We start from the raw sequence: 121,523 nt of genomic DNA on the forward strand, positions 1-121,523 counted from the left end.
GCACTGAGCAGATCTGCGTGGTCTGTCACTACAACATCATCATCACCAACAGGGGTGGCAGAGCATTTACTGCATGCTGGTGTTGCCCTGAGGGCTATATTTCACTCACTCTTCATCATAGTCTTGAGGTTGATATCATTGTCCCCAATTTACAGATTTAAAACTAAGGCTCAGAGAGATAAACTCATATGCCCAAGACCACAACAGCTGTTATGCGACAAGGTCAGAATTGGTCCAAATCTCTCTGGCTCCATGGTCTTACACTAAACCAACTGAAGTAGAATTGTCATCTGGACATTGGTGAGAAGGGGAATTACTGGCTGGTGCTCTATTCTTGTATTGCTTTTCTTGTTTTTTTCTTTGCTGAAATGATAGAAACAAAAATGATGTTAAAGCTTTGTTGCCTGATACAGCGATTACTTGGCATATATGGCTATTTAAATTTAAAGTTAAATAAAATGTAAAATTCAGTTTCTTAGTTGCACTGCCCACATATCAATTGCTAATTGGTGAAACATGGTCCTGGGTTACTGACATCCGACAACTCAGATCGCCAAAAGTTTTGTTGGACAGCACTATTCCAAAAATCTACATTTTTCTGCACTACCCAAGGTCACTCTTCATTCAAAGTTAACTTTTAAAAAAAATAATACTTCAAATCCACAAACTGTAGTTTTACAGTGCTCTCAGTTGACACAGAAAATTTTCAGCCATGGGAGCATCAAGTGTTAAGAGAGAGGCACCTATTGTCAGCACATGGAATTACAACCTAGCACAATCAGACACTGGAAACTGGCCCAACACTGGGGGTCCAAAGGCCATCAGTGGAATGTCAGAGGATCCACAAGTGCGGGAGAAATCTCACACCAGGAGAGGATCAGGAATGAAGCACCAGGAGGAGAAACTGAGTGAGAAAATTCTTTTACTACCAGACTGAAACCTCCAGTATCATATGCCTCATATAATGCCTGTCACCCAAGAGATACATAATAAATGTTAGTTACTTAAATGACTGACTGATTGATTGATTGATTCTGAAGATTCCAGAACTGAATCACTGAACATTTTATTCTCTTAATTTTTTTTAGCAATTGGACACATTCTTATATTATGTCAATGCAGAAACAGTAATTACTATTTCAAACAATTTGATGACCACAAAACTGTTCTACAATCAAGGAATGTTTGGACATTATGAGGTCATAAAGAACAAGAAGACATGAACATTTCTGAGTCTCTGAAACACATGAAAAGATGTCTTTACTTTTTTCCTTTGGCCCAAGGTGGCAGGAATGAAAGATGGCTTGCCTAATTGGGAGATGAGTCAGATCCTAAACCATCCATTTCTCTGCTCAGTTTGCAAAATATTGATTGGGCTGCTTGGGAGCCAGGTGGCAAAGGAAATGAACCAGGGGCTGCTTTTCAGAGTCCTGCATACAAAAGAACACAATGCGTCCCACATTAATCCCCAATCTGGAAATCATCACAGGCAGAGCAAATGGTCAGCAAAGACCTGGACATTGAGAGCAGATGGTGGTCTCTGAGAAACTATTCTGGGGATTGAGATCCAGGTGCTGGGAGACCTGTGCTATTGGACGCAAATCTTAACTTTAAAGAAATTGAATCAGGACTTCCGCCAAGATGGAGGCATAGGTGGACACACTGTGCCTTCTCCCACAACCAAGTTTGAATGCAACAAAGGTTTGGAGAACTAAGACACACCCAGAGACCAGAAAACCGAATTATACGGAAGTCCAACAGCTACGAACCATTCAACGAGGATGGTAAGAGAGGTGGAGCCAGCAGCAGAGCTGGGTCGGGCAGGACAGACCTAGGAGCGCAGGCAGCCCAGAACTAGTCGGGGTGTGGGGCAGACTGACCTCGGTCGCACATTCCCGTGCAGTGAGACAGACCACGCAGGCCCCAGGGGGCGAACCCAGTGGTGGAGGGCTGACAGCGGTGGCACACTCGCCTGCCGTGGAGCGAGGCGCGTGGGCCTGGTGACGGTGGTGGCTGCGGTGCTGGTGGGGGTCGCGGCAGCAGGCGGCGGAGGGAAGCCATTGTCCCTCTTTGACCCCGCCCCCACATACAATGTCACAACCCACCAACTGAGTTGCCCTGCTCTGGTGAAAACCTAGGGCTCCGATCCCACTACTTAACAGGCACGAACAGCCCAAAAGATAGTGCAAGAAGAACTCAAAGTCCCAGAGCCAATAACTCTAAGCGACCAACAGATTGCCAGCCTTTCAGAAGCCCAATTTAAGACACTATTTATCAGGATGCTCACAGAATTGGTAGAGTACAGTCACAAATTAGAGGAACATATGAAGGCTAAACTAATTGAAATGAAGGGAGATGCACAGGAAACCAATAGTGATGGAAAGGAAGCTGGGACTCAATGGAATGGACCAGAAGGAAGAACGAAACATCTGACCAGAAAGGAATGAAGAAATGAGAATTCAAAACAATGAGGAGAGACTTAGGAACCTCCAGGACATCTTTAAACGTTCCAACATCCAGATTATAGGGGTACCAGAAGGAGGAAAGAAACAGCCACGAGTGGAACACGTATTTGAACAAATAATAAAGGAGAACTTCCCCAGTCNAAAGGGACTTATCTAAGAAAAAGAAGATGAAAAATATGAACAGTGAAAGGACAGCAAACACACAGTTATTAACAACCACACCTAAAACAAAAGCAAACCAAGAGGACAGCTAGATCAGGAGTGGGACCATAGAAATGAAGAACACATGGAGGGTTAGAAACAGGGGAGTGGGAGAGGAGAAGGGGGGAGAAGGCACAGAAAATAGCATAGACAGTAGGTAGAAAATAGATAGGGGGGAGGGCAAGAATAGTGGGAGAAATATAGAATCCAAAGAACTTGAGACACGTGGTTATAAACTAAGGGGGGGAGAATAGTGGGGGAGGGAGGGTGCGGGTGGAGGGGAGTGAAGGGGGGAATAGAACAACTGTAATGGTATAATCAGTAAAATATATTTTTTAAAAAATTTACAAATAAAATCATTTAAATGAAAAAAAAAAGAAATGGAATCATAGTGATACAATCCCAAAGGACTGTGGAGGACCCCAGTTTCTGGAAGGGTGTTCGTGGGATCAAAGCCGGCATATCAACAAGTCTGAGTCAGGGCTGTATTAACTATCTGGTGGACTCAGGCTGCTGATGAGCCTCTTGTCCACAACTGGAAGGGACCCAATGTCTATCGCAGCTTCAGAGGGATGGAAGAGTAGAGGGTGATGAATATCACTGATTGCAAGGTCCACAACAGCCCACCTTCCCAAAACAAAGGACAATCCTCATATCTGATGAACTTTACTGGGTTCCAGTCTTGTGTCTGGCCCTCCTGTAGGTGCTGGGGAGACAGAAATCACAGAGCTTCAGGGAGCTGGGGAGCAGACTCAGTAAAAAGAGCCCTTCTTTCCCTCATCCTCCTTTTCACAAACTCGCCTGAGGCCCTCTCAATTCCTAGCATAAGTAAGGTGCTATTTCACAACACTTTCAGTTAAAAGTTCTTTTAACTTTCAGTTAAAAGTTCTCAGATACCCAATAGAGAAACATAGGCAAATAACTTGGATGGGCACTGTACACAAAGGGATTTGCAAATAGCCAGGGATCGTGAAAAGATGCTGATCATCAATTGCTACAGGGAAATGAAAATTAAAACTACAACGTGCTGTGACTATATACTCTCTAGAATAGCTAAAATCAAACCTCTGTGAATAGCAAGGATGGGTGAGGCTGTGGAGCAACCAGAACTCTCACGGACTATTGGTGGGAGTTGAAATTTGTACAAGTACTTTAGAGAACTCTTTGGCAATTTCTTCTAAAATTAAACTGATACATATGACTGAGCATCTCCATTCCCAGTATATGCATAAATGAGTGTTTATGCACAGCCTAGGACATACGTGTATACAAAAATGTATACTACATTTGTATATCAGTAATAGCCAAAACCTAAATACAACCCAAATGCCCATCAATAGAAGAATGGGTAAATGTATTGTGTACAGAAACGAATATAGTGAACTGCTCTTATACACAATAATATGGATAAATCTTAAAAACAATGTTAAGAAAAAGAAACCAGACACAAAAAAAGAACACATACCATGTGACTATATTTGTATGAAGTTTAAGAATAGGTCAAACATATCTATGTCAATGCAGAACTACAGCTGGGGCACTGGGAGATGAGAACTGACTAAAACAGGACTTAAGGAAACTTTCTGGGCTGATCTGTCATGGAGGTATATACATAGGTAAAAATTCACTGAACTATTCACTTAAGATTTGTGCATTTTACTGTATGTAGATTATGCCTCAGTAAAAGAGGAAAAACAATAAAAAGCCTTGGCCAAGGAGGACATACAGAGGATCCAGAGACATATGAAAAGATGCTCAATATTTCTAGCTATCAGAGAGATGCAAATTAAAACTACAATGAGATACCACTTTACACTGGTCAGAATGGCTATCATAAACAAAGCAATAAACAACAAATGTTGGAGAGGATGTGGAGAAAAGGGGACCCTAGTTCACTGTTGGTGGGATTGCAGACTGGTACAACCACTATGGAAAACTATGGAATTTTCTCAGAAAACTAAAAATGGATCTGCCCTTTGACCCAGCAATTCCACTGCTAGGATTATATACTAAGAACCCTGAAACACCAATCCCAAAGAACCTATGCACACCAATGTTCATAGCAGCACAATTTACAATAATCGAGTGCTGGAAGCAACCTAGGTGCCCATCAGTAAATGAATGGATCCAAAAACTATGGTGAATTTACACAATGGAATTCTATGTAGCAGTAAGAAAGAATGAGCTCCTACCCTTTGCAACAGCATGGATGAAACTGGAAAGCATTAGGCTTAGTGAAATAAGCCAGGCGGTTAAAGACAAATACCATATGACCTCACTTTAACTGGAACCTAAACAACAAAATAAACAACCAAAATATAACCAAAGACACTGAAATTGAGAACAGGCTGACAGTGACCAGAGGGGAGTGGGGAGGGAATTTCAGGGGGAAAGGGATAGGGTTTACAGGAACAAATATAAAGGACACATGGACAAAAACTGGGTGGGGGATGGAAATGGGAGGGAGGTGGAGAGCACTGCAGGGGTGGGCTGGGATGGGAGGAAAAAGGAAAGTGTACTTGAACAATAATTAAATAAAATTTTTAAAAAAGAAAAAGAAAAGCCTTGGCCATACTTGACAGAACCATGGGTGAACATCAAAGGCTTGCATGTAATACAATGAACAGTCATCTGGAAGTTTAATAGAACAGCCTCATACACAGGGCCAGTCCTGAGGTCTTTGGCAACAGTTTTGATACCGCTCACCAGTGTAAGTATCAAAAAGGACATATCCCTTTTCAGCCAAGTGAGCTCTGGCCCTGCCCAGAGCTCTCAAAGGACTAGCTCCCTTGAGTGGCCCTCTTATAGCTCTGACAGCACCTGGGGCCAAGCACTAACAGCCAGGCCCCATACCAGCACTGCTCAGAGATGCCTCCAAGGTTTTGCAGGTCCTTAGAGGAAATGTATGGGGCCCTGATCACAAGATGTGCAGGGTTGAACTATAAGAAAAAACTAGGCAAGGGAAAAATCTTTTAAGAAGGTTCCATATTTAAAACATCTTTTATTCCAAAGAAATTGTGCAGCTCCAGCTGTGCTGCAACCAAGCCCATGGACCAGGAGTTCTCAACTTTGGCTACACATTAGAACTATGTGTTGCTTTTGAAACATTGACTGTGCAGACCTGCCTAACCCCAGACCAACAGAATCAGAACTGCTAGTACAGTGGTGCTCAAAGTGCGTTGCTGTAGTAGGAACTAGAAACCCAAGTTCTCAGGACCATTCCAGACCTACTGGGTTTTGGAGCTAGCTCCAGAATCTCCATTCTAGTTGTCCTAACAAACCCTCCCTGCGATTCTGATGTGCACTCAAGTGTGAGCCCCACTGCTGTAGTTAGAAATTTGCATTTCTAACAGCAGCCCAAGTGATGCGGATGCTGTTGTTCTGGGGACACACTTTGAGAACCACCACTATTCACCTAATGGGTAAAGCCAAACTCTGGTGCAGAAGGAGAAGGTATAATAAAAGCTTCCCAGGTGAGTGACTCTGATGCAGGTGAGGAAGCTTAATAATTGTTTCCATACATTTTCACTATCAAATCTGACAGGAGGCCCTATTTCTGGGCAGGAAGCATACACAGATGAGAATGTTCCAGGTGAAGAAATACAATTTGTTCCTCAACATGACCTGTATGGAGCCTCTTTTCATCCAAAAAATATTTTTGCAATTTTAGGTTCCTGGTGTAACAGGATTTACTTTCTAGGTGCCCATCCTAGAAAGTAAAACCTAAGAGGTTTTTTCTGGTACTATGGGACCCAGAGAAGTTTCTAATAGAACACTGCATAAAAGCCTCAGTTGGAAAAAGACCTGATTTTACTCTCTTTGGTCCAATATAAATGCGAAGTGGGTAGGGCAAATTAAGGAGAAGTAAAGGAACAAAAAAGGAAGAAATTATGTGCAGGGAATGGGGGAGGAAGAGAGAGGCCTGTGAGAGAGCAGGTAGAAAGGTATTCTTTTCAAGGAGGGCTGCCTCTCTCTCTCTCTCTCTCTCTCTCTTCCTTTCTCTTCCCTCCCCACCTCCCTCAGCTGAGCACTGAGAAGTGTTTTGTAAAAGATTGGAAAGAGGATCTGGGCAGCTTGTCTGCAAAACAGGGAAAAAAAATTGAAGTGAGTCATGGGGCACCTGAGAGGAGTGAGGCCCAGGGAGGCCAGCACACCACGGGGAAAAGTCAGGCTTCATCAGATTAAAACCCCCTGCCCTGAAAAGTCACACTGCAGCTTGAGAGAAAATATTCACAACAGCAGGTGTCTGAAAGAAGACATGCATTTAGAATATATAAGGAAATTTGGCAACTTGTTAATAGGAAGGCAAGCAACTCAAAAAATGGGCAAAAGACACATATAAACCCTTTACAACACTGTAGAAATGGCTGACAAATACATGAAAAGATACTCTACATTATTAGTCATCATGGAAATGCAAAATAAAATCACAGCAAGATACCATGTAACACCTGTAGAACGGCTAAAATTAAGATTTCTAATGCCAAGTATCAGCTAGAGTGGACATAAAATGGAATACTTATATCTTGTTGACAGGAATTAAAAATAGTACATCCAGCCCTGGCTGGCGTGGCTCGGTGGTTGAGTGCCAGCCTGCAAATCAAAGGGTCACCGGGTCAGTTCCCAGTCTAAGGGCTCAGACCTGGAGTGTGGGGCCAGATCCCGGGCAGGGGGCATGTGAGAGGCAACCACACACTGATGTTTCTCTCCCTCTCTCTCTCTCTTCCCCTCTCTGTAAAAATAAATAAATAAAATCTTAAAAAAGAAAATAGTACAACATCTTGGGGACCTAAAGGATACACCTACCATGTGACCTAATAATTCTACTCTTAGGTATTTATCACAGAGCAAATTTTTATTTTTTGTTTTATTTTTTTCCAGGGGAGAGCATGAATGCAGTCCCCCATTACCACAAATCACACACTCAAGCTTCCCACAGTTGGGGAACTCACAGGTGTCAGCACATCTGAAGTGAATCGATAAGCCTTGTGATCATGGTATCTCCGCTGCCAGGTAAGTAGAAAGAGTGATTTTTTAAAATGTCCACAAACACTTGCACGCAAATATAAATAGCCACATATAAAAGTAGCTATTGACCACCATGTTGCACATGTCCAATCTATATTATCTGGTTGCTGAAATGCTTGTGAAGGCCTACATTAAAATGAGTAAGTTATCAAAAAATTCATGTTACCTTGAGAAAAAAAAAGACTTGTATACAGTGTGCACAGCAGCTTTATTCACAATTTCTAAAAAACTGAAAACAATCCAAATCTCCATCAACTAGGTCATGGGTGAACAAAATTTGGTATAGCTATAGAAAGGAATTATAATAAAAAGGATGAAATTACAGCCCTGGCTGGTGTGGCTTGGTGGGTTGAGCATGGCCTGTGAACCAAAAAGTCACTGGTTCAATACTGGTCAGGGCATGCCCCTGGGTTGTGGGCCAGGTTTCCAATTGGAGGCGTGTGGGTAGCAACAAATGGATATTTCTCTCTCTCTCTTTTTCCCTCCTTTCTCCTCTTTCTAAAATATAACTAAAATCTTAAAAAAATGAAATTACTGGAAGATGATAGCATGATTAACTCTCAAAATCACCGCAGGGAATAAAATAAGCTGGATATAAAAGAGTGCCTATCACATGATTCAATTTGCATAAAATTTTTAAACAAGAAAAACTCATTTGCAGTTATAGAAAAGACTACTGTGGGTGCCTGGAATTAAGGGGACTGCAAAGGAAGGCTAAGGAACTTCCCAGGGTAATAGATGGATTCTAGATCTTGTTTAGGTATATACATTGGTCAAAAGTCATCAAACTGAATGCTTAAAATGTGTAAATGAATGTTACTGTATGTGAATTATACCTCAATAACGCTGATTTTTTTAAATAGAAAAAAAAGTTATTCTGGCCAGTGTGGCTCAGTTGGTTGGAGCATCATCCCTTAAACTGAAAGGTTGCAGGTTTGATCCTCAGTTGCAGCTCATTCAGGAGGCAACAAATCAATGTTTTTCACATTGATGTTTGTCTGTCTGTCTGTCTCTCTCTCCACACCCCTCCTCTTTCTTTAAAAGCAATGAGAAAACGTCCTCAGATGAGGATAAAAAATTAACATAAAGAAATAAACTAGTAAAAATTTTTAAGTATTAAAAATCAAAAATAACAACAAATAGCAAAAAAGAACAGGAATTTTTTTAAAAAAGAAAAGCTAGGCCTGGCTAGTGAGGCTCAGTGGACTGAGTGCCTGCAAATCAAAATGTTACCAGTTCAATTCCCAGTCAGGGCACATGCCTGGGTTGTGGGCTGGGTCCCCAGTTGGGAGTGTGTGAGAGGCAACCAATTCATGATGTATCTCTTGCACATCAATATTTCTCTCCTTCTCTTTCTCCCTCCCTTTCTCTTTCCCTTCAGCTCTCTCTAAAAATAAATAAATATTTTTTAAATAAAAATAAAGATAGATGATGTACTCCTAAAATTAATTGTATCTAATTTTTTTAAAAAGAAACTTAGTAGTGAAATAAGTAACAAAATAATGAAACAGGGAAAGCCCATGGAATAGGAAGAGAAATAGACCAAGGTGAAGACTGAAGAACTGCCCAACTTGAAGAGCAAAGAAAGCAGTTAGGAGAGAAGTACAGAGGTGGTCAGAATGAGGTTTCCTGGGAACCGAGAAGTAAGATGCTGGAAGAAGGAAAAAAGGCAGCAAAGGCTATAGAGAGCAGAGGGACCTGGAAGACTGGGGCCTGGGGACGGCCACAAGTTAAGGCCATTGAAAAGTAATTCTTGAGAGGCCAGTCCCAATGGCCTCTCAAGGCCTCTCAAGCCCTGGAAGTCATGGCAGGGGCCAAGGGAGTGCAGGGAGTACCTGAGGTAACACCTTTGCCAGGAAGCTTAGGGAAGGAGTGGGCTCCTAACAGGAGGAATCCCCAGGAAAACCATCTGGTGGCCTAAGTTTTCTGACATCATCATGTATCCATTCTTCATTTCTAAATAGGATAGATATTGTGATTTTAAATGCTGCTCCTGAACAAGGTGTACCAAAGGCCTTTCTGTGCCCTTCTTCTTCTGTATTTGTGCTGAAGAAAGCTAAGCAAAATAGGTGTAGTGTCCCACCTCAAGTTCCCAGGGAGGCAGCTGACTTGCCCCATCCTGTCCACCTTTCCCACTCACCTGCATGGCTGGTGGGAATATACAATGGTAAAACCTTCACGGAAGGCAGTTTGACAAAGTCTATCAAAATTACACATACACATACCATACACTTCCACCTCAAGGTGTTTATTTTACAGATAAACTTGCACATATGTGAAACCTCATATGCACCTGGTTGTTCATTGTTTCATTGTAGCATTGATCAGAAAAAACCAAGTGATCCTCAATAATGACATTAAATAAACATTAATATTTATTAAATTATTTATAATGGATATTTATTTATATTTATTATTTAATATTTGTTTTTAAAAGTATGATACATACAAACAATGAATACCAAAAAAAGAAAATAAATAAGGAGGATGCTCTCTATGTACAGACATTGAAAGGTTTATGAGATATATTTTTAAGTGAAAAAAACAAGGTGCATAGCAATTCTATAGAGTAAAATCACTTGTGTTAAAATGAATAAACCAATAGTGTATGTATGAATAGGGTGCGGGAGAATACATTTGTTTACATATATACCCCCAAAAAAGTCTTTGTAAGTGTCAGGAAAGAAAACCTTTCTTCTACCCTCTTAGGTTCTGAAGGTGGGGGCTGGCAGATTAAACTGATAGTGAGAGAAAAGTCAGAATTTACTTATACATACACATGGGAGTGCTCAGTGATGAGCAACAGAATGGTTGTGGGAATTTGGGCCTTTTATATTTATAGGTTTAGTAGGGGAAAGGGAAAGAGAGAAAAAAGGCTTCTGTGAGAAAAACAAAAAGGTTTCTCTAGGAAAGACAAATGGGTTTTTAGGAGAACAAACCAGAGATAAGAAAGTTTGTGATAATGTGTGTTCATGAAGGTACCAGTAGTCTTTCAACTTCTCAATGAGATTTATGGTATGTTTACTCTTGGTCTCTCTCTCTCTCTCTGCGTAGTAGAAGTTACCCCAAAGAGGGAATGTATAACAGTCCTCATTTCTCAGAAATGTCTGCTCTTTAGTTGGGTAAGAGAAACGCCAAGAAGGCTTCTTTCTGTATCTGTTAAAATCTCGAACGCCTTCAGCTTTAAGAAAGCTTTATGCTAACCCTGGGGTTCCAAGTAGGTCCTCACACAGGATACACAAGAAACTGACAATAGTTGTTATCTATTTGTAGGGCATGGGATGGAGGAGGATAAGAAATACGATGTTAGGGACAAAGGTGAGTGGGAAACACTTTTTGGTATATTTTTTTAATTTTAGAAAGATATGAATGCATTACCCATTAAAAAATTAAGTTCTAAGTATGTTTCTAATTTATTTAAAGCTGGATCCTCACCTTCACCCCTCACCCCCATTTAGAAAAAGATGGATTTTCATCTCATTAGCAAAAGCCTAATTGGATCCAGCCCTGAGGGAGGTGGGATTTTATCGTCATCGGCTTCAACTTTTACCCAGGAAAGGTTATAAAACAGTCAGGTCACCTTTCCCACTTTGCTGAGAGGAACACTTACAGCAAGGTGTCAGCTGTTAATTCTGGGACCTTCTCTCATAGCTCCCCTCCAGTCTCCAGGAACACCATGGCAGCTGCAGAGGGTAGGGGTGGACTGGGAGGGAGCTGAGCCCCAGTGGAGGATGGAAACCTTCCCCCTTCAAGCAGATTTCAGGATTGCTATTTGGGCTTTGCACGTAATAGAGGGTAAAAAGACTGATGGAACTCTGACAAATGCCTGTCTCTTGTCCTAACATCCCAACCCACTGCCATTACAAGAATCAAAGAGCTTTCCACAAACTGAACTAACAAGCAAAATAGAGACAGACTCATAGAGAGCAGGATGACAGCTAAGCGGGCAGGGAGGTTAGAGGATGGAGGGATTGAGCAAAAAGGAAAAAGTGTAGTGATTGCAGGGGACTAAATGGTAAAATACAATTTTACAAAAAATGCTTTCCATCCCAAAGAGGGAGAAGTTCCTAATTGGAAGAAAATTCCAAAGTAGGAATTTAAGATCAAGTGAAAGTTTTTCTGATAGAGTTGATCAGCAGGTCTTAAATGCCCTGGAATTCAAAAGTATAAACTCGAGAGAGAAGGGATCAAGGTTCTGAGTTCTGGGGATACACATCAGGTCCAGAACTTGCCAAGCACATTCCCATCTGTGGGTATCTAACCTAGCTGCTCCCTCTACCTCAACTCCTCATCTCTACATCTCCTCATGCTGGCCCACACTTCTCATCCTGAGCTTCATTTAAATGTACACCCTCACAGAGGCCTTCTTTGGTCACCCAAAGTGTAAGTATAATCCACCCAAGCAGTCTCTAACACATCCCCTCTTTTTCTAATATTCAAGATAATCTTATTCATAATTGATATCCGTTAACTGATGAAGAGATTAATGCATGCGATACATCATTACTCAGGAATAAACATGGACAAATTATTGTGATATACATCACCATTAATAAACCACCTAAACATGGAAAGTGAAAGAAGTCAAACACAAAAGAGTCTCATTCTGAAGAAGACAACTAAAATGGCAAAAAGCAGATCAGTGGTTGTCAGTGCTCTGAGTTTATAGAGGGGACTGACTTAGCTGAAAGGGAATTTCATCCAACTCAATTTTGAGAGGTGAAATTATTCTGTATTATGGCCATGTGGTCGTTATTCAACTTAAATATTTGTCAAAATGTACCAGATTTTGCATTTAACATTTACTCTATAAATGTCTATTTATATTTGATTTAGCAAACCAATCACATCCCCTTTTTTATTTATTCTATTCATAGCCCTTACCATAATCAAATTCTATCTTTGGCAACTGAAATGGCACAGCCATAATTGGCTTGTTCTACGTGTCCTCAATGTTTAGGACCTAGTATGTAGTGGACATTGGATATTTGCTCAATTAATGAACAAATGACTAGAAGTTAAACTTGAGATGTCTGTGAAATATCTAAGGAGAGATATCAAGCCATCAAATGTGGGAAACATCCAGGTTGCAGGTATACATTTGGACATTATTAGAACACAATCAGTTTTTAAATCCATAGGAATAAATTCACCAGAGGAGAAATTTAAAGAAGAATGTCTGAGCGCCTAGGAACCCAACATTTAGAGGTTGGGAAGAGAAAAGGGAGTAAGCATAAAAGGTTAAAAAAAAAAGAAGAGACCATCGAGGTGGAAGGAAAGCCAGACAAAAGTGTCTCTGAGGCTGAGACAGAAGTACCTCAAGAACAAGACAGTGACCACCTTGTGTGGAAAGCTGTCCTTAGACTTACCAGTATGGAGGCCATCAGGACCTTGAAGAGCAGTCGCAGTGCATGGGTGGGGCAGAAGCCCTCCAGGAATGGATCAAGTTATGAATGGGAAGTGAGGGAGTGGAAGTATCTACACGTCAATGACTCTAATCCAGAAGTTCAGTTGAGAATAGCAGATAAACTGGATGTACCTACAGGTAGATATGGATCAAGGGAAGATTCTTTTTCTTTTCTAATCAACTTCTTTCAAAAATTTTCAAACCTGCAGAAAGTTGAAAGAGGATGACAATGTACAACTCTTCACCCTTTACCTTAATTCATCATTTGTTAACACTGTCAATTCCCACATACACACCTATATATATTCATTTGGGGGATGAATCATTGAAAAATAAGTTGCAGATATTCCTAAATACTCATCATGATTTCCCTAAGAACAAGGCCATTCCCCTACATAACTTTAATGCCATATCCCACCTGGAAAAATTTGAAGCAATAACATTACCTCATAAACAGATTGTATTCATATTTCCCCAACAGTTTGGAAACATCCTCTCTAGGTGCTCTTTTTTCCTGGTGCTGGATCCAGTTGAGGTCCACGTATTTCATTTGGTTGTCACATCTCTGTATTCTCCTTTCATCTGAAATAGTCCTCTGTATTTTTATTTTTATTTATTTTTTGTCTTTCATAAAACTGATAGGCTGGAAGAGTTTGGGCCAGCTGTCACATAGCATGTCCCACATCCTGGATTTGTCTGATTGTTTCCTCATGATTGGATTCAGCTTAAACATTTTTGGCAAGAATACAACATAGATGACGTGAACTTTTCGAGGGAGAGTTTTTTAAAGGCAGAAAATAGTCAGCCAGGTATGGGTGATGGGGAAGGAATTAGAAAAATAAATGAGGTGATGAATCCTTGAGCTGAGGGTGGGCAGTGGAATCAGATGAAGGGAGTAACCATGCCTGGCAGTGGATATGTCTCCTTGGTTGTAACAAACAGGAAGAAGGATAGGAAGATGGTGAAAATGAAGGAACATTGTCTGATGTGAGGCTGAGTATGTTTGGATCTGGTGGCTTCTACTTTCTCAGTGAAATGAGGCAAAGTCAGCAGTTGAGCCTAAAAGTAAAAGTAAAGGAGGGGAGGACTGAGTTTTAAAGAAGAAAGATACAGTATGACATAGTTATTGGCGGAAGGGCAAAGTAGACTTATCAGAGAAATGCGTGTATACAAAGTTCAGCTGCCCTGTTGGTAAGAGCAAAAAAATTGTGAAAATCACTCAAAATATCCCTGGCTGGGTTGTTCAATTGGTTGGAGTGATGTTCCACACACCAAAATGTTGCTGGTTCAATCCCCAGTCAGAGCACACACCTGTGTGGGGAGTCGATCCCTGGTCGAGGTGCATGTGGGAGGCAACTGATGGATGTTTCTCTTTCACATCATTGTTTCTCTCTCTGTCTTTTCCACTTCCCTTCATGTCTTTCTAAAATCAGTAACTATATCCTCTGGTGAGGATTAATTTTAAAAAATTAAAACAGGCACTTACTATATGATACAGAAATTCTGCTCTTGGGTACATATCAAGAAGAAATGAAAACATGATCTCAAAGTTATGTATATATCCATATTCATAACAGCATTATTCATAATAGCCCAAAGGTATGAACAACCCAAATGTCCATCAGTTGATGAATGGATAAACAAAATGTGGTATCTACATGGAATGAAATATTATTCAGTCTTAAAAAAGATGGGAATTCTAACACATGTTCCACCATGGATGAAATTTGAGGATATTATGCTAAGTGAAATAAGCCAGTCACAAAAAAAGCAAATACTATATAATTTTACCTATATAAGTAATCAGATTTATATAGACAGAAAGTAGAACTCTGGCTGGTGTGGCTCAATGGATTGAGCACCAGCCTGCAAACCAAAGGGTCGCCAGTTTGATTCCCAGTCGCACATGCCTGGGTTGTGGGCCAGGTCCCCACATGTGGCACAGATCACCGTCTCATGTGGGTGCATGAAAGGCAACCACACATTAATATTCCTCCCCCTCTCTTTCTCCCTCCCTTCCTCTCTCTAAAAATAGATAAATAAACTCTTAATAAAAAAAGAAAGTAGAATGGTAGTTTCCAGGTGCTAGGGGAGGTGGAGAATGAGTAGTTATTTTTTAATAGATACAGAGTCTTAATTTTGCAAGATGGAAAAGTTCTGGAGCCCTGTTACACAACAATGGGAATAAAGAATACTGAACTGTACACTTATAAATGGTTAAGATGATAAGTTTTACATTATGCATTTTTACCACAGTTAAATTTTAAATAAATAAATAGAAAAAAGTTAGGTACAGTATGTTTAGTGTCCACTGAGGCTTAAGAAAATTCATTTATAGAGAAATCAATTAGCTCAGTGGCATAGTTTTCCACCAACCAATGTTCTACTGCTCAGGTATGTACAGAAAGAAAACAACTATTTGTGTTCATCAGGATTGATTCTACAAAAAGAGAGGGTCAGATTATTGATAGAAGGAACAGTGGTTGGTAGATTGAATTATTGTCAAACAAATATTTTCATCTCAGGGGATGGGAAAGAGTTCCCTGACCCACTGACTTCAGGCTTCACCATGTGACTTGCTCTGACGGATAGGCAGGCAGAAGTGACAGTGTGCCCATTCCAATCCTAAGCCTTAAGAGATAAAGCATGTTTCTACTCCCTCTCTCTTTTTTAAAGATTTTATTTATTTACTTTTGGAGAGAGGGGGAGGGAGGGAGAAAGACAGGGAGAGAAACATCAATGTATGAGAGATACATCAATTTGTTCCTTCTCTCCGCCCCAACTGGGGACCTGACCTGCCACCCAGACATGTCAAACCTGCAAACTTTCATTTCACTGGCTGCTGCTCAATCCACTGAGCCACATCAGACAGGGAGTCCATTCCCTCTCTTATGTTCCCACTATCTGCCATGGAAAGAGCATTCTCTGGACAGCCATAGCTCCTTCACCCAGTCTTAGAGCAAGAGACGCTGGAGCCTAAAGACAAGGTGTGATGACGCAAGCAAAGCAGCAGAGCTTTTTCACAAGTTTTCACGAAAACCACCACTAAATCTAGGCCAAAATGGTAAAGGAAAAGACTCATGTCAACACTGTCACTGTTGGGACATAGTCTCCTGGAAGTCTGATGTACATATGATCTACAATAGTGGTGGGATCAACAAAAGGACCATTGAAAAATCTGAGGAGGCTGCTGAGATGAGGAAGGGCCTTTTCAAGTATGCCCAGGTCTTGGATAAACTGAAAGTTGAACCTGAGTGTAGTATCACAATTGATATCTCCCTGTAGAAATTCAAGACCTGCAAGTATTATGTGACCATCATTTATGCCCCAGGACACAGAGGCTTTATCAAACCCATGATTACAGGCACTTCCCAGGCTGACTGTGCTGTCCTGATTGTTGCTGCTGGTGTTGGTGAATTTAAGTGTGTATCTCCAAGAATGGGCAGACCCATGAGCATGCCCTTCTGGCCGACACACTGGGTGTAAAACAGGTGATTGTTGGTGTTAACAAAATGGATTCCACTGAGCCACCCTACAGCCAGAAGAGATATGAGGAAATTGTTAAAGAAGTCAGCACCTACATTAAGAAAATTGGCTACAACCCTGACATAGTAGCATTTGTGCCAATTTCTGGTTGGAGTGGTGACAATTTGCTGGTTCCAAATGCTAACATGCTTTGGTTCAAAGGATAAAAGCCACCCAGACAGATGGCAGTGCCAGTGGAACCACACTGCTTGCAGCCCTGTATTGCATCCTGCCACCAACTCTTCCAACTGACAGGCCCCTGAATCTGCCCCTCCAGGATGTCTACAAAATATATTTTGTAGACAATATTGATATTATCTCTGTGGGCCAAGTGGAAACTGGTGTTCTCAAATGCAGGATAGTGGTCACCTTTGCTCCAGTCAGCATTACAACTGAGGTAAAATCCATTGAAGTACACCATAAAACTTGCCATTAAGCTCTTGTTGGGGACAAATGGGCTTCAATGTCAAGAACATGTGTGCCAAAGGTATTTGTTGTGGCAATGTGGCTTGTGACAGCAAAAATGATGGACTAATGCAGCTAGTTTCACAGCTCAGGTGATTATCCTGAACCATCCAAGCCAGATCAGTGCTGGATATGCAGCTGTGCTGAATTGTCACAGCTCACACTGCTTGCAAATTCGCTGCACTGAAGGGGAAGACTGATCATTGCTCTGGGGAAAAAGCTGAAAGATGGCCCAAAGTTTTTGAAATCTGGTGATGCTGCCATTGTAGATATGGTTCCTGGCAAGCCCATGTGCATTGAGAGCTTTTCCAACTATTCTTTGGGATGCTTTGCTATTTGTGGCATGAGATAGACACTTGCTGCGAGTATTATTTTAAAATTTGCATCAACAAACAAAGGAGCTGGAATATCTAAAATAATTTTGAGAAAGAGGGAGAAATCAGCTCATCAAATTTCAAGACTTACTGTAACACTACAGTAATCAAGGTTGGATGGTATCATTGGAGGGATAGATTTATTGGTCAGTGGAACAGAACTCAAAGATAGATGCACAAAACTAGCCAGACAAATTTCTCACAAAGCTGCCAAAGTAACTTGATGGAGGAAAGAGAGAAAGAGAGCCTTTTCAACAAATGGTCCTGGAGTAACTGGACATCCATAGGCCAAAAAAAAAAAAAAATCAACCTAAACTTCACACTAAATATAAAAATTCTAAATGCTTCATGAACTTAAACATACAATGTAAAATTATACAATTATTTTAATTCTCTCTGAAGATATGTTTTTTGCTTTTAGAGAAAGGCGAAGAGAGAGAGAAATACCAATGTGAGAAACANAAATTCGCTGCACTGAAGGGGAAGACTGATCATTGCTCTGGGGAAAAAGCTGAAAGATGGCCCAAAGTTTTTGAAATCTGGTGATGCTGCCATTGTAGATATGGTTCCTGGCAAGCCCATGTGCATTGAGAACTTTTCCAACTATTCTTTGGGATGCTTTGCTATTTGTGGCATGAGATAGACACTTGCTGCGAGTATTATTTTAAAATTTGCATCAACAAACAAAGGAGCTGGAATATCTAAAATAATTTTGAGAAAGAGGGAGAAATCAGCTCATCAAATTTCAAGACTTACTGTAACACTACAGTAATCAAGGTTGGATGGTATCATTGGAGGAATAGATTTATTGGTCAGTGGAACAGAATTCAAAGATAGGTGCACAAAACTAGCCAGACAAATTTCTCACAAAGCTGCCAAAGTAACTTGATGGAGGAAAGAGAGAAAGAGAGCCTTTTCAACAACTGGTCCTGGAGTAACTGGACATCCATAGGCCAAAAAAAAAAAAATCAACCTAAACTTCACACTAAATATAAAAATTCTAAATGCTTCATGAACTTAAACATACAATGTAAAACTATACAATTATTTTAATTCTCTCTGAAGATATGTTTTTTGCTTTTAGAGAATGTCGAAGAGAGAGAGAAATACCAATGTGAGAAACATCAATTGGTTACCTCCTGTATGCACCCTAGTGGAGGTTCCAGCACTCAACCCTTTAGTGTACAGGACAATGCTCCAACCAACTGAACCACCTGGCCAAGGCTGAAACTATAAAATTTTTTAAATTTTATTTATTCATTTTTAAAAGGAGAAGAAGGGAAGGAGAAAGAAAGGGAGAGAAACATTAATGTGTAAGAGAAACATCTATCTACTGACTGGGGACCTGGCCCACAATCCAGAACCAGTGACCTTTCGGTGTGTGGGACAATGATGCCCAATTCACTGAGCCACACCAGTCAGGGTTAAAGTTTTGAAAATAAGTTAAGGTTACTAAAATTTTGCCACCCTGAAACTACCTTTTTGGGATATTGATTTTAAGCTATTTATTAAGAAACAAGACTCAGAAAAATCTTTGACCCTCCCCGCTTTCCTGCCCAAGAGATTCGGACAGAAAAACCTGCTTGAGGAAGAAAATCTTGGGATGTTCTCTTTAGCCTAATGTAAATTAAATATGGTAAATAGGAGGGCTTCAGGCAGGTCTGTTAGGTAGATGCCCACTGTGTCCCATGTTTTTTCTGACTCACCTAGCAAGAATTTTCCTGCCAAGTTTGTTCCTGTTCCTCAACTGCCTATAAATTGCCCATTCTCACTTCTGAAATCTAATATTCCATTCATTTCCTTCTCCTTTGCCCAGAAATGTCTTATATACCCAACGTTGTTTCACTATCTTTGGTATTTCATGCATATGTGAATTCCTCATCACATGAACTAAAACTTTCATTTTCTCCTGTTCATCTGTCTCTGTTCATTTGATTAGCCAGCTACAAAAACTTAGAAGGTAGGAGGAAAAGTATTAATTTTTTTAGCCCCCCATAAGCATAGGAGAAAATCTCTAGGGCCTAGGGTTTATACTTGATAAGGGGACTCAAGAGTTGGAAAATTTTAGTTTTAAGGTAAATAGTTAATTAGCCTGGTAGGTAATGCATATGTTAAAGCTATTGTTTTAGGACTGCAGATAAGGCCCAGCCTGACTCCAGGGAAAGACAGCTGCTAAAGATTAATGCCTGGGGAACAAGGGGAGATATCCAGCCATTGTGTTCCAGGGAGAAACATATGCCCCCCTACCCACCCACCCAGGGACAGCTAACTGCCCAGGGCAAGAATACTGCAGTTTTTTTATTTGATTTTTCCTGAATTTCAGAAGCCCTCACAGCACTTTGTTCTCTGTTATAAAAAGGCTGGCTTGGAAGGAAATGCAAGATTGTCTGTTAGGATACGAACCCACCATCTTCTCAGATCTCTGGCCATCTGAATGAAGCTCAAGTTGAGGTTCAATCCCTGTCTCTGCCTATTGGGTTCGGTATGTGACAGGCAGCACGAATGCCGGTCTTTTCTGGTTTCAAAAGCACTATTCATAAAAGCAATATCAATAAGTGCTTTATCAAAATTAAAACTTTTGCCCTCTGGAATAGCTTGTTAAGAGGATGAAAAGACAAACTATAGTCCAGGAGAAAATATTTGCAAACCACTTATCCAACAAAGAGCCAGTATCTAGATGGTACAATGAACTCTCAAAACTCAATAATATGAAAACAATTCAATTACAAAATGTGCAAAAGACATAAAGAGACATTTCTGAAGAAGATATATTGGTAGCGCATAAACATATGAAAAGATTCTCAACAGAATGTCTAAAATACAAAACAGTGACATCAAACGCTAGTAAGGGCACAGAGACAATGAATCCTTCAAACACTGCTGATGGGAACATAAAACGCAGCCGCCTCCCTAGAGAAGTTTGGTAGGGTCTTAAAAAATCTAAACATACGACTCTGACATGACCCAGCAATTGTCCCAGAAAATGAAAATTTACAATCAAGCTTGTACATGAATGTTTATAGCAGCTTAATTTGTAATAGCCAAAAACTGGAAACAAACTAAATTTCTCTAAGTGGCAAATAGTTAAAGAAATAATAGTATATCAATAACATGGAATACTACTCAGCAATAAACAGTAATGAACTATTAATACAAGCAATAACATGAATGAATCTCATGAGAGAATGAATAACATGAAAGAACTATGCTGAGCAAAAAAAAAAAAAGCCAATCACCAAGGACATATACTGTGTGATTCCATTTATAGTTCCATTGTGGGAATGACAAAATTATAGAAATGGGTTAAAGAGGTAACAATTGTGGGAAGCAAGTGGGTGTGGCTATGATAGAGCAATGTGGAAGGTCCTTGTGGTGACTGAAGTGTTCTGTGCCCCAGCTGGTGTGGCTCAGTGGATTAAGCACTGGCCTGCAAACCGAAAGGTCACCAGTTCAATTCCCAGTCAGGGCACATGCCTGGGTTGTAGGCCAGGTACCCAGTAGGGGATACACAGGAAGCAACTACACAGTGATGCTTCCCTCCTTCTCTTTCTCCCTCCCTTCTGTTCTCTCTAAAAATAAATAAAATCTTTTTTTAAAAAGTGTTCTGTATCTTAACTGCATCAATGTCAATATCCTGATTGTGCAAGATGCTACAGCTGGGAGAAGGGTAAAGGTACACAGTAGCTCTTTGTATTATTTCTTGGAACTGCATGTGTATTAACTATTATCTCAAAATGAAAAATTTAATTTTAAAAATCTAACAGAAGCATTCAGAAGATAAAGCCAACGATGTTTTTCAAAAGTAGATCAGCNTTTTTTTAAAAAGTGTTCTGTATCTTAACTGCATCAATGTCAATATCCTGATTGTGCAAGATGCTACAGCTGGGAGAAGGGTAAAGGTACACAGTATCTCTTTGTATTATTTCTTGGAACTGCATGTGTATTAACTATTATCTCAAAATAAAAAATTTAATTTTAAAAATCTAACAGAAGCATTCAGAAGATAAAGCCAACGATGTTTTTCAAAAGTAGATCAGCAACAACAAAAAATGATTACATGAAAATTAGGAAAGAAAACATAAGAAAAATAACAGTAGGAATCCAGGTTGTCTGACAGCCAGCTAGGAAGAGTTCCAGAAGAAAAACAGAGAAACAGCGGGGGAGAAGATTATCAAGGCAATTATACAATAAAACTATCAGAATGAAAGGGCATAATTTTTCATATAAAAAATTTATACAAAGGTAATGAATGAGCATGAATGTCAAAAGTCTAGGGTTAAAGAACCCGTAGAAGAGAAAATAAAAGGGTCTTTTGGGGTTCTATGGTATAAGTCATGCATTTTTCCACTTCCCCACTGCCCACTGAGGATTCCATTGTTTCCCTCTTGCTCACTTCATGAACACTCCACCTGCCTTCCAGCACCCTTCTCTTCACCTCTGAAGGGTTCTGTGACGGGTGTAGGCTGAGGCTCCAGGGCCCCCCAAAGGGGGGATTTGTAATGGGATGCAGAAATCAGGGTGTTTGGGAATATAGGATATCCCCACCCCCACAAGCCTGACTGGGGGATGGGACACATGGAGCAGGACCATTGAGAGTTATTTTACTTACCAAGAACAGCAGACTAGTATTCATATCTATGTGCAGAAATGGTTATTTTGCCTATCAACAGCAGGCTTGCTAGGGAGAAGGACATGGCTTTGACCCAAGATGTAACTGGGAGGCAGCTCCCCTTACAGCACCTGGGTGAGAGCTTGGAAATGGTTCGCTCCATGCCACAGGGCAACAGCCTGCCTGGACTAACTATGACAGCCCAGAAAGGCTGAAAATATGGGAGTGCTGACAGGTGTAGCCAGTTGTGGGAGGAGTCAGAAATGGGGTTACGGAAGAGGCACCAGGATGAAATTGAAACTAAAGGCGTGCTGCCCTGTGGGTGGGACAGAGATTATGAGGAGAGACAACAGGAGACAATGCAGGACTATGCTGCAGGTGGCAGGCATTGGGGGGCGGGGCGGGGGACGGGGGCAGACAGGATGCAAGACCATGCGGAAAGAAAAGTGGCAAAAGGACTCTTGCCAGTGGGCCGCAAGTAGGTGCAACATGGTTTTGGATTAAGAGCTGGAGATCATGGCAGCAGAGCTGAGGATGCTGGGGCTGCAGGAGACCTGCCAAGATGAGCACAGAGTACTGGGAAGAAGCCGGAGGCTAGCCCAGCTATAGACTTCCAACAGTACCCCTTACTGGCCTGGTCGGGCAAATGGGGGAAAGCAGGACTATGTGTGTGTTTGCGGGTGTTTTAAAGGGACTTTGGGATTTTAACAGCAACATTCTGCCACTATTCTAAACCTGCATAACTTATGAATAAATAGCTCCTTTCCTTGTTAACAAACTCTGGCATTGAGAGCCACAGTTCCTACCTGGTGGTTGGCAATACTAACCTGGGATAGTGGGTTTGTTTTGTTAACAGTGTTTGGGCTCCCCATGGATCCAATTTGGTTTCATCTCCCCTTACTATATTCTGAGCTAAGATTCAGGATAGAGCCAAGATTAAATACCTGTGCTCAGAACTCAGGTACTAGAATTTTACTCAATGGTTGAATCTAAAATCAAATTCTTTCTTCTGCCTCTAGCCACCTCACAAAGGGACTCATATGCTACCAACCCACAAATCACCCAGTCCCCTCCCAGCCTCTCAAGCTGGAAATGGGGCCAGGGCATTTTTCAAGTGAGTTCGCCCTTGATACTGATTATTTATTTAATTCATATTTCAGCTGCATAGTAGTATATGATGTGTCCCTCTGTTGGGAGATAGAAAAAGTCTGGAAAATTTGGTTTCTAATGTAACTTGAGAAGTAGGATAAGGCTTTGCCTGCCTTAGATCAACCTTGCTTAGATGTTAGATTTTTTATTAATTTTACAAGTAATATCTAAATACCTTATTTTTATAAAAAAGAAACCATTACAAAAGAGTCCCCTTTCGCTGGCCATTCTCAATAGTATTTTCAGTACCTTTTCTATATATGTTTATCCATATTTATACACACATAAGAAATATTGTTTTATTGTGGACTTTTTTCACCTTTAACACATGAGAAAACTGTACCCTTTAGCAGTTGTTTTTTTTCCAACTCAATATGTCTCTCAGCCACCCTTCCATGTCAGCACTTATAAATCTTCCATTTGATTCTTGACTAGTACATGGATTTTATAGTATGGACATAATATGTTTATGTAGACATTCTTCTACTGATAAATATTTAGGTTCTTTCCAGTTTTGTTTGTTTTGTTTGCAAGCAACCGAGCAGGGTCATGCTACTCAAAGTCTGTGGTCACACGCTGCTGGTGAGATACGGGCAAGCCCGCACTGTGTGTTAGCACTGCATGATGAAATGAGATTAGAGAGTGGGGGTGAGCACCAAGGAACTTTTATGGCTGTTGGGCAGAGTCATGTTTTGTCAAATTTCACAATAAATATTGGGAAATTGCATGTTGAATGTCTTTGGTTGTTAAATTTTCATTTCTCTAGTAATTCATTTTAGTAGAGATGTATGAGTTTGCAACAGATTAGAAATAAAGACTGAGCTTGCCCCACGGACTGCTGAGAAGCGCTGCTTTTGTGAAGAGCCTCGTGCGTCCTGCCCATCCTTATGCATCTGCATGAGGGACTCTCTGCTACAGATTTAAAGAAGTAATTCTCTGAGGTTTAGGATATGGGCTTTTTTAATTTTTGTGATAAAATAGTGTCAACTTACCCCTGTAGGGACTAGACACCCCCTCACACCACCACCGTTAGTATCTTATTCTAATTCACATGTTCCTGAATGCCTGTGAGGTGGAACTTCTTTTTATATGCTTACAAGCTGTTTTGATGTGTTTTGGAGCCCAGGAAGGCAGCCAGGCCGGGGGTGTGACAATCCTTTTGCAACTAACTGCATCCACTCTGAAGTTCTGGGTGGTCTGGGGAGGTGGACCAGGCAAGGGTAATTTCCTCTTCAAATGTTCCATTCCTCCTGTGGGAAATTGGGGTACCTGGGTCCTGTATGCCCACTTGTTTGTTGGCAGAGCCCAGGTCCTCTGGCTCAGAACTCCCTCTCCAGGCTCATAAGGATAGCCCAGGTCCAAAAGTTCACCAGGGGAATAGGCTGGGAATATATGAGGGGCTATGGGAAAATGGCAGTCAGACAAAGAACCAAGAACTTGATTTGGAAGGTGGGGAGGGGACAGGGGAACAGTGAGAAATTGGAACATAGCCCAGTGCAGCACAGTGCAGGGAAGCTCTATCTTCTGGAGGTCTCAGATGAACTGGTGTCAGAGATAAACAAATTCTCTGTCAGCCCAACAGTCTAAGCAAACAAGAAGCCAGCAGTTTCTTCCATCTATTTGCCTAATATTTTAACACTGCTTGTTAATGGGGTTGACATAATTCAGGCCTCCTGAAATAATACAATGGCTTGTCCCCATCCAACTCAAACAATGAAGTTGCATCTACCAAGACATTAGGCCAAACCATCACTCATTTTGCTTGGGTGTGTCCTTGTGCATATATGCTCCCTGCCAAGCCTAAGAGGTCATTTCCAGGCCAGTGAGCAGGAAACAGAGGAAGAACCTGCCATAAGAAACAGAGCCAAAGGGAATAGATTTCAGAGAACCATCTAACATAGTCCTTACTCAAACTCATAGCCTCAAGTAACAGGCCTCATTACTATTTTGAAACCCAAAGTGAGTCACTTCACTTCTCTGTACCTGTTTTTTCACCTGTAAGATGGAGATATGCCTGTATTGGGTGCTATTGGTGCCTTACCTATACCCTGTAGACCCTCCCTGCTTTTGATCCAAGTGACTTCTCTAACAGCAAGAGCCCACTCTGCCTGTGCACTTAGAAGTAGGGAATTGGCAAGCCCAGGAGCAGCCTTCAACCACGAACTAAAGGGAGTCAGTATCTAAACACCCCAGCTCCTGAAGGACAGAATTCTTGGGTGCATTTTCTACACTGTCCCCAGGGTTCTCCAGCAGGACTGAGCTTCAGTCATACATAGTAATGATGTGCTTGATAATACGATAATGGCTGCCTTCCATATCCTGTCTCTTTTCTCCAATCCCCACTGAGATCACCTCCCATAGAAGGTACTTGCACTTGAAGCCTTACAATAAGGTCAGCCTCTGGGAGAACCCAGATTAAGACACTTTCCAGCTTTCTCAGTTGGTAAAATCAGGTAAAGCTCAGACAAAAGTACCCTGGCTAGTATGGCTCAGTGGATTGAGCAATGGCCTGCAAACCAAAAGATCACCGGTTTGATTCCTGGTTAGGGCACATGCCTGGGTTGTGAGCCAAGTCCTCGGTTTGGGGGTAGGGGGGTGGGGGGTGGTGTGCAAATGACTGATGTTTCTATCACACATCAATGTTTCCCTCTCTCCCTCTCTTCCCTCTAAAAGTAAATAAAATCTTTTTTTTAAAAAAGCTTAGATAAACATCAAGATTATCATCATGAATTTATGGCATCATTCCATATGCCAGGCAAAGGGAGCTACAAGTTGGTACTATTCTGGAGCTTTTGAACTCCATGGAGACATTCAGGTAGAAGGAACATAAGCTGTAAAAGACAGTACAGTTGGAGCCTACTTGGGTTCCGCCTGGTTTTATCAGTGATCACAACTTCCAACTCCAATTGGTGGGAAGTTTTTCTAAAGAACAAGCTCTGCCAACATACCAATTAACTAAGGAATATGTTTTGGGTATAATCTGGCCCCTAACTAATATCAGACAGAAGATGTGATCTGTGGCAATCTATGTAGAACTCAAAGAGAATATCTAACAATTGGCTGGATGAGACCAGCAGCAAATCCTGGAATTTTGTGTGAAACCAGAAAAAGACTTGTTGAAAGAACACAGGAGCCCTGAAGGACCTCTGAATGGCCAGGGTTAAAATAATTTAAACAATAAAATAGATAATAATAGTATTGGATTATATAACCCATAAAACAAAAAATACTGAATCTGTATTGACATAAATGACTACTTGATTAAATAAATTGATGGAGCAGCCCTTGCCAGTGTGCCTCAGTTGGTTGGAGCATCATCCCATAAACCAGAGAGTCATGGGTTTGATTCTCTGTCAGGGCCCATGCATAGGTTTCAACTTCAGTCCCCAGTCAGGGTGCACACGGGAGGTAACTGAACGATGTTTCTCTCACATTGATATTACTTGCTCCTTCTCTCTCCCCACCTTCCTCTCTCTTTGAAATAAAAAAATAATTATATTTTATTGATTATGTTGTTATAGTTGTCCTGATTTTTCCCCTTTGCCCCCCTCTACCCAGCACCCTCCACTCCCTCAGGCAATACCCCTACCATTGTTCATGTCCATGGGTCATGCATATAAGTTCTTTGGCTACTCCATTTTCTATACTGTACTTTACATCACCATAGCTATTCTGTAACTACCTATTTGTATTTCTTAAACCCCTGACCTCTTCACTCATTCTCCATCTCCTTCCCATCTGGCAACCATCAATATTTTCTCCGTATCCATGATTGTCTTTGTTCTTCCTACTTGCTTAGTTTGTTTTTTAGATTCAATTGTTGGTAGACATGTCTTTTTGCCATTTTATTGTTCTCAGTTTTGATCTTCTTTTTCTTAAATAAATTCCTTTAACATTTCATATAATACTGGTTTAGTGATGATGAGCTCCTTTAGTTTTTTTTTTTTTTTTTGTCTGGGAAGCTCTTTATCTGCCCTTCAATTCTAAATATATCTTTGCTGGGTAGAGTAATCCTGGCTATAGGTCCCTGCTTTTTATGACTTTGAGTATTTCTTTTCAATCCCTTCTTAGCCTACAAAGATTCTTTTGAGAAATCAGCTGACAGTCTTATGGGAACTCCCTGTAGATAACTAACTGCTTTTCTCTTGCTGTTTTTAAGATTCTCTCTTTATCTTTAAACTTTGGGCTTTAAATAATGATGTATCTTGGAGTGGGCCTCTTGCATCCATCTTGTTTGGGACTCTCTATGCTTCCTAGACTTGCACATTTATTTTCTTTCACTATTTTTTCAAATAGACTTCCAATTTCTTGCTCTTTTTCTTCTACTTGTGGCACCCCATGATATGAATGGGTTGAGCCTCTTGAAGTTGTCCCAGAGGCTGTTAACACTATCCTCATTTTTATGGACTCTTTTTTTCTTCTTCTTGTTCTAATTGGTTGGTTTTTACTTTCTTATGTTCCAAATCATTAATTTTATTCTGAGTTTCACCTACTCTAGTGTTGTTTCTCTGTAAATTGTTCTTTACTTCAATTAGTGTATTTTTCATTTCTGACTGGATCATTTTTATGCTGTTGAGTTCCTCACTAGGTTCTTTGTGCATTTTTATAAACACTGTTTTGAACTCTGCATCTGATAGATTGCTTATCTCCATTTTGTTTAGTTCTTTTTCTAGAGTTTTGATCTGTTCTTTCATTTGGGCCATGTTTCCTTTTCTCCTCATTTCAGCAGCCTTCCTGTGTTTATTTCTATTTATTAGGTAACGCTGCTTTGACTCCATGCCTTGGGAGTGTGGAATAATGTAGTAGGTGTCCTATACGGTCCAGTGGCACAGCCTCCCCATCACCCAAGCTGGGTACTCCAGGTGTGCCCTTAATGTGGGCTGAGTACACCCTTCTCTTGTAGTTGATCCTCCGTTGCTGTTGGCAGGTCAATGGGAGGGATTTACCCAGGCCAGTCAGCTGCAACAATTAGCTGCAATCACTTACCACCAATCTCCGCTTCTGTGAAGGATCATCTGTGCAGGGGCAGGGTGGTGGTGCTCCAGTGTGATCTGCAGGTGTCCACTGGATGCATTGGCACTGGGGTTTCCCAGGTGGTGCAGGGCAAGGTCAGCTCCCATCTGTGTTTTGCTCAGGGCCCCACTCCCTGAGCTATAAAGCAATTTAAGATGGCTGCTACTTATGCTGGGCTTGGTTTCCCTGGCAAAGCCAAATTGTGAATCTAGGCTGGCTGCTGCTATTGGTGGGACTGGGGCTCACTGAGGCCAGCTCTTGCTTGTTTAAGAGGCTCTAGGAAGTTGTGGAGCATGAGCCAAGACCAGCCATTTATATGGAAAAGCAGCTTGGGTGGGCCCATAAGTTGAGGGGGAGGAGGAAGCAAAGTCTCTGGGGATCTCCAAGGCAGGTCAAGCAGTGTTACCCACATTTATGGAGTCTCAGATATGGCACCAGCTTGCCAGCTCTGTAGCTCTGTGGGGGGAGAATTCAGAAAAGGGACAAAAGGGGCAGTGGCTTCTGCTCACCTTGACGCCAGACACTTCAGTTTCTTCCTGTATACCACTTTTGTCTTTCAAGCTGCTACCCCAGTGCTGGAGCACAGAGGGAGTGAGTCTGAGTAGGTGAGTCTGTGGGGTATGTCTTTAAGAGTTGCTTGGGCCTCCAGTAGTTTCTTCCACTTACTCAATCCCTGCCGGGTTTTACAGCCAGAAGTTATGGGGGCTTATCTTCCAGACACTTGAACCCTGGGCTAGGGGGACCTGGTATGGTTGGGGCTGGGACTCCTAACTCCTGAGACATCCCTCCCAAATTTTTATCCACCATACCTGGGTGAGGAACCAGCCCTTTCTACATCTGCATTCCTCCTACCAGTCTGGATGGATGTGGTTTCTTTAATTCCATTGTCAGACTTCCATTTAACTCAATTTCTAATGGCTCTGAGTGATGATTATTCTATATTTTAGTTATAATTTTTATGTGGTTGTGCCTACACTGCCATCTTGACCAGAAGTCAATATTTAAATTTTTTTAAAAAAATAATAAATTGATGGAGAAGTGACAGCTCTTTCTTGCAGCGGGAAATCCAGTCAATAAATGTGGAAGGATTGAGGGAAGAGGGAAGTCAGCAGTAGGCAAACAGCACAGAGGTGACTATTGCAGACAAGATTAGATGACAGATGCTAGAATCTATGGAATGTCTGAAGATAAAAGGGATTTGCATAGCCTCAAGTTATCTTTCCCAAGATGTTTGTGTGGAGGGTTAAATATCCACATTTGTGATGTCCTTGCCTGGGACGCAGGACCTCCACCAAATTATGAGACACAAAAGGCCTGAACTGAGGGATGTTCTGCAAAGTAACTGGTCAACACTCTTCATTGTTATCCAGGTCCTCAAAGGCAAGGAATAACCCAGGAACTATTGCAGATGACAGGACACCAGAGAGAAAAAAAAAGTAAATGCAAATGTGAGATCCTGAATGTTTTCTTGGAGCAAAAGAAGGCCGTTCCTGGAAAAGTAGGTGAGGTTCTCACAGGGTCTTTAGATGGACTAGGGGTGTTATATCAAGGTTAATGCCCTGGTTTTGATCATGGTGCTATGGTTTTGTGAGGTTAGAGGAGGTAGGAGGAGAGATATAGGAATATTTAGAATGTTCTGAGTACCTGAGTTCTAGGCCTGTAGGCCACATATGGTGCCTGTGGAGCCAGAAGACAGGTTCAAGCTGCCTCCGAGAGGAAATGGAGTCAAGTGAGAAAACTTCCTGGCCTTGGGCCTTGTGCTGGGGCACAGTGGCAGAGGCAGGGGTGTCTGGTGAGCCCACTTGCCAAAAACAAGGCAGGCTGCATAGAAATGCCAGGAAGTAGAGTACAAAACAAGGAGGCAAGATCTCCCACATCTGTCCCTGCCCTTTTAAGCAAATACCAGGCAATTTGAGGCAAGGGAAGAAATAAATATTGACAAAGGTGAGGAGCAGCACAAAGCCAGGTGGCCAGAACTGCAGAGGGAGCATAGCCTAGAAAGGGTTCCAGGCCCCTGAGTTCCCCTCCCCAGGGGCCTCAGAGTGGCCTCTCTTATGGAGAGATGTCCTTGAAGCTCCAAAACCCTGGGGTACTCTGAGTCAAGCAAGAGGGATGGTGAGCCACACCAGAAGCTCAGCAGCTTGTGTTCGGCAAAGGTGCGGCACAAACAGGGCACCCTTAGTCTAAGACCAGTGCCAGGTTGGGAGGTTCTGGGTTTCCTCCTGCTTCAGCAGGTACTCATGGATCTTCTGGTCTACACAATGGCATTGTCTCCCTGCTCAAAGTGTGGGTACAGGGCCCTCATCAGAGGTCTTTAGGGTGCTGGGTAAAAATACACATTCCTGGGTACCACCCACTCCACATCCCACTTGTGACAATCAGGAATGAAGGCCCAAAATGTGCATTTTTAGCACCTTCCTGGGTGATTCTGATGAGTATCCCAGTGAGCTCTGAGGAGAGCTCTGGCTTCCACTCTTCCTTTCCATGGTCTACCTCTCAGACCAGAGCAGCCAGACCTACTTCTGTTGCTTTGGTTGGGAATACTCATCCCTCCCTACTACCCACTTTGTCCAGATAACCCCTCTAGGCCATGCATAGGGTCTAAATCCCTCTTCAAGAAGGCTTCCCTGATCCCCACCTCCAGTCCAGCCCTGGGCCTCTCTCTGTCCTGGCACAAGCCACACTGGATGGTGACTAACTACTGACCCTTGGGTGCCCTGCAGCAGCACAGTGCATGGCACATGGACCCAGGTGTTGGAGCAATGCCATCAGGGACCTCTGCAATGCCACATTTACCCACCTGGCATCTCTAAGGAACTGGGAGCATGTCCCTCAACCAACAGCCCAGGAAAAGTCCCAGGGCTCCCCCTCACTGGCCTAATGGGGCCACGTTCCCAGCTGCAAGCCAGTCTCTAAAGTCTGAGTGGGAGAAGGCCTTCCTGGGCCAGACCTCAGAGTTTTAGCCACACACACCTGAAAGCAGAGGGTGGGGCCAGCAACCTCAGAAGAGCAGGGCTGGATGGAGAAGAGGCACCCACAGAAATATCAGGGGCTTGACCAAAAAGGAGCGTAGCTGAGTCAGCAAAAGCTAGCACCTGCCCCACCAGCTCACCTCTACCTCATAAGGGAGCTCACCCACTCTGAGGGCTGCCCTGATGACCAAAGCTCTTCAAATCAAATCTAATACTATTTCCCTGACTCTCCAACCCACCATACCTGGCACCACCCACAACAATCTCTCCCTTTGTTTGCCTGATAGCACTTAAATGGTTTGCTGACAGCATTCATGTCCCTAGTAACCACCCAAGCTTCACTCTCCTCATATTGGTGTATCCGTGGCCCTGCACTCCTACTTCCTTTGCCAAGAATTCCAGACACCTGTTACCCAAAAAGATTTCTAGGTCTTGACAAGATCAACGCCATCTTAAGCAAGTTGTTCTCGAAGATATCCTGTTCACCCTGGGGGAGTTGGGCCCATATCACCTAAAAGGAATGGTCTTACATTCAGAAGTGGGCCCATTAAGTTGTTTATTGCCTAGAACATACAGTTCTTAACAAGCATGAGTCACAGGCTACAAGACACCCATGTTCCTGGATGTTATATATATCAAGCCTCATCCACTTTCTAATTCAGAGATTCACTGTCTTTCTGCCACCCAAGACTCTGCTTCTGTCCAAAAGTTAGGGAGCAAGGAGCACCAAGAATGATGCTTCCTGCGGTCCATCATTCTGGGAGAAAGCCCCCAGTGTCACTTCTGTTCTACACTAAAATCAGCCCAGAGTCAAGAGGAAGAGAACAGAATGCACGAGATTAGAAACCCCATTGTGGACACTTTGGGAAACTGTAACCTCAGAGGAGAAGAGCAATTCAGGCAGTAGTGTAGTAGTTGGAAGAACTTGGGCTTTTATGTTGAATCAAATGGGGAGTTGTGGTTCTTTTGCAAGAATCATGATCAAACTTAGGTTTTTTAAATGAAGCGTAAGGGGATAATGTAGGGAGTGGGTGCTTATCTACATGTGGCTAGGCTGGAATCAGATCCTGCCAAAACTGGTGATGCAGGAGTGCCATGACACTGCCAGCCTTCTGCCACATCCCTTCTTGGCTTGCCCAACCAGGACCCTGCAATAGGCTCTCCTCTCTGAGTAAGTCACCACATCCAGTCAGTTTCACATTCCCTGCCTACCCCTCCGTAGTGTGACAAGTGCTTTAACAGACAGTGCATCAAGGGTCAAAAGCGCTGTAGACACAAACAAACCAGACTTTAGGAAAAACCCTTCCTGCAAGTCCTGTAGAACTTGCAGCAGACATTTCCAATGTTTCCCTCTTGCCCAGTTGGGATTTCTTCTGGAGCAGGGTGTTTGCTGAGCAGGCCCTGGTCGGCTTCACGGAAGGTAGTGAGGCTTCATGCATCACCTGTTTGCTGACTGGCTCCTTCTCTCATCCCGAGGAACCTTTTCCTGTACTCTTCCTCTTCCCACGTTTTCTGCCCCCAAATACATGCTGGGTTGGGATGCCAGCCTCGCAACACAACTGTGGGCTCAAAATACAATCACTATCTCCAAGGAGCAGAGGCCCCAGGAGCCACAGCTGAAGCCAACTGGAGTCTCAACGGCTGATTCTAGCTTGAAGTTTCAACTGCTCAACTGCTCTGCAGAAACCTTTTTGCCCTGGCAGTACAGGAAAACATGGAGTTGGAACTTCCATCAACTATGCAAAAAATCACCATGAGTTATCAGGCCTAAATCAAGAGTAATTAGAGTGTAGTATGCTTCCGGCCAAGATGGAGGCATAGACACACTGCCTCCTTGCACAACCAAAATAAGGACAACAAAAATTTAGATACAAAATAACCACCAGAACTGAAAGAAAATTGAATTGTATGGAAGTCGGTCAGCCAAGGAGCTGAAACAGACACATTCAGCCAGACCAGTAGGTGGGGTGGAGTCGGGCAGCTGAGCAGAGAGGGGTCACAGCACAGGAAGCAGTGACACTGGGTATTCAAGACACCCTGGGGGTACAGGACGGCAGCAGGCAGACCCCAGGCATGGGGTGGCAATGGGCAGACCCAGCAAGGCGGCAATTGAGAGGTGGGGCACCATGCACAAGGTGGCTGACTGACCCAGCAGCAGTCCCACATTCTCATGCAGATAACTGGGGAGCAGGACACATAGCGCAACCCAGGTCCTAGCACCAGGAAATGAAGCCTCAAAACACTGACTGAAAATACCTGTGGGGGTTGAGGCGCAGGGAGACTCCCAGACTCACAGGAGAGTTTGTTGGAGAGACCCACAGGGTCCTAGAACACACACAAGCCCACCCACATGGGAATCAGCACCAGAAGGCCCAGTTTGCTTGGGGTAAGCGGCAGAAGGGACTGAGGTCCGACAGAGAGGGGAGGAAGCGCCACTGTTCCCTCTCAGACGGCACCCCCACATACAACATCACAACCCAGCCACTGGGTTACCCTGCCCTGGTGAATACCTAAGGCTTCGCCCCTCACTACATAACACACACGTCAAGATTAAAAAAAAAAATGGCCAAAAAAGGAAGAACAAATCAAAGCTCCAGAAATAATACAACTAAGTATTGAAGAGATAGCCAACCTATCAGATGCACAGTTCAAAACACTGGTGATCAGGATGCTCACAGAACTGGTTGATTTTGGTCACAAATTAGATGAAAAAATGAAGGCTACACTAAGTAAAATCAAGAGAAAAGCACAGGGAACCAATAGTGACGGGACGGAAACTGGGACTCAAGTCAATGGAGTGGGCCAGAAGGAACAAAGAAACATCCAATCAGAAAAAAAATGAAGAAACAAGAATTCAAAAAAATGAGAGGCTTAGGAACCGCCAGGATATCTTTAAACATTCCAACATCTGAATTATAGGGGTACCAGAAGGGGAAGAGGAAGAGCAACAAGTGGAAAACTTATTTGAACAAATAATAAAGGAGAACTTCCCCAACCTGGCAAAGCAAATAGACTTCCAGGAAGTCCAGGAAGCTCAGAGAGTCCCAAAGAAGTTGGACCCAAGAAGGAACACACCAAGGCACACCATCATTACATCACCCAAGATTAAAATGAAGGAGAGAATTCTAGAAGGAGCAAGAGATAAGGGGACAGTCACCTGCAAAGGAGTTTCCATCAGACTGTCAGCGGATTTCTCAAAAGAGACCTTACAGGCAAGAAGGGGCTGGAAAGAAGTATTCCAAGTCATGAAAGGCAAGGACCTACATCCAAGATTGCTCTATTGAGCAAAGTTTTCATTTAGAATGGGAGGGCAGAAAAAGCGCTTCTCAGATAAGGTCAAGTTAAAAAAGTTCATCATCACCAAGCCCTTATTTTATGAAATGCTAAAGGAACTTACCTAACAAAAAGAAGATAAAAAACATGTATAGTAAAATGACAGCAAACTCCCAATTATTAACAACCACACCTAAAACAGAAACAAACTAAGCAAACAACTAGAACAGGAATAGAACCACAGAAATGGAGATCACATGGAGGGTTAGCAACAGGGGAGTAGGGGGAGGCGAGAGGGGGAAAAGGTACAGAGAATAAGTAGCATAGATGATAGGTAGAAAATAGACAGGGGAAGACAAGAATAGCATGGGAAACGTAAAAGCTAAAGAACTTGCGACACATGGACATGAACTAAAGGGGGGGAATGTGGGTGAGAGAGGTGTGCAGGGTGGAGGGGAATGAAGGGGGGGGAAATGGGACAGCTGTAATAGCATAATCAATAAAACATATTTTTAAAAAAGAAAAAAAAGAGTAATTAGTACTAGCCTAACACCGCAGCAGGACTGTTTGTTGTTCCCATACCTTGCCTCATCTTAGGTTGATCTTTGGGGCATAAATAGTCCCCTCTTGTGTTACAGGGTGGAGGCAACACGGCAAAAGCAGGTAATCTCCACTGCATCTCCAAACTGCACTGAAAGGATAGGAAAGGATCTATGACGTGGCAATGAAATAAGGCCAGTAATAAACAGTTCCTAAAACATAAGCAGCTGGCTATGTAACTTCTGCTACATAACCTCTGCAGCAAGTTTCAGCAGAAATCCTACACCTTACCCCAAACTCTGTTAGCCAAGGGTGTACAAGATGAATTAGTGCTTGTGGGCAAGAGCTAGAAGGCAACCACCAAAAATAAAAATGGCAGTGGGCAGGGATTACCAGTTCTCCTTTGGCTGAGTGGCCCTATAGTTTGAGCTTTAAAGTTTTGTAAAGCATGTGAGTTGAAAATAAAACCCAACTAAAATTCTCCTAAAATGGCTATGTGAGTCACTCAGTCTACCAATGAAGCCTTAGCAGGAGGAAAGGTTTGCTGACAGGAAGGCTGAGGCTGGGAGTGCCAAGATATTCTCAGGCCTTGTCCACTCTTCTCCTGCCTTCTTCCCAGTGAAGAAAGTGTTCGGGCCTCTGGAACATGGACACCATTCCAAAGGTATACATACTCCAAAGCTAGGAACCTCTGGAAATTGGTATGTCCCCCAACTCTGGCATCCAGAATCCTTTTCTATAAAATACACTACATACATAGATAAGGAAAAAAAAACCCTTAATAACTTGATTTTTGTGTAATCTGGTAAAACAGAGTTTACCAAACCCGAACTATGCAATCTTTGTTCTGCCCACCCAGGCAAGGGGAGGGTCCTCCTGACCTTCCTCCCAGGTGTGTCACATGGACCAAAGCTGAGCACCTATTACCTTGCAGCTGTTTAACATTAGTTCCAGGTTAAGTTCTCAGTAAAGGAGTAGCCTCAGTGATACAGGTTATCTCAGATGACCAGGCATCTGAGGCCCACATGAATCCTGGACTGATATGGGAAGTATAACTTGAAATCTCTGATTTCACGGCATTTCTCTCCATTACAGGATGATCATTTGAGCAGCTCTGTAGGAATGCCTGGCTTACCCTCTCAGTCTCTCCTGAAGAGTCCCCACAGCTGAGGGCATGTGGCTGCCCTGGGTGCTTCTGCCGCCTTCAGGAGGAAGGCTGATAGTGCAGTGCAAGGCACGTCTCTGCTCAAAATAGCTCCCAAAGGGAAATCACAAATTAGAGCTGGGTCTAGGTATTACCTCAAACGAACCCAACCTAAAAAGGAAGGCAAGGCAAATGAAATGCTGAATTTGCCCAAAAAACGGGGGGGGTGGGGGGTGGGACAAGTGAACATGTAGTAAGGTTGCTGGCCCACTGCTTGGGCCACCACTGATCTTTATTTCCTACCAAAGCTTTAGAGACCAGACCTGGGGTGGTCTTCCCTTGCTGATAGGCATTCCCTTATCTTCCTTTAGGTAAAATGCATTACCTAAGAAGTGTAGTTGTGTGCTAACAACACAACTTTCCTAAGATCACTAGCAGAAACTTTCCAAGATCACTAGCCGTCAGGTCTCATAAAGCAATCAACTTAACACCCTCTCAAACTTAAAAACAAAGACAACCTGACTAAACCTCCTAACATTATAGTTCTGACGTGGCTCATATTCATCTATTGGCTTTAAGAAAGCATTGCAAAATGTTCCAAGTCCACCTGAACTCTTGGAAAGTTCCTCAGCAGCTTGGCTTTCCTCCTGAAGTCCACAGGGAATATAGATGCCTTCCCATTGATTAGCCATTCCCATCCCCACAGGCGCTGTAGCATGACAGCACAGCTTCTAGTTGACACTGCCTTGCCTTCATGTTTCGGGATGTTAGCTACCTCTGGTTCCTCATGGATACTTGGTACAGAGCTATACATATTGCCATTACAGATGGATAGGAAAAGGACTAGAGACATCCCTCGTCCACTCAGAAGCACATGAAGTGTCTGAATGACCTCCAGACCTAGTTACTTTAAAAAAATTACCCAAGGCCAAAAAATAGCAGAGGTAAACATATCTACAACCACACCAAACATTAAATCTGTATGAGATCACTGGTATAAAATTGAGGGACATCTGAAGTACTATTGCAGCTTACAGAAGATGGGTCTGTTTAGACCACCAGCTTAGAACTGGGACTTAGAGCATCCCTATTTGATACCAGCAACAGATCTAGAACAAAATGCAGCAATCAGGTCTTAGGACAAGGTGGTCCAGTAGTCAGGATCCTTGGACCAGCTGCAACCCAGGAGTGTTACCCTAACCAGACATACCACTTGTCCTACTATAGACAGGATGGGGGTGACAGGTAAGCCAGACAGAATGTTAGGAACCCAGATCAGTTTTAATCCACTCATTTCCAGCACCCCACTTTCCAATTATGTACAAGAAACAGAAGCTACTATCTCCAGCCCATTTAGTAAATTTCAGCTACCTATATGGCTGGAGAGGTTAAAACTTCAACACCCATTTAATATAAGAAAAAAAATGCTCCCTATGGTATTCAGAGATCAATGTTTTACAATCCCACTACTTACACCTGATTAAAATCAAGAACAGAAGCTGGGCTTCCAGTCAAGATGGCAACATAGGAAGACATGGCTCACCTCACCACACAACCACATCAAAATTTCAACTAAAATGTAGAACCACCGTAACTCAAAACAAGTTGAAGTCTGACAACTATGGAATTGAAGAAATCACATCCATCCACACTGGTAGGAGGGGAGATGTGGAAAGGCCTGGTCCCACATCCCTAAGGATAAAAATATGGGAGGGGTATCTTGGGAGCAAGGAGTCCCAGACCCACACAATGCCCCCAGCACAGAATTCCAGGGCCGGGAAGTCCCCCCTTTAACTTACGGCTGTGAAAACCAGTGGGGATTGAATTGGTGGAAGCTGCTGGAGCCCTAAGCAGTTCCTCCTGGGGAACCCAGTCTTGCCTTATCAGACTCATTCCCTCTGGCTCCAGCGCCAGGGTGACAACTTGAAAGACACCTGTGATATACAGGAAGAGTGGTGTCCGGCATCAGGGGTAGCACAGGCCACTGTCCCTTTGCTGATGCCCCACCCCACACAGCCAAGTAGGTTGGTGTCATATCTGTGACTTCATCTACCAGACCAACACTTTGTGACCCACCTTGGAAATGCAGAGGCTCTACCCACCCAATTTATGGGCTCACCCAAGCTGCTTTTCCATATGAATGGTTGGTCTCCTAAATCCTATCAAACAAGCCAACAGCTGGCTTCAGTGAGTCTTACTGGCAGCCAGTCACAGCTTGGCTTCACCTTGGTCTCTCCAACCCCAGCAGAAGCAGCACATGCCCCAAGCAAAATATAGGTGGGGGCTGATCTTGGCCTGTACTACCTGGGAACCCCAGGGCCAAAGCACCCAGTGCACAGCTACTGATCACACTGGAGCACCACCACCCTGCCTCTGCATAGTTGATCTTCCACGGAGGACAAAGGTTGGTGGTCAGGTCAGTGATCACAACCAACCCTTGCAGCTCACTGCCCTGAGTAAATCCCTCCCACTGACCTACCAACAGCAACCAAGGATCAACTACAACAGAGTGTACTCAGCCCACAAGAAGGGTGCACCTCAAGTACCCAGGTTATGGGGTTGGGGAGGCTGTGCCACAGGGCCCTACATGACAACTATTACATTGGGCCACACTACCAAGACAGAGTCAAAGCACCTCTACCTAATACATAGAAACAAATACAGGGAGGCTGCAGAAACAAAATGAAGAAACATGCCCCAAATGAAAAAACATCAAAACTCCAGAAAAAGCTAAATAAAATGGAGATAAGCAATCTTCAGATGCAGAGCTCAAAACACTGTTTATAAAAGGAACTTCGTGAGGATCTCAACAGCATAAAAAAGATTCAGTTAGAAATGAAGGAAACAGGCTGACAGTGACCAGAGGGGAGAGGGGAGGGAATTTCAGGGGAAATAAGGGATTTAGAGGAACCTATATAAAGGATACATGGACAACAACTGAGAAGGGTGGAAATGGGAGGGAGGGGGAAGGATGGGGGGGTGGGATGGGATGGGAGTAATAGACAGAAAACTGTACTTGAAAAATAATTAAATAAAAAAATTTGAAAAAAAAAAAAGAAATGAAGGATATACTAACTGAAACGAACAATTTACAGGGGAATCAAATTGATTTAGAACATAAGGAAACAAAAAGCTACCACGCAGAACAAAAGAACCCCCTGCAAAATGACAGTATCAAGAGTCTCTGGGACAACATAAAGAGTCCCAACATTCACCTCATGGGGTGCCAGGAGAGCAAATTAGAAATCTAGCTCAAAAAAGTGAAAACTTCTCTAAGTTGGTGAAGGAAATAGACATGCAAGTACAGGAAGCACAGTCCCAATTATGATGGATGCAAAGAGGCCATTCTGAGACCCATTATTAAAATCCAAGGTTTCACCTAATCCTTGTAAGTTAGTTACCAGTTGGTTGCCACATTGAGGTAGGGGGAGTGGCAAATGGGTGAAGAAATGAGGGGATTAAGGACAAATAGGTAGTTACAGAATAGTCCCAGGGATGTAAAAGTACAGTAAAGAAATGGAGTAGCCAAAGAAAGTATCTGCATGGCCCATGGATATGAACAGTGGTGCAGGGACTGCCTGAGTGGGGGAAGGGGGAACAGTCAGGACAACTGTAATAGTATAATTAAGAAAATTTTAAAAATTTTAAAAATTTTAAAGAGACTAAAATTGGGGAGTAAACATTTTCTACAGTGTTTCAAATTATCTTTCCAATATTTATTTACAAAAGATATAAAACTGCATAGGAAAAAACCTGGGAGGTACCACCTTAAGTGCTCAATCACCAATGAGACACACATTCTAAGGACACAACATCATGTATTAAAGCCTATCAAAAATGCAAACCTGAATCAAATTGAAGACAGAAAAACCCAGATCTGTGGACCCTCTAAAAAACTAACCTGTAAGTCTTCAAAAACCTTAACATTATAAGAGGCCAGAAGCACTGGGCAGACACTGAACCCCCTCACCATGGCCAAGCCTTAGCTAACTGCTGTCTTGGGCTTGTCTTACACAAAAACACTCCATATGATATCAGTTTTATTATTTTATTATATATACTTTATAAAAATTCCAAACACAAGCATCTCCCCCAACCCACCAATAAGGGTGTTCATATCTTTCTTAAGACAGATCTGGTCATTTTCTAGAGTAAGCCTAATTAGTTTTTATACCCTTAAGATACTTCACTCCTCAAATATTTACATCCCAACTACAAAAATGGGATACAGAAAGATAAATGGTATGTTCTTGCTCTTGTTTTAATAGACATTTAAGATAACTAAAGAACTATGAGGATAGTAAGACAGGGAAGTTACCTAATTAAGGAATGGAATGTCTGTTACCTGTACCAAGTAGTTATTTGCTGTAATTGACACCTACTCTAAAACAACTGGTTTGTAGGGACACAGGCACATGAAACTGTGAGACTACATGTGCCAGGCAATTCTTTATACTTGTTTGCAGAAGGCACATATTTCCTGCACTTTTTTTTAAGCGTCAGTTAGTCTTTCTTAATAATTAAAAACAAATTATAGCAGAACCCAGTTTTAGATTCTGCCCACTTTGAACTATTAAATGCGTAAGGAAAAGATTAGTTATGTCTAAGTAGCATGTAATAGAAATATTTTTAAACCAACATGGTTAAGTGTTAAGATTTTTAGAAATCAAAATATTTATTAACATAATTTTAAACTAAAGTCAAAGGTAATAAATCTTCTGTGGTGATGATTTAAGTGCAAGTGATGCTGGCTTTCACATTCATATCCTTCATCCAGAGAAAAGGCAGATCAGTTGTTCTTGAACAAGTCAATGCAGCTCTGCAAGAGGGTGACATTGTTCTGGAAGAAAACAAGTCAAAGTAGACCAATGAATCACTCTAAGAGCCCAAGACTTCCTACAGATCTGTAAAAACTAAACGCAAACCCACCAACCTGGTTTTTCACAAGACAGATGAAGGCAGCCAAACTGGGTCAGTGCTTTTCTTCATTAAATCGTAACTGAACCACAACCTACACTCCTCCTCACCCCAATTTCATGTTGGAAAGTTCCTCTCCCTCAGAGGGTCTGGGCCTGCTCACACCTCAAGAGCTACTGCTTGCTTCTCCAGCACCTCCATCCTCCCCAGCCCCAGGTTTGCCCCCAGTGCAGTCATATCAACTCTGCTTACTGTGAATTAACCTAACCACTACATAAAAAAGTTTTTTGAAGGTGAAGGCCTTGGGAAGACTGGATAAAAAGTCACTAAAAATTAGTTCTGGGTGAGATTTTTAGATGAGATAAATGCTAAGTATTTACGTAGGACTTTTGCACAAATTGCCTTACGAAGTTCTCACTTTAGAAGAATTCAGAAAACTCAGAACATGAAGAAAATTATGTATATATAATACTTTAAAACTCCAACTTAAAAGAACTTGGACTTAAGAGACAAGTGAATAAACACATCCACACAAATGTTCTAAGTCTTCTTGCTTGAACCAATGCTGATAGCCAGTGACAGTTCCCTCCTTCTCCAAGAGCTGACCCACTTGCCCTGGACCAGAGAGCACTCTCAGGGGGGACCAATCTCAGGTGCACCCAGGAACCACTCAAAAAGCCATCCCAACAAGTTCTGAGTGCATCAGTCTGGTCATCAAGAAGTCTTCAAAACTCCCTAGTAGATTCTAATGTGCACCCAGCATTGAGAACCAAGGTTTTCCAACTTTCTGGGTAAAATTAAGTTAGGCATCAAATAATACAAGGAAGTGTTCTTCCTTTCTAAACCAAAACGAGTATCAGAGGACATTTAGCAAAACTAGAAGACAATTTACTTTAAAAAATGTTTTCCATGAAAACTACAGATAATTAAGAGCTATAATGATATGATAGATGTGTTAAATTAAAACAGGTTCTTCAAAATGTGCTCTACAGGACTTTTGAGGTAGGGTAGCCACCATCAAGAATGCCTTCCCAAAAGCAGTATTTCACCAAGACATAAATTCTGTTCTGCAGAATACTGTTTTAACAAGCGGCTCCCACTTACACTACAAGGGATTAAAACCACACAGCAACTCCAACCTGCCTAATGGACATTGGGATAATGAATTGGGGAAAAAAAACTTTTTAAAGTATCTTATTTCTTTATTTCTAGAGCAAGGGAAAGGGAGGGAGAGCAACGTCAATGCATGGTTGCTTCTTGCACACCCTCAAACTTGGGGCGGCGGGTGGGGGGGGCTGGTCCACAACCCAGGCATGGGCCCTGACTGGGAATCAAACCAGCAAACCTTTGATTCACAAGCCAGCACTCAGCCCACTGAGCCACACCAGCCAGAGTTTTAAAAAATATTTTATTTAGGGGAAAAAAACTTTTTAAAAAGCTAAAATAGTGCTGGCTTAACTTGAATACTTACCCTAGCATGCTTTATTTCCAGTTCAGACATTTCAATTAGATTCTTTCTAAATGCTGCCACTCTCTTTCGCTTGAAATTGTTTAGTTCTACAAGAGAAAGTTTACCAAAAAAAAAGTTGAACAATTTTCATCTTTAACTTCCAAATATCATTATAAATATATTTCCCAAGCTTTGAAGCACCATCATATTTTCTCAGATTTTTATAGACATTTTCCATGTATTATGCTTTATTATTTTAAGAAATGCAAAAAAGAAAGAAAGAAAAGAAAAAGACTTGTGCAGTGTATAGAAAAGGTGCTGTGACTGAGCAAACATGTCAAAAGTGATCTGTGAAGTTTCTTGATATTATTGCCCTTTTGGCCATATAATTTTTTGCTGTGGAGCTGTCTTATGCACTGAAAGATGTTTAGCAGCACCCCTGGCTCCTACCACTAGAAGCCAATAGTGGGAGATAGCCAACATACTAAAAATTTCCAAATCAATAAAGGCATTGGTGAAAATGAAAAATGTGCGTTTTATATTACAGAAAAAAAAATGTAACAGACTTTTTTGGCCAACCCAATAATAGATAATGGGTTGGGGAGGTGATAAGCCATACACACATCAACCAACAGATTTTTTTCAAGGATTTTTTTTAAAACTTTGAAAGCCTTCCCTAGCTCCAGCTGGCACTTCAGGCACTTAAGAGAAAAGTTATCCTTCTGCCTATACAGCACTGTCCAACAGAAATATAATGCAAGCAGCCACATTAAAAAGTAAAAACTCAAAAAAATTTTAGTGGTGTGTTAATGGCCATACCTTGGATATACTAGACTGAATGGGTCTCCCCGGATGTCAAGATAAGCTCTCCTTCTTCCTCTAAGGTCTGCACACAGGACCAGTACTCTACACTAACCCGTCTGTCTCCCCACACCACTCACTGTTTTACTGTGCTCCTTCAACTGACTCATATCAATTCAGCCACAAATCTTANAAAAAAAAAAAAGAAAAGAAAAAGACTTGTGCAGTCTATAGAAAAGGTGCTGTGACTGAGCAAACATGTCAAAAGTGGTCTGTGAAGTTTCTTGATACTATTGACCTTTTGGCCACATAATTTTTTGCTGTGGAGCTGTCTTATGCACTGAAAGATGTTTAGCAGCACCCCTGGCTCCTACCACTAGAAGCCAATAGTGGGAGATAGCCAACATACTCAAAATTTCCGAATCAATAAAGGCATTGGTGAAAATGAAAAATGTGCGTTTTATATTACAGAAAAAAAATGTAACAGACTTTTTTGGCCAACCCAATAATAGATAATGGGTTGGGGAGGTGATAAGCCACACACACATCAACCAACAGATTTTTTTCAAGGATTTTTTTTAAAACTTTGAAAGCCTTCCCTAGCTCCAGCTGGCACTTCAGGCACTTAAGAGAAAAGTTATCCTCCTGCCTATACAGCACTGTCCAACAAAAATATAATGCAAGCAGCCACATTAAAAGGTAAAAACTCAAAAAAATTTTAGTGGTGTGTTAATGGCCATACCTTGGATATACTAGACTGAATGGGTCTCCCCGGATGTCAAGATAAGCTCTCCTTCTTCCTCTAAGGTCTGCACACAGGACCAGTACTCTACACTAACCCGTCTGTCTCCCCACACCACTCACTGTTTTACTGTGCTCCTTCAACTGACTCATATCAATTCAGCCACAAATCTTACAAAGAACTGGGACCAAAAACAAGACAAACAGGTTGACTCATTATTCTTTGAATCATCTAGAATACTGTACTCTGAAATATCATACAACCAGGCTTACAATTTGAATAAAGAGAATAAAAATAACAACACAGGAACTAACCTCAGGCAATACGGACAGGCCTAAAGTGGCACTATTTTAAAACATTCATTTTTTTCTTAATATTCTCCAAAACTCCCAAAGTCACTAAACTCTGGCTTATATAATAATGTATGGTTTTCAGCATACTTTTGAAAAAATTTTTATTTATTGATTTTAGAGAAAGGGAAGAGAGGAGGAGAGAGAAAGAAACATCAGTTTATTGTTCCACGTGTTTATGCATTCACTGGTTGATTCTTGTTATGTGTCCTGACCAACGACTGAACCCACAACCTTGGGGTATTGGGATGATGCTCTAACCAACTCATCTACCCAGACAGGGTTCACCTCAGTAGTTTTGAAGTGTGTTCTTTTCCTTATAAATTTAAATTAGCTGCTTAAAGGGGGACAGGCAAAAATTTAAGAACAGGGCAACAGGCAGAGGTTCTTTTGAAAAAATCCAGAAAATAGCCATGTAAGCATGCCTCCCTGCCATCTACAAAGCTTTTATACAGAGAAGCTCTGGTCCTTACCATTAAGGCATCACAATCCTGAAAAGAGTTAAGACAAAGGAATAAAATTCCACTGTTCACAGCTATTATCAGAACATTTCCAAATATGCCTAGATTTTGAAACTACAGGGGAAAACGTTTTGGAAAAAGTCTTAATATGAGACTGGGATTCCTCATGGGAAAACCTGAGCTTTGAGGGAGTAGGAAATTGTTTTGAGAGTAATCACTATAATTATATTTGTTCTAAAAGACACATTCTTTACTTTTTGTTCTGGCATGGTCCATAGCCTCTAAGAACTACAGGGCAGTGAGATCCCTTAAGGAAATGACTATATATTACACTCTTGGTTCAATGAAAATGGTGCACCATCTCCTCCTAAAACTAAGCTATATTAAAAAGGAATTCCCATTCCGGGAATGGGAAAAAGCAAGAAAAAAACTCTGCAGATATGTACTGGAATTCAGTCATCATCACCGACTCATGATTCCTGAAGGAGTAGAGAGAAGCAAAGTTCATGTGCACACACCCCTATACTTCCTTGCTGTCAGCAGAAGGCTTAGATGCAGGAACTCCCCAGGAGCAATGAGCATATTTAGCACCCCATCTTGTTATTAATTCCTTAAGTAAAAAGAACCTGGGCTCCTTCAAGAAACAGCAGTTTCTAGGGCTGGAATAGAAAAGGTGTAAAATTAGCATAAACCACGAAACTGCTCAAAATAGAGGGCATGTCACAAGAACATGTCAGCTTAAAGGCACTCCTCACTGGCTGGGTTTGAACAATTTGAGCTCCAAAATGTATCAGTATAATAATAAATGTTAAAACTATTTTCTAAAATGGGAACCCATGATTCTAATAAAGGTAAGAAAAAAATAAGAGAAAAATGGGAGGCTTGTGTTTAAAGGATGTCAAGTGCTAATCTGGGAAGGGAATGCCAGAACTGGGGGATGGGGAAAGTTGCCTTCCTGCAATCACCAGAGTCAAGGTTGGCTCAGGCAAGAACCATCAAATAGGTGACATTTTGGGGAAAAGTCTGATATGCATAGTCTTAAACAGTCTCCCCATAAAGTGCTAATTAGTGGCATGAGAAAAAAATTAACTACACAATGGAGAAATCCAAAATTACTTAACTAGCTAATCAAAATTAACACCACAAAACTTTGAAATTGCTTACAGGAAGATGGACAGAACATACCCTCAGATACCACATCCTAAAAAGGACACTTTATTTATATAGAATTCTGTTGGAAATGCATCAGTGGGATCTAGTCATGAGGAAACAGACCAACCAAAAATAAGCAACGAATCTACTTGTACAAGAGATTAGTCTCCAAGAGGACAAAAATGTTATTTTTTTTTTAAAAAGAGGTTGAGAAGGGTTCCTTTCAAATTAAAGGAGACAGGAGGGTGTGATAACTAAATGCAGTCCTAACTGGAGGACATTACTAAGACAAAGTAAGAATGTAAGTTGTGTTATACTGTATTGAAGTTTACCAAAGTTAGTGAATGTACTTGGCAGTAAGAGAAATACAGTTTTTCAGGGGAGCGGAGACAAGCCACAATATATAAAATTTTATCTTAAATGCTTATAAAAAACCCAATGCATTTATAAAAACTCACAATGGAGCACGTTTTGCAAGTGACAAAGCAAAAATAACAATAATAAAATAAAATAAAAACAAACTGTGGATATAGACCCCAAGTAAAGAATGTAAGTATGGTATTCTTTGCACTATTTGTGCAACTTTTCTCTGTAAGGTTAAAATCATTTACAAATAAAAAGTAAAGAGGGGCCCTGCTCAACCTTCTTTTGCAGATTCAGAAAGCTGTTCAAATTTCTGGCAGCATTCCTGCTGGTGTGCTTCAGCCAACTTGACATCTTTGCTTTTTAACCGGGCCTTATCCAATGCTTTGTTTGAGTTCTCATAGTCAATGAGGGCTTTGGTACGTCTGTATAAGAGATCCTGAGAAGAAAAATAAGAGATACAACTTGGTAGTTAAAATATCCCAAATACTATGGTGCTAATGCACTAACTGAAATGTTAGCAAGAATCTAATCTACTTCTACAACTCCCTCTCCGTCACTAGTTTTTTAAATCTCGACATTAGACTGGGAACAACTCTCACAGCACTACTGAGTACTTTTTTTCATATGATAAAATAAAAAAACCAACAGTGAAAACAGAAAGATTTCTTTTTCCAGAAAGTAATTTCAGAAAATTAACCACTGTGTGTTACATACAACATGTGCAGTTACTGCAGGGTGAGTCAAACGATGGGAACAGAATGCAAGTAGGAATGAGGTAGTAAGAATATCCTTATAACCCTAACCGGAAAATCCTGCCTTTAGGGGCAGGGTCTACCCTGAGGCTCTTACAGCAAAGCAGATGTTACCTTATTACCTAAAACAGAAAGTTAGAGTGCATGTATGACAAATACATGAACTTCAATTATGTCCACTTTTGTGTATACGCAAAAAACTTGTTTATCATCTGCACTTAAATCCATTATAAAGATGTACTCAGCAAGTGTGTAAAAACAAAAATCCGAAGACAAAGGAAACAACATGCCAAAAGACTAAAGTAAAACCAAAATATGGAGAAAATAATTAATTTCTACACCCTGATGGCACCTTCCTGTTATATTATTTTCCCTAGTTTTATGTTGCCTGATTCAGCATGTTTTGCAATACATAATTCAAACGTGTTTGTTCAGGACTGTGTAGACAGTGTAGAATCACACGCATGTGCCTGCAGAAGAACAGAACTTAAGAACTAAGAGGCTAATTTCCTGTAAACGCTGGATTTACAGAAGACCCAGAAAAACTTCCTGACCAAGGAACAAGTCACCCATGAACCTACTGCTTGGTACAAGCCACTCTCAAACAACAAACTCGCTACTTAACTCTGGCTGAACTTCTCACTCCTTGCCCATAAATACAATTTGCCCCAAACCCTCACCACTCAAATGTAGTGACTGCTACAGCGTGTGTTTTCCAAACTGCAATTCCTTTGCTATTCCTCAATAAACTGAATTTCTAGTAACTCAAGCTTGGTCAGTTTACACTTCTATTTAGGTCCACATCACTCATGCAAACGACGCTGATAAATTCCTATCTTCCTTCACTTGTAACAAAAAGAATACATCTCTAACGCCAGATCTCCTATGGGATCATGACAAGGCAGACAGAAAGAACTTACTTTAGCAGCCTCAATGTTGAGCATGTAATATCGAAGGAGCTCTGTCATCTTTAAATCTTCATCTGAGGAGACTCGACTCTCTATTTTCTATTAAAATAAAGGTCACCATCATCTAAGCAGAAATCCACAGGTTATAAAATATAAAATGAAGACCAACATAAAAATTCTTACCCTAAGCTTTTCAAATAGCTCAGCAACCTTCAATAGGTACCTGAAATATATACATGATTTTAGTTTAAGGTCTTGAATCATGTACGACATATGATCTTATCAATACTCCAAGACATGAATGGATAAATTCTGGAGTCCTAGCCATTGGTGCTTCAGAATTAATTTATCAGACTACTGCTTTTATCATAGTTTACCCAATCTAGTAGATAAGATGATCATAAAATTGAGCACATTTAAAGTGCCACAGTCATGGGTCTCAACCTCTCCTGGTGCCCCTTCAGCCATTTTGCCATGCAGAACTTGTATCCTTAGTTCTTACCCAATGCCAAACTTGTGCTAACCAGTGTCAGGCTCTAATGAACCACAACCATGTGTACCCCAAAGCCATAAATATGTACTATTTCACCTTGGTTCTGCCATCAGTTGACTTCCACCTACAAATCAGAAATACTACCTTCTGTTGTAACAAGCCTAGGTGTTACATAGGACACTGTCTCACACCAAAAATAGGCAGGACAGAGAAACCGAAAAATCCAAATTAAAAAGAGGCTCAAGATCAGATGGGTCATTACACTATCCTTATGACCACTTTAATTAAATTTTTTCAAGTCAGTCCACGCTGTTGTCAGGTAAAGTGGCAAGCACCATGATGCCAGAGACCACACAGGCAAATTTCAAAGACAGCTCCAAGATTAAAATAATCAAAAAGAAATGGAGACATCTAATAAATCCTTGACAGAAATAAAGGCTTTAAGAAACAGCCACATGTTTGCCCTGAGTCCTCTACAAAGTAGTCTGTGTTCAGAAAGGGAGATTTGAGTTGCTAGAGACTATCTACCCTTGATGAACTTGTGCTCAAGAACAGAACTGAAACTATACAGTCATTACTCATTATACTTTTAATTATACAACCTAGTCATTTTCGATTACAGAATTATGGGAAAAGTTTTTCCAACAGAAACTTACTTTTTGATGACTGTGGGCTCTTCTAAAGCCAGGCTATGCAGGCAGGCTGCAGTTTGGATATAGTCATCTGCAACATCTGCAGAAACAAGCGCAGCTCTTTTTATATAAACAAAGTTGGCACTATTAACAAAGCTATGTGGCTAGTAGGTGAATGGTATTTACTTTTATGAGATCTGGTCATTTTGTCAGCTTTTGCACATGAATCCTTGATCCTATTATAATAGTTAATGAGGAAATTCTTCTCTTGCTCAAAGAAGTCATCTACCTCCTAAAAGAGAAAAAATAAAACTTAAGAGGCAAAACTTTAAAAAATATGAATGTATATTCTGTATTAGAAGAAACATTAAAAAAATAAGTTTATGTGTAAGGTTCATCTCTATAGACCAAATGCAAATTGACAAGATACCATTTCATTCATACCCAAGACTAGCAAAAATCCAGTGTTGGCAGGAAATGTCAACAGAGAACCATTCTGAAGAGCCATTTAGCAATGTCCTGTATTATTCCAGATAGCCTAGTATCTAGAGATTCTGCAAGAGCAACAGTACTGCCTAGTGCATTGCTTGGTAACTAATTAGGGGTGCCACATTCGTGTCTGAGTTTGTGTGTATGTAGAAAAGGAATGAATCTGGTCGCTTTCACACTGAGAGGCAATACTGGAATCTGGTGGGCACCAGCCAGGGACACTACAGGACAGTCCCACACACCTTAAACTGCGCCAATGAGATCATCAAAGAGCTCCCGAATTTCTGACAATGCCCCCTGTAGTTAGCACCTATATTCTGGGATCCTTACACTCAAACCCCAAGTAACAAAGTTAGGCAGCAAATAGTAGCTATTATGGTAACACAGTTAAAAAGGAGGTGAGGGGACTGAGGAATTAAGAAATAAATCAGTGCATCTAAAACAAAAGTATCTGTGAAATTCTTTAAGTCCAGCATGCAAATAAAAATCTGGTGCCTTAACTGCACCAGATAATTACATGCCAAGTGCTCAACTGTCATGTTTGGTGCTACCAAAATGGACAGTACAATTCTGGAAAATGAAATGAAATACTACTCTTGTAGCTAATTTTTTAAAAAAAATTTTTCTACAGAAAAGGAGAAGACAAATAAGACTTAAGTGTAGAAGGGTTCTTATTCCCTCTCCAGGGACAAAAAGGGTATTTTGGGAAGAAAAGTGATTATTCAACAAGTAGATGAAAACAATCAAAATCTGAAAACAATGACTACATTTCTGAGAAGTTAATTTGTTTCACAAATCTTTTTTGAAGAAATAAAAGGTCACCTACCCACACGAAGTCAAAAATTTTCTTCAGCAGCTAAGACCACTTACCTTAACTCCAGAAAAAAGGACTTCATCAGCACTTTTCACCACATTTTTGAAAAAACCACCAAACATCTCTTTGGTATTTTTCCGCCTAACACTCAGCTGAAAAAAGATAATTCCAAAAGAATAGTTTATGGTACATGTATTTTTCTAGATTTAGTGCTAAATACATTCCAAGTAACACTGTTTACTAATATAAACACACACAAAGATTTAAGACAAATTCCATCTTAACCACCAGATCTAAAATAAGGAATGAATCTAATAAATACAGGTAAGAATTGTCAAAGTGTGACTTAGGAGATATTTTGAAAACTGGAAACCAAGTCTTAATGGCTTTTTAATCCTTGTAAAATTACTGTTTCTATGTTCTTTATCAAACTTCACTGGTTAGAAAACAGAAAATTTCTAAACCAGGGCTTGTCTCATACATATTAACAGAAACATTAAAACACACACACACACACACACGTGTCTTTGTCAATAAAAAAGTAGCCAAGCCCTGACAGTGTGGCTCAGTGGGCTGGGGGTTTTCCTATGGACTGAAAAGTCACTGGTTCTATTCCCAGCTGAGGCACATACCTGGGCTGCAGGCCCAGCTAGGGGCCTGAGAGAGGCAAATGACCAAACTTTGTCTCATCCTCCCCCCACTTCTCCCTCTCCTAAGTAAATAAATAAACAAATAAATAAATAAATAAAATCTTAAAAAAAAAAAAAAAAGGTGACCAAGAAGAAAAATGTGCATCAATTTCAGTTTCTTCTAACAATCCTAAACCTAACAGAGAGAAAACTAGTCTTCAGAAGGGGAAAAAAGGTCAAAATCTTTTAAGGAGCCTTAAAAAAAAAAGTCTTACATACTTATCTACTGGAGAGAAGAAATGGCATCTACAGAAAGTTTCCACTGAGTTGGAAAGCAATTCAGAACTTTAAAAGTTAATTTTGCAGAAAATACATCAAGTATATTTTTAAAGTAAAGTCTTATACATTTTACTAGGTCATGAAAATGAATTAAAAAATGCCTTACATCCTGATCATATTCCAGGAATACATGAAAGTTTCGATCTTTTCTGAGAACAGGGTGAGAAGAGAGCCGCTGAAGAAAGACTTCATGGGAGGATACAGTCTTCTTAAAGACAGCGAGGTATTCACTAAAAGAGAAGCATTTAGTTGGCACCACTCAACTAGCAACCACTACTGCACCCAGTTATCATGGTTCCACTCATGCCACTAAGCAAAATACCTGAAAATGACCTAAACCTTTTGATATTACTTTATAACCATTTAAGTAATAAGGTAGCTGTCATTCTGGAATCTGCGGAATGAGTAAAGAAAGAGGGAAAGTGGTATTATAATTGGGGTTGATGATAAGTCTGCAAAGCCTGAAACTTACATGCAAATACTGCTGGTATTTAGCAGCTAACAGAACAATGGTTTCTTTAAAACAACGAAAACTCTTTAATTCTGCAGCTATATACACATAGTACTAAGTCTAATAAAGCCTAGAATTATCAAAAATTATAGCACAATCAAGAACAGATAAAGAGAATAAATTTCCTTTTGGCACATCAGCATAAAGCTGATGAATGTTGTATTGAGAACTAACCCAAAGAACTCCTCTGAACTCACAGCCTCTAAAAGCCCTCAAGACCAAGGACCCAGCACTCTCCCTTCCCAAGAGTCTATCTCCTAAATTCTAAGGGTCCCCACAAGACTTGCAACCAGGAGCAGCTCATCCCAGGCTAACTCCCTGAACTGTCTGTCTCTAAGGCTTCCTCTTCTGACTTTTCAGTGAGCCAACAGCAGCCAGTCTTGGCTCATTTCTCTCCCACAACATTTCTAAAAAGCCAAAGCAGCCCCACCTAGACTCTCTCTAGCTTCTCCTAAGACCCTCCTTGTTTCACTAACTGTACTCACACATGCACACAAATAAAAAAAAACAAAATTATACAATGGATTATCTCAATATAGACATTAAAGATCACCCTAAACTTCCTGATAGAAACTTGAGTCTCATGTTCAGAGCTTTTACCCTCAGCGATGATCGTAACAGTCACTCAAGTGACTAATTCAGGACATAGAGTTATATGAGCACTGGCCCTAGATAGTAACATGGGCTTGGGGCAGAGCATTAAAGACAACTGCTGAAATGAGTACGTGATGGTAGAAGAGGGGAGGAAGCCAAGATAAAGTTCAAGAATGATTTCAAAACTTTAATGCAACCATAATACAGAATAAAAAACCCGTATTTATGTGAATTAAATGACAGCCAAAGTAAAATAAACTTTCCTGCAGACCCAGACTTCTTCCAAACCCTCAATATGGTTATTGTTCAGAATGCTTCTTTGTAACAGCATCCACTGTAACCTACTTCAACTATGTCTCCAGTAAACTTCAGGAAAGAAAGCCGTGTATACATACTACTAGCAGCTTGAAGAATTATTTATATATAGACGCAAAGGTTTTACTTCATTATGCCAGACCAGGATTCCATTAACAAGTATGGTTCCTATAGAGGAAACTACTTGTCTATTACTGTTAGTGGCCCCCAGGAAGTCAAGGTTAAAAATTCAAGACTATTCCCCACTCTGCAAAATGTGGTTTAAGAAAGAACCAGCAACTGTTAACTACTACACTTAAAAAAAAAATGATCTACTTACGCTTCCAGCTCTTGCTTCATCTTGGCAAATTCTTCTTTGGTCATAGACCCCTCACCTTCCCCCAGCTTCTGCATCTTCTCTCGAGGGCCATCGAAGTCAGGCTTTGTAGGAGCAGGAGGAATCTGCAGCAGAAGCAGGTAACTAACTCATGAGCTCATTTGTCCCAGTAGTGATATTCTAGTTGGGGCCTATGCACAGGCGGCAGCCAGCCTTGTGGGTCACCTCTGTGTTTCTCTTAACCTTATTCCTTTTGGCCATTTAAAACTGTTCTCCCGATAGTTTGGCAAGCCCTGGCTGGTATAGCTCAGTGGATTGAGCGCGGGCCTGCGAACCACACGATCGCGGTTCGATTCCCAGTCAAGGGTACATGCCTGGGTTGCAGGCCAGTTCCCGGTTCCCGGCAGGGGACGCACGAGAGGCAACCATACATTGATATTTCTCTCCCTCTCTCTTTCCCTTCCCCTCTAAAGATAAATAAAATCTTTAAAAAAAATAAAATAAAATAAAATAAAAAAATAAAACTGTTCTCCTGATAGTTTGGCACTCACTTGTTCCGTTTATCTATTTCGGACAATTGGTAGGATACAATAGTGTTTATCCTGCATCAATGTCAGTTTAAAATTTATTTATTACAATCAGTACTAAAATAAAGCTGATGAAGAATCATCAAAATTATCATCTCTAAACTTCAAAAGGACTTAATTCCAAAGGATAATCAAAAGACTCTTATTATTTAATGAAGAAAATATTCTTAAACATAAGCTTCAAGTACTAATTTTAATTATTTGGCCAGATTCTTCAGTCTGCCTCACAAGACAAACTACACTTAATTCTCCTTTAAAATCAGTAAGTCTCTTCTTTCAGCCCTGCATTAACTCTCAAGAGCCGAACACAAAGATAATGGCCTCCTTTACTCCCTGAGCAGACTACAACACTTGAGAAATGTAAGACTATGTTTCGATTAATTTATAGCTATAACACCATCCTCATATATTTTTCACTTTAACAGTAACATACTGCAGCTGGCAGATGAAATCACTTTTCAAAATCCATTATGAAAAATAAGTAAGTCTCTTTTTACAAATGAACAAAGCTGAAGAAACTGGCGTCAATAATTACTTCATTTCCCAAATGTACTTACAATAAGCCCAGCATAGTCTGCAGTTTCAGAAAGAGTGTCATGTAGCCATACAAAGTCTTCATGTTGCCTTATAACAGAAAATGCTGGGCTCTGAAACGTGGGCAGTGTGGTCTGTAAAGGAGAAATTCACTGGTAACTACCACTTTTAGATAAAGGAGTGTGCGTTTCTGGGCTTCACTATGAGAAAATTTATAATAAAACTTTACAATTAGATCTAGTAAAGAACAAAAAGCAGCAACACAACATTTCCCACTGCTATAAAAAGTCATAGCCAAAATTCAACACATTCTTTAAGGAATTCTTTCCATAAAATTCCACTTCCTGCCCTGGCTGGTGTGGTTCAGTGGCTTGAGAGCCAGTCTGCGAATCAAAGGGTCGAAGGTTTGATTCCCAGTCAGGGCACATGCCTGGGTTGCAGGCCAGGGCCCCAGTAGAGGGTGCTCAAGAGGCACTCACACACTGATGTTTCTCTCCCTCTTTCTCCCTCCTTTCCCTTCTTTAAAAATAAATCTTTTTTAAAAATTCCACTTTCAGGCCAACTCAGGTAGACGTAATTATCTTCACAATGCCTTTTTCAGTAACTGATGTATGCAAATCAAGCCACTAAGGTATTAGAAAAAAATCATGTGGGAGAGAACCTATCGATATTTGCTTTATTTAAATTGGTGCCTGTTTCTTCACCTGTAAAGTGGGGATGATGATAATAAAAACATATGGTTGTAATAAAAAGACAATTAAATCCATGTAAACCCCTTAAGACCTTGCCTGGCATAAGGCAAGCATTTAATACATTTTAACTAATTTCAAAGAGGGAGGAGGCAGAATGTGTTCCTAAAAGAACTGAATCTGAGAAATTAAACTTTTTCTACATTTTCCAGATTGGCCTATTGCTTCTGTCAAATTAAAAATGTAGAGACAGTCTTCTGAATCACAAGAAATAAGCTAGGTAAAGGCCAAGAACCTAGTAAATGTGAGAAATACAAGCACTTCCCACACATGCAAATTAAAAAAAAAAAAACAAAAAACAAAGGTGGAAGATTTCAGACTTGCAGATAGATGCCTCTGCCTCCATCACTTTCACCTGATTTGCTCCCTCACAGAGCAGAGTACAAGTCACATTTAACATTGGCAATGCCTTAGGGTTCTAACATCGTGGCAAGCGCTGCAGCAAGAGCACTGATTTAGAGGCTCACTACAAGATGAGAGAGGTGCACTTAGCAGTAGTACTACACTATGAACAAATGGCAACCCATTCCGTTCAGAAGTCTCTTCTCGCTGTCCCTATAAATAATAAGGCTGCAACCCAGCATTGTTTTTATTGTGGAAGTCAATCTGTTGCACTTACCTTGGTGTGTACTGTAAACTTGACCTTATCTCTCTCACTGAGTGCATCAGGTATGTCAATCTGAAGTGAGGGGTCAACATTCAGGTCCACAGACACAGATCTCAGCTGAAATACAATTTTTTTGGTCACTAATCTAAAATTCATTTTAGTCCTAAAAAACATCCTTCCAAAAATGGGAGCTAGTACTTAAAAAGTCTATACAAGATCATTTCTAATAAAGTCAGCTGAGATAAATCAAAGTTAATTTGAAAAAGTAGGGAAATCCACTCTTAATGCACGGATGGGCCCAAGGTACTCCTATGATCTCAAGAAAGCAACTCTGATTCTAATAGTATGTGCCTTAGTACATTAAACTAAATACTTGGAAGAACTGTTACTAAGAAGGCTTGCCCAGATAGGATGAAGTCTTTAACTTCTTACATAAAAGCCCAAACTAGAAAGAACATTCAAGAGGCATTAACCAGACCCTACATATATCTGAAAGAGACTAGGAAAACAGAGAAAGGTCATGTGATATGGGATCCTAGGTCAAAAGATAAAATTCTGGCTCAAGAGTGGACCCATTTATATGCTGAGACTGTCTGAAAATAGAAATCTAGACAGAAAAAAATAAACTGTAAAAAAACTAACAATCCCCATAATTAGCAGAATCCCACTGTGGTTACATATAAGGGACAAATATGAGCACTGCCCTGGAAGCAAAAGCAAGAAATTTTTTAAGTCAGAAATTCAGAGGAAAATAACATCCAACTTCATGTTGCCAGTTTGAAAAGAATTTTTGGAAGAACTAGGCTGTTAGGACCAAATTTCAACATTGATAAATTCTCTAATTCTTAAGGCAGACAAGCCGATGGTCAATATTAAGGCCTGACACAAATGAGGCATGAAACTGCATGAAATAAGCATCTCATCCATCTCATCCCCTCAACCCAACTGTAAGCTAGTGCTAAAGTTGTCCTAACACTTTAGATTATTGCAGGGAGGATGCCAAGTAAAGACTGGAGTCAAGAGGATGAGAACAGGGAGTACTGTGGTATTTTCCCCTAAATTTCATTTTGGATTTTCTTCAAAATAAAAAATTCAAGACCAAGGACTAATAAACTTAACTTCTGAATTTAGAAAAAACTGTTTCGAGCTTCCGGCCAAGATGGAGGCGTAGGTAGAAACACTGTGCCTCCTCCCACAACTAAATTTAAAGACAGCTAAGTTTGAGAAACAAAGACGCAGCCACAACAGTGAAAACTGAACTGTACAGAAGTCTGGAAGTCCGACAACGATCCACTCAGCCAGACCAGTCAGGTGTGGAGCGGAGTCAGCTGTGGATCGGGGTCAGGCTGAAAAGATCATTAGGTCTGACCAACCCAGGAGCAGAAGCAGAGGTGGTTGGTGGATCTCAGGCATGGGGTGGTGACGGGCAGACCCAGTGAGGGCACAGGGCGGGGCTGGCTGACTGCGGTCACACATTCGCTTGCATATAAACCAAGTGAAGGAGCAAACAGTGAGACAGACCCTGTAGGCTAGGGACCCAGTGACAAGAATTAGAGCCTGAAAGCACTAACTGGAAAGACTTTCTCGGGGTCGAGGGGCCGGGAGAGGCTCCCAGGCCCACACAGAGTTCATTGGAGAGACCCACAGGGTCCTCGAAAGTACGGGCCCACACACCTGGGAACCAGCACCAGAGGGGCCCAATTTGCTTGTGGGAAGCCACAGAGGGCACAGAAATCTGAGACAGACCAGAGTGGAGCAAAGCGCCATTTTTTTCCCCTCTCTGACCCCGCCCCCACATACAGCATCACAACCCAGTGACTGAGTGGCCCGGCCCTGGTCAACACCTAGGGCTCTGCTCCTCATACATAACAGGCACGAACAGTCCAAATCATGGCTCAAGAAGAACTCAAAGCCCCAGAGCCTATAATTCTAAGCAACCAAGAGATACTCAACCTTTCAGATGCACAGTTCAAAACACTGGTGACCAGGATGCTCACAGAATTGGTTGATTTTAGCCACAAATTTGAGGAACAAATGAAGGCTAAACTGATTGAAATGAAGGGAAATGCACAGGAAACCAATAGTGATGGAAAGGAAACTGGGACTCAAATCAAGGGAGTGGACCAGAAGGAAGAAAAAAATGACCAAACAGAAAAATATGAAGAAACAAAAATTTTTTAAAATGAGGAGAGGCTTAGGAACCTCCAGGACATCTTTAAACATTCTAACATCCGAATTATAGGGGTACCAGAAGGGGAAGAGGAAGAGCCACGAGTGGAAAACTTACTTGAACAAATAATAGAGGAGAACTTCCCCAGGCTGGCAAAGGAAATAGACTTCCAGGAAATCCAGGAAGCTCAGAGAGTCCCAAAGAAGGTGGACCCAAGAAGGAACACACCAAGGCACATCATAATTACATTAGCCAAGATGAAAATGAAGGAGAGAGTCCTAGAAGTAGCAAGAGATAAGGGGACAGTCACCTACAAAGGAGTTCCCATCAGACTGTCAGCTGACTTCTCAACAGAGACCTTACAGGCAAGAAGGGGCTGGAAAGTAAGTATTCCAAGTCATGAAATCCAAAGACCTACAGCCAAGATTGCTTTATTCAGCAAAGCTTTCACTTAGAATGGAAGGCAGATAAAGTACTTCTCAGAAAAGGTCAAGTTCAAGGAGTTCATCATCACCAAGCCCTTATTATATGAAATGCTAAAGGGACTTATCTAAGGAAAAGAAGATGAAAAATATGAACAGTAAAAGAATAGCAAACTCAGTTATTAACAACCACACCTAAAACAAAGCAAACTAAGAGGACAGCTAGATCAGGAGTGGAAACATAGAAGTGGAGATCACATGGAGGGTTAACAACAGGGGAGTGGGAGGAGGAGAAGAGGGGAGAAGGTACAGAGAATAAGTAGCATAGACAGTAGGTAGAAAATAAACGGGGGGAGGGCAGGAATACTATGGGAGAGACAGAATCTAAAGAACTTGTGACACATGGACATGAACGAAAGGGGGGGAATGGTGGGGGAGGGGTATGCAGGGAAGAGGGGAGTGAAGGGGGGAATGGGACAACTGTAATGGCATAATCAATAAAATATATTAAAAAAAGAAAAAACTGTTTCAATCAATTATAAAAAGGTTAAATATACCCACTAAAAATACATCCTCTCTCTGTATCTTAGAAACTATCAGTACCTCCCTTTCCCCCCTAACACTAAGAAAAGATTTAAACAGCAAGAACCAAAGTCAGCCCTGGCTGGTGTAGCTCAGTGGATTGAGCATGGGCCTGTGAAGCAAAGGGTCACCGGTTCGATTCCCAGTCAGGGCATATGCCTGGGTTGCAGGCCAGTTCCCAGCAGGGGATGCACAAGAAGCAACCATACATTGATGTTTCTCTCCCTCTCTCCTTCCCTTCCCCTCTAAAGATAAATAAAATCTTAAAAAAAAAAGAACCAAACTCAGTCCTGTAACAGTGGCTTTCCTCTAAGAAACAAGCATCAGGTTATGTTACCAGAGTTTGATTTTCACATCAGGTATTAATAAAATCACAATATACTTAAGTTCCTGACATCTCAACCTAAATACTTCTCCAAAATAAGTTCTTGATGACTCCTGTAAAATATTTGCTTATTTGGCTTAATATCCCTATGTCCATTTATGAACTCTCTACAAACAAAGATAAGCCTCAAGGTCAGCAATACTTCATTTTGTCATAACTGTGACTCTAGCTCTGACATATTTCTGATAAAAGCTTGCTTCCTTCCTTCTGGTAACTTACCACTGGGCAAATACAAGGTTCAAAAAGACCTCAAAATGATGCTAAAATCTGACTGCAGAGTCTATACTACACCCCACTTAATGTTTGTATCTGTCAGAGTCAGACCAGGAACAGAGTCAGGGCAGGTGTAAAGGGAGCAACAAACACGGTTAGAAAGATGGGGCTGGTTTAGATGAATTTCCCTGAGCTCAGCAACAACTGAAATGTTTCCTGAGAATTCATTTCCTAAAGAAGTCACAAATCCCAGTTTCTAGTCATCTCTCACTGAACATACTGATAATCCCATTTAGCTCACTATGAGCCAAACAATCTTAATGGGCCTGTGAGCTCCAGACGAACTAGGTTTGGAACCAGGGATTGAAGGACCTAAGGGGAATGCAATCTAGTAAATGAGATTTATTTATAAGCACCACAGTCAGAGCTACAATAAACTTTACCAGCTCCTTTTTGTCCCACTGAACAATTATCTTCTGGTTTCACCTCTATTCTCAGACTCCTAACCATATGGAAGTAACAGCCTAGACTATTTACTATATTACTACCTCCCTTTCTTGTCACCAGAAATATGGTTTTGGTATGAGTGCAACAGAGGGTACATTAACCAATAGTGGAGCACATAACCCTCCAGAAAATGAAGCAGATAAATCACCACAAAGTAAAAACGTTGTTGAATTAAAACGTCTAAGTCAGCACAGCATTCTTACTCCAGAAGCATCATGTGATAATCAGCATTTCTTCTTCAGCTTAATCAACAAAACCAACACCCATGCCACAGTACTTGCTAAATAAATCACCAGAATGTAGGGTATAAAGACCGGGTTGTATCCCTCCATATACTTTCCCCCATTCACCCACTTCTATCCCCTAACCTAAATAGCAACCGGAGTACTACTGCTGAGTGCTGCAGGCCAACACCAAATCTCTGACTTGGGCTACATATCTCAAAATGCCAAGAATGGCTGTTTAAATCAGTAGTGAGAGGCAGGCTTCAGAACCAAGTCAGGTTAATTTTTCAATTTCCCAGTTCCCTTAGGTCACTTGTGAGCATAAAACTTAAAACATATATTCTCAAACAATGGAATATAAATTTTAAAACTAACTTTCTTTTCTAGCTTTCTACAGAAACCATTGTATTACATACCCAAAGTTTTAGATGGCATTTCAGCCCCTAATGTACTTCCCTACCAGATTAATCCTTATAGTAAGGATTATAATAATCTTGTGACAGGGAAGAAAAGGATAAGTAAGTACTGCTTCATTTAGAAAGCAAGTTTTAACTGTTTTAGGAACTCTAAATGTCTGGCAAGGGAATATAAAAAGGAGAAAAACTGATAAAAGAATTCCTGTGCATTTCTCCACCCATTCATTCACCAGCCTGCCAGCTGGGGTACATGACACTGGCTGAAGGACAATTCTGTAGAACTCTGAGGTAAGGACCACTTTTGGTCCAAATCCCACTTATGACTCACTTTGGTACAAGACTTAACACTATCTGCAAAGCTCCCTCTTCAAAAAATGTTTAATGGCACACAGATGACGAAGGGCACCTATGTGACTAGACAACATGGAAGGCTAAATTCTGAAATTCGGAACCCACAAGAACGGAGAAGGTAGATGCAGAAGATATATAGTAAGTGTTGTTATGGTAACTACAGACTCCTCCAGTTTACAGTACTGCCATACAGCCAAAATAACAAGACACAATGGAAAAGAAACCACTGCCACAGTAACTCTGATGTGCTAGAACGTGAGGTAGGTGAACAGCCATTAAAAAATTTTTTTATCCTGCCCTGCCTGGTACACTGTAGCTCAGTGGATTGAGCGCAGGCCTGTGAACCAGAGGATCGTGGTTCGATTCCCAGTCAGGGCACATGCCTGGGTTGCAGGCCAGTTCCCTGCAGGCCAACTCCCAGCAGGGGATGCACAAAAAGGCAACCATACATTGATGTTTCTCTCCCTCTCCCCTTCCCCTCTAAAGATAAATAAATAAATAAAAGTCTTAAAAATTTTTTTTATCCTTACCTGAGAACATTTTCATTGCTTTTATTGACAGTAAGAAAGAGAAACACTGATGTGAAAGAGAAGATTAGCTGTCTCCCGCACACACCTGGACCAGGGAATAGAACCCCTATCCTTTTGGTTACAGGATAATGCTCCAACCAAACCACACCCACCAGGGCTGCTGCCATTTAAAATTTATCCAGTTTTGCACACAATGTAAGAAACTGAATATGCCTGCCCCTATATATCTCCATCTTAATTTGAATGTTACAGGAGAACTACACAGACAGTTAAACTACTTGTATTGGGTTGACCAAAAAAGTCGGTTTAGTTTTTTTCATAACACAAAAGGCACATTTTTTCATTTTCACCAATAACTTTATTGATTTGGATATTTTAAATATGTCGGCTATCTCCCACTATTGGCTTCTAGTGGGTACAAACCAGGGGTGCTGCTAACCAACCATCTTCCAATGCATAAGACAGTCCCACAGCAAAGAATTATTTGGCCAAAATGTAAATAGTACCAAGAAACTTCGCAAACTACTTTTGACACGTTCAATCAGTCACAGCTCCATACACTGTACAACTTTTTTTTTTTTGGCGATTCTGTTGCATTTGTACTTTTTGACATACTGTACATAAAGCACAGAATGTCGAAGTGTTGCATATTACCTTCCACCTTCAGTATTAAAATGGCTGCACAAAAATTCACCAATTTTGTTTGTTTTTAAATAATGCACCCTAGTATGACCGCTGTCACAACACAATCTAACAAAATTGTTTCAAATGAGGTTAAAGACAAAGCACTACTAGAGCCATTGTATGGAAAAAAAGTAACAAACTTTTTGGCCAACCCAATATATGTACATATTTAAGTGTTTTTCTGGTTTCCATTTCCAAAGCAGAAGCAATGTACTTATTAGCCAGCACATGTTACATCAGCGTATCTTCCCTTCAAACTATTTCTCCTAAGGATTTTGCTTTGTTATCCTTCATCTCACTGCATAAGAAATTAAGACCCCCACCAAGGACAGTCACCCATGAATGGTCTGCCGGCAGCATGAAGCCAAAACAGAGGCAAGAAGTCTGCCTCCTGGATCACATTTTCACTCTAATCAAAGGAGCAGAAAACACCATATTTCATCTAGAAAGGTACGCATGCCTTGCCTAGTCCAACATTCATTAGTGAGGAAATAAATACAAAAACATTCTGCTTGCAGACACACAAGATTCACATGATACATACTTATGAAACAATATATTCCTTTGTTACTGTTTTAACTCACAAGAAAAAAGTGGTCTATGAGAAATTCTTTTAAAAAGTCCAAATACCATATCCTTCCCCAAAGTATGATTCAAGTACAAGTACTCAAATTATTTGTCACTGTTTTCTTCCACCCTGAAGGTAACCAAAATATGTTTATCTATTCTACCCCAGCTTTTCCTTATAGAGTGGTGCATGAAAATAATTGAACTGACTATAAGCAATGAGCTCTGCTTCTACCACTATTTGTTTCTCATCTCCTGCCTCCCCCTTCACCCATAATTGGTTCTCCCCTTCGTGTAATTCAGGTCTGCCAATATTGTAATAGTCTCCAAAAATAAGAGAACCAAAGTATTCTAGAAGATCTCAGTCTACAAAGTTACAGAAGTTAGTCATAAAAATTTTAAAAACTAGATAAAGGGCCACAGCAAGTGATCAGATTTCCACCACTCATCTTGGTGGGATGGGACCCAGAGGGACCCATTCCTGCTGATACCGATCATTCTTACCCATAGTCCACCAACACACAAGCTGTCCATAGTAGAACACCACAGACTGCAGGGCATTTGGAGGCTACTTAGCACCCAGTTCCTAGAACAGGAACTGAGGCTTGGAAGAAGATCAGTGCAGCGTACTCAGCGAATGGATAAACTCAATCATCATTTCACGAGGCTGCAAAGCCCATGAACTAGCCAAATTCCAACAAGGAATCAGAAAAATTAATTAAGTTGAATTATTGGCTTAAAGAACATTCATTTCAAGAAATCCACCTAATTACTAGATAAATGGATTATTTTCAAATGAGTTCACAAAATGAAAAAAAGCTGAACTCTGTGATTTCTAAGGATCTCCTAGCACAGAAATGAACACTGAGAATGAAAACAGTTGAACACAGAGGAAGCAACTGAAAAAAATGAAAAACTGATTCCTCCATTTGAAGTGAAAGCCCTTCACCCACTACTTAATCCTATCAAGCCTTCCTCCCCAAAGTTGCTTGGTGTATCAAGTCCAGTGACTTCTACTATAATACAAACCTGACATGTTACACTTTACTTGTTGATGAGGGTATTTAAGAGCATTCACTACCTGACCTTTAGGATCAAACCACGATTAACAGAAATAGGTTTAATAAAAAATTACCTTCACCACCAACAAAGATCATTCAGCAACATGTTGAGAGCTGCCCGAGCTTAAGCTTGTATGATAAAAAATTCTGACACAAATGGCAGCATAGGGAGAAGGCTGCCTGCTTCCTGGTGACATTTCTTCCACTTTGAGTAGGAGATACTATACATTTCCCAGATCATTTAGCTATAACTATTCCACTACCTCATTTCATCATTCACCACCAGCTTTATACTACTCTTCAAGAAAGACAAAGTGAAGGCCTGAAAAGTTAAGATTCTGCATTTGTACTCACCATTAACACTGATTAGAATGAAGGTTAGGGGCCTGCTCCCCCAAAACAAGTTAACTATAAATTCTTCAAGCAGAAAACACATGCCACAGCTTAATATAAGCAGCTATTCTGAGAAAATTACACTTTTCTCTCCAGACCACATCATAGTACCTGAAAAAGTTACGCCAAATTTATAAAAGGGAAGGAAGAAGGGAATCTAGCCAAGGACGCAATATCTGAACTAAAAAAGTTCAGTTCCTCCTCTGAGCCTCTAACTGCAACTTTGCACACTCCTCCTTTGGTATTTATGGTTTGCCTTAGGGGTATGAAAACAGTTGATGAATGTCATGTCCCTCTTTTAGAAGGGCTATCTCTTAAGAGTAACTCAATGGCCAATCAGAAAACAAACATGTTGGAGACGAAGTTTTCTGGAAAAGTCAGATCAGCAGAGGAACTTTAAATTTATACTTGTAAAAACAAGTTTACCACACTCCCATGAGACAAGATGTCTGCCTGCAGCCATCTTCCTTAACTGCTTCAAAAAGAAAAAGCAGAATTACAATGCTCTGAAACTTTCCTGAAAATAATTGGGTTCCTTAAAAGGCTTTTTCCCTAAATACTACCTAATTTCACTGCATGCACCTTCATTCACTACATGGCTATTGGAAGGGTATTAACCTACAGACTATTCTTGGCTAATTTCCTCAAGCAAACCAGGCCTTGATAATAAACAGGAAAATGTTTTAAAAAGCACAACTTTAAACTAAGTTCTACCCCACAACACATTTGTCAGTGAGCTTCAATGCTGGCCCACAGTGTACTCAGTGCTGTAGCACCAGAGCCTCAGGTTTCCAGAATCCAAAGTGGGCACTAAATTCTAACACAGTAAATGCACAATGGCCTCTTTGCAACCTGAAACTGCCCAAAAGCAATTAAGAAAACCACCTCTTACCACCTTTTGATAATACTGGGGGAGGAGGATTTAATTCACCTAAAGACAGTCAACAATGCTTGTTTCATACAGCATGTTAATTTTTTTCTAGAATTTATCGATTATAGATCTGAATATCCTCTGTAACACAAGCTGGGCCCCCTCGCATCACACCATTTTAGAAAAGGAAGTTTAAACCAGTGATCCCCAACCAAGGAACATTTAACAATGTCTGCATGTATTTTTTAACTGTCACTACTGGAGGGAAGGGAGCTACTGTGTCACCCAGTAGAGGCCAGATATACTGCTAATGCACGTGACAATGCACAGGACAATTCTCCACAACAAAAAATTAGCAAGCCCAAAATGTCAACAATGCTCAGGCTGAAAAAACCCCGGTTTAAACTAAAGCTCTACATTCGATTTAGTCAACTACTAGGTCTTAACGCCAAATGAGAATTTAGATCTCAGGATGTAGAAAATTCCCTAATAGCCTCCCTTGGCCATTTCTTTCTATAGAAAAAAAAGAGAGAGAGAGAGAGAGAGATCTAAATCTCTCTGTACAAGTTACTGATCTAGAACTAAGGCTTGGGCAGCTTTGATTAAGTCCTACTTCCAGAATTTAGAAAGGAAAAATGATGTCAAGCCATTAAGTGTAAAAAACGTCAATCCACAAAAATTAGGAATTGCTGCTGTATTGGAATTGCTCAATTCTTCCATTTAGAATTGCTGCTGTATTGATTGGTTAAATACTGGACTGTTCCTACAGAAAAACCAGTTTTAGGACATTCTTCCACTCAATCTGGTGGAGTCAAGTGTCCCTAGAACAACTTCCACATCAGTTAACAAAAAAAAAAAAAAAAACAAGTTTACCACACTCCCATGAGACAAGATGTCTGCCTGCAAACCAGAACAGCAGCATGAACATTAATGCCTGGCTCTGAAGAGACACCATCCACCCAAAGTCCATGTTAATTAACTACTGAACCAAGTTTAACAGCACTAGGGTGGGAAGGGCTACCACCTAGTCCTTGCAAAGCTTTTCTTTCCTATGTGCTCAAATTACTTTGGTCTATTACCAATTTAAGAATTAAAAAACAAAAATAGTCATGGGAGGCAATCAGGAACCACACTCAATTTGTCATAGATTTGCTGGACTACTGAGGAGACTCATCACCATAGAAGTACACACACTAAATCTGAGGGGTAACCTAAACGTGATACCCAACTACTTAACTGGCTTTTTGGTAAATGGAAGGCCCAAGAGGACCCAGGAGGAGGAAAATGACTCGAGGTAAAAAGATAATTTCCAATTATTTTCCCCCTACCCACCAAAAAGTGGACACCTGAGAACATCCATGGACCAACAGAAGATTGCACAAATACTAGATTATGAAGATGGAGCCCAATGGTATTAATGCTTTAGTTAACTTTTTCAGACACTACACTTGGTAAGCCTTACTTTTCTACATTTTCTTCAATGGAGAACGAATTAAAAACCAGGCACTTTTCCCTTAAACTGCTTTTTGAGATAAGGGACAAATCCCAGCATCTTCAGCTAAATGAAAAAGGTCAGCTACCAGATACAGACCTACACTCGATTTCAGTTTTCGCCGAACTAGCCAAAAAAAAAAAAAAAAAAAAAAAAAACAACCCAAAAAGAACTTTACAAGCATTCAAAATCCCCAAGTCAATTACGTTCCCTTCTTTACTAGTGGGTCTAAACCCCACAAACCTCTATTCTCATGGAAATTCCAAAGCCAACAGTTGAAAAGTGTAACCTTCTTTCTACAAAAACATTTGTTACCTAAAACAAAGAAAGCGGTTTTAGGTAACACAGCTTTGCCTAAGATTTTGCCTCTTGTTAATTCACACTTGTCTTAAACTTCCTTTAGGTTAACAGTAAAAACCATATAGATGGTCCACAATACAGGACTAGAATTAGATCAGGAAGCAAAATAAAGCCATGAGTTAGGGTAAAATTTTAGAAAGTTTTATTATTTCCTTATCCCTTAATTTAAAAAACTAAAGGAAAATAATACTTTTCCCATAGCCACTAAAAACCAGGAGACAGGAAATAGTCTTCATAATCCTCCCATTTTACTATATTAGAATGATGGGCAAGTTATTTCAAATACCAGCTATCATATACCATACTAATAAGTAGGAAGGCCTGTTGAAGCAGTCAAGTCCTTTTCAACAGCTAAAACATTCTGGGTCAAGAAAAAAGTGTGTGTGTGAATCAAATTACCATCACAATTCCTATTCACCACCTAAATTTCTAAATTCAAAACTACCTTCAGAATGTTCTAGAAAGAATCATAGTCTCAAGTTCCCACTTTCAGTTTTAGTAAAAAGTGTAAGTCACTTCTTTCAACATTCAAAAAATAGTAATGCTCAACCAAGACCCTACTATCCTCATCACAAAGTTGCACTTCAATAACAGCAATGATACCTTTTTGGGAACAATTTCCTACTTACTAGGTGAAAAAGTCTCTCCAAGTTAAGACTTGTGGAGATGTAACATTTTAAGATGTCTTCCAGGTTCAATCTGAGTAGCTTTGTTTACTCTAGACAACCCCCCCCTTTCTATCACAAAAACTTTTGTTGATGATTCTGCACACAACTTTTGTGGTTCAAGTCAACTTCCATTAATCGTGACACTAACTCAAACATAAAGGCAATAAACAAGTGGAGGCCTGTCTCTAATTAACTGGCCACAGTAACCTGCTCTTACTGAATTATTAAGTTGCCCAAAAGGTTCATTATGCACCCCCCACCAGATGGCCCTAGTAGTGCTTAGTTGTTTTTAACTTCATTAAACAACTGTTAGATTGTATTGTGACAGCTGTCATATCAGCATGCATAAAAAAACTCAACAAAATTCGTGAATTTTTGTGCAGCCATTTTAGTATTAAAGATGGAAGGAAATACAACACTTTCAACATATTATGCTTTAATTAGTTCAAAAAAGGTAAAAATGCAACAAATGCAAACAAAGATTTGTGTAGTGTATGGAGACCACGCTGTGATGAAATGTGGTTTGTAAAGTTTCTTGGTACTATTGACATTTCCACCAAATAATTCCTGGCTATGGGGCTGTCTTACTCACAGGAATATGTTTAGCAGCATTGCTGGCCTCTACCACTAGAAGCCAATACCAGGAGATAGGTGACATTGTCAAACTATCCAAATCAATAAAGGTATTGGTGAGAATGAAAAATATCTTTTATGTCACAGAAAAGACAGATTTTTTGGCCAACCCAATAGTTACCTTTTAGACCTCAAGATTGAAGAGGCATAAAAGTAATTTACATACACACTCAAATTTTAAAAATAAAAGCCGAGTTCAAAAAGTATTTGAGCACCCACTAAGTATCACAGAACTCCCACAGTGACTACGCATTAAGCTTTTATGAAGTTGTAACAAAACATGCGTCAGATATCTGACTTGATGAAATTTCCCTAGTTGGCCCCAAAAGTTTCCTAAAAGGGTGGGGAGACTGTTTGGAGGCAACAAAACCAAACTGTCGTTTGTCGCATGTTAAGTGGATTTCAAGTTTCCCGTACAGTCTTCACGAAGCCAACGTAAGCTTGAAAAACTTTTTACTTAAAAACACATTCTCGGGTCTCCAAAAACTCACCAAGCGCCCATTCGGTACTGGACACCCGGCCACGTACCACCAGGACCAGTCCCGCGTCTCTGGTTCTCACTCCCGGGGGCCGCAGGGAGTCCCCGGGCAACCCTCATGGAGAACAAAGGGCGCACGGGTCCAGCAGGTGTTTCCCGCGTGGCAGAGGCCCTCGCTTAGAGACACGGTTGCACTAGCAGCCCCAAAGCCCCCTTGGGACGAAAGAAGGAATGGGGGGCTCCGGAAGGTCGACGGGGCCTCCCGTCCTAAAGCCTGCAAGTGCATAAGGCCTCACCTTGCTGCGGTCCTCCTCTTGCTGCTGCTGCTGGTGCAGCAACTCGGGAACCGCGGCCATGGCGACGCAGGCCTAGAGCACGGGCTGCCTGGCTGTGCGAGGAAAGAAAGAGCTGGGCCGCCGCCGGGGCGCCTTGAGGGGCGGCGGCGGCCCCGCCTCCAACTAGCTTCCCAGCCAGGCGGCGGCAGGAGGCCTCTGGGCTCCGCCACCATCCCAGAAGCCCCAAGAAAAGCTAGTGGAGCGCCACGTGCTCGCCCAGAGCTGCCTCCCCCGTTCCCGCTGCCGTCCATCTTGGAGCCGAGCAAAAAAGCTATGCGGGTCCTACCCTCGCTCCGGGTCACGCGTAAGCCGCTGACCACAGGTCCGCGACAGGAATGCAGAAGCTCAAACACTCACTGCCAGGACCGTCTCAAGAAAGACAGCACACCGTGCGTGGCAACTTATTATTCAGCCCGAGTCCAAGATGGCGACGAGCTGTGACGTAAACAAGATCTCGTGAGAGCAAAAGGGCGCGATAGGGAGGTGCTCGCGCCTCTGCCGGAAAGGAGGGACTCGCCGAGGCTCCTACGAGTGTCTACCGAGGAGAACCTGGAAGTAGGGGAGGGGCGTGAGCGCCGCTTTGCTTGCTGGGACAGCCGTGCCTTGGGCGAGGCCTAATTTGAGACCCAAGCGCGGGACCGAGGAAAATCCGCGTGCGGAGAGGCGGTTAGCTCCCTGGGAGTTCAGCGAAGGGTGGTGGCCTCCGAGGTACCTATCCCTGCCCTTGGCTGCGCTTCAGTTTAAGCCGGCGTTTTCCTAATCCTGATCCCGTAAAGGCCACGGCCTTTTCTCTCGCCGCCTTGGTCCGAGCAGGAGTCTGCCCTCTGGGGGTTACGAGGATGCACCCTGTTGACCGCTGCTTTCTCCTCGGACCAGCAGTGGACTTTCAAAAGCTCGATTTCAACGTCTGTAAAACGGGTCGCAATAGTACCCACTTTAGAGGATGTGAGAGTTAAATGAGAAATCATACAGACTACTTAGCAAAGAACCTGAATATAGGGATCCGTGGTTAATTGTTAGCTGTGACTCCTGGCCTTTATAGGGTGGGCTCTAAAGCGCTGGTCCCCAACCTGTTTGGCACTAGCAATCGGTTTCTTGGGAAATCATTTTTCTGCGTGGGGCGGGACAGGAGGCGGAGCTCAGGCGGTAACGTGGTCCAAACTTTGCTTCTCTGCCGCTCACCTCCTGTTGTGCGGCCCTGTTCCTAACTGGCTATGAACTGGTACCGGTCCTAAGCCCGGGGGTTGGGGCCCCCGCTAGAGGTGTTTTTTTGTGTGTATGTCACGCTTCCCTTTCCAGGTGTCACATTCTTCAGATGGAATATTGGAGACATCTTGCCCTAAGCTGTCTGCTGTTTCTCATTTAATAATTGCTGATCCTTCTGGTATGGATGAGAGGCTTTCTTGGAAAATAACTTTGTCCAAGCATGTCTTAAAAGCTTATTGAATAAGCTTTTAGTGTACAGTATCATACTAATATACACTTCACATTGATAGTTAAAATACTTAACATTTGCTACCTAATACCACTTTTCTCTTTAACAGGAATGCAAAAACTAAAAAGGCTCTCGGTGTTGCAAGGAGACTAAAGGGAAGTGAGAAGTCTAAAAATGAAGGCATATCAGTCCATCTGCAGGCAGTTTAGAAGTTCAAAGGGGTTTTCCATAGAACCATCCCAATGTGTGGCGTTCTCCACTTCCTCGTATTCATGTGGCCGTAAGAAAAAAGTGAACCCTTATGAACAGGTAAACCAAGAAAGGTACTCTGATTTAGTACAGTCTGTCTTGTCATTCAGAGGCCATACTCAGACACCAGAATCATTGTTTGAGGAAGATACTTTACTCTATGGACCTGTGAGTAAGTGTAAACCTCCAAAGCAAGAGGAGGAAGCAAGAGTTCCAGGAAACTGGTTTCCTCTCTTCAGTCCAGAAAGAAGCTTAAAACCAAAAGCAACAAGTGATGCCACAGTTCCTTTGAAAATCCCTTTGCAGAAGAATAAGATGCCAAGTGTGACCCGAGTCCTTCAGCAGACCATGACATCAGAACAGATTTTCTATTTGGAAAGGTGGAAACAGCGGATGATCCTGGAACTGGGAGAGAGTGGCTTTGCAGAATATACTTCAAGTAATTTTCTTAATCCTCGCTTAAGCAGTATAGTAACAAGTATAGTATGTTACTATACTTTATACAGTATACAACACTGGTATCATTTATTATATATATATTTTATTGATTATACCATTACAGTTGTTCTATTCCCCACTTCATTCCCCTCCACCCCCACACTCCCTCCCCCACCATTCTCTCCCCTTAGTTTATAACCACCGTGTCTCAAGTTCTTTAGATTCTATATTTCCCCTACTATTCTTGCCCTCCCCCCTATCTATTTTCTACCTACTGTCTATGCTATTTTCTGTACCGTCTCCTCCCTTCTCCTCCTCCCACTCCCCTGTTGCTAAACCTCCATGTGTTCTTCATTTCTATGGTTCCACTCCTGATCTAGCTGTTCTCTTGGTTTGCTTTTGTTTTAGGTGTGGTTGTTAATAACTGTGTGTTTGCTGTCCTTTCACTGTTCATATTTTTCATCTTCTTTTTCTTATATAAGTCCCTTTAGCATTTCATATAATAAGGGCTTGGTGATGATGAACTCCTTGAACTTGACCTTATCTGAGAAGCACTTTATCTGTCCTTCCATTCTAAATGAAAGTTTTGCTGGATAAAGCAATCTTGGCTGTAGGTCTTTGGATTTCATGACTTGGAATACTTCTTTCCAGCCCCTTCTTGCCTGTAAGGTCTCTTTTGAGAAATCCGCTGACAGTCTGATGGGAACTCCTTTGTAGGTGACTGTCCCCTTATCTCTTGCTGCTTCTAGGATTCTCTCCTTCATTTTAATCTTGGCTAATGTAATGATGATGTGCCTTGGTGTGTTCCTTCTTGGGTCCACCTTCTTTGGGACTCTCTGAGCTTCCTGGATTTCCTGGAAATCTATTTCCTTTGCCAGACTGGGGAAGTTGTTCCTTTATTATTTGTTCAAATAACTTTTCCACTCATGTCTGTTTCTTTCCCCCTTCTGGTACCGCTATAATCCGGATGTTGGAATGTTTAAAGATGTCCTGGAGGTTTCTAAGCCTCTCCTCATTTTTTTGAATTCTCATTTCTTCATTCTTTTCTGGTTGGATGTTTTGTTCTTCCTTCTGGTCCATTCCATTGATCTGAGTCCCAGTTTCCTTTCCATCACTATTGGTTTCCTGTGCATCTCCCTTCATTTCAATTAGTTTAGCCTTCATATGTTCCTCTAATTTGTGACTATAATCAACCAGTTCTGTGAGCATCCTGATGACCAGTGTTTTGAACTTTGCATCTGAGAGGTTGGCTATTTCTTGGTTGCTTAGAGTTATGGGCTCTGGGGCTTTGAGTTCTTCTTGCGCCATCTTTTGGGCTGTTAGTGCCTGTTACGTAGGAGGATCGGAGCCCTAGGTGTTCACCAGAGCAGGGCCACTCAGTTGCTGGGTTGTGAAGCTGTATGGGGGGGGGGGTGTCAAAGAGAAGCAATGGCGTCTCGTCTACCGCCTCCCGCTGCGGCCCCACAGGTGCCGCAGCTGCCACTGTCACCAGGGCCCTTGCGTTTCGTCCCACTGCACTTGAGTGCACCACCACCATCAGCCCTCCGCCACTGGGTTTGCCCTCTGCCACTGGGTTTGCCCTCTGGGGCCTGCGTGGTCCATCTTAACTGTGCGCAAATGTGTGACCAAGGTCAATCTGCCCCGCACCCCAACTGGTTCCGGGCTACCTGCGCACCTAGGTCGGAGGATCCTTCCTGCCCAACCCTGCTCTGCTGCTGGCTCCGCCCCTCTTACCGGTCCCAGTTGAATGGTTCGTTGTTGTGGGACTTCCATATAATTCAATTTTCTGTTCTTTGGCTGTGTCTTTGTTCTCCAAACCTTTGTTGTATTCAAACTTGGTTGTGGGAGAAGGCACAGTGTTTCCACCTATGCCTCCATCTTGACGGAAGTCCTCATTCTTTAAAGGTTGTTTTTCTTAAGTAGTGAGGAATTACTTTCAAATGATAATAATTAGCTTTCAATAGCACTTTTTATATTTACTCAATCCTTATAAAGCATAAATAGCCTCATAAAGCATGACAGCCTTATAAAGCATAGATACTATTATCCTCATTTTTTTTGACACGAGAGAGATCTGGTTCTTCTTGCTGATGAGTGTAAAGAATTACAGATCAGCCCTGGCTGGTGTAGCTCAGTGGATTGAGCACAGGCCTGCGAACCACACGATCGAGGTTCGATTCGAAGTCAGGGCACATGCCTGGGTTGCAGGATGGTTCCCTGCAGGCCAACTCCCAGCAGGGGGCGCAGGAAAGGCAACCATACATTGATGTTTCTCTCCCTCTCTCCTTCCCCTCTAAAGATAAATAAATAAAATTTAAAAAAAAGAATTACAGATCAGCAAACCTATTAATATGTAATCAGGGTTTATTAGCGATCCATTTCTGTGGAAGAAAATGGGCCTAATGTGGGGCAGGGCGGGGGGGTGGTGGCAGACAGGGGAGGAGGGTGAAAGGCATAGGTTCAGGACAAAGCACAGCAGCAAAAGTAAGAGGTGGCCAGTCCCCAGGTCCTTTGGTCTGAGGACTTACGTAGTTGGCAGGATGGGAATAAACTTACATATTAATTGGTGGGTAAATGTGGTGCCAGCTTTCTTGGGGGGACATGACTACCTAAAATTAGGTAGGTGTGGGGGTCTCCTTGCTGTTAGCCCAAATCCTTATCTTGCTCTAAACGCCATATGTTCATTTTACTGTACAGCAGATACATGCCAGGAGGCAGTTAATTAATGTTGGCATAGTTACCCATTGTTTATGGGCTCTTTCTTTAATTGTTAGGGACTTCCTCATAAAACATAGTGTCCAGAGGTAGGCAATTAACTGAAGTTGTTTGATGGGCTTCTTAGGGTACTCTGGACCCTCCAGCCTTTCAGGCCTCAGGATGAAAAAGCACAGTATCGAGGCTTTCTTTCCAAAATAGTGGAAACACTACATAGAAGTTCAAAGACTTCCCTCCTCCTGTGCTAACATAGTGTTCCTTGTGATGTTGGAACACCTGGCAATATTTTCAGACCAGGCTTAGGACTGCTGAGTTAGTGGGTGAGACATGCCTTCCTTCTCCTCACTGCCTTGGTTGGCCATTCATTCTACCTAAGTGCTAGTAGGCATTTCCTGGCAACCAAGATGATAGCCACTGGCCAGTATCAGCAACACTGTCTCAGAATTTTTCCTGTGCTGTCTCCTGCCTCAATTTCTCAAATGAAACTGAAGCACAGAGATTAAGTATTTTAACTAAATGATGTATCAAATTGTTTTATAAGCTACAAACTTAAGTATTAGAATTGCCTGTTTGTTCGATTATGGAAAAGAGTCAGTCATCTGATAATGAATTCTAGTTGTTTGTAGGCATTTTGTTCAGAATCTAGGAAATGCCCCTTTGTTCTGCTTGTCAACATAGACTGACAAGCCAGACTAATGGAATTAAAAAAGTAAGCCAGAACAATTATCTGTATTTACATCTTGGCAAATTGAGATAATCAGCTACTGTTGATTAGGAACTGAGAATAAATAAATTTAAGCCTTCAACTCCTACCTTACTAACTTATTAGACAAGTGAGGAGAATAGACTCCTTGTAACTGATCCTCAGAGGACTGTCCTTTGTGCTTTCAAGAAAGCAGTATGTGTACCCCTAGTGGTATACAAGCTTCTTCATTTATTTATTTAAATATTTTATTGATTTATTTTTAGACAGAGGGGAAGGGCGGGAGAGAGGGAGAGAAACATCAGTGTGTGGTTGCCTCTTATGCACCCTTTACTGGGGACCTGGCCTGCAACCCAGACATGTGCCCTGACTGGGAATTAAACTAGCGGCCCTTCGGTTTACCGGCTGGTGCTCAATCCACTGAGCAACACCAGCCACGGCAGCACTTTTAATTTTTAATAGTAATGCACTCATTTTGAGGTATCTTAGAAAATAACGTGTGTGCATGCATGTAAAACAAGTGGTCATGTGTTTTAAAGAAAATTATTAAGTATATAGGTGTCACCTGGATAAAGCAAAAATGGTCAAAGTCCTAGCACCTTATAACATTCCTCAGCTGTTTGGGACAAGGTATCCATGTAGGGGCTAACTGCCTTCTAAAGAAAGTTAATTAGTAACAACCACCAAGCTACAGGCATACCTTCTTTTATTGTGATTTGCTTTATTGTGCTTCACAGGTGTTGTTTGTTTTTTTACAAATTGAAGGGGGGAAAATGACCACTTACTTTACTTAGATACTTGCTTTGTTACGGTGGTGTAATTGGTGTGATACTAAACGTAAAGTATCTCCAAGGTGTGCCTGTATTCTCTGCTTTCTAAACAAGCAACATAAAAACATCTTTTAATGGCATCTTGAGTTTTTGTGAGTTTCCCAAGTATCATTTTACTTTTGAAGATTGAAAGTCTGACTTACTCTGATTTTTATGTGTTGATCATAGTGAAAATAGGTAAGGTGGTTTTTTTTTGGTTTGTTTGTTTTTTTCAGTTTTTTGCTACTGATTTTTTTAAAATCCTAAAATATCCATCTTGTCAGTTCTATTAATCAGAATATTGGAGATTCATGAATTTTTTAATACCCTCTATATACTGGGACTTGAACATATTTTACTTTCATTCCTTTAACTTATTGAGTGCATACTCTGACTTAATAGTATCTGCAGTAAATCTTGAAACTTTTAAAATTTGTTTTTCCTTGGTCAGATAATTCAGTTCATTGGAGCATTGTCCAATACACCAAGGTTGTGGTTTCAGTCCCATCAGGGTACATACAAGGATCAACCAGTGAGTGCATAAATAAACGGGACAATAAAAATTGATGCTTCTCTCTCTTTCCTGTTCTGAGCCTTACAATCTAAGGGACCCTGTAATCTAGCTTCCCATGTTTGTTGCCTTTTATATGTTAAGAACCTAACCTGAGGTTGTCTGCACTGGGGAATGAGTTGTCTGTTTGCTTGGCAATTGATAATGAAGCAACTTTTTTCTTCCTGTTTTTAACATGTTTATGTTCTGTCTGCTTCATTAACCTAGTCTATAGATGAATACTACACTTCTTTTATCTAGGTTTTCATTTCATCAGTCTTAATTCTCTTGTAGGCCTCTCATGCGCTGACATTAAGTCCAGTTGAGCTAAGTAAAATTGGAGTAGAATTAACTGATGTGCTCAATTGAATTCCGTTTAACTCTCCAAGTTATTTCCCAGAAGTAATTCCCTTTTTTGCAAGTGGTAGAACTGACCTTTCAAAATCTTTGTGAAACATACCTGACAAACATAATATGTTTTGATGTACCTCCTTAAATGAGATTGTTATCCTCATTTTCTATGGGTCTGTCTCCAAGCATATACAAGGGAGGGGGGACCCCCCAAAAACTCTGAATTATCTTCTGGAGGGTGGGTCCCTTGTGGTACAGGCTTCCCCCACTAGATTCTAGGAATGCATTTGTATCAGTGTACCACCTGGCTTTGTAAGAGCTGCTGTTTAGGCTTCAGTGAATTTTTCTGAAGACTTTCAACACATTTGCCCATTTCATGACAGGTGATTTATAAGCACACCTGCCCGCACCACACTGAGTGTTCAGCAGTTTTTGACCAAAAACATCTTGACACCCATGCCCCACCCTCTGTTCAGCCCATCTCACCCAGAGCAACTTTTTTGTTTCCCCGTATAAAAAAAGAGTCCTCAAAAGGAAATGATTCACGGATGTGGAAGAGGTTGGGAAAAAAATCATAAGAACACTATCAGGCATCAAAAATCAGTGAGTTCAAACTGTTTTGAGCAGTGTAAAAAACATTGTGATAGGTATATTGCATCAAATAGTGCATAGGTGACTAAAGTATAAACATAAGAATAAATAAACAATTTTGTATAAATAAATTCCAGGGTGTTTTGGGGTCCACCCTCATATATTGTCTACTCTTGCTGTGTGTATCTAAATGATGATCCCTGAATTTGCTTTCCTTGCTCTGCTGTATGGTGAAGATCTGGCAAGAATATAGACTGGTATCAGGCTGCTGGGTGTAGCTTTGTGCTTTGGGGCCAATTAGTGGCTCTGGTAGGTCTCATTCATTAAAATGAGAGTAATTATCCTTACCTTGCTGGTTGTTGTATTTGAAAGGTTAATACGCTACTTTGATACCTGGCAGGGGAGGTACCATGATCACAAAGGTGTTTTTCCCAGGTTGAGGTTTATCCATTGTACTATGGATGTACTGACCCCTGTGATTTCCCCAAATGTGGGAAATCATTCAACTGCATGATTTGTGGTAATGGGGTACTGCATTCATGCTTTCCCCTGTTTAAAAAAAAAAAGAATAAATACAGTATTTTGAAAGCATCAAGGCCACTGCTTAGTATAACACCCTTTCCCTCACTGAGAATCAAGTGAATTTGTACCATTTTTCATTTGTTGGATATGTTTACAGTCTCTTAAAAGTGTATGAGGAAAAAAATTCAGGACAGAGCAACTGTCCTAGACTGTTCTAACCCTAAAAAAAAAAAAATGCAGGAAAAGAATGTCACAAATTTTCCTCCCCTTCTTCCAGGTCTCACAAAATCCATACAACAACTTATTTTTAATTTGCATGAGCCTTGATTTTTAATTTCTTGCCAGTCACTAAGCCTGCTAATGAAAGTCTCCCACTATTTTTATGCCCATAATTGAGTTTTGGTTGTAAAAAGTGTAAACAAAATGCAGTTTCCTAAATTTCTGATAATTATTGGTTGGCCAGAAAGTTCATTTAGTTTTTTTTTTTTCCATAAGATGGAGTTAGTAGCACTTAGTTGTCTTTAACTTCATTTGAACCAGTTTTGTTAGATTGTATTGTGACAGCCGTCATATTAGTGTGCATTTAAACAAAGCTCATCACAATTGGTGAATTTTTGTGTAGCCATTTTAATATTGAAGATGGAAGAAAAAAAGCAAACACTTTTGGCATAGTATGTTTTATTATTCCAAGAAAGGTAAAAATGCAACTGAAATGCAAAACAAAGATTTGCAGAGTATATTGGAGAAGGTGCTGTCACTGATGGATCATGTCAAAAGTGGTTTAAAGTTTTGTGCTAGAGATTTCTCGCTGGACTACAGTTGGGTAGACCAGTTGAAGTTGATAGTGATCAAATCAAGACATTGAGAATAATCAATATTATACCACATGGGATATACCTGATTTACTCAAAATATCCAAATCAATAAAGTTATTGGTGAAAATGAAAAATATGTCTCATTATTTTATTATTTATGGAAAAAAACATACAGACTTTTTGGCCAACCCAGTATTTACCAAGCCAGTTAACTTATGAAAGTGGATACTTAAATTCACAGTACCATTTCCTCTCAGCCTTTTGGCTAAGATTAAATGTTGTATCTGGTCTTACCAGTTTGGTATTTGATTCATCCTCTATCTAAGGACATAAAAAACAAAAATTCACAGTACCATAAATTAGGTCTGCTCCTGCATCCCCCAGATCTTTAATTCTAGTTTTGGCCTAACTCAATTAGAAATTATTTTAATCCATTTTACTGGCAAAACTATTCCATTCCCTTTCATCTTTGAAGTGCATTCCTAGGTTTCACAAGGGCTGAAATGTGGTGTCCCAGGGTTGTCACTTAAAGGTAAATCTTGTGTGATTTTGAATTCTATTATTTAAGAGTTTTTCATAGTGTTTTTTAGTACTAGTTTGGTCTTTGTTTTTCTTCTGTTATTTCTTTTCCCTTGATTTTCTCTTCAGACATATTTTTACAAGGGAAGCGGTTCCATGAAGCCTTGGAAAGCATACTTTCACCCCAGGGGAACTTAGAGAGAGATGAAAATCTTGAATCTGGCTACATCGAAAGCGTCCAACATATTCTGAAAGATGTCAGTGGAGTTCGCGCTCTTGAAAGTGCTGTTCAACATGAGACCTTAAAGTATGTAGGTCTGGTGGACTGCGTGGCTGAGTATCAGTAAGTATTAGATTGTTTTTATCAAAGTGTAAAGGCGAATTAATGCAAGGTGGGACAGATGGTGCCTGACAAACACAACTTTTTCCTCTTAACTCTTGATTCAAAGTGCAGCCTCGAAAGTCAACACCTGTGTGACAGGTAAGAGAATTGGGTTAGGATGGGTACAGGGGGAAGAGCCACATAGTCCTTGTAAATCTGTGTTCCAAAATCAAAGTGTTTGGTGGAGAAAAGGTATTACTTTTCAGTATCCCTGGAGTGGCGTGTTTTCTATGATGTTCATCCTCCCCTGCCCCCAAGCCATGTACCTGCCATAAGATCCAATTTGATTTCTGCATTTTCTTTCCTGTTCCTCTAAAAATGGCGTTTTGAGCCCTAAGTATCAACTCTCTCGCTGGCTTACAAATAATTTTTTGACATGGTTAGGGATTCATCTTACTATAGCTTCCTGTGGTTTTTATGTTGTTCCTCTTACTGTTTTTCCCACTTACTCCAGATTTCAAGGGTACATATAACCTGTGCATAGACATTCCAAAAAAAAATATGTGAACAATACAACAGGATGGGAGTGAAAAGAATCTGAGTGTAACCTTTGAAATTCTAGTTAAATTTTAATTTTAAAAATTATAATATTTATTACTCTGGAAACTATGTTTCGACCACCATACAGTTTTGTGCCCTACCTGCCCCACATCTGAGAGGAACCTTGTGTGCCTAGAAGTTTAATAGGCTATTTTTGGCTACCCATTGGATTAACCACTGTAGCGGTAAAATCAATCCCATCCAACGTCTACAAGAAATTTCTGACACCAGACATTTTTCGTAGGGATTACAAACTGTGTCCAAAGTACTGCTATTTGTTTTTTGCTCTTGACATGAAGAGCATCAGCATTGCAAATATGAATGTTGAACATTTTAAAACATATTTTATTGATTATGCCTTTACACTTGTCCCATTTCCCCCTTCATTCCCCTCCACCCTGCACACGTGCTCCCCCCATTCCCGCCCACTCCCCCTCTTTAGTTCATGTACATGTGTCACAGGTTCTTTAGCTTCTACATTTCCCATACTATTCTTGCCCTCTCCCCTGTCTATTTTCTACCTACTGTCTATGCTATTTATTTTCTGTATCTTCTCCCCCTTCTCCTCCTCCCACTCCCCTGTTGCTAACCCTCCATGTGATCTTCATTTCTACAGTTCCACTCCTGATCTAGCTGTCCTCTTAGTTTGCTTTTGTTTTAGGTGTGGTTGTTAATAACTGTGAGTTTGCTGTCCTTTCACTGTTCATATTTTTCATCTTCTCTTTCTTATATAAGTCCCTTTAGCATTTCATAGAATAAGGGCTTGGTGATGATGAACTCCTTGAACTTGACCTTATCTGAGAAGCACTTTATCTGTCCTTCTATTCTAAATGAAAGCTTTGCTGGATAGAGCAATCTTGGCTGTAGGTCTTTGGATTTCATGACTTGGAATACTTCTTTCCAGCCCCTTCTTGCCTGTAAGGTCTCGCTTGAGAAATCCGCTGACAGTCTGATGGGAACTCCTTTGTAGGTGACTGTCCCCTTATCTCTTGCTGCTTCTAGGATTCTCTCCATCATTTTAATCTTAGGTAATGCAATTACAGTGTGCCTTGGTGTGTTCCTTCTTGGGTCCAACTTCTTTGGGACTCTCTGAGCTTCCTGGACTTCCTGGAAATGTATTCCCTTTGCCAGATTGGGGAAGTTCTCCTTTATCATTTGTTCAAATAAGTTTTTCACTTGTTGCTGTTTCTCGTCCCCTCTGGTACCTCTATAATTAGGATGTTGGGATGTTTAAAAATGTCCTGGAGTTCCTAAGCCTCTCTTCAATTTTTTGAATTCTTGTTCCTTCATTCTTTTCTGTTTGTTGTTTCTTTCCTCTTCCTTCTGGTCCACTCCATTGATTTGAGTCCTAGTTTTCTTTCCATCACTATTGGTTCCTTGTGCATTTTGCTTCATTTCACTTAGTGTAGCCTTCATTTTTTCATCTAATTTGCGACCAAAATCAACCAGTTCTGTGAACATCCTAATCACCAGTGTTTTGAACTATGCATCTGATAGGTTGGCTATCTATTGGTCGATTAAAAGTATTGGCTCTGGGGCTTTGAGCTGTTCTTCTTGAGCCATAATGTTTTGGTCTGTTCACGCCTGTTATGTATGAGGGGCAGAGCCTAGGGTGTTCACCAGGGCAGGGCAACCCAGTAGCTGGGTTGTGATGCTGTATGTGAGAGTAAGATCAGAGAGGGAGCAGTGGCATTTGTTCTGCTTTCAGTCCCCTCTGCTGCTTCCCACAAGCAAATTGGGCCCTTCTGGTGCTGGTTCCCGGGTGGGTGGACTTGTTTACGATCTAGCACCCTGTGGGTCTCTCCAACGAACCCTCCTGTGAGGAGAGTTCTCCTGGCTCCTCAACCCCCGACAGTTTTTCCAATGGGTGCTTTTAGGCTTTAATTCCCGTCACTGGGGCCCTGGGTTGCGCGGTCTGTCTCACTGACCATATTTCTACATGGTTTATCTGTGTGTGAATGTGTGACCGTGGTCAGCCAGCCACCTTGCAACCTCACTGGGTCTGCCCATTGCCACCCCACGCCTGGGATCTGCCAGCCACCGCCTGCGTGCCTGGGACGGGCCAACAGTCACTGCTTTTTCCTGCTGCAACCCCTCTCCACCGGCTGCCGACTCTGCCCCTCTTACTGGTGTGGATGAATGGTTTGTTGTTGTCAGACTTTGGTACAGTTCAATTTTCTGTCTGTATTGGTTGTGTTTTTGTTTCTAAATCTTTGTTGTCCTTAAATCTGTTTGTGGGAGGAGGTACAGTGTTTCCACCTACACCTCCATCTTGGCCAGAAATCCAAATGTTGAACATTTTTGAAACTAAAATTTATCACCTGTAATTGAAGAATTAATAAAAAAAAAAAGAAGAAAAGTTCCCTCCCCTACTCTTTTTATGTCTTTTTGCCCTGGCTGGTGTGGCTCAGTTGGTTGGAGGGTTGTCCTATAGACTGAAAGGTTGCGGTTCCATTCCTGGTCAGAGCAGGTGTCTAGGTTGCAAGTTTGATTCCCAGTCAGGGTGCATATAAGAAAATAATCCCTCTCTTCCCCGCCCCGTCCATTCCCTTCCTCTCCCCCCTTCCTCTCTCTTCCGTTATCTCTCCCTCTCTCCCTCCTCCTCCCCCTTTCTTTAGAAGAAATGTGGTAAAACACACATAAAGTTAACCACTTATTTTTAAGTGTATAGGTTATTGGTATTAAATACATTTATGGTGTGCAACCATCACCACCATATATCTCCAGTAGTACACTCCTCATCTGTTAAAACTGAAATTCTGTGCCCATTAAATAGTAGCCTCCCCATTCCTCCCTCCTACTTGCCTACTTGCCACTCTCAACCACCATTCTACTTTCTGTCATGTATGTGGAGTAACGTAGTAATTTCCTTTTTCTCACTGGCTTATTTCATTCAGTATATGTCCTCAAGGTTCATCTGTGTTGTAGCATATGTCAAAATTTCTTTTTCAGGCTGGTTAATATTACATTGTATGTATATACAACAGTTTGGTTATCTATTCATCTGTCAGTGAACAGTTGGTTTGCTTTCAGGTTTTGGATATTGTAAATAATGCTTTTATGAACATGGGTGCACAAATATCTCTTCAAGACTATGCTTTTAGCCCTGGCAGGTATGGCTCAGTGGATTGAGTGCTGGTCTGTGAACCAAAGCGTTGCTGGTTCGATTCCCAGTCAGGACACATGCCTGGGTTGTGGACTAGGTTCCCGGTGGGGGGCCACACATTGATGTTTCTCTCCCTCTCTTTCTCTCTCCCTTCCCCTCTCTAAAAATAAATAAGTAAAATCTTTTTTTAAAAAGGACTATGCTTTTAATTTTTTTTTGAGATATCCCAGAAGTGGAATTGCTCTATCATACAATAATTCTATTTAATTTTTTGAGAAACCACCATACTGTGTTCTATAGGGGTTATGCCATGGTATAGTCCCAACAGTGCACAGGAGTTCCCGTTTTTCCACATTGTCTCTGACATTTGTTATTTCTGATTTTTTGATACTAGCTGGCCTAATGGGTGCGAGGTGGTATCTCACTGTAGATTTGATTTGCATTTCCCTAAAGATTAGTGATGTTGGGCATCATTCTATATGCTGATTGGCCATTTGTTTCTTTAGAGAAATGTCTGTTTGAGTTACCTGCCTATGTTTAAGCTTTATTGGTATTTTTTGTTGTTGAGGTTTAGGAGTTCTCTAGGTGTTTTGGATATTAATCTTTATCGGAATATGATTTGTTTTATCTTCTCCCATTCTGTGGATTGATACACAAGTGTTTTAAATTTTCCTGTAATCCAGTTTGTCTATTTTGTTGCCTGTGTCCTGGTGTCTTATCTAATAAATCATTGCCAAATCCAATGTTGTTAAGCTTTGGTCGTATGGTTTAAGTCTTATATTTAGGTATTGGAACCATTTTGAGTTCATTTCTGCTTATCATGTTAAGTAGGAGTCCAACTTCACTCTTTGCATGTAAATATCCAGTTTTCCCAACACCATTTTTTGAAAAGATTACCGTTGAGTGAACTTGGCATCCTTTTCAAAAGTCATGTGGCCATATAGTTGAGGGTTTATTTTTGGGTTCTCTATTCTGTTTGTCTGTATGTCTGTCCTTAGGCCAGTACCACATTATTTTGAAAAGTTTGTATGGGGTTTTTTTGGTATAATAAAAGACATTTTTTCATTTTTACCAATAACTTTATTGATTTGGATATATTGAATATGTCAGCTCTCTCCCATGGGTTAATAATGTTGATTATTCTCAATGTCTTGATTTAATCACTATCAACTTCAACTGGTCGACTGTGGAGCATTGTCTAGTGAGAAATCTCCAACACAAAGCTTTGCAAACCACTTTTGACACATTCCATCAGTCACAGCACCTTCTCCATACACTGCACACATCATTTTTTGCATTTCAGTTGCATTTTTACCTTCCTTGAAATAAAGCATAATATGGCAAAAATGTTTGCTTATTTTCTTTCTTCAATATTAAAATGGCTATACAAAAAGTCACCAATCATGATAAGTTTTTTTTAAAGATTTTATTTATTTATTTTTAGACAGAAGGGAAGGGAGAAAGAAAGGCAAAGAAACATTAATATGTGGTTTCCTCTAGCATGCCCCTTACTGGGGACCTGGCTTGCAACCCAGGCATGTGCCCTGACTGGGAATCCAACTGGCAACCCTTTGATCAGCAGGCCAGCACTCAGTCCACTGAGGCACACCAGCCAGGGCTTAAATGCACACGAATATGACAGCTGTCACAATATAGTTTTGACAAAATTGTTTCAAATGAAATTTAAGACAACTAAAGTCATCTTACACAACAAAACCACATGAACTTTTTGGCCAGCCCAGTAATAAGTTTTGAAATTAGCAAGTATGAGTCCTGCAGCTTTGTTCTTTTAAGATTGTTTTGGGTATTTGGAGTTCTTTGAAATTCCATATGGATTTTAGGATGAGTTTTTCTGTTTTTTGGGGGGTGGGGGATGTCACTGGGATTTTTATAGACATTGCATTAAATCCATAGGTTGCTTTCAGTAGTATGAACATCTTAACAATATTAAATCCATGAACATGGAATGTGTTTCCATTTTATTTATGTTTTGTTTAATTTCAACAGTGATTTGTAGTTTTTATTTTTAAAAGACTTTATTTTTTTAAGATTTTAAAAAAAAGTTATCTTTAGAGGGGAAGGGAAGGAGAGGAGAGAAGGAGAGAAATATCAATGTATGGTTGCCTCTCATGCGTCCCCTGCTGGGAACTGGCCTGCAACCCAGGCATGTGCCCTGACTGGGAATCGAACCTCGATCATCTGGTTTGCAGGCCCGCGCTTAATCCACTGAGCTACACCAGCCAGGGCTAAAAGACTTTATTTATTTTTAGAGAGGAGAAGGGAGGAAGAAAGAAGGAAAAGAAACATTGACGTGTGAGAGGTACATTGATCAGTTGCCTCTCACACACTCCAAACGGAGGACATGGCCCCGGGGCTCAATCCACTGACCACATCAAAAACAGGGCTGATTTGCAGTTTTCTTGTACAAGTCTTTCATCTCCTTTGTCAATTAGTGTTTTATTCATTGTGATGCTATTATAAATGAAACTGTTTTTGTAGTTTTCAGATTATTGTTTGTATGTAGAAATGTGCTTGATGTTTTGTCTGTTGAATTTGTATTTGACTGTTTTGCTGCATTTATTCTTCCAGTTTTGTTTGTGTGGATTCTTTAGAAGTTTTTGATGTGTAAGATTATATCATCTGTGAAGAGTAATAATTTTACTTCTTCATTTCCAATTTATATGCTTTTAATTTTTTGTGTTTTGCCTAGTTGTTAGAACATCCAGTACTCTGTTGAATAGAAGTATTAAAAACCAGACAGCCTTGTATTGTTCCTGATATTGGAGGAAAACTTTTCACTCTTTATTGTGTATGTTTGCTGTAGGTTTTTTATATGTGGCTTTTATTATGTTGAGGTAGTTTCTTTTTTTAAAATATATTTTATTGTTTATACCATTGCAGTTGTTCTATTCCCCCCCCCTTCATTCCTCTCCCCCCTACACACCCTCTCCCCCACCATTCCCCCCTTTAGTTTATGACCACATGTCTCAAGTTCTTTAGATTCTATATTTACCATACTATTCTTGCCCTCCCCGCTGTCTGTTTTCTACCTACTGTCTATGCTACTTATTCTCTGTATCTTCTCCCCCTTCTCCTCCTCCCACTCCCCTGTTGCTAACCTTCCATGTGATCTCCATTTCTATGGTTCCACTCCTGATCTAGCTGTCCTCTTGGTTTGCTTTTGTTTTAGGTGTGGTTGTTAATAACTGTGAGTTTGCTGTCCTTTCACTGTTCATATTTTTTATCTTCTTTTTCTTAGATAAGTCTCTTTAACATTTCATATAATAAGGGCTTGATGATGATGAACTCCTTGAACTTGACCGTATCTGAGAAGCACTTTATCTGCCCTTCCATTCTAAATGAAAGCTTTGCTGGATAGAGCAGTCTTGGATGTAGGTCTTTGGATTTCATGACTTGGAATACTTCTTTCCAGCTCCGTCTTGCGTGTAAGGTCTCTTTTGAGAAATCTGCTGACAGTCTGATGGGTACTCCTTTGTAGGTGACTCTCTTCTTATCTCTTGCTGCTTCTAGAATTTTCTCCTTCATTTTAATCTTGGGTAATGTAATTTTGATGTGCCTTTGTGTGTTCCTTCTTGGGTCCACCTTCTTTGGGACTCTCTGAGCTTCCTGGGCTTCCTGGAAGTCTATTTCCTTTGCCAGATTGGGGAATTTCTCCTCTATTATTTGTTCAAATAAGTTTTCCACTTGTGGCTGTTCCTCTTCCCGTCTGGTACCTTTACAATTCAGATGTTGGACCGTTTAAAGATGTCCTGGAGGTTCCTAAGCCTCTCCTCATTTTTTTGAACTCTTGTTTCTTCATTGTTTTCTGTTTGGTTGTTTCTTTCTTCCTCTGGTCCACCCCCTTGATTTGAGTCCCAGTTTCCTTTCCATCACTATTGGTTTCCCGTGCATTTCCCTTCATTTCAATTAGTTTAGCCTTCATATGTTCCTCTAATTTGTGACTAAAATCAACCAGTTCTGTGAGCATCCTGATCACCAGTGTTTTGAACTATGCATCCGAGAGGCTTGCTATTTCTTTTTCGCTTAGAGTTATCAGCTCTGGGGCTTTGAGTTCTTCTTGAGCCATGTTTTGGACTGTTTGTGCCTGTTATGTATGAGGAGCAGAACCCTAGGTGTTGACCAGGTCTGGGCCACTCAGCTGCTGGGTTGTGACGCTGTATGTCGGGGCGGGGTCAAAGGAAAGCACTGGCAGCCCCCTCTGCTGCCTCCTGCCGCCGCCACCAGGGCCCACGTGGTCCGTCCCACTGTGCGTGAATGTGCAAGCGTGGTCAGCCCGCTGCCGCTGGGTTCGCCAGCGCGGTCCGTCTCACTGCTCACTTGTCACTCCTCTGCTGGTTTATCTGTGCGCGAATGTGTGACCGCATCCAGCCCACTGCCCTTTGCCTTCACTGGGTCCGCCTGAAGCAGGGCTGCCTGGGTGCCTGGGGTGGGGCATTCTTCTTGCCTCTTCCCGCTCTACTGCTGGCTCCGCCCCTCTTACTGGTCCAGTTGGAACGGTTCGTTGTTGTCAGACTTCTGTATAGTTCAATTTCCTGTTCTTTGGCTGTGTCTTTGTTCTCCAAACCTTTGTTGTATTCAAACTTGGTTGTGGGAGAAGGCACAGTGTTTTCACCTATGTCTCCATCTTGGCAGAAGTTCTCTGGTAGTTTCTTTTTATTCCTAGTTTTTTTAGTGTTTTTATCATGAAAGGGTATATAATTTTTCAAGTGCTTTTTCTGCATCAATTGAGATAATTTTGTGATTTTATTCACTTTGTTAATGTATATTACTAGCTTTTAGACTAGTAATTACTAGCTATTTAGACTGTGAAAAATTATTTACTATGACATTTGCTTTCAATTTTTAAAAGAAATATAACTTTACAGATTAAGACAGACTTGTAAGAAATTGGGCTGGGGAGCGAGGCTGCCTGGCTTTCTTAACCTTGGCCTAGTTACTTAGCCTCTCTATACCTCAGTGTATTCATATGTAAAATAAGACAAATAATAGTACCTGTCTCATTAGGGTTGTTGTAAAGACTAAATGAAATATTCCCTGTACATTACTTAAAAAGCATACTATCTATTCAAAAATGTTAGCATTATTATTTTGATCCTGTATCTCCATTTTTACTACTATTTGGTATTCCATTTTATGAACGGAGCATATCTGTTTCTCAAGTGGGAATATTCAAGTTATTTTTAGTTTTTCAGATTAAAAACTGCAATGAATGTGTCTCCTTCTATACTATTAAAAAGTTTTTCTAGGCAAATGCACAAGTTCGTTTGTTTGTTTTAGCAGGTGATGTATGCAGTTTGGGTAAATTCAGCTGATCCCAAGAAAGCCTGGGCACAAGTACTTCCTACATTTTCCAGGCACTGTCCCTCACACTCGGGTTATCAAATCATTGCTCTCCTTTGGTCCATACAGAAAGAGAAATTGCCAGGTGAAAGCACATGTGCATTTTAAGTTTCCACAAACAGATATGGGTATGCTTATTTGTGCACACGTTTAACAGCACAACGTTAATAATTTTAATAACATTGTATCTTGAAATTTTAGGCTGCATCCCACAAAAATTAGGCTGAACATATTTCCATTTGTTTAAGAGCTATTTGTAGACTATCTTACTGCAATTTTAATTTGGGTTTATATGACTACGACTTTTTTTTCACACCTAAGTTCTACAAGTTATAGTACTTGCTAGAAACAGTGGCCCAGGGCAGAAATCTTTATTTATAGAGTATTTTGATTTATTCAAGGAAGAGAACTGGGAATGGCCGCTAGAGTTCAATGTCTTCATATAAAAAGAATGTAAAGTATCCCAATAACTTTTCAAAATATATTTTATTGATTATGCCATTACAGTTGTCCCATTCCCCCCTTCATTCCCCTCCACCCTGCACACCCCCTCCCCCATTCCCCATTTTAGTTAATGTCCATGTGTCACAAGTTCTTTAGCTTCTACATTTCCCACACTACTCTTGCCCTCCCCCTATTTTCTTCCCACCATCTATGCTACTTATTCTCTATACCTTCTCCCTTCTCCTCCCCCCACTCCCCTGTTGCTAACCCTCCATGTGATCTCCATTTCTGTGGTTCTGCTCCTGTTTTAGGTATCCACTTAGTTTGCTCTTCTTTTAGATGTGGTTGTTAATAACTGTGAGTTTGCTGTCCTTTCACTGTTCATATTTTTCATCTTTTTCTTAGATAAGTCCCTTTAACATTTCATATAATAAGGGCTTGGTGATGATGAACTCCTTGAACTTGACCTTATCTGAGAAGCGCTTTATCTGTCCTTCCATTCTAAATGAAAGCTTTGCTGGATAGAGCAATCTTGGATGTAGGTCCTTGCTTCTCGTGACTTGGAATACTTTTCCGGCACCTTCTTGCCTGTAATGCCTCTTTTGAGAAGTCAGCTGACAGTCTGATGGGAACTCCTTTGTAGGTGACTGTCCCCTTATCTCTTGCTGCTTCTAGAATTTTCTCCTTCATTTTAATCTTGGGTAATGTAATGATGATGTGCCTTGGTGTGTTTCTCTTTGGGTCCACCTTCTTTGAGATTCTCTGTGCTCCCTGGACTTCCTGGAAATCTATTTCCTTTGCCAGACTGGGGAAGTTCTCCTTTATTATTTGTTCAAATAAGTTTTCCACTTGTTGCTCTGCCTCTTCCCTTTCTGGTACCCCTATAATTTGGAGGTTAGAATGTTTAAAGATGTCCTGGAGGTTCCTAAGCCTCCCCTCATTTTTTTGAATTCTTGTTTCTTCATTCTTTTCTGTTTGGTTGTTTCTTTCCTCTTCCTTCTGGTCCACTCCATTGATTTGAGTCCCAGTTTTCTTTCCATCACTATTGGTTCCTTGTGCATTTTGCTTCGTTTCACTTAGTGTAGCCTTCATTTTTTTCATCTAATTTGCCACCATAATCAACCAGTTCTGTGGGCATCCTGATCACCACTATTTTGAACTGTGCATCTGATAGGTTGGCTATCTCTTGGTCACTTAAAAGTATTGGCTCTGGGGCTTCAATTTGTTCTTCTGATTGAGCCATTTTTAGTCTGTTTGCACCTATTACTTAGTGAGGGGCAGAGCCTTGGGTGTTCACCAGGGCAGGGCAACCCCGTAGCTGGGTTGTGATGCTGTTCGTGGGGATGGGTCAGAGAGGGAGCAATGGCGCTTGTTCAGCGCTCTCTCTGATTTCAGTCCCCTCTGCAACTTCCCACAAGCCAGCACCTTTTCAGACAGTGCTTTTAGGCTTTATTTCTTGTCACTGGGGCCCTGGCTTGCACGATCTGTCTTGCTGCCCGTTTTTGCCTAGTTTATCTGCACACCAATGTGTGACCTCAGTCAGCCCCACACCGCCTGCATTCCCGCCCTCTGGCTGCCACTGCCTTTTCCTGCCACGATCCCTCTCTGCCAGCCACTGACTCTGCCCTTCTTACAGGACTGGTTAAATGGTTGTCAGACTTCCATACAGTCAATTATCTGTTTGTTCTGGTTGTGTTTTTGTTTCTAAATCTTTGTTGTCCTTAATTTTGGTTGTGTGAGGAGGCACAGTGCTTCCACCTATGCCTCTGTCTTGGCCAGAAATCAGAAATCCAATAACTTTTTATATTGTGTTGAAATGATATTTATTAATATGTTGGAGTAAAAAAAAACTATGGGCATTTCAACTATTTTTGTCTTTTTTTTTTGACGTGGGTACAAAATTCAGAGTATCGCATAGCTCACATTTTATTTGTGATTGTAGACAGTGCTGCTCTAGACTGGTTTTATAAGTACCTTGCATAAGTTGTAACTCTAGAGCTGTGGTGACAGGTAGGTAACATATACATTTTGTGTAAAATCTCCCTCTAAACTGGTGATTTTGAAATTGAAGTCATGAAAAACGGGTTGAACAGATAGAGCCCTTTGGGAGTTACTAGTTATCATTTTACTCACCCAACCTATGATGCTTTTGACTGCAGTTAGCAAGTATGAAATCCCACCAGAATAGGGGGTTGGGGAGGAATACAGTGGTTATTTGACTTGAAGAAGGAAAAGAAGGAGGGGAAGAAGGAGGAGCGTGGAGGGAGTAGAAGAAGAAGAAAGGAAGAAGAAGAAAGCATTGATAGATTTGTTGATGGATTTGAACACCAGACTTGGTTTTTGAGCAATAGACTTTCTGAGGGACCATTATGTTTAGTCTTTTACAATGAGGACTTTGCTACTGCTCTGTTGTGGTTTATTCTGATAAGCATTTGAAGCAGAATCAATCACAATAATAATAGGTGCAGTTTCAGTTCCTCCCAGAAGGCCTTGGAGGTTCCAAGGGATTTCAGTAGAGCGTGTAAACTTGAACTGTGGACAAATTGTTTCCCAGCACTCCCACATGGGCCCGTACCTGTAGGTCTCACTGGAACAATTTAGGAAACATTGTCCATCAAAACCCTGACAGGCTCATATACTGACTGAATAAAGGACTCAAAGGAAAGAGAACATCAAACCTTTTTATTCCTAAGAGGTAAAGCTCAGAGGAGCTGCCTTTTTGGCAAGTGTAGAATAGAAGCAACAGTCACTGGGTGACCAGTAGTAAACTATATGTAAGAAGGTTAACCTAATAATGTTTTAGTCCGAACTGTTATCTACAAAGATTTCCCTTTGGTTTCTCTTTAGAGGCAAGCTGTGTGTGATTGATTGGAAGACATCGGAGAAACCAAAACCTTTTATCCGAAATACATTTGACAACCCACTTCAGCTTGTGGCATATGTCGGCGCCATAAACCATGATGCCAACTACAGCTTTCAGGTCAGAACACTGAGTTTCTCCTTAAAGCTTTGCCTGACACCTGTTTATAGCTACTTAACTCCTTATGGTCCTTATTCTGTTTGTATCTCACCACTTACTCTGTTCCTTGCTATCACTTTTTAAAAATATTTTATTTACTATGCTATTATAGTTGTCCTGAGTTTTTCTCTTTTGCCCCTTCCATCAGCACCCCGCACTCCCTCATGCAATCCCCATACCATTGTTCATGTCCATGGGTCATGCATGTAAGTTCTGTGTCTACTCCATTTCCTATACTGTACTTTACATCCCCGTGGCTCTTTGGTGACTACCTATTTGTATTTCTCAGTCACCTCACCTCTTCACCTATTCCCCCACACCCCATTCCCATCTGACAACCATCAAAACACCTTGTCCATGATTCTGGCTCTGTTGTTCTAGTTTGCTTAGTTTGTTTTATAAATTCAATTGTGGACAGATATATATTCATTGCTATTTCGTTGTTCATAGTTTGGATCTTCTTTTCTTTCAAATAAGTCCCCTTAACATTTCATGTAATACTGGTTTGGTGATGAAGAAACTAAACTCCCTTAGTTTCTTTCTTGTCTAGGAAGCTCTTTATCTGCCCTTTGATTCTAAACGATACCTTTGCTGGGTAGAGCAATCTTGGCTATAGGTCCCTGCTTTCCATGATTTTGAATATTTCTTTTTTTTAATATATTTTATTGATTATACCATTACAGTTGTTCTATTCCCCCCCCTCATTCCCCTCCACCCGCACACTCCCTCCCCCACCATTTCCCCCCCCCTTAGTTTATAACCATGTGTCTCAAGTTCTTTAGATTCTATATTTCCCCTACTATTCTTGCCCTCCCCCCTATCTATTTTCTACCTACCATCTATGCTATTTTCTGTGCCTTCTCCCCCCTTCTCCTCCTCCCACTCCCCTGTTGCTAACCCTCCATGTGTTCTTCATTTCTATGGTTCCACTCCTGATCTAGCTGTCCTCTTGGTTTGCTTTTGTTTTAGGTGTGGTTGTTAATAACTGTGTGTTTGCTGTCCTTTCACTGTTCATATTTTTCATCTTCTTTTTCTTATATAAGTCCCTTTAGCATTTCATATAATAAGGGCTTGGTGATGATGAACTCCTTGAACTTGACCTTATCTGAGAAGCACTTTATCTGTCCTTCCATTCTAAATGAAAGTTTTGCTGGATAAAGCAATCTTGGCTGTAGGTCTTTGGATTTCATGACTTGGAATACTTCTTTCCAGCCCCTTCTTGCCTGTAAGGTCTCTTTTGAGAAATCCGCTGACAGTCTGATGGGTACTCCTTTGTAGGTGACTGTCCCCTTATCCCTTGCTGCTTCTAGGATTCTCTCCTTCATTTTAGTCTTGGCTAATGTAATTATGATGTGCCTTGGTGTGTTCCTTCTTGGGTCCAACTTCTTTGGGACTCTCTGAGCTTCCTGGATTTCCTGGAAGTCTATTTCCTTTGCCAGACTGGGGACGTTGTTCCTTTATTATTTGTTCAAATAAGTTTTCCACCCGTGGCTGTTTCTTTCCCCCTTCTGGTACCCCTATAATCCGGATGTTGGAACATTTAAAGATGTCCTGGAGGTTTCTAAGCCTCTCCTCATTTTTTTGAATTCTCATTTCTTCATTCCTTTCTGGTTGGATGTTTTGTTCTTCCTTCTGGTCCATTCCATTGATTTGAGTCCCAGTTTCCTTTCCATCACTATTGGTTTCCTGTACATTTCCTTTCATTTCAATTAGTTTAGCCTTCATATGTTCCTCTAATTTGTGACTATAATCAACCAATTCTGTGAACATCCTGATAAACAGTGTCTTGAACTGTGCTTCTGAGAGGCTGGCAATCTCTTGGTTGCTTAGAGTTATGGGCTCTGGGGCTTTGAGTTCTTCTTGCGCCATCTTTTGGGCTGTTAGTGCCTGTTACGTAGGAGGATCGGAGCCCTAGGTGTTCGCCAGAGCAGGGCCACTCAGTTGCTGGGTTGTGAAGCTGTATGTGGGGGCGCGGTCAAAGAGGAGCAATGGCGTCCCACCTACCGCCTCCCGCCATGGCCCCCACAGGTGCCACAGCTGCCACTGTCACCGGGGCCCGTGCATTTCGTCCCACTGCACGTGAGTGTGCCACCGCCGTCAGCCCTCCACCACTGGGTTCGCCCCCTGGGGCCTGTGAGGTCCGTCTCAATGTGTGCGAATGTGCGACCAAGGTCAGTCTGCCCCACACCCCAACTGGGTGCGGGCTGCCTTCGAGCCTAGGTCGGGGGATCTTTCCTGTCCGACCCTGCTCTGCTGCTGGCTCCGCCCCTCTTACTGTCCTGGTTGAATGGTTCGTTGTTGTTGGACTTCCGTATAATTCAATTTTCTGTTCTTTGGCTGTGTCTTTTTCTCCAAACCTTTGTTGTATTCAAACTTGGTTGTGGGAGAAGGCACAGCGTTTCCACCTTTGCCTCCATCTTGGCGGAAATCCTGAATATTTCTTTCCACCCCTAGCCTGCAAAGTTTCTTTTGAGAAGTCAGCTAACAGTTTTATGGGAAGTCCCCTGTTGGTAACTAACTGCTTTTCTCTTGCTACTTTTAAGATTCTCTCTTTATCTTTTACCTTTGGCATTTTAATTATGATGTGTCTTGGAGTGGGTCTCTTTGCATCAGTCTTGTTTGGGACTCTCTGTGCCTCCTGGATTTGCATGTCTATTTCCTTCACCAAATTATGGGATTTTTCTTTCATTATTTTTTCAAATACATATACAATTTCTTCCTCTTTCTCTTCTCCTGGCACCCCTATGATGTGAATGTGGGAATGCTTGAAGTTGTTCCACAGGCTGCTTATACTATCCTTATTTTTTTGGATCTTTTTTTCTTGTTCTGATTGGTTGTTTTTGCTTCCTTATGTTCCAAATCATTGATTTTATTCCCAATCTCATCCTTTCTACTGTTTCCATGTAATTTTTCTTTGTTTCAATTAGTGTATCTTTCTGACTAGGTCTTTTTTACACTTTTGAGGACATCACTATATTCCCTGAGCATCGTATAATCAGTTTTTTGAACTCTGCATTTGATATCTTGCTTATCTATATATATATATATATTTTTTTTTAAAGATTTTATTTATTTATTTATCTTTAGAGGGGAAGGAGAGAGGGAGAGAAACATCAATGTATGGTTGCCTTTCGTGCGTCCCCTGCTGGGAGTTGGCCTGCAGGGAACTGGCCTGCAACCCAGGCATGTGCCCTGACTGGGAATCGAACCGCGGTCCTCTGGTTCGCAGGCCTGTGCTCAATCCACTGAGCTACGCCAGCCAGGGCTTATCTATATTTTGTTTCATTTTTTGGAGTTTTGTTGTGTACTTTCATTTGGGCCATGTTTCTTTGTCTCCTCATTTTATCAGCCTCTCTGTGTTCGTTCCTATGTATTAGGTAGAGCTGCTTTGATTCCATGTCTTGGTAGTGTGGCCTAATGTAGTGGGATGTCCTGCAGAGTTCAGTGGCACAGCCTTCCCTATCACCCAAGCTGGGCATTCAAGGTGAGCCCTTTGTGTGGGTTGCGTACACCCTCCTCTTATAGTTGAGCCTTGATTGCTATTGGCAGGTCAACAGGATATATTTACCCAGGCCAGTCAACTGCAAGGACTGCCTGTTACCACTAACCACAACTTCTGCCCTCCATTAAAGATCAGCTGGGCTGGGGCAGCACCATGGTGGTCTGTAGCTGTCCACTGGGTGTTTTGGCTCTAGGGTTTGCCGGTGGGTATGGCCAAGGTCAGCCCCCACCTATGTTTTGCTGGGGGCCACCTGCATGAGCCATAAAGCAATCTGCAGATGGCTGCTACTTCTGCTGGGCTTGGAGGTTCCTAGGTGGAGCCAAGCTGTGAACCTAGGCTGGCTGCTGCTAGTGCATGTTAGCATGTTACCAACCCACCCAAGCTGTGAACCTAGGGCTGGGGGTTCACTCTGGACAGCTGTTGCTTTGTTTGACAGGATTTAGGAAGTTGTGAAGCAGGAGCCATTCATATGAAAAAGCCATTGTTAATAGCTTGGGTGGGTCAGTAAGTTGCAGGGTAGAGCCTGGGGATCTCTAGGGTGGGACAAACAGTGTTAGCCAGGTTGATGGAGTCTCAGATAAATGGTACTTGCCTGCTGGTTATGTGGCACTGTTGGGGGAGAAGAGGTACAGTGGCCTCTGCCTACCTTTCTGTCTGGAAGAAAGCTGTTCCCCAGCTCTCACCTTGATGTCAGACATGTCACTTCCTCCCTGTATGCTACTGGTGCCTTTTGAGATTACCCTGGCGCTGGAGCGCAGCAGGAGTGAGTCTGAGTAAGTCTTTGTGTGGGTTCTTTAAGAGGAGCTGCCTGGGACTCTATCAGTTTCATCCACCGAGTCAAGCCCTGATAGTTTTTGCAGCCAGAAGTTATGGGGACATATCTTCCTTCCACTGGAACCCTTGGCTTTGGCTCCTGGTGTGGGGCTGGGGCTCTTCACTCCCAAGATATCCCTTCTGAATTTTTGTGCATCACACTTGGATGTGGGACCAGCCTATTCTATGTCTCCACCCTCCTACCAGTCTGGATGGATGTGGTTTCTTTAATTCCATAGTTGTCAGACTTCCATTCAACATGATTTCCAATGGTTCTGAGTGATAGTAGTTCTATAGTTTAGTTGTATTTTTGATGTGGGTGTACAGAGGTGAGCCGTGTGTACTTAATGCTTCCATCTTAACTGGAAGTTCCTTTCTACTACTTTAAAAAGCACTTCCCCCACTCCCCCGGCTTTTGGGGGGTGTTTTGTCATTGTTAATAGTTATTTAATGATGACAGCCCTTTCTTCAGTGTCTTATCTGTCATCTTTGTGTTCTTATGTATCCTGGTGCAGTCTTTCATCTACCATCTTAGAAACTGGGTTAGGAGATACTACTGTAGATCAGTGCGTCAAACTCAGTTTCACCAGAGGCCACATCAGCCTCATGGTTGCCTTCCAAGGGCCAATTTAGGACTGTATAAATGTAACTACTCCTTAAAAGTGAAGCGAGAGCTCGGCACTGCCACCAGGTAGAAACAAGGTATTGGGCCAGATAAAACAAGGTGGAAGGTGGGATTCAGCCCACAGGCCTTGTTCTTGCCCCTGTGCTGTAGATTGTTTTGTTTGCCCTTGACTAAGAAGGAAATTAACCTGAACTCTGGTCCTACTGTGTTTCTTTCTAGGTTCAGTGTGGTTTAATTGTGGTGGCCTACAAAGATGGATCCCCTGCCCACCCACATTTCATGGACACTGAGCTGTGTTCCCAGTACTGGGCAAAGTGGCTTCTTCGACTAGAAGAATATACAAAGAAGGAAAAGAACCAGAATATTCAGAAAGCAGATTAGGGGCAGGACACTGTTTGGGGACATGCAGCACTTTCTCATACTTTGGGAAAATACATTGCTGTTTACTGTGACCTAAAATGGAGGATCTGAGAGCTGAATTAATACAAGCAGAAATAATAATTTGTTGAAATTTATTGCAACCAAAACACTGAAAAGCCAGGAAAGTTTAGATACAAAGAACTGGATTTAACACATAAAAGACCAGCTTTCTACCTCTGACTGTGATTTACTTTTTAAAAGGGCTAGCAAGATTACACAGTATTGATGGCTCTTAGATCCCTGTGGACTTTGCTGTGTCCTGGGCAGGATTCCCAGTCTTTGAACTGAAATTGGGGGGCAGTGAGGCTTGGTGTGCCAGGCGTTTCCTCGGGGTCACCAGGAGGGAAGGGGCCCTGCAGCCCCAGGGTGTGTGTGGAGGGAGAATCAGCATCAGCCAGCCACTACTGCCAGCACAGTCTCCTAGAGCTCGTTTTGTGTGTTGAGGTTCTCTATATATTTCTTTAGGGAAAATTTTTTCATTTAACATTTTTGAAAAATAAATATGGGATTCTTTAGCCTCGAATAAATATTTCTGTCCTGAAAGATGGAGCATATTCACTGTATCATTGGCAATACCTTTTGGCATGCCGTCAAATACCCCCTGAAGTAATTGTAGGAATTTTAGTAGTTATATTCTGGTTTGAGTCAATGAATCTTATCCATAGAGAAAATGTGTCACGTGTGTAATTTTTCAGCCGGGGGGGGTCAATAATGCAATCTATTTTTATGAGTTCGATAAGTAATAAAAATTATTAGTTGTCACTGGGTTTGGGAAACTTAAATAAACCCGAACTATAGCCCTGGGGGAAGGGTCCCTGTTTTGTGAGGTGGGTTAACATTTAAGTTAAAGTTGCTGTCTTAAAATCATAGGGTGCTGTATACAGTTACTTAGTTTTTTCATTACTTAGCCATGAATTATAAGAAATAAAATACAAGATGTGAGTAAAGTAATTAGGTTTTTGTTTTAATTTCTGTGTTTATAGATTAATTTCACAAACCTAGAAATTATTGAGACTTTATTTTTAAATTCAGAATTATGCCACTGGCTCAGTAGCTTTGGTATGTGTTTTGGGTAAATGAATGCAGGCAGATGTCCTGAATCAGGGTCCCCTGGCAAGGAACTTAAGTTTCAGGCCAGAGAATGGAGGCTTATGAGTTACCTTTTATCAACTCTACATACCTGCATTTTTTAAAGTAGCATATATTTCTGTAAACTTCAGTTTCCAAAGTCAGGAATCAAGTGAGAAAATTAAAATTGTACCACCAGAGTTTTCCACACTGCTTTAATAAGCCTTACCCTAGAATTTAGGCGACCAGTCCCAACAAGACTCATTTTAATACAGTTAACATCAATGCACCTTGGACCTGTCACTCCAGACCAAGAGTCTCCCAAGCTAATTGTGGTGTGAAGAGTTCTCTGAAGACCATTAGAGTCTGACCAAGACGATGTGGTTGGTAGAAGAGCGAAGTTGGCAGGGACTTTCCCTACTCCCTGGGTGTGTTCTCCTGAACCACACAAGAGCACCCCAATTTCTAATTACAATCCTGACAGCCTTCAGATCTCACCAATCAATGAAATCCCAATCACCTGAGAAGGAAATAATCGCTTTTTAAAAAGTTCTTTTTACTAAGGCATATGAGGAGAAGGCCAAATCTGAATTTCTAAATGAGTCATAATTTTTTAAGAATTAACATACATGTTATTAATTTTTGGATACTACCTGTCACCCTAAGAAATTGTGAAAAAAAACAAACCAGGATTTGTGATAAGGAGAGATTCTCCAGTTGAGGTAATTAAAATATTTTTAAAAGGAAGTATGAATTGCTTTTCTGTGGGGCTACCTCACAGAAGTCCAAAATAGAGCCTTATAGTCATGCTTTGAGACAATTCACTAGATTCAAAACTGTCTGCATTCCTTTCTGCAATTCTACACATTAATGCATTTAATGCAGCTGACAAAACTCTGTTCTGGCACTAAAAGTCAGTTTTTCAATAAAAATTTTCCACCCTGACCTGTGTGGCTCAATTGGTTGGGCATCATCTAGAAAAGCAAAAGGTCGCCCGTTTCATTTCCAGTCAGGGTAGGTGCCTGGGTTGCAGGTTCCATCCCTGGTCAGGACGTGTATGAGAAGCAACCAATAGATGTTTCTCTCTCTCAAAAGAAGTAAAAATAAAATCTTAAAAAAAAAATTCCCCTCAGACCTGGCCTCTTGTTCGGAACCATTAGCACCTATTAATCTGAGAACATTAGCTTCTCTATATAAACCTATTATAGTTCTAGGAAAACATGAACATATGAGCTATGGTTTCATATTGACTGTGGTAAATACAGGAAAAGGGTTTAGTCATAAATCATTGTGTTTCTAGGTAACCAATTTGCCTGCCAGCTTTCAAAGGAGTTGGAGAGGGGTAATTTGTTTTAATCACTGCATCTTTCCACCTGAGCAATTAAACATTTGATTGTAACCTACCCCACCCCACCCGCACATACAAGGTGAAACAGGGAAATAGTTGGAAATTATTTTTTAAATACTTCAGTTGTTTGGAGCTGTTTCTTTTAAGACAAACACCATCTTAAAACAATTACTAAGTATAAAAGGCAGAACTCGCTCTCCTTGCCTCCCTCCCTCCCTCCCTTCCAGCCTCTGAGCCCTACAGGTGAAGCAGAGAGATGTGCTGTTGCTGGAAGCAGAACCAATGAATCTTTTAAAGTTATTTATACCATAGAAGGGAGCTTGAAAGAATCTCTCTGGGGAGATGTCCCTGACTGAGTAAAAGGTTTTTATTTTGCTGTGACAATAATAGTTCTCAGGTTTGAGAAGTGCATGTGTGAATCAGTCATAAAATGATGTTCTGGGTTCAGGTTTATTTTTTATCAAGATCTGGGTAGAGGACAAGGAGAGTTTTTAATAGATCAAAGATAAAAATCCTTCTTTGTTTCCCTAATCCCATCATAAATTTGGGGGTATCTTTCCCGTGTATCCTTTTATAGTTTCACCACCTATGCTAATAATAAACCATGAATATATAGTTGTGCTTTCTTTGGCTTTACTTGCTTTGTCCCAACACTGATCTTTGAGATCCCTTTAGGTGAGCACTTCCAGATCTATATTTCCTCATGCTCCATTGTGCCACCATTAGGCTGATAAGCTTCCTAACAATGTTTTGTAACTATAGACGGTGCTGTAGTGAACAACACACTCGTGTGTCCATGTTTCCTGGCACTCGGGAGGCAGATGCAATGTGGTAGAAGCAGGGTGTGGAGTGTGGCTCTGCCGCTTACTAGCTGTGTGACCTTATGGTAAGTTACCTGACCTTTCTGTGCCTAATTTCCTCATTTGTAAATTGAGGGGAAATAATAGTACCTACTATTATGGTACAATAGTTCAGTGATGAAAGCACTTGGGATAGTGCCTACTACAACATGAAAACAAAATAAATATTAGCCATTTTCATCTTCAAATGAACACCCCTGGATGTATCTTTGTTGGCCCAGGATGTGCACAGCTTAAACATTACTGCAAGTTTCTCTCCCAGATCAATGATGTCTGAAAATTTCTGCTTTCTCACATATTCATTAATGCAAGAATTTTAAGACTTTTTCTCCCCAGGATGGGGTGAGAACAATTCATTTCACTTTTTGGTTTGAACAGCATTATTGCTTAAATGAAATATGCTCGAAAATAGGATTGCTGCCCTGGCCCTGGCTAGTGTGGCTCACTCAGGGGGTTGAACACGGGCCTAAGAACTAAAAGGTCGCTGGTTCAATTCCCAGTCAGAGCACATGCCTAGATTGTGGGTCAGGTCTCCAAGTAGGGGCATTGGAGAGACAACCAATTGGTGTTTCTCTCCCTTACACTTTATAAATAAATAAATAAATAAATAAATAAATAAATAAAATCTTTTTTAAAAAAAAGAAAACGCAATTGCCATCTAGTGGTGGGCAAAGTAGACTGCAGTTACGGGGTAAAAGCCAAATATGGGTAGATATACATACATGTATCTGTAGGAACTGGGGAATTTAGTTTTTAACTAAAAATCAGATGGGTCTGATTTGAATTATAGTAACTGGATGAGAGTGTTTCTATTACTTTCTGCCCATTTTTAGGCAGTTTGATGACTTTCACTTTTTCTAGTACAGCGACATGGAGACCTGTCTGCATGGCCCTGTGAGGCTTCCTACAACTAAATGAAGCTGAGTCACTGGCTCAGAAAAGAGAAGTGAGAAATTAGGAACAAAGCTGTTTACAAACTGGCAGGAGACTGTGGCTCCAAGCAGGGCAGGATTGCTCCTATTCTTGAGCAATCCTAACTTCCTAGTGGAGAGACGGTCAAGTGCATGCATCAGGGCTGCTTCAAACCACCACAGAGGGCTGACCTCAGAATCTCAGTTAACTTCTTTCCAAATCATGGGCTTGGACTGTCTGCTGCAAAGACTTCTGAAGTCATAGTCCAAAAAGATTTCAGGGTGCACAAAAATGTTATATATTAATCATCAAAGACACAGATACATTTTAAAAGATATATACAAAAATGTTCCATGAACAATAAAGGTGTAAAAAAAAGTAATATTGCTGAACTGTTATATAGCATGTCTTTAAATAAGTACAATTACTAAATTAGTGGACTACTAAAAGTTAAGAAAAGGAAACAAGAGTCTAAACCACAAGCAAAGTTCTGTTGTAATTAGAAACATCCATTCAGGCTGATCACAGTAGTTCCACAGCTCCAGACTCTTGTCTGTGATGGTGCTTTTGCCTAGAATAATTCCTTGCATCTCTTTGTTCAGCCAAATCTTGTTGATTATTGCTTGTAATCTACCTCTATCACTTAACCATTTCAGATGTGTATATTACCTCCCTAGTCATTGGGATACATCAACAGCACTGGACAAATGTGAAGCATTCACTGCATATATACTGCTTGTTAAAGAAACTGTCCTACCTGTCAATGTTTTCTTTTCCATTACCATAATCAGCAGTTATACGTAAGGAGTGGGTTTGTTTGTTTTTTAAACAAGACTTGGGTAATGGCTACAGAACAGGATAGACAGCACAGGTGGTCACAGATTGAGAGAACTGGGTGCATCTTGAATTCAAAATAAAGCAAGTGAGTGCCAGCCAAGATGGAAGTGTAAGTAGAAACCCTTCACTTCCTTGCACAACCAAAAGGAGAATAACAACCAATATAAAAGCAATAAACAACCAGAAGCACCAGAAAATCAAACTGCATAGAACTCCAACAACCAAGGAGTTAAATTAAAAATCAACCAGAACAACCAGACCATAAGGCGGCAGACTGCACAGGCCAACCTGACTCAGAAAAACCGAGGCAAGGTGGTGGACCAGGTGGGTGGGGCTGGCTGAAGTTGAAACTGAGACTCAGAGCTGAGTGTGGACTATGGTAGGGGTTGCTGAGGTGGGAGAAACTCCCAGTCTCACACAAGAGAGTTCGGTGGAAAGTGAACTAGAGATAAGCAGGCGAGCTGCATTGTTCCCTCTCTGGCCCCACCCCCACAGGCAGCACCACAGCTTGGCAAGGAGGATTGCCCCACTCCATTGAATACCTAATGCCCCGCTCCCTTACAACTTGCTAGGTGCACCAAGACAAAGAAATTGTCACAAATTAAAGAACAGAGCAAAACTTCAGAAAGAGAACTAAGCGATGACGAGGTACCCAACCTATCTGGAGAATTTAAAGCCCTGGTTATCAAAATGCTCACAGATCTGATTGAGCTTGGTCAAAAAATGAAAAAAAAATGAAAGATACCCAAAATGAAATAAAGCAAAATATTCAAAGAACCAACAGTGACAGGAAGAAAACCAGTACTGAAAACAATGATTTGAAACAAAAGGAAGAAATAAACATCTAACCGGAACAGAATGAAGAAACAAGAATTCAAAAAAGAGAGACTTACAAACCTCTGGGACAACCTGAAACATTCTGATATCCAAATTATAGGGTTGCCAGAGGAGAAAAAACAACAGCAAGAAATTGAAAACTTATTTGAACAAATAATGAAGGAAAACTTCCCTGATCTGGTGAAGGAAATAGACTTCCAGGAAGCCCAGAGAGTCCCAAAGAAATTGGACCCAAAGAGGAACACACCAAGGCACATCATCATTAAGCTATCCAAACTTAAAGATAAGGAGAGAATCTTAAAAGTAGCAAGAGAAAAGGAGACAGTTATCTACAAAGGAGTGCCCATAAGGCTATCAGCTGATTTCTCAAAAGAAACCTTGCAGGCAAGAAGGGGCTGGAAAGAAGTATTCCAAGTCATGAAAGGCAAGGGTTTGCTCTATCCAGCAAAGCTTTCATTTAGAATGGAAGGGCAGATAAAGTGCTTCTCAGATAAGGTCAAGTTAAAGGAGTTCATCATCACCCAGCCATTATTATATGAAATGTTAAGGGGACTTATGTAAGAAAAAGAAGATAAAAATATGAACAATAAAATGACAACAAACTCACAACTATCAACAAATGAACCTAAAAGAAAAGAAAAGCAACAAAAATAAAAACTAAGCAAACAGCTAGAACAGGAGCCAGAATCAGAGAAATGGACATCACATGGAGAGATTTCGGTGGGGAGTGGGAAGGGAGGAATAAGGGGGAAAAGGTACAGGGAAGAAGAAGCATAGTTAGTAGGCATGGAATAGACAGGGAGAGATAGGAAATAGAGGACTCCAAGAACTTACATGTAGGGGAATGCTGGAGGGTTGTGAGAGCAGGGCAGAGGGGAGATAAAGGGGGGAAATTGGGAAAAAATGTAATAGTATAATCAATAAAAATACTTAAGAATAATAAAATAAAGCAAGTGGAAGAAGTAGACAAAAGACACACAGAACAGTTTTAAAACAGATAAAACAACAATCCAGGGGAACTGCCCTGGCCCAGAACAATAGAAAAAGAGCTGAAGCTGCAAATGGCCCACCAGAGACATTGCGGTTAGTTCTGGACAGCCCTTTGCTGAGAGTCTGTGAGTTCCATGAGCTGAGTGATTTGAAAATAGGTGCAGAACTAGAAGAGCCAGACAGTGAAGCAAGAATTGTAAAATGGGACTTGTGCCGCAGCAGAGATGGACAGGGTGGTAAAAAAAAAAAAAAAAAAAAAAAAAGCATACGGTGGGGAGTTAGAAGTTATTAATCCCTTCACCCCACAAATTGAGTGCCTATGTTGTGCCAGCTTGCGAAAGACACTGAGGATCTAGACAGACATGGAGTTTATGGTCTAGAGGAAGGCAGGCAATTAACAGGTGAAAAAGTAGTAGGAAAATTACAGATTGAGAGGCATCATGAAGAACCAGAATCACAGAGTCAGCTAAGGGATTGCAATGTTGGATCAAGTGGTCAGAGAGAATTCTTCCGAAGAGAGACATGTAAAATGAAACCTTAAAGATGAAAACTGGCCAATGTAAAAAGCTACAGGAAACGTGTTCTCAAAGCCTAGAAGGAAGAAAGTTCACAATCTAGAGGAGGGACATCAGTAAGACAACAGGGTAGGTCAGGAAGCAGTGAGGAAAAGGAAGGAATGGCAGACTAGGAGCAGGTGGGGAGTCAGGTGATGCCAAACTTCACTGGCCATGAAAGAACATTGGATTTATTTTAAGAAAGGCGGAAAGATGGGGTAAGCAGTGGAATAAAGTGATCTCATCCCGTTTCAAGATCACTCTTGCTTGGAGAGTAGAAAACAGGGGCAAGAGTTGAGGCAGAGACCATGGAACTATAGCTCATGGACCAAGTCTGGCCTGCTGGCTGTTTTTGTATGGTCTGTGTGCTGAGAATTATTTTCATATGCCACGTGGAGTTGACTGAGAGGCCTCGCCCCCTTCTCATGTAGCTTTCCTTCCAAATGCCTGGGGATCATTAATATAGTTTGGAATTCTAGCTATCTCATATCACAGATGGCAGCTACCACGTAAGTGCAGAGACTCTGAACTGTTTTTAAAAAATATATATTTCTTTTTTTATTTACTGATCTTAGAGAGAGGAAGGAAGAGAGAGAGAGGAACACTGTTTCGTTGTTCCACTCATTTATGCATTAATTGGTTGATTTTTGCATGTGCCCTGACTGGGTATTGAAGCTACAACCTTGGTATATCAGGAAAAAGGTCGAACAAACTGAACCACTCAACCAGGGCAAGACTCTGAACTGCTAATGACGTATATGTGACCCTCATCTTGTATCTGGCTCTCTAGACTCAGTTCATGTTCCCTGTTCTATCAGCTCCCTGGTTCTTCAGTGGTGATCTAGTTCCCACAGCATTTGACATAAACTTCTGTGTTAGAGTTCACATCTATTTGTACGTCCATCTGTCCCACTGGACAGTGAGCTTGGTCCAGTTTCGTATTTCCTCTACAAAGGACCTGACTCACGGCAGACACACAGGCTGTGCTGGTTCATATAGCAACAGTCTTGCCCTGTCCATCGCCCCTCAGTTCTCACTTTCAGATGATGGTTCAATGAAATTTGGGTCCCCAAAAATTCATTGGTTGAAGCCCCAAATCCCGATGTGATGGTATTTGGAGGTGGGGTCTTTGGGGCTGATTAGGTCATGAGGTTGGAGGTTAGTATCCTTACAAGAAGCCAGGGAGGTACCTTGCTCTTTTTTCACCAAGTGAAGACCTATCAAGGAGTCAGTGGCAGTCTGCACCCCAGAAGAGGGCCCTCACTAGAACCCAACCACGCAGGCTCTCTGATCTCAGACTCACGGCCTGTGAGAAAGAAATTTCAACTGTTATAAGCTACCCAGTCAATGGTACTTTGTTACAGCAGCCCAAGCTGACTAAGACAGATGGGTTTTTAGAAAAAAAACTGAGAACTGCCTGAAGGTTTTATCTGGCTACAGGGCAGGCCAAAGTTCTGTGGAGTTAATTCTGTTGGCCAGGGAAACACAGGAGGTGATGGCTGAATAGCCCAGCTTCCTTACACCTCAGGTGGGACAACTCTGGGGCATGTTCTATATGGCTGCCCTGAGCTTCCCAGTTGGCTAGGCCCAGCGGTAACCTGCTCATTAACTCTCCTTGTACTGGCTGTCTTCTCTTCCCTGTTTCACTTTCCTCTGACAATATCAGTATTAAACTACTGTCTCAGGGTCTATTTCTGAGACAGTTGGTGAGATGGTTGGATGTATGAATGAGGATGCTTAGCAGCAAAGAAAGAAACAGAAGCCAGCTTGTCTGCTGTTTCCTAGTACATGCTGCTGCTCTAAATTATTTTGGAGCACGTGCATAGCCAACAGTTCCGACACAGAAAAAAGCACTTCTCAGCTGTCCTTACCATCCTACTATTTGTCATCCCATCCATCTGCTGCCCCCGTGAAACACCCCCGCCACACACACACACATCAGCTAAAACAGTGCACTGGGCTTGGAATTGGTTGAGAAAACATGAAGTCTATAGAAGAGGAGAGAACCCAAAAAGCAACTGTGTGGACCATGGTGGTAGCCACACAAATCTGCCTCTTTAGATAGATAGCAGGACTCCTGGAGCCCAGAAATCTCTCTAAGGAATTACTAGGTAGCAGGAGTGTGGGGCAAGCCCTGGGAGTCATGAGCAGCTGGGTAAGTTCCCTTCACCCATCTCCTCCCCTGTACTTGGTGCTCTTCACTCCTTCCTTTAGCTGGCTTTGCATCAGCTACTTCTTGTCCCCTCTTTGGGAACACAAGCAATTCTCCAAACACAGAATTGGATTTGTTTAAAGTTGCTGTTATTTTTTAATGTTTATCTATTAGTTCTCCAATCAGTTTTCCATGTAGCAGGAGTTGAAAAAAAATGTGTGGATTTCGATGCCTATGGCCAGTTTTAGGATGTTCCTAACAGAACAGTGTCCCTGAGAGCTGGGGATTAGATGTTTCTTTTTCCTCAGAAGGAAAGGGTCACTCTAATAGCAAGGATATTTTGATCTTAGAAGAGTGGATACTTATATATTCATTCATTGAACAAATACTTACTGAGTGTCTATTAGGACCCAGGCACTGTCCTGAGGTCCAGGAATAAAGCAGTGAGCAGAACAAACAAAATTCTTCACCTCCACGGAGATTACAGTCCAGTGGGATAGATGGACAATAAACAAACACATGTCAAATGTCAGGGAAGTTTCGGTGCTATATGAAGAAAAGCAAAGGAAAGGAAATAGAGACAGAGGCTACGATCTGACTTGGGGTGGTCAGGGAAAGGATTCCAATTACCCATTGCAGCATAACAAAACACCTCAAACTAGGTGATTGAAGCAACAATCATTTTATTATCTCTCAAGTTCTGCGTACTGACTGGGCTCATCTAGGTGGTTCTTCTGCTCTTCACAGATTTTTGCTGGGGCTGCAGGGTGCTGCTGCTTTACTGAGCTGGAACATCCACATGACTCACTGACACGTTTGATGTCTTGGCAGGGAGGGCGAGAAGGCTGGGCTTCTCTGGGATGTCCATGTAGTCCCAGGACTTTCCTTCTCCAGGTGACCCGTCTGTGTGGCCTCTCACATGGCCTTTCCAAAAGACTAGTCAGACCTCTCACATGGCAGCTCAGCACTCCCCATATTCAAAAGCAGAAGCTGCCAGGCTCATGCCTGGAGTTGGTCCAGCATCACTTCTGACGTTCTGTCAGTTAAAGTGAGCCATGGGACCAACACAGATTTGGCACAAGAGGTAACCCCTGGGAGGCAGGGTTCACCATGCAGACCCTGAAATAAAAATGTGCCTGGGATGTGTGGGGAAAGCAGAGTCCATGGTGGCCGGGGCTGAGAGGTGAATGATGAAATCAGGAGGCAACCAGGGGCCAGAGCCTCTCAGTGCTGCAAGCCATGGAAAGGGATTTGGGAGTTATTCTTGGTGTGATGGGAAGCCCTGGCTGTGCCGGGATTCTCAATAGTCCCCTGACCTGGATGCTGCTGGGTCCTAAGCTTGTGGTGATACTCCCCCTCAGCTTCTCATTGAGGCTTCTCAGGATCACCCTGTTTAAACTGCAGCTTCCTCTCCCTGCACCTTCTCTGTTTGGTGATTTCCCGCAGCCTTATTTCCCACAGGGCCACCTATGTTCTCATATTTTACTAATTTGTCTTAACTATTTTCTACCTTCTGCTTCCAGAAAATAAACTCAAAAGTGGCAGGGATTTTTGTCTGTAGGCCCACAACTAATACTTGTATGAATGAACTAGTAAGTCACTCTCTGTAGACCCCACTGGGTATAAAACCATGCTTGGGACACATGGGGTGGGTGTACCTAGTAAATACTAAATGACTGATTAGTTTGGCAACAAAATATCTTTTATAGTTCCACTCCTCTTATCGAAAGTTACCTTCCAGTAAGCAATTATCCAGGGAAAGTGAAGAAGAAAAGAAACAACAAGACTTTTAAGCAGCCTAAGTAGTGACTAATGGTCACAAGATACCCGCTTACTTCACCTATAGTTCTAGTGTACTTGATAAACTTGTTGAGGAGTGGCAGCAATGAAATAAGAAAGAAAGTGACCCAAACTCAAAATGCAAACTGAAGATGCAGAACAGACCGGGCTCTAGGCTATAGGGACAAGCCATGCCTACAAAAGGGTATGACCATGGGCAATATTTACAATGATGACTATGTGACTTTTAACAGCAGTTGGGGTTTACTGTCTTGTGTTTAAGATGAGAAAGTAAACATATACAAGAAAATTTTTCATTCAAAGCAAAGAGCAGGCACTCTAGTGGTGACAGAAAACACCTCTCAAAGGGCTCCAGCCCCCATCCCACCCCCAACCTCCTTTCCTGTGGCAGCTCCTTCTTGTTCTTCATGTTGGTTCCTCTTCAGTCCCCAGTTGCAACACCAATGTGCCCAGGGCTCTTCTCATTGCTGAAATGATTGCCTCCAGCTTTATGGCTTTATGCTTTCTGTGGTCCAGCAGCCACTGCACTTGCCATCTCTACCTCATACCCTGTCCCCAAACTCCCACCTCCTACAATTGTCCTTGTGCTCACCAGACACTTTGAAATCTCTTAATTGGCCTGAAAAGATCCCACCACAACCGATCCCACGTCTCCCCTGACCCAGTTCCTCAGGCACAGCGACTCTTCCAGTTAGTTGCTCAGGCCAGAGGCTTTGGAGTGGTTCTTGACTCCTCTCTTTTTCTTATAAATAGTGTGACTGTGTCATTCATTGTGTAAACTGGTACTGTCCCAGACAAGTAAGGATGCATTGTCTGTCCATTAACCTACATCCAGTTCACCAACAAACCCAATTAGCATGTTTTTAAAAACATATCCAACATCTGGTCCTTCTCAGCACCTTTTCTTGCACTATCACCCTGGCCCAAGCATTCATGGTGTCCTGCCTTTACTGTTGCAATGATCTCCTAATTGATCTCCCCACTTCCACCCATGCCTCTCATCTTTAAATCTATTCTCACAGCAGCCTCATCAAGTCCATTAAAACATAAGTGAGATCATGTTACTCCTCTGCTCAAAATTTTCAATGGTTTCCCAATTCATTAGGAAGAAAAGCCAAAGTCTTTACAATATCCTGCCCTAGTGACAGGCTCCCTACAATCTCTTACCTTGTCTACACACTTTCTCCCTTTCTTTTGTCACTTTGATAAAGCTATGCTTGTCCTCCTGCTCTTCAAATAAGTTAGATATACCCCTACTTGCTGGACTTTGCCTTTGCTATACCTTCTGTCTAGGACACTTCCCCAGATAATCACAGGAGCTTGTTCCCTGGCTTCCTTCAAGTTGCACATACCTGAGCCCTTAATCTCCAGTGACTTCACATATCCATCCTCATCCCAGCCCTTTCTGCCTTACCTGAAAGATTTTATTTTCTAAGAATTGCCACAGTGTCTTCCTTGAAGACTTGGATCAAGATGGAGGCATATGTAAACATAAACACACTTTGCATCGTCACACAACTACAGCAAAAATTACAACTAGACTACAAAATAATATCACCCAGATTCATCAGAAAATTTAGCTGTATGGAAATCTGACAACCAAGGATTTAAAAGAGCTGCATTCATTCACACAGGTAGGAGGAGCTGAGACACGGAGAGGCATGGAGAGATGAAAAGGCAAGGAGAGGCAGTGGAGTGGGCAGTCCCACATTCACACGTGGTGAATAAAAATCAGGAGGATGGATACCTTGGGAGCAAGCAATCCCAGCCTCAGACCAAACCACAAAGCCCAGGGTTCCAACACCAGGAAGATTAAGTCCCCATAACTTCTGGCTATAAAAATGAGTATGGGATGGAGTGGTGGAAGAAACTGCAGGATTCTCAGGAGACTCTTCTTAAGGGGCCCACAAAGGTCTCAGGACTTAGGCAGACCTACCCCTTCTGGGATTCAGCACCAGGGCAATAGCTGGAAGGGTACACATGCCATACAGGGAGAAAGTGAAGTTACTGGTAACAGGGTGAGACCAGAAGACAGCTTCCCCCAGGGCACACCTCCAGAGTCCAGGCAGAAGCATTATGCCCTGTCTGAACCCTCCCCTATATAGAGCCACAAAGTGGTGAAATGGGTTGCCCCACCCTGGCAATTACCTAGGGCTCCACCCCACACCGTTTACAAGCCTTTTCTCAATAGGTCACACTACTAAGACAGGGAGTCAAAACAGCTCTACCTAATACACAGAAACAAACACAGGGAGGCTGCTAAATTGAGGAGACAAAGAAATATGGCCCAAATGAAAGAACAGAACAAATCTCTAGAAAAAGAACTAAACAAAATGGAGATAAGTAACCTACCAGATGCAGAGTTCAAACCACTGGTTATCAGGATGCTCAAGGACTCACTGGCTATTGCAATAGCATAACAAAGTCCAGGCAGGAATGAAGGCTGTATTAAGTGAAATAAAGAAAAATCCACAGAGAACCAACAATGGAGGGAATTAAGCCAAGAATGAAATCAACCATTTGGAACATAAGGAATAAAAAAGCATTCAATCAGAACAACAAGAAGAAAAAAGAATTTTTTTTAAAAAAGGATTGAATAAGGAGCCTCTGGGACATCTCCAAACATACCAACATCTGAATCTTAGGAGTACCAGAAGTCAAAGAGAAAGAGAAAGAAGTTGAAAACTTATTTGAAAAACTAATGAAAGAAAATTTCCCTATTATGGTGAAGAAAGTAGACACACAAGTCCAGGAAGCACAGAGAGTCCCAAACGAGTTGGACCCAAAGAAGACCTCACCAAGACACATCATAATTAAAATACCAAAGTTTAAAGATAAAAAACCTTAAAAGCAGCAAGAGAAAAGCAGGTAGTTACCTACAACAGAGTTCCCATAAGACTATAAGCTGATTTCTCAAAAGAAACTTTGCAGGCTAGAAGGGCCTGGTAAAAATATCCAAAGCGATGAAAAGCAAGGACCTACAACCTACATTATTCTATCCAGCAAAACTAACATTTAGAATTAAAGAGCAGATAAAGTTCTTCCCAGACAAGGTGAAACTAAAGGAGTTCATCATTACCAAACCATCATTATATGAAATGTTGAAGGGAACTATGTAATAAAAAGAACATCAAAATTATGAACATTAAAATGGCAACAAATGCACAACTATCAACAACTGAATCTAAAAAAAATTATTATATGAAATGCTAAAGGGAATTATACTAGAAAAAGATCAAATCAATGAACATTAAAATGGCAATAAATTCACAACTATCAATAATTGAATCCAAATAACAAACTAAGCCAACAAGCAGAACAAGAACAGAATAATAAATATGGAGAACATTTGGAGGGTTATCAGCTGGGAGGGAGAAGGGGAAGAACTGGGGGAAAGGTGTAGGGATTAAGTAAAAATTGGTAGGTACAAAACAGACAGGGGGATGTTAAGAATAGTATAGGAAATGGAGAAGCCAGAGAACTTACACATATGACCCATGGACACGAACTAATGGTGGGATTACTGAAGAGAGTGGGAGTACCAGGTGGAGGGGGGCAATGGGGGAAAATTGGGACAATTGTAATAACATAATCAATAAGATATATTTAAAAAATAAAAATGCCCATAGCAATTGGCATGTTCCCACAGCTCTTCTGGAACCACTCTTCCCATCAGAAGGAAGTCTTATTCTCCACCCCTTCAATATAGACCTGCCTTAGGAACTTGCTTCTAACAGATAAAATGGAGCAGAAGCAATGCTTCAGAAGGCAGCTCTTTGTAGGTGATACAGACTTCACCTCCTAGGATTATCCTAGGACATTCTTCTTGAAACCCATCACATCAGAAGAAGCCCAAACTAGCCCACACAGAGAGACCTTTTGGTTTGCAGAGAGACCATAAGGGTAGCCCCCTATGGGCAAAAGGGGCTAGCCCCTTTTGGGCTAGCCCCTTAGACCCCAGCCAACAGCCAGCATTAATCACCAAATTCATGAGCAAATGAGCCCTCAGATGGTTAGAAGGACTCAGCCTTCAATTCTTCTAACTTAGGCCCCAGACAGCATGGAGAAGAGAAAAACCACACCCTGTGCCTCTGTGCTGTTACCTGTCCAAATTCCTGACCCACAGAACCCCTAAGTTTTAGCACAATTTGTTACACAGTCATAGTAACTGTTACACTGATGTGACTTTTCTCTAGACTAGCTATCAGTATATGTTTACTTGCTTATTTCTTGTCTGTCCCCAAGAGAATGAGAGCTCCTAGAGGGCAGGGACTTTTGTCTACTTTTTCTTAGCCTTGGTTTCTGGAAAAGTACCTAGCACATAGTGGGCACTAAGCAAATATTCATTGAATATATAAATCTTTGTTAATTAAAGAAAATGGGTCCTGACTATAATTTGCAACATCCACTAAGGCACGTGACCTTTTCCTAAAAAAAAAAAAAAAAAAAAAACAACATTTTCTGATGTGTTTTGGACAAGGTCCCTGTTAAAAAAATATCTTCTTCTTCTCAGACAGCCATCTGGAAAATGATAAAGTTGCATCCATACCTCCCACTATAAACCAGGAAATAGTCCAAATGGATCGAAGATTCATACACGATAAAGTGAAACCATTAAAGCCCTAGAAAAAGACATGACAGAATTCTAATATAACATTGGAGTGGGGAGGCTGTTCCAACTGCACCTCAGTCTCTAGCACCCATAAAAGAAAAAGATGAATCAATTCAACCTTCATAAAAATCACAGAACTTCTACTTGGCTAAGAAAAACCAGCAAAGAAACTCCTAGAAGTTGGGCAGAAAATAAAAGGTCAACTAGCTAATAGACACATGGGCATTCAGGAGGATCTCAGAACAGGGAATTACAAAAGGTCCTCCTTGATCATAGCAGAAGACATACAATCTCTTTCTCTCACACATAATAAGAGAAATATAAAATAAACTACCCTGAGAAACAATTCCTCCCTATCAGATTGGCTCAGATTCCAAACTGTGATAGAACAACATTGGCAGACTGATGAGGAGAGGGATACCCTTACATGTTACCCGTGGGACTGCAAAGTGATATATCTCTGTGCCAGGGAACTGAACAATTCAATTGACACTGTGGTGGGCATATCCTTAGCCCTCACAACTGCACTTATGAAAATTTACCCCACAGACATGTCTGCACATATGTGAAATGACATGTATAAATTCACTCACTTTAGCATTCTTTGTAGTAACAAAACATTGGAAATAACATAAATGTCCATCAGTAGAAGACAGATAACCTCTAACCTGTTTGTATATCCAAACAAAACAATACCAGATAGCTATAAAGAACGAGAACACTTTTTTGTTTTATTATAGAAAAAACTCCTAGATATATTATTAAAAGAAAAATGCAAGGCTCCAAACAGTATGCATAATGCTATCTGCTAATTTAAAAAAAAAACAGTAGAGAACAAGAATAATATTTATATTTGCTTAAATATGAATAAAGAAACTCATGAAAGTTCCACAAAAAGCTAACAGCGGTTGGTATTACAGAGAGGAGGGGCTTGACAGATGAGGGGCAGATTTAAAGGGACAATCTTTTTCAAATACATTTGAAAGTATTTTTTTATTTCTCTCTCAAATACCATATACTTTTCCATAAGTGATTCACTCCTTTAGCTTCAAAAGAGGTTCTCTACCTAAATGTAAATATTTCATGGAGAAGTACCGAAAGCTTAAGGGCTTCCATCATTTTTTTAAAGATCTTATTTACTTATTTTTAGAGAGAGGGGAAGGAAAGGAGAGAGGGAGAAAAAAACATCAATGTGTGGTTGCCTCTTGTGTGCCCCCTACTGGGGATCTGGCCCACAACCCAGGTATGTGACCTGACTGGGAATCAAACTGGTGACCTTTTGGTTTGCAGGCCTGCACTCAGTCCACTGAGCTACACCAGCCAGGCCTATCTTTTTTTTAAATTATATTTTATTTATTATGTTATTCTAGTTATCCCAATTTTCCCCATTTGCCACCTTCCACACAACACTCCCCACACCATTGGTCATGTCCATAGGTAATGTGTATAAGTCCTTTGGCTTCTTCATTTCCTATACTGTACTTTATATCCCCATGATTATTCTGTAACTATATTTGTACTCCTTAATCCCCTTACCTCTTCAAGAATTTCCCCCACAACTCCCTACATCTACCAACCATGAAAACACTCTCTGTATCCATAACTGTTTCTGTTCTAGTTTGCTTAGTTTCTTCAGATTCAATTGCTGATAAGTATTTATTGCCATTTTATTGTTCATAGTTTTGATCTTCTTTTTCTTAATATGTCCCTTTAACATTTCATATAATACTGGTTTGGTGAACTCCTTTAGTTTTTTTGTCTGGAAAGCTCTTTATCTGCCCTTTGATTCTAAATGAAAGCTTTGCTGGATAGAGCAATCTTGACTGTAGGTCCCTACTTTTCATCATTTTGAAAAGCCACATATTTCTTGCCAATCCCTTCTAGCTAGCAAAGTTTCTTTTGAGAAATCAGCTGAGTCTTGTGGGAACTTCCCTGTGGGTAACTAAATTCTTTTTTCTTGATGCTTTAAAGATTCTGTCTTTATCTTTAACCTTTGTCATTCTAATTATTATGCATCTTGGAGTGGGCCTCTTTGCACATATCTTGTTTGTGACTCTCTCCATTTCCTGGATTTGCATGTCTATTTCATTCACGAACTTAGGAAACTTTTTTAAAAAATTATATTTTATTGATTATGCTTGTATAGTTGTCCTGAATTTTCCCCCTTTGCCTCCCTCCACCCACGGCCTCCAACTCCCTCAGGCAATCTGCCCACCATTGTTCATGTCCACAGGTCATGCATATACATCCTTTGGCTACTCCATTTCCTATACTGTACTTTATATTCCCATGGCTACTCTGTAACTACGTATTAGTACTTCTTAATCCCCTCACTTCTCCACCTGTTTCCCCTCAACCCCTCCCATCTGGCAAACAACAGTGAACTAACTTCTTTTCTTCTTTTCTGCTTTTAAGAGTCTCTTGTAATCTTTAACCTTTGGCATTTTAATTATGATGTGTCTTGGAGTAGGCCTCTTTGCATTCATCATAATTGGAACTTTGTGCTTCCTGGACATGCATGTCTGTTTCCTTTACCACATTAGGGAAGTTTTCATAGATTTTCCAATTTCTTGCTCTTTCTCTTCTCCTTCTGGCACCCCTATGAGGCAAAATGTTGGACCTCTATAAGTTGTCCCTGAGGCTGTTTATACTATTCTCATTTTTTAAATTATTTTTCTTCTTGTTGTTCTGCATGGTTGTTTTTTGCCTCCTTATGTTCCAAATCATTGATCTGATTCTTGGCTTCATCCATTCTACTGTTGTTTCCCTGTAAATTGTTCTTCATTTCAATTAGTGCATCCTTTGTTCCTGATTGGATCCTTTTTATGCTTCTGAGGCCCTCACTAAGTTCCTTGAGCATCCTTATAAACAATGTTTTGAACTCTGCATCTGATAGATTGCTTATCTCCATTTTGTTCAGCTCTTTTTCTGGAGTTTTGATCTCTTCTTTCATTTGGGCCATGTTTCTTTTTCTCTTCATTTTGGCAGCCTTCCTGTGTTTGTTTCTATGTATTAGGTAGAGCTGCTATGACTTTATGTCTTGTAGTGTGGCGTAATATAGTAGGTATCCTGTAGGGCCCAGTGGCACAGCCTCCCCTGTTACCAAAACTAGGTACTCCAGGTTTGCCTTTGTGTGGGTTGAGTATAGCCTCCTCTTATAGTTGAGACTTCATTGCTGTTGACAGATCAATGGAAGAGATTTACTCAGGCCAATCAGCTGTAAGGACTGGCTGTGACCAGTGACTATCAACCTTCACCATCCATGAAGGATCAGCTGTGCAGGGGCAGGGTGGTGGTGCTTCAGTGTGGTCCGTAGTTGTCTGCTGGGCATGCTGATCCTGGGATTTTAGAGAGATTTTCTTTCATTGTTTTTCAAATAGATATTCAATTTCTTGCTTTTTCTCTTCTACTTCAGGTTCCCCTATGATGTGAATGTTGGAATGCTTGAAGTTAAAGTACTTCCATCTTTTTTACTCTTAAGAATCCATTACTGATCCTGGCCATGTGGCTCAGTTTATTAGAGCATTGTTCTGAACACCAAAAAGGTTGTAGGTTCAATCCCTGGACAGGACACATACCTAGGTTCCAGGTTCCATCCCCAGTCAGGGCATGTTAACATGTAAAGGAGGCAACTGATCAATGTTTCTTTCTCTCTCCCTTTCTCTCTCTCCAAAATCAATAAACATATCCTTTGGTGAGAACTTAAAACATTTTTAAAAAAGAATCTACTACTGTGATTTCTCTCCCTTCCCTTGGAAACCTCCAAGTGTATCAGCCTCAACTGCTTAGAGAATTCGCTGCTAAATAGTTTGGTGGTCATGCCTTTTCCCCTCTCCAGTAGGGGTACCCACAGACAATGACTGGCCCCTGACCTCAACATTAGACAGTGTCTATTTTGCCATTCATACTGCCAAGCTTTCTGTAAGATCAGGCTGAAGCTAGACTGCAATTTAACTCACATCTTTGCCTAACTTCCTCCTCTATTGTACCTTGATCCTTTTCCTCATTGGTTTATCCCTAGAGCCTCCCCCAGTAAATCACTTGCCTCAAAATCTTTCTCAGGTTTCGGTTACAGGAACTCAACTTAAGAAATCAACCAAGACTTCCAGCCAAGATGGTGGCATAGATAATCTTTGTACTTGCCTCCTCCCACAACCACATCAAAATTACAAATACACTACAGAACAACCATCATTCAGAACCACCTGAAATCTGGCTGAATGAAAGTCCTACAACTAGGGTATTAAAAAAGAAGCCATATCAAGACTGGTAGGAAGGGCAGAAATGCAGAATGGGCTGGTCCTACACCCCTGCGCAGCAGATAAAAATCTTGAGGGCTATCAGCTGCAGAGGTCCATCCTGAGGAGCAAAAGATTCCAACCCCATACTGGGCACCCTAGCCCAGTGTTCCAGTGCCAGATAGAAAAATCCCCATAATTTATGGCTATAATAACCAGCCAGGATTAAGGCTGAGGAAGGCTGAGGAAGACTGAGGGCTTATGGAGTCCAAGGCAATTCCTCTTTAAGAACCCATTCATGGAATTACATGAACTCACACAGACTCACTCCTTCTGAGCTCCTATGCTGGCACCGCAGCTTGAAAAGCTGGGCACCAGAAACACAGGCAGGAACTGAATTGCCTGACATAAGGTGGGTGCTGGGGTGAGGGCAGTTTTCTCCCAGAGAGAAGTGCTGCCATTGTTCCTTGGATGAGACCTCCCATCACAGATCCAGTAGGTACCATGTCTGAGAATCCATCAACATGCCTCACATTGTTTACCCAGCGCTGGTGATCCCCTGAGGCCACACCCCATACAACACTGGAGCTCCCTAAGTTGCTTCCAGTGGCTTATTCATGCAAATTGTTTTTACTGCTTCATATGGACCCTCCTAAAATCTCTCAAACAAGCAGCATCTGGCCTCAGTTTGCTCTGTACGTCTCACTAGGTGGCTTTAGGCCAGACACTAGCATCAGCAGGTACCTCTCCCAGGCACCTCCAAACTCAGTACACGTAGCAGCCATCTGCAGATCACTGTTGCTCATGCCAGGTGGCCCCAGGCAGAACAGAGTGGAGGCTGACCTTGGCTCGCAGGTTCCCCAGAGGCCCCAGAGTCAGTGAACCCAGTAGACAGCTTCAGAGCACATCGAAGCACCATCACCCAACCACCTCCACAAGTGACACACTCAAGGGGTGGACCCAGTGGACCCCAGAGCCCTGCTGCAGTAAATCCTGCTCTGTAAAGTGGGCCGTTGCAACTGGTCCTCCATGGTGGTTGGTGGTCACAGCTGGGCCTTGCAGCTGATTAGCCTGGGAGTATATCCCTCTCATCAATGTGCCCAAAGCAATCAAGTCTCAGCTACAAAAGGAGGGTGTACACAGCCCACATGGGGGTTGCACCTTGAGTGTCCAACTTGGGTAATCAGGGAGGCTGTGCTATTGGACCCTACAGGACCCCTCCTACATTAAGCCATTCTACCAAGCCTGGGAGATGGAGCAGATCTACCTAATACATAGAAACAAACACCGGCAGCCTGCCAAAATGAGAAGACATAGGCTGTCCCAAATGAAAGAACAAAACAAAACTCAGAAAAATAACTAAACAAAATGGACACAATCATTCCACTAGATGCAGAGTTCAAAACACTGGTTATAGGGGTGCTCAGTCATTATTGAGAACTTCAATAGTGTAAAAAAGGACTAGTCAAAAATGAAGGATACACGGTATTGGGAGATCTGGACAGCTACATGCAAAAAAAAAAAGAAACTTGACCATCAACTTACATCATATGCAAAACTAAACTCAAGACGGATAAAACCAACTGATGGATGGTTGGCAGATGGGAGGGTGGTTGGGGGATAGGTGAACAAAGTGAAGAAACTAAGAAGTACACATTGTTAGTTACAGAATAGTCATGGGGTATAAAGTACAGCACAGTGAATATGCTGAATAATATTCTAATATCCCTGAATGGTGTCAGATGGGTACAAGATCCATTGGAATGATCACTTAGTAATTTATTTAATGTCTAATCACAGGGATATACAGCTCAAACTGATATAATAATGTATGCCAACTGTAATTAAAAATTAAAAGTAAAGATATCAAATAAACTACAGTGATTGATAACAAAGCCTTCTCTCCAAAATTAATCAGTAGGAGACACTTCTGATGAACACAAGCATTAGTTTCCACACTGGGCTAAACTAATACCAGACAAAAGTAAAGATACTGCTGGGAACATTCATACTGGCTAATAAGTGGTTTCTAATGAGGGTTATAAAATGCAGATGATGACTCATCCATCTACACCTCTACTACCTATGAACCTAAGATTCCAGGGTCACCAGCTGGAGATTCGGTGCCCTAAGTCATGACCCAGCTCACTCTGGCTGAATCTCCTGACCACTGACTGAGAGCAGGAGAGACAAACTGGGTTGGAAGGCGAAAGGAGTCAAAAACTAAGGTGGACCTCATTGGTTTGGCCTCCCGTGGCTGAGACTGCAAACTATGCACCATAACCCATTCCCGCATTCTGGCATAAAAGAGCATCATGGCTGAGAAGGCTGCATTTTCTCACTGACCACCACTCCCCTCAACTCCCAACCCGAAGTAATATGGCAAAATCCTTGCCCTGGAATGTGAGTGGAAGGGCCATGTGCCACCTCCAGGCCAGCAGCTTCGGAGTGGGTGACCTTTCTGCACGTGTACCAGACCTGGTGCCACCCTGTCCAGGCCTCCTCAGCATTCGGTTCTTTGTGCTGAAGACTGCTTATGGCCAACCTGCCACTGGGCCTGAGGGCTTTTCCTGGCACAGGAAGTATGCCCAGGGAGCCAGTGCACAGGGCAGGTTGGATGGGCCCAGAAATGAATGTCCTTAATGCCACCACCTCAACTAAATCCCCAGGGATGGGGAGATAGCGGACAAATGGTTTCCTATGCCCCTTATGTGGGGTAACTCTGAGGCACATCTGTACTGTCTCCTAGAGATTCCTGCAGCGAATAAGCTCCAGTTGCCCACAGCAATAACTTTCCCGATTTTATTCCCTTTGCTTGTTGTCTTCCCATCCCTGTCACACTTCCCTACTGCCCTACAGATGCTTCCTGGGATCACCCTCCATAGCGATAGACTTGAATTTGAACTCTTGCCTCAGAATCTGCTTCTGGAGGAACTCAAACCAAGATAACTCTCCTGTAGGCTGAAACCCACAGAAACCCAGTTTCAACTATGCCAATGTTGACAATGTCCTAGGGCTTGGCAGAGCAACAAAGAGAAAAAGTCTCAGTCCCCAAGTGATGGCAGGGAGGAGAGTCACCCATAAGCCCAGAACTGCTAGGTAAAAAAAATAACCTTCTTTCTGCCACAGCACTTTTTAGAAATTTTTGTTACTGCAGCTACACCTTGTCTTAGCTAGTATACCTGCCCAACATTCATTTTTCTGTCTGGTTACAGCATCCTGCCTTTCTGCTGGGGAACCGCTTTCCCAGCACTCCCAGGCCAGAGGTATAAGCTGCCCTGCTTTCTCTACCCCTGCTTCAGGGGAGGCAGGGAGCTTATCACTCAGGCCTGGGCAAAGAGTGCCCCATATCTCTCAGAGCAGGGTGATTAGCTCAGGTGCAGGCCCAAGAGCCAAACCAGGCCAATCAGAGACAAGAAGTATCAACCCAAGATCTTTGGTTAAAAGACAAACCCGGCCTCTGTTAGGCTGCTGCACTAGGGGATAGAAGTCCAGTGGGGGTGGTCATACAACTTCCAATTGAGCCAGCCTGTGAAAGAAGCCACCTGGGGGAAAACCTGATAAAGGAGAGAGAGATGAAGGATGATGACATGTTTAAGCACTTATACCCAGCCACCCCTGAAATGGGAACAACCCTAGACTTATTATTTAATACATTTGCTTTTCTGTTAAAGACACTTTAAACTGACTTTCTGTCACCTGCAACCAAAAGAGTTCTGTTTACTAAAAATCTGATCCTAAAGAGAACATCATATCAGCTAGTTCACAATTCCCTGTTCAAAACAGCCCACAGGTCAGCTGCCCCAGCCAGAGTAATTTAGATATTCCTTTATAGGAATGTCTATTTCTGTCATATAAAGACCCAGATAACTGAGGAAAGCAAATCAACCACCTTCTAGCTTCTCTCTCTTCTGTATAAAGTGTTAGGAGACACAACACAATGTCAGCAATTTGCCCATGGAGCCAGGGTTGAGCCCTCTGCAGAGGTTCTGTGCCTGTAGACTGCTCTTCATCCCGTTGTGCTGCTGTGGGCCCCTTTCTTTTGCCACCAACTTCTGGCCTCTGCTGTCACCTCATCAACTCACAGGCACAGAGAGCAGACCCTTAGTGCTCTAAGGATGGTTCCAGGGAAAATGTGCAGCACCCCGCAGGTCGTAGGTGTCCTGCAAAGGGGTAGATTTCCTTCCTTTTGAAAGAAAAGTGCTAATTCGAAAGAGAAGTGTTATAGAATATGCCACTGTCCAGACATCATCATAATGCCTGGCCCACAGTATGAGAGAGGAGAAAGGTGAAGGAAGGTGGAAGAAAAGGAGGGAAAGAAAGGGAAGAGAAGAGGAAGGAAGATGATGGAAGATGGAGATAGAGAAAATAAGAAAATGGCCTCATCAGCC

The 121,523-nt window shown here is 41.5% G+C and overlaps 2 protein-coding genes, 2 non-coding genes and 2 pseudogenes across 5 annotated transcripts; 3 read left to right on the plus strand and 3 right to left on the minus strand.

The window, feature by feature from the left end:
* Positions 1–7,544: 7,544 nt before the first annotated feature.
* LOC119004224 (uncharacterized) lies at positions 7,545–7,687 on the minus strand (annotated as a pseudogene).
* Positions 7,688–40,199: 32,512 nt separating this feature from the next.
* On the minus strand, positions 40,200–69,425 carry SNX5 (sorting nexin 5). Its single transcript, XM_037070954.1, has 14 exons — positions 69,302–69,425; positions 68,977–69,068; positions 55,686–55,790; positions 54,341–54,451; positions 53,200–53,321; positions 51,567–51,690; positions 50,549–50,644; positions 49,376–49,481; positions 49,214–49,289; positions 48,248–48,287; positions 48,077–48,163; positions 46,681–46,840; positions 42,554–42,639; positions 40,200–41,005 (listed from the first exon to the last, which is right to left on the minus strand). The coding sequence occupies exons 2-14, from the start codon at positions 69,034–69,036 to the stop codon at positions 40,955–40,957; spliced, it is 1,224 nt and encodes a 407-aa protein (XP_036926849.1). The 5' UTR covers positions 69,037–69,068; positions 69,302–69,425; the 3' UTR covers positions 40,200–40,954.
* On the minus strand, positions 63,151–63,387 carry LOC119004222 (small nucleolar RNA SNORD17). The gene has a single exon (XR_005070151.1). It is a non-coding gene; the product is annotated as a small nucleolar RNA SNORD17 (small nucleolar RNA).
* Positions 69,426–69,531: 106 nt separating the features above from the next.
* On the plus strand, positions 69,532–97,721 carry MGME1 (mitochondrial genome maintenance exonuclease 1). Of its 2 annotated transcripts, none has more exons than XM_037070955.1 (5): positions 69,532–69,723; positions 70,560–71,138; positions 78,842–79,055; positions 91,393–91,525; positions 96,724–97,721. In XM_037070955.1, exons 2-5 carry the CDS (start codon positions 70,625–70,627, stop codon positions 96,883–96,885), a joined length of 1,023 nt encoding a protein of 340 aa, XP_036926850.1. In that variant the 5' UTR covers positions 69,532–69,723; positions 70,560–70,624; the 3' UTR covers positions 96,886–97,721. The 2 variants fall into 2 exon arrangements, with proteins under 2 accessions (XP_036926850.1, XP_036926851.1); XM_037070956.1 differs by lacking the exon at positions 69,532–69,723 and adding an exon at positions 69,744–69,920.
* On the plus strand, positions 77,242–77,408 carry LOC119004223 (U1 spliceosomal RNA). Its single transcript, XR_005070152.1, has one exon. It is a non-coding gene; the product is annotated as a U1 spliceosomal RNA (small nuclear RNA).
* On the plus strand, positions 78,439–78,551 carry LOC119004226 (uncharacterized; annotated as a pseudogene).
* Positions 97,722–121,523: the final 23,802 nt, after the last annotated feature.

The sequence above is a fragment of the Sturnira hondurensis genome, unplaced genomic scaffold, assembly GCF_014824575.4.
Source record: "Sturnira hondurensis isolate 20B ecotype Veracruz unplaced genomic scaffold, ASM1482457v3 Scaffold0019186, whole genome shotgun sequence".
Taxonomy (NCBI): domain Eukaryota; kingdom Metazoa; phylum Chordata; class Mammalia; order Chiroptera; family Phyllostomidae; genus Sturnira; species Sturnira hondurensis.

Bases quoted from the DNA above. Each gene is read 5' to 3' on its own strand.
- SNX5 (XM_037070954.1), bottom strand. From the start codon at position 69,036: ATGGCCGCGGTTCCCGAGTTGCTGCACCAGCAGCAGCAGCAAGAGGAG. The intron at 49,482-50,548 runs GTAAGTGGTCTT...TTTCTCTTTTAG, and splicing joins TCCTTTTTTCTGGAGTTAAG to GAGGTAGATGACTTCTTTGA. The intron at 49,290-49,375 runs GTAAATACCATT...TTGTTTCTGCAG, and splicing joins AATGACCAGATCTCATAAAA to ATGTTGCAGATGACTATATC.
- MGME1 (XM_037070955.1), top strand. From the start codon at position 70,625: ATGAAGGCATATCAGTCCATCTGCAGGCAGTTTAGAAGTTCAAAGGGG. The intron at 71,139-78,841 runs GTAATTTTCTTA...TTTTCTCTTCAG, and splicing joins CTTTGCAGAATATACTTCAA to ACATATTTTTACAAGGGAAG. The intron at 79,056-91,392 runs GTAAGTATTAGA...GTTTCTCTTTAG, and splicing joins GACTGCGTGGCTGAGTATCA to AGGCAAGCTGTGTGTGATTG.